The sequence below is a fragment of the Lygodium microphyllum genome, chromosome 8 (genome assembly GCF_053477565.2).
Source record: "Lygodium microphyllum isolate KBCC chromosome 8, Lygodium_microphyllum_v1.1.10, whole genome shotgun sequence".
Lineage (NCBI taxonomy): Eukaryota > Viridiplantae > Streptophyta > Polypodiopsida > Schizaeales > Lygodiaceae > Lygodium > Lygodium microphyllum.
In genome coordinates this window covers 101,966,561-102,110,739 of record NC_141142.1, presented here as the reverse complement: position 1 = coordinate 102,110,739, position 144,179 = coordinate 101,966,561, and the positions used below count along the sequence as shown (strand labels likewise).

The 144,179-nt window shown below is 40.9% G+C and overlaps 1 protein-coding gene across 6 annotated transcripts; it reads right to left on the bottom strand.

Annotated features, from left to right (window-relative positions):
- Positions 1-58,793: 58,793 nt before the first annotated feature.
- On the bottom strand, positions 58,794-126,873 carry OVA4 (Nucleotidylyl transferase superfamily protein). 6 transcript variants are annotated; one of them, XR_015691653.1, is made up of 16 exons: positions 126,720-126,873; positions 126,453-126,626; positions 94,244-94,331; positions 93,795-93,836; positions 93,546-93,635; positions 71,013-71,135; positions 70,850-70,921; positions 70,602-70,714; positions 70,494-70,515; positions 70,260-70,325; positions 62,550-62,606; positions 62,410-62,456; positions 62,228-62,309; positions 62,044-62,133; positions 59,528-59,766; positions 58,795-59,436 (listed from the first exon to the last, which is right to left on the bottom strand). XR_015691653.1 is itself a non-coding variant. In XM_087683296.1 (15 exons), exons 1-15 carry the CDS (start codon positions 126,782-126,784, stop codon positions 59,608-59,610), a joined length of 1,290 nt encoding a protein of 429 aa, XP_087539422.1. In that variant the 5' UTR covers positions 126,785-126,873; the 3' UTR covers positions 58,801-59,607. The 6 variants fall into 6 exon arrangements, 4 of the variants coding, with proteins under 4 accessions (XP_087539423.1, XP_087539425.1, XP_087539422.1 ...); XR_015691654.1 differs by lacking the exon at positions 58,795-59,436 and adding an exon at positions 59,897-60,160 and having other exon boundaries at positions 59,634-59,766; XM_087683296.1 differs by having other exon boundaries at positions 58,801-59,766.
- Between the last annotated feature and the right edge of the window lie 17,306 nt (positions 126,874-144,179).

The following is a 144,179-nucleotide window of genomic DNA, read 5'->3' as shown; positions in this document are numbered from 1 at the left end:
CCTATAGAAGCTCAATAATTATGGGAAATGTGTGAAATACATGCCATCTTCTATTGATGATCCACATATAGTTTTGGATGCAAGACTTTGGCATGCTTGTTTTTGTCATTTGAATTTTGCTAATTTGCTACATCAGTAGAAATACGATATGATGTTTTCATTGCCTGCTCTTGAGGCACTTGGAAAACACATTTGTAAAGGATATATATTGGGTTAAATGAAATGTTCTTCATTTCCAAAATATGGTTCAGTGAGAGCTATTCACAAACCCTAGCTTGTACATAGTGATATTTGTGGACCAATGTAAACAACGTGTTTCGGCAACTACCTATACTTCATGACTTTCATTGGTGAATGCTCCAAGCACACATGGATATATGGTTTAAAATCTAACTTTGAAGTATTTTTTTGCTTCAAGCATTTTGCTAGCATGGCTAAAAATTTATCCGAATATAAATTTGGGGACACTATGTTCTGATCGAGGGAGTATTGTCTAAGGAATTTAATGCATATCTAATTGAACATGGGCTAAAAGGCCAATGTACCTTGTCATATACACCACATTAAAATGGTGTAATTGAGAGAAAAAAAAGATAATTTATGAAGATGGCACAATGTATGATTAAGAGTCAAGATTTACAACATATATTCTAACTTGAAGCTATTTTATATGTAATATATATACTTAATAGGTGTCCCACTAAGGCTTTGCATTCTATCACTTCGTATGAGGCTTGATACCATTTGCAACTCACTTGCATATTTTTGGTTGCTTGGTTTATGCTTTGATTGCAATGCACAATGTGAGAAGTTGGACGAAAAGGCTATAAAATGTATTTTTGTGGGGCACACTAATGAAAGCAAAGGTTAAAAGTTACACAATCCATAAAGTAAGTATACCTTGGTCAAGTATGATGTTGTCTTTGCGAAAGATGTTGTTAAACCTTTCCTTTCATGTATGAAGAGATAGATATATGGACATAGAATATCCATAACACTTTGTTGCCTCTTTCTAGTAGTATGGTACTCATATGTAGTGTCGAATAAGGCAGTTTTTTGACTTACACAAGTTTCTTGTGATAATGTAGATTAGCCTATTTCTGATGCAGATGTGAATGATGCTCTTCTTGGTAAGAGATTAGAGATTAGAGATTGAATAGACTAGGATTGTGTGACAATGACTTGGATGCATCATTGGCTAGTTGTACTCATTTGGCCTCTCATAGTGCCTCTTATGCATTAGTTTATTATGCATGTGACTTTTGAAGATGCACAAAATCCAAACAATTGGATGGTTGCTATGCAATCCGAGTGTGATACTATTATAAAAAATGGTACGTACATAGGTTCTCTTTTTGGTGGGCACTTTTAGCCCTTTCTCCCTCTCTTTTCCAATGGTGAATGTTAAGACTAGGGCTTCATGGCTTGCATGTACAATCTTATAATCCATGCATGGGATTGTTTTAATTTTCATGCAAGATAATTTTATGTACATAAGCTTGCTTCAATTTTGAGTTTAATCCAGATGTTCATACATTTTGATGGAACCTAGAACGGGCTGACACTAGCTCGTGCACTAGCCGGACCTCTATCACACGCACTCAACAACCGCACGACCTCGCGGCCAGGAGCGTTGATGACACATACATTGCCTTCCTAGACATCTTGCATTTGTATTACGTCGTTTGTAGTCCACTCTTCTCTCACCCACTACTCCTCAGAGGGAGTCCCTTACACATTTCCTAATGGCATGAAGCACAGACATAGGGGGTCCTCCATCGGCTGAATGCCGCCACCCCTCTGCGACTCTCTTACACCTTGGGGATTGGCCCCTCGATGCGTCGCTCAACATATAAACATTCCGTACAAAATCCACTCAAGGTACCATTTAATCATATACATAAATGTACCATTGTCCTTACTTCTCTTTCCCTTAGACCCCACGACTAGCCTATGGCTTAGGGTATCCTGTCTCTCACTCAACGTGGGTCAAGGTCCTAATGAAAGCAATTGCTGTGCATCCAGGATTTCTGATACCTTTAAATATTTCCATGATTTATGCATATTGTGGATGCCAAGTGCTCAAACAATTATGAAATCAATATTGTGCACATGCGGAAAACATCCTTCCAATGATTTTCAACTATCGTTCTTATGCGGCGTTGCACGAACCTAGCATCGAGGAAACCCTCGTGCTACTAGCCCCTTATTTTATAAATATTCACCGACCTATATGGCATGCAAAAAAAAAAACCAGCAATCTTTTCATCATTTTACTCCACATTTAGACACATTTTAACCACTCTACCCTCCCATCGATCAAATGTTGCATTGTTGTATAGATTTATAAGGCATTTTGCCATCATTTTATGTGTAAAGAGCGGAAAAAACACACTAGAACAAGAAGGTGGGGTTGAACTGAGGCAAATCCTCATGCTTCAGTCCCCACAAACATTCACAAACATTGTTCTTAATTATCATTAATTTTCCGCACCCAAAATGCATTTTCCCCCTATTTTTAGTGTTTTTCCTATATTTTTTTTGTATTTTCCCTTATTTTTTGCATTATTTAATTACTAAAAATTCATTTTTAAGCACTTTTCGGCACCAAAATTTTGCTCTCATTGGCGACCACGGGATAGGGCGACTCAGCCCGTCGAATCCACGAACATATCTACACATAAACAACCAAAGAAGCATAAAACTCATACAAAACAAAAATATAATAAAACTCAGCACAATGCTTCCCCTACCCCTGGACAGAACCAAGGCATGACATCCACAAGGAGTAGGCCTAGTATCATCTAATAGAAGATCCGAAGCGAGTCATTAACCAACTGCTCCAACACAGCCAATCTAAAAAACCTATCAAAGAGGTTGCCCTAAGTGGTAGTCTGAACTACTTACCAACTAAAGACAACACAACTAGGAGCTCCTACAAGGCGAGGACTCCTATAGCCTGATCAAGGAGTATTTTCTTTCAGTACATTTCTTCTTTTAGGGTTTTTATTTTATGAACATACTTGGGCATGTAAAAAGGAGGGAGCTGAGCATAGTGACCCAAGGAGAACAGGGCATCGGCTTCAGGACCTGTCTCGGCACCCAAGAACCTACCAAGCCCTCGCAAGGCGACACTTAATCCTTTTCTAACGCTCACTTTTATTTTCGCTCCAACCTTCCTTGTTTTGCCATCATTTTTTTTTTCCAACAAGAAGCTACCCCTAGGAAGACAAGGTATCGGCCCCGGGTCTGACTCGTCCCTAGGAACCTACCAGGCCTTCGCAAGGCGATGATCAACTGCCTATACATTTTCATTTCTTTTCTTTTCTTTGATAGGGGTTAGAACCCCTTTTTACACACCTTCGTATTTAGGTTCATCTTTTAGGATATACAGGGTTTCTTTGCATCATCAATATTATCTTCTGGCAGGCTTCTCTAACTGCCTCACTACTAACAAGAACTCCTAGAACGGATGCCTAGGAGGCCAGCAGAACAGGGCCACTAGGACTTCCTTCTAAAACAGGTCTTTCGATGCCTGACAATGTCTCTACAGGGGGCAATGACTACTCTGACCTCCCTCAAACATACTTAGCCTGAACCTAGGACTTCATGCCTTGGTTGCTGGTCCCCAACAAAAATATATCCCCTCGACAAAGTACAAATACACATATAACAGGAAAGAAAGGTACTCGTAAAGGAGAGGTATCACCTGGATTGGCCACAAGAAGCTTGCATCGTAGCAAAGGCTCCTCCAAGATCCACCAAATTCCACGAACCACGAAACCTGTCTAGAACAACACTTAAACCAAAAACCCGATTAAATGCACCCGCACTAGACAGGGAAATGGCCCTCTTGGCCTAATGAAATCAAACATGACTTTGCTACAAAACTGAATTGGCCCTCTTGACCTAATGAAATAAAACATGACTTTGCATAACATCCTCCTGGAAACAACTATGATAGACATCAAAGCATACCATTCCCAGGGGAACAGAGGCTCGTAGCCCTAAACTAGGTGCATTAAATTATGACCCATCCCTCCTGCGTATATCGCAAGAGGTGTTTGCATCACGTGTCGTCTAATCAGTCTGTGGGTCCAAGATAATAAAGGCAGATGAGTCTTGCCGACCCTCTGCATCACCCAGATCAACCATCGTCTGCCAAAGAGGGCATGTTCAGAAAGCATACCCCACAAACGACCAGGTCCTGTCTCACCATCAATAGATATATCGGGACAAGGGCCACAAGTAAAGAAGAGGTCTTCTTCATACGCAAAATTAGCCAATGAATCGGTAAACTGATTCCAGTTTTGTGGAATCAGCTGAAAAGAAACTCTATCAAATTCGTCTAGCAGGGCTATGACAGTATGATGATACATGCAAAGGATGGGGTTCCGTACCATGTACGTCCCATTGAGTTGATTTCAAACCAACTGAGAGTCCCCTTTCACCAATAACTGGCGGATACCACCCTTCTTTGCAATATTCAAACCCATAATCAGGGCTTTGTATTCTACCATATTATTGGTAAAATTCACCCCGAGATAAGTGGCTAACTTCATGACAATGCGTCGTCGGGGGTCTCGGATGACAACTCCTACACTTCCTTTTTTGCATGCACCCCTGGACGCCCCATCAAAGTACAAGGTGTACGTCCATAAAGGGTTTACATATCCCGCCATCCGGGACTCTATTCGTAATTATGGTAATCGAAATTCAGCATATTTAACGGGTGGACTGTAGGCTCCATCCCTCCATCATCATTGAATTCAACAGGGATGCTCGTCAAAATTTGTAGGCAGTGATGGTAGAAGACCTTGATCTCCCAAATAAATGTCCCGCCTTCTTGCTCCACCAAATGAGCTTTCCCTGATGATACCTCTGTTCTAAATATGGGTGTTCTAAAGAAGGGATCAGATGACCCATCAACCTCTATCATGATTTCCTTGCAGATATTTGATCGATCTCACCTAGACCTGCAAGGCAGTCATAGTATTAGTGCAATCAGAAATAATAAGGTTGAATCTTATTAAGATTAACCTTATTTTTAAATTCTACCCCCTCAAGGTTAGCTAACAAGACTGTGGACTTATTCTTTCCTATTCTAACGATCCTATAGGGCCCGTCCCATTTGGGCTCTAGCTTGCCCGGAAATAATTCACATCGTGCATCATAATACAGAACAAGCTATCCTTTCTTGAAGGTGTATTTCTTGGCTTTGAGGTCATGTAGTTGCTTCATTCGGCGCTTCGCCACTTCTTGGTGCAATAAGCTCTGCAGCTTAAGCTCATCTAAATGTGCCAATGTCGTCAAGCACTCAAAAAGTGCGTTTTCATCACTCAAAGAATGATTGATGGCAAACCGAATAGTCGGCAGCTCAATCTCTAAAGGCAAGACACACTCCTCCCCATATACTAACTTGAACGGGGTATGGCCAGTGGCTCGTTTGAAAATCGTATTATAGGCCCACACTGCTACGTATAACTTTTTGTCCCAATCCCGTTTCTTTTCAGACACAATTTTGGATAGGATGCCCACAAGCTGCTTGTTGGTGCTTTCAACTTGCCCATTGGCTTGCGGGTTATATGGGGTTGTCTTGTTATGCTTGATTTTCCAAGTCTCTGTCAAGCTTTTGATCACCTTATTCAGGAAATGGGTTTCGCGGTCTGACACTAATTCTTTCGGTGGACCAAAACGGCATATTATCTGCTCTAAAAGGAAACTAGTAGTTTCTTTAGCATCATCTTTCCTTGTTGCACGTGCTTCTGACCACTTTGTGAAGTAGTTAGTTGCTACAATGATGTACCTCTTTTGCGCAGTCGACGACGGAGTAATAGGACCCACAAAGTCTATTCCCCACTTCTCGAATGGAAGTATCGCCATAATAGGGGTGAGTGGTCGTTTCCTATTCTCTCGACTATCATGTCGTTGACAAATATCGCATCTCTTAACATACGTAAACGCATCCTAGAAGATGGCAGGCCACCAATAACCTGCTCTTAAAGCCTTTTGTGCTGTAAGCCGTCCAGCAAAATGGCCTCCGCAAGCAGAATCATGGCACTCTTCCAAAATGAACGGAACCTTGTCAAGCATCGCACATCAGTGATAGATGTCATCAACCCCTTGCCAATATAATGTACCTGCGATCAAGGCAAACTTTAACGCTTGCTGCTTAATTTTCCTTCTCTCAACTTTAGATAATTCGGATCCAGCCTCTCCTGTCGATAAATAATGCGTTATTGCAGCATACCAGGAGGGAAAAGACACCGTATCTATTTTAAATAACAACTCCATGTCACTACCTTCAACCACAGATTCTTTCGGCTCCCCAAAGTCCACAAGACATTCCACGATGCCTTGCAACCTTGGTGGCTTACTCTTGATTTCATAATCAAATTCCTGCAAAGTGATTAACCACTTCGCTAAACGATCAGGCAGTTGAAGCTTATTCATCAATAATTGAAGTCCCTCCGCCTTCGTATAAAGCACGACCTTCTCATAGAGAATATAATGCCTGAATTTCTTGGTCCCAAAGACCATCGCTAGACACAACTTCTCCATGTAGGTATAATTGATTTCGGATACCCCCAGCTTCCGGCTAGCAAAAGCAATCGGGTGGTACCACTTCTCTTCCCAAATTTGGACTAAACAACAGCTGATACTATACATGGTGGCTGCTGAGAATATATAGAACACCTCACCCCTTTTAGGTGCTTTTAAAACGGGCGCTCTTGCTAGCTCTTGTTTCACATCCTCGAATGCTACCTTACAAGGGTCACCCCATTCAAACAAATAGCTAAAGGACAATACATTTGTAAGCGGCAACGTTCTCTCTGCCAAGGCGTTTATGAATCTACGGTAATAGCCAACCGAAGACAGAAAGCTATGAACTTCCTTTGGAGTGTGTGGTGGACCCATGGCCACTATAACTTTGACCTTCTTGGGGTCTGTCACAATTCCTACCAAACTGACCACATGACCCAGCAATAGCCCATAAGGTACTCCAAAAACACACTTCCGTGGGTTTAGATTGATACAAGATTGTCTACAGCGCTCAAAGCATTTTCTTAAAATGATCAGCTGCCTTCCTCTCACGGTGGCAGCCCCTAAGTCATCAATAAACACCTTCAACTCTTCAGGGGATATGTCACCGAATGTCTTATCTGTTGTTCGTTGCCACAAACCAGGCGCATTGCATAAACCAAAGGCCATCACATGGTACACAAAAGTACCAAATACAGTCATTGCATAAACCAAAGGCCATCACATGGTACACAAAAGTACCAAATACAGTAATAAAAGTTGTCTTCAACTTGTCCTCTTCTGCAATTGCCATCTGGTTATATCCTACAAAGCAATCCATAAACGAATATATCTCCCTACCCGCTAATTGATCCAAAATCTGGTCAATAAATGGCAATGGGTAGTAGTCCTTAACTGTCTGTTTATTCAGCTCCCTAAAGTCTACACATAATCGGATTTGATTATTTTTCTTCTTTCTGATCACAACCGGCAAACACCATTCCGTGTGTTGTACAGGAAAAATCAAACCCGCTTTCCAAAGCTTCTGTAACTCTTCAAACAGCCCGTCCCTCAGTTCGAAAGGCATACGCCTTACTTTCTGTTGTACAGGACGACTGCCCTCTTTCAACGGGATTGTATGAACAGCAAGACTAGGAGGAATGCCTCTCAGCTCATCATAACTCTAGGCAAAGATATCACGGAATTCCTAAATCAAGGCCACATAATCCTCCCTTTCTGCTGTGCTGAGCATAGAACCTAATTTGATTGGCCGCGAATCATCAGGCGTACCAAGGTCTAGCTCGATAACATCTGCATCTCTTATACGAGCTTGGACCTCTATCGGCTCGTTCAAAGTGATCTGATAGATGTCTTCCGTGGTGGATCCCTCTTTGGACTCATCACTCGATGATGTCTCACTGGCAGATAAATCTTCTAATGTCTCCAATTCTGTAGAGGATAGAGGAGCTCTCTTACTCTGCGGAGACTCAGGATAAGCATCAACCACCACACGCTGGGCACCTTTGCCGAATATTAGTCGACCGGCGGGTATATCTACTTGGCAGTCCGCTTGCAAGATCCAAGGTTGTCCGAGTAATACTTGGTAGCTTGGACGCCCTGTAAAACGAATCACCCTAAAGTCCAACAGGCATTCTACATTTGCAACAGTGACATGGACCTTAGTAATGCAGCCTTTCGGCTGTCTCAAACTATCATCTGCCATTCGGAGAATTGTGGAGGTATCTTTCTTGATCGCAAGACCCAACCTTTCCATCAGTTCAGAACGCATAATGTTAACAGATGATCCCGTGTTGACAATGGCATAATCTGCTAATATCCCATCGACATAGGCTGCAACCCTTGGGCAATGCTTCTCAGCATGCTTGAACCAGTCATCACCAACTCGCGCAATACCCAAAGGTTCTACGATATACCCGGTATGTAGGATCTTTCTAAATTCCTTGCGTACTCCTGGGGAAAGCTTAATAAGCTGTAAGAGGTTCACATCCGGCTTGACTTCGCAAAGAGAGCTCGCCAAATCGAATTCATGATAGTTTGATAGAGCTCACTTTTCACGCCAAACCATCTACTCTTTAGGTCGCTGTGAACCAGCTTTATTGCCTCTTTCTTAACTTTCACCTTCTTCTTTGGTGATTCCTTATCGGCTTTACTTTCCATGGGCTTCAAAGGTCCCCCTTCCATGGCAGGATCCAAAACTTGCGTTCCTTTGTCGCCTTGTTTAGGGTTTCCGTCAACAAGCTTATCCTTGTCGGCTTCTCTACCCTTTTGACCTCTTGTAAGAACAGCTCGCAGATTAGAGGCTTCAGCATCATTAACGCGTACAGCCTCAATCAAACTAACCCCACTCCCATTGGGTAGCTCCTCCACTGTAGTCTTTGGTCGTTGAAGTATTTGTTTAGGCCCATCTTCTCGCTGGGAATCATTTCCTTGCACACGATGATTAACAAGCCCTGGTTGCCGACTACCTTGCTGGAGGGAACTGATCTTACTCCAGCAAGTAGCTGCTAAATGGCCGGATTTTCCACAGATGTCGCACTTAACATTTGGAAAATTTCTTGGATAGTGTTGCCCACCACACCATTTGCAACTAAACCTCGAAGGTGCACCCTCATCTGGGTATCTACTTCCTATCAAATTTTGTTATTTTTAAGGAAGTTGACATCAACGGCTATTTGTTGATACTGCTCCATAATCATGTTGGTATAATGCTTCATCATGTCCTTAACCTTGCCAAGAACATTAGAAGCGCTAGACTCATAGCCTTGGTCATTACCATGTCGTCCCATCGGCCTAACTATTCGATTAGGCACTGGTTGTTGAGCCACAGGCATGTTATTAGAATTGACCGCCTGGCCTCCACCATTTGGAGCCATTTGACTACCCGTAGGCATCGACATGCTAGGGGGAGCTGGTAATAAAGGGACATTCTGTATCATGTTCTCTCTCCCATTAGGGTTAGCCATCGCTATCCCTTGGCCACTACTGCCATTGGCCATTGCCACATTGTTTCCCAATACTAAACCCATATTCGAATTGCCTCGAGAAGCATAGGCTGCTTGTAGTCGGGATTCCACCTCTTGTGCTCGTGTAATGGCAGTATCTATATCCCCCAAGGGGACACTACTCAACTGCAATTGGATATTAAAGTCCAAACCATGTAGGAAATATTGCAATTGGGCAGTTGTGGGGATAGGAATAGAGGTGTCCGACTTACGGAAAACCTCTTTTAACTTCTTCACATAAGCATGAATATCCTCGTGTGGTTCTTGGGGGTCACATTGAGTACATGCAACCAATATTGCCCACCCCTTTCAGGGGCAAACTCCCTTCGAAAAGCTCCATAAAATGAATCAATATTCAATATGGTTCCGGCTTCTAAACCATGATACCATATAGCGGCTCTTCCTTTGAGAGTCATATTGAAGAACATCATTAAATGTCCTTCTTCTTGGATGCGATAGTTAAACATCAGCTTTTGAAACTCCCTAATGTGGAGTTCCGCATCTTCCTCAACTAGCCCATTAAAAATGGGTAGCGGGTAACCTAGAGCCGGCAAATCCGTCGTTCCTACTGGAATTGCAATAGGCTACGCCATGACAAGGATTGGATTTGCACTAGGAATAAGGGATGGTGGGGTTACACCTCCCGCACTTGATGTAGACTGGCTTATGGAAGAAAGGGGAGCACTAGAGCTTCCACCTTCTCCTAACTTACTGCTTGTGGCACCAAGACCACTAGATCGACTCCCTCGTAAGGGTTCAGCACCGCTACGCTTAGGGGAATATCTCCTAAAAATTTCAGCACGTCACCTAGCTCTTTCTCCTCTCTCTTGCTTTTGGATTTCTGCTAGACGATGCTTATCGATAAATAACGAATCAATTACAATATCCTTTGGCATAAACTGCTAGTTGGTCCCTAGACAACCAGGATTCGAGGACTGCCACTTTTAAGCGGCTCTCGGCAGACGCACCACTGATGGAACCTAGAATGGGCCGGCACTGGCTCGTGCACTAGCCGGACCTCTATCACATGCACTCAACAACCCCACAGCCTCGCGGCCAGGAGCGTTGATGACACATACATTGCCTTCCTAGACATCTTGCATTTGTTTTACGTCGTTTGTAGTCCACTTTTCTCTCACCCACTACTCCTCAGAGGGAGTCCCTTACACATTGCCTAATGGCACGAAGCACAGACATAGGGGGTCCTCCAACGACTGAATGCTGCCACCCCTCTGTGACTCTCCTACACCTTGGGGATTGGCCCCTCAGTGCGTTGCTCAACATATAAACATTCCGTACAAAATCCACTCAAGGTACCATTTAATCGTATACAGAAATGTACCATTGTCCTTACTTCTCTTTCCCTTAGACCCCACGACTAGCCTATGGCTTAGGGTATCCTGTCTCTCACTCAACGTGGGTCAAGGTCCTAATGAAAGCAATTGCTGTGCATCCAGGATTTCTGATACCTTTAAATATTTCCATGATTTATGCATATTGTGGATGCCAAGTGCTCAAAAAATTATGAAATCAATATTGTGCACATACGGAAAACATCCTTCCAATGATTTTCAACTACCGTTCTTATGCGGCATTGCACGAACCTAGCACCGAGGAAACCCTCGTGCTACTAGGCCCTTATTTTATAAATATTCACCGACCTATATGGCATGCAAACAAAAAAAAACCAGCAATCTTTTCATCATTTTACTCCACATTTAGACACATTTTAACCACTCTACCCTCCCATCGATCAAATGTTGCATTGTTGTATAGATTTATAAGGCATTTTGCCATCATTTTATGTGTAAAGAGCGAGAAAAACACACTAGAACAAGAAGGTGAGGTTGAACTGAGGCAAATCCTCATTATTCATTCCCCACAAACATTCACAAACATTGTTCTTAATTATCATTAATTTTCCGCACCCAAAATGTATTTTTCCCTATTTTTAGTGATTTTCCTCTATTTTCCTTGTATTTTTCCTTATTTTTTGCATTATTTAATTACTGGAAATTCATTTTTAAGCATTTTTTGGCACCAAAATTCTGCTCTCACATTTTTCATGAGAGTGATCTCTAGTCTTGAATTTTACAATAAACATTCTCTATATACAATGTGTATTTTACAAATTGACTCTAACATATTATGGAACTATCTTAGAATTGAATTTTGAATAGAGATGCAACTTAAAGAGAAATTTAAGCCTTAAATGTCTTTGGAAATTAATGTGTTATTTGGTTTGGTCCATGTCTTAGTTTTTGCTTGCTATTTCCAACTGCCACTCATCATTTACTACTTTTGGTAGTGAATGTATTTGGCAACTTGTAAAATGATGCTCTCGATAGGTTTTGGCACCCTTGTAAAATGATGCTCTTGATAGGCTTTGGCACCTTGGCAACTTTTTCACACTTTTAGACTCTAACAAGTACTATTTTTAGCAATTACTAGTTCTAGCAATTCCTAAAAATTTTAACAACATTTGATGCTCATTGCTCTCAGCATTCTTGAATTGTAGTCTAGATTGTCACTCATGCCAGTGTGAAAATCGGTCCCAAACCTTTGATTAGGCATGTTCTTAGTCTAAAGGAATCGGCTGTCAACAAAAAATACATGTACCTTGATGGTTCATTATATTGATGCACTTGTACACATTGATGAGATATCAAGGACAAATTACCTTTACTTTTGATATTTTAGTGTGGTGGAGCCATTCGGAAGCTTGATTTTAGCATACAACTATATGCCATATTCACTCACAACATTATTTCTTGTCTCACTAAGTGAAAGAATCATAAACAAAGCAAATGAGTCCTTTTGGCATGCTTGCTTTTACTTTGAGTGCAAGTGCGTTGTGGGCTGGGGTGCATCAATTGGAGATGTAGTAGCTCAAAGTGCCTTGGTTGAGGTTATAGTGGGCAACTGATGTCCAACAATAAAGTACAATTGAAATGATAAGATGATGCAGGTACCACATTAGTGATATGAATGCAAAAATAGCCATCCAAAAATGTGAGTTTCATCTCGTGTTGAGATTGGCATCTCAACAAAGATGCTAAGAGAGGAAATCGGATGAACTTTTCCATTGAAAATTTTTCACTAAACCTCCAAAAATATGTAGAAAATGTAAAGTCTTACCAAAATGTATATTTTAAAATCATGCCTTAAGATATAAAAATCCATTAAGGAAAAACTCTCAATATTTTACTTTTATTATTTTACCTCAAAATATATAAGTTGACTAAAATACTAAAGATTATGAAATTAAAAAGTGTCCATGCTCATGTAACTAAGCACTACCTATGTATTAAATTTCGTAAAAAATTGACTCTTAATAAAGATGCTAGGAGATATGATAGAGCTTTAAGCATTAAATCCCTTGTCATAAGAAAGACTAAACAATATTTTAAACTAGAGAGAAAAGAGAAATATTTGACTATTCTTCACACCACTTTTCCTTAATCTAAGGAGGAGAGAGGTTTTTCAAGGTCCCAAAAGAGAGTTTATTTTTTACTTAATCATTCATTTGGATACATTATTTATGTTTCTATTGTTGAGAAGAAGTTATAGTCTTTTATGTTGCTCAATGCTTCTACATACATTTGACATTATCGATTTTGGTTATGGAAGCACAAAACATTTTCTTGCCCATAGCCAAGGATTATTATCAACAAACTCCACCTTGTTCTTATTTTTGCATCTTCCTTATAGCTCACTTTACATCTTAAGGCAAAAGATTTATATGATATGGGTAAAATATGAGAAAAAAACACTAGGAAAGTCCTAGTACATCAAAATATGGCATAATTCTTTAAATGAACTAGCCATACCAAATGACACTCTTGCAATAATACTACCAAAAAAAAAAGAACAAGCAAGTTGCTAGTGGCATATCAATGACATATATGCACTATTTGGTTCTTAAAAGCTTCTTCCTTATTTCTCTTCCTCTTATTATTATTATTATTATTATTCCTATTTCCCTTTCTTCTTCCTCTTCATATTTCTATTTTTCCTTAATTCTTCTTCTTTCTCTTCATTTTCTTTATCATCAGCAATAGATGTCTAACTTGCTTACACACATGCTTATAGAAGGTGAACACATTATGAAAATATTGATGCATAAGTGTAATACATCATTAGAATATATATCTAAAGGCATGCATTATGTAGGCTTTCATAGCCTTGAAACTTAGCAAGGAGTTTGAAGCAATGTTGAATGTTGATGCTAGCAAGACTTGATTTCTACCTTGTTAAGGACTTTGTTGGGGTACAAATTAGATAATTACATGCAACTATGGTATTGGATAGAGGGCACCCTTTGTATTTTCTATTCTTTGATTCTTCGAGAACACTTTTGTTGGGGTGCCATTTTGACCATTTTTTGCTAGACTTGGCATGTATTTGAATGTGTGGAATTACCTAGATGTGCCATTATCACATTGATTTTGTCCTATTTTGTGAGTGTGAAAATTATAGATCAAATATAGCCATGGTCTTGGGTTGAGGCTTCCAAAATTTGCATGATAGGTTTCCATTTTAATCACTTGTGCATGGTGGTAAAAAAATGAGAAGCTCCTAATTTTGTGTCTTGGAAAGTGGTCAAAATGTGTAGGGTGACCATATTAGTGTGCATTCATTGGTGTGTGGATTATTTTGCTATTGTTATTGGGGGTTCTAGTGGGTTCAACTATGTGTGCTATGGTCATTTGGATTTTTGTGATTGCTATTCTCAAAATCTTGCAAACTGATTGGATCGAGAGATTCTTCATTGAAAAATGTTGGTTGGCTATAAATGCATGTCACCAACTAATATGCTTCTAGATAGTGGCTTTTTCATAATGGTGACTTGTAAGGAGTTTGGGCCACTAGAATGAGAATTTGCATTATTCTTGTTTTGAATGGCAAATAGGTGATGAACATAAATCCAATGCATGTGTATGTGAATGCCACATTTCAAAGTATGGAAGAAATTTCAAAGATGATGTCATTGCTAATACACCTATCCCAAAAAATAAGGCTATCTATGATAATAATATGAGAGAGAGAGAGAGAGAGAGAGAGAGAATGTGTGTGTGTGTGTGTGTGTGTGTGTGTGTGTGTGTGTGTGTGTGTGTGTGTGTGTGTGTGTGTGTGTGTGTGTGTGTGTGTGTGTGTGTGTGTGTGTGTGTGTGTGTGTGTGTGTGTGTGTGTGTGTGTGTGTGTGTGTGTGTGTGTGTGTGTGTGTGTGTGTGTGTGTGTGTGTGTGTGTGTGTGTGTGTGTGTGTGTGTGTGTGTGTGTGTGTGTGTGTGTGTGTGTGTGTGTGTGTGTGTGTGTGATACTAGCATAAGTGTAACATGCCTCCTTTACAATCTTTGTAATTAGTATGCCAATAGATTACACAAAATAGAATCTCATGCACAAGAGAAACTCAATAGTAATTTTAGAGTCTAGAGTATGAATTATCCATATCGATAGTAGTTTTACAGTCTACTTTTACCACCCTATGTTATGTGGGTCCCATTGGGCATCCAAAAAGGTGACCCAAAATTTGAAAATTTTCTTCCCCCTCCAAAAATGGCTTCCCCCCTTCCCCTGAACCTCTTCTTATAATATGTATAGTCAAAAGAATGCACTTTTTGGTGTCTATCTATAAGACATAAATTTAGTTTGGTCATTCTTTTACCTCCATTCCAAAATCTTCTCAGCTTTCTATGTTCCTAGCTTCTCTCAACCATAGCCACATAGTCTCAGCTTCTCTTAGCCATAGCCATACAAATACCCAACTTCTCTCATTCCATGTTCATCCTGTTACCTCCATTTCACAAATCTTCTCATCTTTCTATCTTCAAATAACCATAGCCACACAGCCTCTACTTCTCCCTAGCCATAGCCACATAGCATCCAACCTCTCTCTTTATTTTGAATATAGCCATAGCCATTAGCCATATCCACACAACCCCCATATTCTTCTAGCCATAGCTACCTAGCACCCAACTTCTTCTCTTTCTTCCATGGTAATTTTATTTCCTCCATTCCACCAAATTTTTCATATTTTTGTGATCACGTAGCCCTAGCCACGCATCCTTCCTTACTTTCATTACCATTCTAATGGCATCTATATGTCAGCAAAGGTGACCCCGTGCTTCCATATTTGCTATCTATGTACACAACACAAAGAATGAACATGGCAAATGGAAAGGAATATCGTTCAAGAAGGATTCATGGGTCTTCATGCAACCTTTGGCAATAGGGCCTCGTCGACTTTATCGTCATGGTGTACTACAAAATCATTGGAAGAGCAGAGTACTTGGATTTCGAGAGGCTCAAGATGGTGGTCTTGTTGCATCAATTCAACATGTGTATGGTGCGAAGAACTTGAAGCTACCTCTTGGGACTACTTGATAAATTTTCCCCTTGAATTGTAAGTCACTACTTTTATGTTCTTAAAAGCTTCTCTCATTCTTCCATGGTCATCCTCTTACCTCCATTTCACAAATCTTCTCATCTTTCTATCCTCAAACAACCATAGCCACACAACCTCTACGTCTCCCTAGCCATAGCCACATAGCATCCAACCTCTCTCTTTCTTTTGAGTATAGCCATAGCCACTAGCCATAGCCACACAACCCCCATATTCTTCTAGCCATAGCTACCTAGCACCCAACTTCTTCTCTTTCTTCCATGTTAATTTTATTTCCTCCATTCCACCAAATTTCTCATATTTTTGTGCTCACATAGCCCTAGCCACACATCCTTCCTTACTTTCATTACCATTCTAATGGCATCTATATGTCAACAAAGGTGACCCTGTGCTTCTATATTTGCTATCTATGTACACAACACAAAGAATGAACATGGCAAATGGAAAGGAATATTGTTCAAGAAGGATTCATGGGTCTTCATGCAGCCTTTGGCAATAGGGCCTTGTCGACTTTATCATCATGGTGTACTACAAAATCATTGGAAGAGCAGAGTACTTGGATTTCGAGAGGCTCAAGATGGTGGTCTTGTTGCATCAATTCAACATGTGTATGGTGCGAAGAACTTGAAGCTACCTCTTGGGACTACTTGATAAATTTTTCCCTTGAATTGTAAGTCACTACTTTTATGTTCTTAAATTATTATATGTTTTTTACATTTTTACTTTTTCTACCTTGCCAAACATTTATCCTTGGAATCTTGTTGAGGACTAGCCTTTGGAAAGCTTGTCTAGGACATACAAAGCTCTGCATGTGGATGTGGGTGAGACAATGATGATTGGAGAGCCATCACAATATCTTTTACATTGCAATATTTATTTCTATAAGTTCATATATATAGTGCCTACATCAGTTGCTTCGTATGGTTCTTGAATTACTTCCTTATCCACCTCTTAACTCTTTGGAATGGCCCATTCCAAATGAGTGGATGCTTCCAATATTAAAAATGAAGATCGTGCATGGCATTCATAGCTTGTTGAGATTTGAGAGAGCTTCAAGATCATTGGGTCTTTTCTACTTTGTACCAACTCATGTCTTTGCATATATCTTCAAAAGTACTAATGTGCATCAATGTCCCTAAGAACATAACTGAGAACTTTCTTAATTCCAATTTTGAAGATGGATGGAATGAGGTGGATGAATGCACAAAAGTTGCATCTTTTTGTGCAGAGTAGTGGTCTATGGTGTTACATTTTGTTACTTGATTGCACATTCATCATTGTACATGCGCTTCTATTACTAACGTTGGATGAAGAAAACATGCCAATGAATTTCCTTAGAGTCCCTTGAAGATATGGGACAAGTATTTGATATTCAAATTCATATGACAGGTGGAATGATCATCAATCACAATGAGTGATTGTTGGAGTCTCCTAAATCTATGAGAGCATCTTGTCTTGATGGGAAACATTCATACAAAGAGCTTCAACTTTTGTATTGGTGGTAGAAAGGTGAGTTTGTTTAATATTGGAAATTCTTTATTTTGGTCAAGCCATAGTAGTTTGAATATTATTTATTTCTTTTCTTTTAGATGGGCAAAATAATGGAGAAGAATTTTATGTTATCAAGTGCTTTACAACAAGACAAAATTTATGTATAAAATTATGTATTAGAATCAACAACAATGAATAGATCATGGGATTTTAATTTTTAATGTTTTATACATGTTTTAGATTCTCTAACATTCTATAATCTAGATTTGTTGATAGAGACATATTTGCTATGGATAATGCCTTAGGAGGTGGTTCAGGTGAGTAGGAAGTTGCACTCTCTACTATTGATGTAGACTGTTGCATAGATAGCATGAGTGAAGTCTTCATCGATGACAAAGAATTCGTATTTCTCCATGATGTGGAGAAATTTTTCGAAGTGAGGGAGGATGAAGCATTGTCAATGCTAGCAATCTCCAATGACTTCCCCCTTGTGTCTAATGAACTGCCTATAAAGTACAACAACCTGAAGGTAGAAGACATAGTTCACTTGGCATGAATCACACAAAGATATGCATATTTAAAAAGGGAACGTTATGAGTCTCCTTGGGCACTTTTTTCCTTGGAAATTATATCCAAATATGGATTACATTGGAAGATCCAAGAGAGAATATTATGGGTCTCCTTGGGCACTTCGACCTCTACTAGCCACCAAATTTTCTTTTCTAACTACACACTAAACAGTTGGACAAGCATGCTATCTTTTGTATAGGCCATAGCATAATTCATCAACAAAAGGCTCACCTCTCCAACTTGCATCCCTTTATGATTTGGCATTCATCAAGCTTGATAAAAAACTCTAAGGTTGAAATAAAACCTTTGATAATCATAATTGGTACAAACCTAGGAGAAACAAGTGTATTATTTTGACTCCATAATGTTAAATTAGGACAACTTAATACATTTCGAGCATTGCATCTTGTAGAAACAAGTCATGGCACATTGCAACTTAACCAAGTTAAAAAGTGTATTATATTGAGTCCATAATATTAGGTTAGGACAAGCCAATACCTTTCGAGCATTGCACCTTGTAGAAATAAATCATGGCACATTACAACTTAACCAACTCAACAAAAATATTATTGAGATCATATGAAATCTTTCCAACTTTAGTTCTCTCCACTTTCATTTTTCCAATGATAGAAAAATACTCTCCTATTGAATCAAGAATGGATATGTTTCGTGCTTGTCTTATAGCTCTTAGCTGAAATGGACGAGGTAAAATCATGTGTTTTATTTTGCTACAAGCCAATGCAATTGCTATCATACCATATATGACCTCATAGCCTTGTCAACCAACCCCGACTATATCACATGTTATTTGAACTTCTTTTATGGATAAACTATTAAGAACATCTATAAGAAGCTAATTCAAAGTAGCAAGTTGGAGGGTTTGATATCGAGGGTGTCTCAAAATTCCAATCAAATGCTTATATTTTAAGAATGCCTATAGAAGCTCCATTTGCTGACTCTCACCTTGGCCTCCAATATCATTGAAAATTTTTCTAAGAAAAAATAGATAATTTTAGGAAATAAAGTAGATTCAAATTATCTTTCAATAGAAAATGATGAACCTTAATGCTTGCACATGTCTTTTCTACACTCCACCATTCAAGTATAGTGATAACATTAGAAGTAATTAACATTTTTCTTTCCTAATAGCCCATGGGGATTCGCTTACACCTTTGCAACTTTGCTTCTGCAATATTCTTATCCTTCTCCATTTGCTCCAAAAGAAATTTTCATGAAGCATTCTTATTTTCTAAAGTTGAATTTCTTTGTTGCATCTTTTGCCATGTCTTGTCCCTTTGTCGTCATATTACTTCATTTCTTCTTCAAGCTTGAGGACTTTGATTTCTTGATCTTAAATGGATTTTTGCAACACATTTAAAGAACCCTCAGATTGTAATAAATATTGATGAGTACTATGTAACATTGATTGATAATATTGATGCATATGAATATTTCCATCTAAGCATTTGTAATAACTTAGTAGACCATTTTTACCATCCTCGATAAATGTAAGCAATGAAAAAGTGAAATTGAAAGGTGGATTTAGCCTATTGCTAGGATCATTAGGATACAAGGAACCATCCACCCAAATATCAATATTTTTATTTTCCTCTAAATGATATTGGAAAGCAGTTGTTGCATCTAGCCCACTCTTATTATAAGGAGATTTTTCAATAGCATACTCGTCATCTACACGAACATGTAAATCCACCTTTCTCTTACGATTGCTTATGTTTTTGCATGGTTTCATTAGAGTAGGAGAGAAAAATGGAGTAGATTAATTTTTCATGGGATAATACTAATTTGGAAGGACTAGAGGGTAAAAGAGAGCATGAAAAATGCTTAGATGCATATATAATATAGTTAAACACCACGAGAGATAGAAAATACCATATTTTGAGAAGAGAGACAAAAACTCAATTTTTGGGGTCAAAATTAGACCGCCTTGCTGATGTGGTACCTTTGTAGTTTCCCAACTATTACATGTGTGGATATTTAAAAATATGAGCTAATTTTGAGGGCCTTCAATGTAAAAAAGTGTACAGAAAATGAGTATTTCAACTTGTAAAATGATTGGATACCTTTTGAGAAACAGAAACATATTTTTGTGAAAAAAATTTAAATGTTATTTTTGGGATAAAAATAAATCTGAGTTGGTGATGTGACACTTTTGGAAGAGTGGTGGTCCCTTCTTAGATGATTTATAGAAAATGAGTAATTCAACTTGCAATATGATTGGATACCTTTTAAGAAAAAAGAGATCCAATTTTAAAAATAATTTATTAACATTTTGAAAAAAATAAATTTGAGTTTTTGATACGGCACCTTTGGAAGAGTGGTGGTCCCAACTTGGAGGATAAAAAGAGCTAGTTACTAGGATGAAAAGAAAGGGACACCCACTCCTTTCTAGGTAGGATCCACCACAAAAGTGGGTGGAGCCTAGGAATAAATTCGAGTTGTTGTGGCACTTTTGGAAGAGTGGTGGTCCTAACTTAGATGATAAAAAGAGCTCATTACTAGGGTGAAAAGAAAGGAACGCCCCCCTTTCTTTCTAGGTAGGGTCCACCACAAAAAGTGGGTGGAGCTTAGGAATGTAGGGGGACCATGGGAAAAAGAGATATGCCATGATGACCATTGAAGAGGAACTAATCAAAGATTAAGGATTCCTAATAAATTTCTTATGAGGTCCTTTTAAACCTATATTCCCCTTACTAATGACTTCTCCTTAATCATGTTAAATCGAAGAGAAAATAGAATAGATCAAAGAGAATTATGAAAATAAGAATACAAAAGAAAAATTTACTATAATCAACTAGAATCATTGAATAGTAGTAGCAACCTTAAAAGATGCACTTCTAGATGGAGCTCAAATCTCTTGACCATCCCCAAGGAATCATCATTGACATGGGATCCCAAGCTCAATCGCACTGTCACTCTCAACTCAATCACAATCTCATGTTCGCATAACTTCTTCATGTGGATCTATGCAATAGTCATCTGTATAATTTGCCTATCTCTCTTTGCAAAACAACAACCAAAAATCTCTATAATTGTGTACTTCAAACTCCAATTTATGCACTTGAACAATTAAAGTCAGATAATTTGAGAAAAATAGGATCTTTAAAGTGGGTCATTTCCACAAAAACATTGCAAAACAAGAATTATGAAAAATTCAAATTAAAACATAAGCTTTTATGTTAACTCACTCTTTACAATAAGCTTTAATGTTAACTCACTATTTACATCTCTCTTTCCACAAAGCATGCTTATCTTTTAATTAAAAAATTTATATAAAGTATTAGTTTTAGTAAAACATCTATCTAATTATAATTATTCAAATAAGAGAAAATAGAAATATCACATATAGTTTCTCTTTAAGACACTTTGTCCTAAAAGTAAAAAGTGTTATAATAGCTCACTTCTATTTTATAACAAAAAATATACTATTGATACCATACATAATACTTAAATCTACAATGAAATATCACATATAGTTTCTCTTTAAGACACTTTGACTTGAAAGCAAAAAGTGTTATAATAGTTTACTTCTATTTTATAACAAAAAATATACTATTGATACCATACATAATACATAAATCTACAAGGAAATGATTTAAGATAAATAAAAATTGTAACATGATCAAATTTCTTAAATAAATATGTATGATCTTGCTAAATTTTCTCATCCTTAGATGTAAACTATCGAATTTTATACTTATATATATGTATATATTTAAATGCTCGTGTACACACTTGATTTATTTTATTTTGTTATATTATATATTGATTTTATATAATTATTTTTAAAATGTCTAATTTTATTATTTTTTATTTTAATTTATTTAATCTAATTTATCCTAATTATCTAAATATATTATAATTTATTTTAATTACAATATTTTACATTATTTTTTCTTAGTTTATTTAAAATTATATCATTTCTATTTATCTTAAATATCTATTTAGGTTACTCAATTTTTAATTATTTTTAATTATTCTAAATCATCATTATTTTTCTTAAAAAAATTTAAGTTACTATCAAGTTTTTATTTTATAATTAAATTTGTATTAATTTAATTATCTTATCTTCGCTTTCTTATTATTTTGATGAAAACTTTGTAATTTTCTAATATGAATTTTAAAAATAAATTTTCACTCAAATTCTAATTATTTTCTTTTTAAAATTTAAATGAAGAGTTCTCAAAAAATGATTTAATTTTACCTTTTTAGTATGGAAAAATGAGAAAATATAAAAAAGTAAAATGTTTAATAAGTTTCACATTAAAGGTTAGAGAGAGAGAGAGAGAGAGAGAGAGAGAGAGAGAGAGAGAGAGAGAGAGAGAGAGAGAGAGAGAGAGAGAGAGAGGGAGGGAGGGAGGGAGGGAGGGAGGGAGGGAGGGAGGGAGGGAGGGAGAGAGAGAGAGAGAGAGAGAGAGAGTGTGTGTGTGTGTGTGTGTGTGTGAATACTCAAAGAAAGGATAGTGGCCATTCACATGAAGTCAATTTAGCATTCCCCTTGGCTAAGGTGGCTCCATGAAAGTGTGTTAAAGTTGCATGTTTCTCCTCCATCCTTAATGTGTGACAATCGACATGACTCATGTTTATTACTTTGATTTCAAAAAATATTAAACATAATTAAACTAATGGTGTTAATGTTTTTGACAATAGCAATGGAACAAGATTAGGGCATTATGCCATCCCCATGCCCTTGCCCAAAGACTATTCACTCAAAGTAAAATAACAATGCTTAAGGCAGCCAACCACTACTTAGGTATGTGAGGTTGTTTTTGTATAGGAAGGTTCTCCCTTATGGCATATGAGAGCTAGTAAGCCTTTGGTCAGATGACATAATCTTGTAAGCACTATGTTAATAGGAAAGGTAATCTATATAAGCCCAATGTGGTTTAGTGTTTGAAGGCCCATAATAAATAGGATAGGTTGGTAGAATGGGTCTTGGGTTGGTTTTGCTCTTTGGAGAAAATATAATATTACAATAATATAAATGCCTTATTTTTCAACAAAATGTATTTATATATGTATGTAAGATATGTGTTAAAGAACCATGTGTTAAGGTAACTAAGGAAGTTGTACTTGTTTCAGAGCATGAGTGGCATGCTTATTTAGAAAACCAATATATGCTACATTCAAATATGGAAAGTTGATGGACACTCTTTCCAATGAAATCATCTTATGGCTTGGTGGACCCGATTATTTGGGTGGCTTCTCACAAAAATTTAGAAAAAGGATAGCGAATGGTGACCATCCTAGGGTGAATTCTTAGAACACGCTTAGAATCATTTTAGGGGACCGGTGTGAGACTATGCCTTACAACAAAGGGGTTGAAGCTCAGCTTCCCTTGTTTCTCACTGTCATTAAACCAAGTGTAATGCTTGTGTGCAAGTGTGTCTCAAGTCTCTAATGACTTGCACAATAGTGACAATCTAAGCTCGATTATAGGATGCCACTAGAGATCCTAGATATGCTATTAGGAACCTATAGGTTGATCCTCATGAGATAAGGTCAGATGCTTCACTTACAAGGTAGACCTAGTGAACACCTAGTCATATAAGTCCACATGCTCATGGCTAGTATGGATGGTGATGACTAGGATCAAATTCCTCGAAAACTAGCGAACTACTCTTCCTATGATTTAGGGTCAAATACGTTTCATGTGGTATTAAATTCATAAATTTTAGTATGCTCTGTAGAGAAAAAATGGTTAGATAAGCAATTCTTTGATTGTTATATTTCAAATAGTTAAGTTAACTTAGATTAAGTTCCTAGGGTCATCTAATTAAAGCTCTGATTCTCTAAAGGTCTCTTTGATCAAGTTATGATCCACGATATGTTTTAAGCAATATATACCTTGGCTTGTGGGGATCAAGTGATTTCTACTTTAGGTGCAATGTTGCCTTGCTTATCTTCAAAGCTATCTTTGGATCTAATGGGCCAAGCTAAAAGTTGAGAACTACAGAATTTGAACTACTTAATTGATGTTGAGAAAGTAAAATTGAGAGGAACGTAAAGAGGGCTAAGATTCTTGAGAAGCTTAACTTGGTTGAAGCCATTTGGTTCTTTGAGACAAAGGATCCCCAAGTTGCTATTTGTGTGAATAGGAAAATGATTGGTCAAAAATATTATGTATACTCATAGCTCACAAAAGTCGTAGATCCTAAAAACATTGGAATTCGATCCCATTAGTCCCTATCTATCTAACCTAAAAATATCTAGTTGCCTTGATTAACTCATTACAATCATGGTTGTAAAAATAGTTTATCCTTGTTATTCTCGAGTCTTATTTTGCTTGAATATTACTTCATGTCAAATAAAACCTTGTAAATTAAAATATTTTATAGCATTAAAATAAAATATAAGGTTCATAATTCACTCTTAGCCTCTGGAAATTATAAAATGATAAAAAATTTCTAAAAATTCTAAATAGCCATGGTTCATTATTATTATCTATGGAATATAAGGGAATCGCTTTAAGGAATAATATATGAAACTTATAAATAATAAAACTTAAATACTCTCTTTCAAAATCTTATGTAAGAGGAACTTCATGTGATGTTTCCCCTAGTTTATCAAGGTTGAAGTGCGGTCTCCCTCTATGTGAGCAACTTTTTTGGATGATGGAAAATATATTTGTTCCACCTCGCCATTAGTTCTTTAGGAACCCCTAGTGTACAAAGTATATCGGATGGTATATGACATGTCCAAACTACTATATTTGTGTTGATCGTGTCAATAACTTAGAATATGATTTATGAAGACATTGTTGGTTTGAGAGGATCAACATTGTCATCTTTTTATCTTTTATCTAGGACCCCCTAACCCTATTGAGTACCATGAGGAAGAGGCTATGACATGGGCTCAGTGGATACATAGGAGAGTTAAATGGGTCATTCGACCCAACCACGGTATATTTTCCCATTGATCCCAAGCTTCTAGCTATTAGCTAGATAGATTTTTTTATCTTTCTAAAAATTATTTAGGTGTAAATTTCATGAGCAAGCCACCTAAGTATTACTTTGTTTTCCTGGAGTAGCATCGTGGCTAATCTTGTATAAGATGTATGGATTTTAATAAAGCCTTTTATCTAAATAAATGAAATGATACAATTGGTTTTTTTCTCTTTAGAATTCTATGTTAAAGGAATTACGATTCAAGTTAACTTATCTTGATAAATTTTAGATTTAAAATAAAATATGGCATGACTTTTTAATCTTCTACACCATGTATCAATCCACCCTTCATTCATGGAATTACTCTCAATGAGAATACTCCCCCAAGGAATTCATTATATGTATACACTCTATATCACATGTGTTCAAGGCCTATTTATAAATGTCCTTATCTATGAATTTTTCCTTAATAAAACATAACTCTTTTCTATTCAATCTGTAAGTAACCCCTTTATATGGCACCCTTATATATGTAAAAATTTGTATTTTAAAAATCCATTATATTGAACCCACATGATACATACATATATTTATGACCAACCTCCCCGAGGAAGACTCCAACATGATTTTGGAAAGCCTATATTGTCCCCTAGGATACTAGATGGACAAGCATTGGCCTAGATATGGTATCTATTGCTTCATTGATATTGAAAGGTTGGCTCACCTTGAGACAAATCTGAAGCAAAATCAATGGATGGAAGAAGTAAAGTATTCTTGTTTGAAGTACCTAGGCTGAGCTCCATAATAAATGTGAATTGTCAAAATATTTATCAAGATTGCTACATCTATAATTGAGTAATTGACATCTCTCCTAATAGGCTAGCAGATTTGGGTGGACTCAAGAAAACTAATTATATATTTAGGGCATTTCTAGACTAACCAAGTCATTATTGTATTCTAAAAGTCCATGAGAAGCCTCTAGTGTATAAAGAGATCTTTATCGCTAGTTTCCATGACTAAGTTCCCAATCATTATTTAAAAATTATATTCTCAAGCTATGAACAATGTAAATATTTCATGTAATAAACTTGAGCTTTTGTGGTGTGGATAATTATGTGTAAATTTTATCAACCCTTGTCAAGTACCCCCACCTCGAGTTAGTATAAAAAGAAAATTTAGCTTAAGCAAGTAAAGCCACCTGAGTTCAAAGGCGAGGGCCTTAGAATCAAAATCAATCTTGAGACTTAGATCAAGCAAATGGAAAATTACTTTTTTACTATTGGAATGAGCATACTCAATTAGGCTATGATTATACGACTCCATCTTACTAGAGAAGCTCATCTCCGGAAAAAATAATGGTGCTATGGCAAGGCCATCTTGCACAGACCCCCCAAACTTGAGAACAAATCAAAGCAGCGGTCCAAGGAAGGTGCTTGTCCTTGTCTTGCCAAATCCAAAGTATGGATGATTTGGATGATGACGACACACCAAGTATCTTTGATTTTACAAAGGCTTGAACCCACGACTAAATGGTAGCTTTAAAAGCCATAAAACCCTCTGACCTTGAGGATGCCCTATTGTGAGCTCAACCCTTATTAGGCTTGCTCTCCAAATTCAAATGTTGAATAACCCTGCACCTTAAAAAATCAAGGGTTTACCTACCCTGAAGATCCAAAGTCACCCTTCAAATGGGCCATTAAAATTGGGAACGTATCAATCTTGCCAACAATGCCTAGAACCACCCATTCAACAACAATAACAATATTGCAAACAATGGCAAGAACCACTCATTCAACATCCTAACACCCATAATGTCAATGCTAACCAAGAAGCCCAAAGCTAGTGTTTCCAATGCAACTAAGGAGGCCATTTCTAAGCCCAATGCCCCACCAAAGTGAACAATGCTAATGTTAATCCTCCTCTTAACCCACCAAGAAGGAGCAACTTCAATATTCATAGTTCAGGACAAGGAGCAAGATAGGGTACAGGTGGTCATGCTTGCTTCTTGGCTGGGAAGAAGAAGAAGAAGAATTTATCATACAAGATAAGAAATAGAGAGACACTATCCATGCAACTATAAAAAATCACAAGACTGGATGCCAATATTTCATTCTACATGTTTTCATAGATCACCAAGATAAATCCTTTCAAATCCTCATTAATTGTGGTGCCACTCATTCCTTTATTTCTCCTACGTATGTATATAAGGAAAGTACGATTGGAACTTGAATCTACTAGAAAGCTAATGGTCAAACTAGAAAATGGGAATTAATATTTTTCAACACAAGAAATAAAAAACATGGAGCTCTAAATAGGAAATCAACACACAAGGCTAAATTTTTTGTTATGTCCCTAGGAGCCTATCATTGTCTCCAAGGGATGGATCGGTTGTCCCTAAGCAGGCAAGGATTCACTATAGAAAATAGAAAAAATCTTTAATGATCTCAAAGTAACTTTAGTTCAAGTCCATGGAAAGGAGGGAAACCCTAGATTACAATTAGCTAGAAGCAATCAATTAATTAAGGGACTAAGAAAAGAAATACCCATATATATGGTCAAATTGAATAAAGTGGATCCACCTATGGACCTAGAAGAGCCTTCATGGTGTAGTGAATATGCTAATGCTTTTCTAGAAGGCCTAACAAAGTTATCTCCTAGCTATGAAGTGGATCATGAAATTAAATGAACCTCAAGAGCCAAACCTATTGTAAAATGACTCTACGATATGTCCATTCCGAAGCCATAGAATTAAAAAACAACTACATCAACTATTGGAGCAAGGATTCATCTGACCTAGTGACTCACCTTGGGATACCCCTATACTCTTCAAGAAGAAGAGAGATGGGACTCTAAGGCTTTGCATCAACTATCGTGGGTTGAATCAACTAACCATCAAGAATAAGTACCCCATCTATGAATTGATGAGTTGCTCAATAGATTGTAGGGAGCCTAGATATTCTTGAAAATCGACTTAAGATTGGGATACTACCAAATTTTACTAAAATCTAAAGATAACCCAAAAACTACCTTTGGTACTAGGTACATCCATTTTGAATTTATAGTAATGCCCTTTGGTCTAAGTAATAGCCCAACTAGTTTTGACAAGTTAGTATAGGATATTTTCAAACCTTATATTGATGAGTTCGTCCATTTGTTATTTAATAACATCTTAGCTTACTCCAAAGAGAAAGAAAAATATATTATCTGCCTCTAAATCATCCTTGAAATCTCTAGGATAAGCAAGGTGTATGTAAAAAGAAGAAAATGTACCTTCTTCAAAAAGAAGATTGGGTACCTAGGCTTCATTGTCTTAGTAGAAGATATCTATATTGACCCAATCAAAGTGAATAATGTTTAGGACTACCCAATACTTCAAAATGTCTAAGAAATCAAGGGATTCTTAGGACTTATAGGGTGGTACCACATCTTTATCAAGGATAAGGCCCTTGTTGTTATCCACTAACCAGTCTTGTTAATAAATAGACCAAGATAGTGTGGACTTCTAAGGAGAAGAAAGCTTTGATAAGATAAGTACATATCTCACCACAAATCTTGTACTAAAGCTCCTTGACTTTTTCCAAGAATTCAAATTCATCACACAGATGCTAACGTAGTAGCATTAGGATGTGTACTTTTGCAAGGAGGTTGATCAATAGCCTCTTCTTCTCAAATACTCAAACAATATAAGAAGAATTATGTGACACATGATTTGGAGCTACTAGTAGTCATTCACACTTTTTTAAACTCTAGTGTATTTATCTACTTGGTCAAAGGTTTACTCTCATTACTAATCACAAGAGCCTCAAGTGGATTTGTAACCCTTGCATCTTTATCTACTTGATCAAAGGTTAACTCTCATAATTAATCACAAGAACCTCAAGTGGATTTTCACTCAATCAGATCTCAACATGAGGCAAATAACATGGATTGAAGTATTACAAGAATTTGACTTCAAGATCAAGTATCACCCTAGAAGGAAAATGTTATGGGTGATGATCTTAGTTGCAAAGCCTTTCTAAATGCCCTAATAATCAAAGACTTTTCAAGTCAAGGAAGCATTACAAGTCATGTTTCTATGCCTAATAATCTCATTCTTGATGATGTGGCTATTGAAGCTCCTAATGATTCAAAATACCTTGAGATAAAGAAGATAATCTAACTAGAAAAAGACCCCAAAGGATGAAGCTAAGTTTAGGAATTATCTCCTTGAAGGTGAAATTTTGTACGATCAACAAAGACTATGTATAAAAAAAAGGGAGTTAAAAATAAGGATCTTATGGGAAGCACATGACAGCCTAGTGGCTTGATATCCCAACTATACAATGACCTTGAATATAGTAAGAATAAGCTACTTCTAGCTAAGAATAAAGGCTGAGACTTTTAGATATGTGACCCAATGCTTAAGCTACTAAATGATCCTAGCTAAAAGGGTCAAACTACCTTGGTAAAATATACTCCCTTAATATTCCCAAAATGAAATGGAAGTATGTCAACATGGATTTTATAGTAGGTCTTCCTATGATGCAAGGAGGGTATGACTCCATCCTAGTGATTGCCGATATGCTAACCAAAGTAGCTCATGCTATCCTTGTCAAAATAAGCTATAATACTTTGGATATTGCCAGGGTATTCATCGAGGAGATAGTCAAATTATATGGGTTTCCAAAAAGAATCATCAGTGATTGATCGTGATACCCTTTTTATCTCAAAATTTTGGACTAGTCTTAGTTTTTCAAGTCATTGAAACCCAGTTGTGTTTCAACATGGCCTATCATTCCCTAAACAGATGGCAAATACAAAGAGCCAATCAAATCTTGGAGGCACATTTTATAGCGTATCATAATTGGAAGTCAAAAAGATGGATTGAATACCTTCCATTTGTAGAATATACATGTAATGCTTTATTCTAGCAAAGCATCAAGATGACACCATTTCAAGCATTATATGGTTAAGATTGCTCGAGGCTTCTCAAATTTTTTGACCCTACAATGAAGATTAAAGCCTCCAAAAGTATGTTAGATGACATGCAAGAGCAAGTCAAGGCAATCCATCAAGACATAAAGGCAACTCAAGACCATAAAAAGGCATATATGGACCCAAAGAAAATAAATTGAATCTTCAATGAAGGAGATATGGACTCCCTAAGGGTTCACCAAAGAAGAGTTCTTTATCTCTTGGCAAATTCAAAAATCTTAATCTAAGATATTGCGTGCCATATGAAATCATAAAATGCCTTGGGACACATGCTTACGAGTTAGCTCTACCTCCTCATCTAAAGATTCACGATGTATTTTATGTAAGCCTGCTAAAATCTTATATCCCTAATCCTTACCATGTCCTTAACGATGAACAAATTGTAAAGCTAACTCAAGGAGTATTTGAGATCCAATTTGAGAGAATCTTGGAAGTCAAAGAAAAGCCTTTAAGAAATCACATTTAAAAGGGATATCTAACCCAATGAAAGGATTTCCCAAATGAAGATGCAAATTGGCTAAAGAAACCTATCCTCTAAAGGGATTATCCCAAGTTTATCTTGAGATGAGTATATCTCAATTTTTCTAAGGGAAAGAGAATATAATATACCGAATTTTTTATTATCAATATGCACATTCGTGCCAAATTTTTTTCTTCTCGCATTGCAAACTACCAATTTTTTCACACACGCACACACACACACACACACACACACACACACATAGGCTTAGTCTAACTAAATTTACTCTATTCTACATTTATTTTATTTAAAGTATTTTAATAATTATTTTTAATTTTTAAATTAAATTTATTTAAATTTATCTATCTCATGTTGATTTATTCTAATTTATTTATTTATTTACTCCAATTATAATTATTTATCTTTTTTTATTTCAAATTTTATCATTTCTTAATGTATTCTAATTATTTAGTAATTTTTAAAATTAACTTAATTTATTGTTAATTTTCTTGCCTTATTCCAAATTGTCATTAATTTACGATCAAATGTGCTAATGGTATTGGGCTAGTGTTCACAAAAAACATATTTGATAGTAGATAGAAAAATCATTACAAATATATAGATATATATGAGATTTTTGAATCAAATTAAATGTATTTTTTATTTTTATAGCTAAAATATTTGTTAAGTCCATGGTTTTGGACTTTCTTCTTTAAATTTTAAATGTATTTTTAAAAATTTTAAAATTTATTTTACATTAAACCTTGGTTTCTACCTAGAAGTGAGGCATACAACAATGATGTACGCCAAGTGGTATAATGCTATCACTGGCCGCAAGGATAGCAATGGGCATTCTCCAAGGAGGAGACCTTCAAGGCAAAGCAACCACTCATGTCCACAACGTGTGGACAAGCACTATCACCCAATGACACTGTAAGAGTAGCAAGCATCTATTGAGATTTCCCTTACATTGGTAGCAATGAGGTTACTATGTGTAATAAGAATCCACCTGCTGCCCCTAGCTCGAGGAAAATCAAAAAGAGAGAGAGAGAGGAGGGGGGATGGACAAACAGATGGATGGATGGAGGGGGAGAGGGAGAGGGAGAGGGAGAGGGAGAGGGAGAGGGAGAGCTTGAGATAGAGAGACAGAGAGATAGAGAAGAGAACTAGAGAAAAACAATAGAGAAAAGGAGAAGAGGGAAGGGAGAGATGAGAAAAGAGAACTTAGAGAAAGGGAGAAGAGAGATAAAAGAGAAGAGAGAGGAAATAGAGAGCAAAGGGAGAGGAGAGAATAGAGAAGAGAATTAAAGTGTGTAGAGAGAGAAGAGAGAGGTAAGAGAGGAGAGAGAAAGACACATTCAGGTCCCTAGCTAAGCTTGCGCATGTCGGAGGGGTTTTATCAAGTAGCAAGAAACATTGAAGCCCTTAGGGTCAGCCCTTTCAAGAAGGGTAGATAACTCATCTTCAAAAGATGGGAGTTGTTCTGCTTCCTTTTCTTCTTCCTTATGTCTTTTATACTCCCTGCATTTATCTCGCTGCTCTACTGTGGTCTTTTCCTCTTTCTCATGTTGTCTTGTGTCCTTTACATTTGTAACATCTTCAACCTTTAGACCAATATCATTTTTCTTGTTTCTATATGGAGGCACATTTAAAAAATTGAAAGCCTTCACATCAGAAAGAGGTACTGGCTCAAGGACCTTTGAAAACCTGTATCTCAATCTTCTGAGAATCATTATGTCTTTATCCATAAGGGTAAGTCTATGTGCATGAGAAGCACATATATAAGAATCTTGAAAAAACTCAATCAAAAAATCCTCTGTAGCCTCCTGAATAAAGTTGAGACCTGCCCTAGTCCATCTAAAACTATGTAGACTATGATTGTCACAAATTTCTCTGACAAGCCTCTGAAAAGACAAGTTTGGAATTGCATTATTCAAAGCCTTTATTGCACTTCTAATCTCCTTAAGGCACCTCACATGCTGTGAGAACCTTCTTCTTGGCTTTGATTTCCTTGTAAGTTTGGAAGGCTTGGAGGACTGATGGATCTTTGAAGCAAGACCTCTAGGATCAACTTTCTGCTTCCTTGCAATGGCCTTAGTTCTAGCCATCTAAAACATCCAAAAAAACAAATAATACAAACAAATTAGAAAAGATCTCCTAATATCTCATATTAATTTATCTACAATCACTAAGTAGCAAGCAAACACTAATCACATAGTCTAAATCCAATTTCAATAAAACAATGCACAAGATGTATGAAACACGAAGAGGCGTTTTAGACCAGGGAACTTAACACCATATCACGTTTCATATGACACAAGGGAATCAATGCAAGCTCAAGTTGTATGAAACGCGAGGAGATCTCACTCAGAGAAGTGAACATAACACCAATCATGTTTCATACATCACAATAGAATAATGGAAGGCCTTAGTCGTATGGAACATGAAGAGGCCTTTCATGGACAAGAGAAGCCTAACACCCATCGCCTTTCATCCGTGCATATTCTTGCTATATCATTCAAAGAACAATATGTGGTATCCAATTACTTAGTAACTTCACCTAGTACCTTCTAGCAACATTTTCCATCTCACTATCAGGTAGAAAAATTTATATTTCAAGGAATTTATATTTGAAGTTTTATTGTTCAACTAAGCTTTTAGACTACTTTATGGGCAACATTATTTACCCTAAACATTTCAACTTTGTAATATATGTTGTTCCAACAGACACATGCATTTGAAAGATGTTGAAAGGTCATAGAGGATATTGAAAGTTCTATAACCTACATGTGTATATGCATGACGTATGAAACGCGAGGATGGCTTAAATGGACAAGAAAAAGCTTATACCCACATCACAACAAAAACAGTGCAGGCCTTAGTTGTATGAAATGTGAGGATGCCTCACATGGACAAGAGAAACCTAGCACCCATTGAGTTTCATACGCTCGACATTCTTAGGGATGATTTGGTAGAAATGATCAAGGGATTCAGAGCATACTCATATTTTAGCAAAAAACTTACATTCTCAAGGGTTCAGTGCATATGCTGGGCGATGAAGCCTTCTTTAATAGCCTTGCGCTGAAGAATAATTTTGCATTGCGATCAAATTAGTGTTGTGTTGGTTTACTTGAGCATAGAGAGAGCTTTGTCGTCGAAAAAACTATTTTGCGTTTCAGAAATTGGGTTTATAAGGATGTTGGTTTACACGTGTGGCTACTATAATGCATAGTTAATTTCACATGTGCGACTACAAACTATTTTTACCTAGGAAGTTGTACCACGTGTCATTTACTTTTTCGACATGATAGCAATTTTATGGCTTCGATTTTTTTTTTCATTTTCTTTTTCATTTTAAGCGCACCTCCTTCGAATTAGTGCAGCGTACTTTTTTATCAAACGTGCGGTGACAGTTGGCATATATATATATATATATATATATATATATATATATATATATATATATATATATATATATATATATATATATATATATATATATATATATATGAACACTCATGTTTGGGTTTTGGTTACTATTTCTTTCACATATCTTATCTTTTCTTTGACCAACTATTTATCTTGTAAGCATCACAAGCCAAACCAAGCATATTCTTACAAGAAACCATTTATTCTCAAGAGCAAGGCTTACAAATATCAGGTATTACACTTTTCTTAATATTTTTCTCTACAATCTTGAATTTCGAGGCATTGAAGATGTTAGTTGGTTTAAGAGGAGAAATATACATCTTGTTAGTTGGTTTAAGATGAGAAAGATACATCAGGGGCTTAGAAATTATATAATTGTTTGACTCTTTTTTTTAAAATCAACATTGATCTGGTACACATGTTAAACGATGTTGTTTTGATGTTCTTGATGGATTGTTTTGTTCAAAATTTTCGGATATATAAAACGCAAATTCGTCAAGTTTTTCTATAAGTGACGTGTGAAATGTGATTTTGTGAACTATGAGACAATCTAAATCATTGTTTTTGTGTTTCATGAGTCCTAAATGTTAATGCTTTCTCTGTTGCATAAAGTTTTACTTTATTTCATTTATCTTATATTTCCTTAAAAAATTTATCAATATTTCTTTAGTCTACTGGATATGAGAAAATGTGGATTTGTATTATGTCCCTTATTTTTATTTTTGTATTCTAATTTTTCTTTTATGAGTAATTAAGATGACTAAAGGGAAGTTGTCTTTAGAGGCAATGGAGGAGGAGGATCTGGAGGATACCTTTGATGAAAAGTCGTTTGATTTTCTTCATGCAACTGGAAATTCATCTAGATTTATATACATCAAAGATATGCTCAATGTTCCCTTTGATTTGCAAGAGCTTTTGAAGGATCTTGAAGATAAATTGAAGGATTTTAGGGAGTTTTATGACAGACATGTGGAAGGCCTAGAGATTGAGAGATTTGTCCATTATAGCAATGTAATGGAAGCTTCCAATGTTGTTAGAACAACTTTACAAACAAGGTTTAGCCTTATTGATGAAGAATTCAAGAAGTGGAAAGCAGATTTCCCTTTTCATCAGAATCAGCAACAATGTCTTCTTGTAGAGAAGGATGTTGGATTTCTTGTATATCTTCAATATATGGATAGTTGTTCTTCAGATACAATACAAGAGAAGAAGATGAAGGATATTGCATGCAAAGAGAAAGAAGTTGAAGAGAATAGTGAAATATTTCAAGAGGATATTGAGAACCAATTAGTGTGTAGGGATTTGATGTTGCTTTGTTTAAAAGTGATAACATTACAAAAGTGGAAGAAAAGGAGATAGAGTTGAGTGCAGAGATTGAAACAGGTCCTCTTGAATGTGTGCCAACATTTCCCAGTTATCTCATCAATAAAAAGAGATATGTATTGCTAAATGATATTCAATGTCTTTTTTATCTTAGAGAATATTACTACTTGGCAATCCTTGTTGCATGGGGTCAAAATGATAAGAATTTTATAGGTTATGAAGAGGAATTCCTAGCAACTCTTGATGTTGAGGGAGAAAATTTTCAAGACAGCTCTGTAGCCTTGCATTCTTGTATTAATCAGATCGTAGAATATGAAAAGGAGGGGATACTTACAGAGGAAGAGTACTTACAAATTCAACAAAGACTTGGTATTGATAACATGGGGTATGAAGAGAAACTAGAGTCTTCATTAGAGGAGAAACTAATTTAAAGTTCAATAAATCTATATGATGATAGTCTTCTTGAAGAAGATGAAAATCCTAAGGTATGAAAGATAATTCTAGGATATCTGTTGTGATTTATATTAGAGTATGTTATGCATTATAGACAAATATTTTTGGATATTTATCTCTGACGTCTTATACTATTGTGGTTTATTGTGCAAATATAAATTAAAGATGCAGACAACTTTCTTGGAAGAGACAAGGGCTCAAGGCCATTGAAGCTTGGCAAAAGTCAAGTCCTTGGTCATTATATTGGAAGCTTAAATAATCAAACAGTTGCAATTTATCATAACAAGTTGTCAAGCTCTCCAAGCTTACCAATAATAGCTTTGAAAGCTATCTCCAAGGTGATTGGATCCTAAGCTTTCAATAGAGGTTCAAACAAGATAATTTTGGTGGAGAAGGAAGAAGCTGTAAGAGTTTTTGGCTTCATGCCTAGATACAGTGGATCTAGGATAGGATACTTTGGAGTTCTTGCCTCTTATTTGCTCTCCCATGTAGGAGATGCCAAGAATTTGAAGCTCCTTCCAGGATATAGGAAACAAGAGTTCCTGAAATGTAGAGGTCTCATCGAGTGGGATGAAACAAAAGATTCCCTTAGAGGACCTAGTGAATTCCCTAAAACTAAAGACTCTTCTACCAGAGTCAGACTAAAAGATGTTAAGGGTTTCTTGAAACTTATCTTTTTTCATCTCTTTGTCTAGTTTGTAACCATTTAGAATATCTTTGATTTGCGCAATAGTTTAAATATCCCTTTTTTCTTCTTTTGGTAATAGTGGATATAGTCCTTGCCAAAGATGATGTATTACATGATGCGATTGTGTCTTTGAGCTTGAATTTGTGCCAAATTTGTTTATAGACCCATTGAAAGAGCTCTAATAAACTGTTTGCTTTGTATCTTCCACCTCCATGTCTTGTGTGTCTAAAGTATTTTATTCTTGCTTGATAATGTGATTTTTCCATACCTTGGATTGACCAAATAGATAGAGATCCATATTTCTTGATAAAATATGGAGCATGGTTATATAAAATATGCTGCATAGTTAACAAATAAAGAAATTAAATTAGAAAACCCTATTTGAGTCAAACAATAAAGAGACATACATATGCAAACTTCTTACCATATAGTGAGTGAAGTGTTGATTACCCCAAGCTTTTGTCATTGCCTTTTTAAAAAGGTTCAATTGGTTTTTAAAGTCTCTGAGATCATCATCATTCCACTCTGTTTATTACAATAAAAGAATACTTTGTCTAATGTTTCCCAAACATTGTTTTTCTATTCTGAGCTTGTCAATTATCAGCATTATCCTTGACTGCATTGTGTAGGCACTTTCATTTATTGTATCTAATAGTTGAGCCACCATTCCTAGAGTTTATCTTACCAAGTCTCCCATGAAATTCTAAGAACCTTCTACCCTTCACTCCAATAGATGACTTTTTGGGGACACAATTGCCATCCTTAGATTTTTGAAGATCTAATTCAATAACAACGTTACCACCATGCAAACTAATTGCAAGTAATACTTTTTCAATCTTTGCTATAACATCTATTCTAGTTGATAATGGCTTGAGCTTCCATGCAAATCCTATATAAAGATGAACAAGATTTTCAATTATCCTACAAAGAGCATGAAGTGTATAGATATGGACATTCACTAAAGGAATATCTAGGACTCTGGCTTAAACTATGGATCCTTGTTGTGCCTAGAGAGAGCTCTATTCCAATTGCTTGAGTTCAACTCTATGGCTAGGGATATGTAATAGGCAAGGAGATCTCGAGTTGGCTCCCTTTGATACATTGTACATACATTTAAGTGTCTTTAAGTCACTAGCTATGTGTCACTTATAGTTTTCAAATCCTTCAACAAATAGCTCTTCTTCTACTTGTTATCTCTAAATAACATCAAGTATTAGTGTTCAATGGAAACCCAATACAATACAAAATCCTCTGTATCTACTCCGAATGCTCCTAGCCACCACATGTTGTGTTTCGATTGAACACTAAATGATATTGAGTGATTGTAATGATCTGATGAAAGTGCTCTATTCATCACGGTAATAGAGATCCTCTCTAGTTTTGTACATTTTAAAATCTTACTTTCATCAAGTTTAACCACAAATCTAGTCACTCCTTGTGTCTCTTCTAGTGACAAGCCATAGAATCTAATCATTAAGTATTGTAGGGTGGGCAAGTCAAGGAAAATATTGCTAAATTCATTGAATACAACTTCCTTTTTCTTGCCCTTGAAGTTAGCCTTGATATGGAAAGGCTCACCCAGAATCTCCATTACTTTGTAATTATTAACTCTTTGTCTAATAGTTCTAATCACTGATGGCCTTGGAAGTATGCAATTACGTACTTGTCCTTGCTTCATATTTGACTGTAAAAGCTAGAAAAGTTGTATATAAGCATCTTGACTGATACCAACATTATCTAGTGTCTTTTGTACTAAGTCAATATCCAAATAGAGATCCTGTATAAATGACTCCAAGCATTGGTTCTTTGTCTTTTTAAGTTTCTTCTTCTCCAAAGTATATTTTGAAACTACTCAAGAAAGAAGATGATAATAAAACTGAGATGCTTTCAGAGAATCTCTTTCACTTGTGTTTGGTTGAAGAAAAGACCTAAACAAAATCAACATCACAAATCAATACAATTAATTATAAACAAAGTCATATTTCATATTTTTAAGTGAAAAAAAATATACCTTGCTGCTTGGATTCTTTTACTACAACCACCTCCTCCTCATCTGAGACTTTCAATATTTCTAAGAGCCTTTTGTCGATTTTGAAGTCCTAAAATAGTTTGCTTTCGTTGATCAAATTTGATGCATTTCTCCAACAAATGAATCCTCTATTGATAGCCTTCTAGCTTTGCAGTAACTCGTTGTTATGTTTTGATAAAAGATGGTTCTCCAATTTAAGGACATCATTTTCTGCAACCAAGTTAAGTGTTTAGCCTAGAAACCCATTATAACCATCACCAATGAACCTCAACAATGAAGAGCTATTATAGAAAGACGCATTGCTATTTTTTCTAGGATCTTTGGAATATAGCCTGTCATCTAACCAAAGATCAAGATTCTTCTTTCTTTCAAACTTAAGTATATGTTTCGTAGACTCTGTAATAGTAATGGGTTTTGTTCTAGAGCTACAGAGATCATTGGATGACTGATCCATAGCTGAGGATGTGATTAGAATATTGGATTGAAAAAGTATGTGAATTAGGAACAAGAAGGAAAATGAAGAAGAAACTAGTAAGGATGTGAAAGAAAGAAAAGAGTGAGAATGAAGGGAAGTAATCAAACGTTGAAAAAAATTCAAATTTAATATTAGTTTTCACTTTAATGAGGATAAGTAAGATCTTCATTATGACAATCTTTGTCACCTTTATAGCAGCCTAGATTTCTAGGTTTGATGTGACCACGAGAATATCACAACAATGACTTATTCATAATTTTTTATATATTTACTTATCAAAATATAACAGTTTTTAAAAATAAAAGTAAATTTATTTCCTAAAATATTTTCTCTTTCTATGATTGCTTACAGGGCATTTTCGAGACCTCAAAACTCCTGTAATCTTGGTCTATGAACTAACTAAAGTTACTACAATATTTTATAAACTAATGATGCAGCATGAGGAGATGGCATATAAGACATTTTACTTAAAACTATGAGTTCAAATCGTTGTAACACACCTCCCTCAAGTTGTGAATTTTGATTATATGAAGTGCATAATCATATACAAATATTTTTTATATTGTTTTTTCATATACTAGTTGTTTGGTTGCTTGGGATCTATGTACTAGGAACTATACACAATTTAAAATAAGTTTTCTACTTAAATAGAAAGTTATAATAAGCTTCAAATGTGATTTTTTCCCTTCAATGTCTAAGTAATCATTTTGGATGGAGTAGCATATTGATATCGTGGATACACAAGTTTATTACGTTTGTATGCATAATTCTCATTGACGTTAAGTATCTCATTTTTAATAATTACATGCACATATACGTAATAGCTCCTTCCCTTATGAATGTCAAGTAACTTGTTGATCCAAATGTCAATTTTTTAACTCACTTGAGATTGTCTATCTTTTTGCATGCTTTTAATTTTCATCATTTCAAAACTCTATTTGTTGAATATTTGGGTAGGCAACCTTCAAGAATAGGTATCTACTATTGCTGCCCTCTACTAATGTGTCTAATAATTCTCAAACTCCTACTATCCTATTTATGTTATAGTTTAGATCTTATATTTATGGTTTTGTTTTACTTATGAAAAAATCAGAGTTTTAAAACTAACTAGGCAAGAACGTCCATGTTATGGTGCTCTAATTTTCAATGGAAAAACTTCACATACATGTTTTGTTTTCCATATCAATTTCATGAACCAAAACAAACAACATTTTCTATCCAATTAAATTATTGAAAAGATACTAAGAACTACAAAACCCACACAAGCCAATATTTAAGTTATGATTAAGCCAATAAGTAATCCACTTTACTCCTAATCCAAAGAGCTAAGCTTGCTTTTAGGAGGACATCATGCATGATTTTAGGTCTATAACATATATTTTACTCTCACTTTTCCAATGAATGGATTACCTTCAAAGAGCATTGTTTTGACTCATTGAGTCAAAAGTACAAGGTAATGTATTTATATAATATTACTCTCTAGGCACTTTCATAGTGACCTGTGCATAATGGGGATCCTTTGGGAGTCATGGCATTGTATAACTATGGCCACACTAATGAGCATTGGACACTATGGATCTATACAATTAAGCTTTTGACTTTACGTTTGAGACCTCTGATACATTATTTAATAACTCTCGAACAACAAGTTTTAGTTTGAGCAAGTAGATGTAGCTTTTATAGGATTCGAGCTTATGGCGATTGTAGATTCGGGGGAGGGGGTCCACTTTATAGAATATGTAGGATACCACATGAGTTCAAAAGAAAGGGTATTATATTTGGCAAAATTTATAAGATTATATTTACAAAAGGGGTTTTTAAATTACAATTTGAAAAAAAAAATTGTAAGTTTTGTAACGTAAAAGGGGTCATTTTAAGTCCTTATAGCATGTAAAGAAAGGGTGGGTATCTCTTAATATCCTTTGAATGCACATTATATATAGATGATTTCTTATAGGTGGACCCCCCGCATGTATCTTATGGGATTGTAGTCATGAATGCCTTATTAGAAAAGTTAAAGAGAACATATCCAGGTCAATGTATGCATGTTTTCTTTGCACATCATGATTGGAATAGAAAAGGCAAGCCTCATAGTTGTAGGATGAGGTTGGCATACCCATGAGAAGAATCCCTACATGTCAAAAAGCAAGCATTGAATTATCCTAGAAAGGCAAGGCTCCAACATATCATAGAAATTTTGTTCAAAAGCTTGATTTTGAAGGAAACCCCCACATATAAGAAAGTAGGGGCGCACTAACATATATCTTAGCTATTTTCAAGAACATGATTTTGAAGGGTGACCTCACATATCAAAGAGTAGGACACCAACATATGTCCTAGGAATTTTCAAGAGCCCAATTTCCTGTGGGGCTTTGTTGTTTAAACGCCATGCTTGGAAAAATGAAAAGCAATCATGGTTTTAGGACATCGACTGAAACAAGCACCAAGGGTAGTGGGCACCTATTATTAACATTCCTCTACATGTAAGTATGTTGATATCCACTCATTATTAGCATTCTTGTCAATTCCTTTGACTAGACCTAATAGCTTGTTATTTATCGCTAACATGGCTCTTCCACTTCTAGTGTTGTTATTAGTGGAGTGCTATGCATAGATATTATCTACATGTGGAATATTCTTGACCAAGTCAGGGCCTAAGGCTTTAACTTCTTGTAAGCTAAGGATGAGTGGGACTCGTTGATGATCCTTCAACTAGCCCCTCATGATCCTCCCTTTGTTAGGGCTTTCCTTGGCCTTTCCAAAGGGGTCACTATCACAATCACCCACTTTGGAGAAGCGTCTCTTTGCTAAGCTATTAGTTGCTAGCTCCTTGCCTTGTTTGTTTAGGTTTAGCGTGAATTGAGGGTCCCCATCTGCTTACTCACCACATCAGAGTGTTCATTAAGGTCTAGTCTATTGTGTTGTGAATTTTCTGCTAGTACCTCTTCCTGGTCTGTACTGTCAAATCGGAGAAATTTGATTAAAATTTTTCCTCAGCCGGTTTTGGGTCGACGGCTTCATCACGGACATCTGTACTGTGAGCGGAGGAGTATACCTGTTATTCCGTTTCTTTTTGATTCGTTACTTCCATTCTTCCACCATGCATGCCCACCACGTCTCACCCTTCCACTCTGGTTCGTCACCTCGAGAATAGTGTGACCTCCTAGTCTCTGATCCCCTTTGGCGGAGGCCGGAAGTACACCGTCATGCAATCTCAGGTCCCTTGAGTTCCGATCAATATAGGATGATGCCAATCGAACATGATTCCCTAGTTTCCATCATGCAAATGATGGGGTCATCCTTCCATGTGTCAGAAAGCAAGCTCGCTCATCAGTTTCTGATGCAGGCGCAGGCCCATTTTCCAAGAAGACGTCGCTGCGTCCGGTTCTGTGATCTGTTGTAAGCTTCTCTCTTAATTCTCTGCTACAGGGAATGCATAAATACTGTATCACTATGCTTGATCCTATATCTGTGTCTGATTCTAACCTGCACCACGCAAGCACCCAAAAGAAAGAGATGAGACGCATACGCGCCCGTGCAGATGATTGCATTGCCATTGCAGGTGCAGATATATAATTACGATACTGTATATCGATCTAGATATAAACAATATGGGGTACGATATTCAGTGGGTAAGGGTGACGCTTAAGTGTGCTGATGGACCATGGTATTGGGCTGCTGGAAGTGAGACAAGCTGCGCCTGTGACGTTCGGCAAGTGGTACAACGCCGCAACTGGCGACAGGGATAGCGAGGTGCGTTCTCCGGACGGGGAGACCTTCAAGGCGGGGCAGCCAGTCGTCTTCAAGCTGTTCAAGGGGCCGGGGGGGCAGCCACTCGTGCTCGCAAGCTGTACTGGTCGAACGCTGTCGCCCACATGCACCGAAGGCAGTATCGAGATATGGGATAATTAAGCTGGCGCCATGAAAGTGGCACCGTGCACGCATCTACTGGGATTGCCCTTTCATTGTGGCAGCGACGAGAGGTTATTGTGCGTGATATGCGTCCTGGGTACGACATCCTTTTACAAACAATGGTTCTGTGTTATTATTCGTAATCGTTTTGCATTTTCAAGTGACGGATAGATACAGATTTGAGATGAATTCATGAATAAAAAATAAGATCATTCAAGTGAAAAGGAGTGAAAGGGTACTCAGAAAAGTATCAAAAGACCATGTTTGGTTACATGAATTTGCAACCAATTATTCATTATATGCCAAGCCACCACAATCAAAATGTTATTTCTAAATGCTTATATAAGAGTAAAACGTCTTGGACTATTAATTCATTAGCATAGTAAGCAATTGCCACAATGTCATTTGTCTATGGCTAGGAGAATTGTCTTGCTTCACTCCATTATGCTTGGCATATTATTCCTTTTATATTTTTCTTTACCATGGTGAGGAAACAAAACAAACATCATTGTGGCACTTCAATAGTATTATCCTTCAATATTAATAGTTTTAAGTACTATTAAGTGTGGCACTTCAATAGTATTATCCTTCAATATTAATAGTTTTAAGTCCTATTAAACCTTAGTTAAGTCTCTGTAGTAGCTCGCCCTACTAGGTCTTTTGTAGAGAGAGCCTCTTCCTTTGTTTCCATTTTGCGAACATACTGACTCTTCTCACCTAGCCCAAGTCAGATACCAAATATTTATGGTTTCCAAGTTTCCACTCCTCAAGTGATTAGTGAACGGGAAGACCACATTTGGGAATGCACAAATGGCTAAATGCTTGAAAAGGCAAAAAGCAAAAATACTAACACAATGAGCACTCCATGATTAACACAACTTAGATCTAATCAACAATAGAATCCATGAAGGGAAATAGGAATAACACCACAGTGTTGTAGGGTGCTATACTCCTTGTAGTCTCTCCAAGGTGACTTCAAGGAGATTATGGATGCAAGATATAGAGAGTGGAGGAGAAACATGAATATTCAAATATTTGGGGTGCCAAAGGATTCATCAACTAGCATGGAGGATGCCAAGAAAAATGCCTTGCAGAATAGCCTACATGTATTTTTGAGATAGAGAAAATGGCCATGCACCCTATTACCCACAAAGTACTTTCCCAACCCTGATGCACACAATAAACACACAACACAGGATATGTCATTCAAGGAAATATGGACTCTAAAAAGTGCCTAGTAACAAAAAGATTAGCGGAAGGATTACCTTCTCTACTTGATCAACATGGTGAGCTTGGAAGCCATGATGAGACCACTCCATGAAGAGAGCTGGTTTTGAATTGAAAAGGATACAAAAGAGGGGTCTTTTTTTTTAATTAGTTGCAGTCATTGAGTTTCATCGCCATTGGCATATTATTCTAGACTAGTGATAAGGCCCTAGGCCTTTGTAGGGGAGATAGTGGATTCTATTCCCACGTGCTTGGCTAAGGGTAATTATGTGCTTTAACAACCATGGATCCATATGTGCTTTTCCAATGGTAAATAGTAGTGCTTCTTATGGTGGTCCCTTGTAATGTGGCACATGCACGTGCTTTTTAGGAGGCTCAAAATCCCTACTTTCATGTTACTAGAATTAAATTAGCATTTCTTCCTTAGAAATGAGAATTTATCTTTATCTAGAAGGCCCCTTTGGAGTCTACATTCTCCAAATGACAAAACTACCACCCTTTCCTAGATCATGGTGGGTCATCATAGGCATATAAACCTCGAGGAACACTTATCATGTCCCATGCAATAGCAAAAGGTTTGTTGAAAACCTCTACCATCATAGTATGTACAACAATGATAAATATCACTACAAATACAAACTATTCTAATAGAAGACCATTCCACCTATGGCTGAAATGGTTAATCCAACATGGTAATGTACATGTAGACAACCACATGCATGCATTTTTTGAAATTGTAAAAGAATTTGTACGCATGTCTATAGTCATATATAAAAACACATCTAAAAATTTGCATCTAAGTTTGCATATATTTAGCAAACAATTAAAAAAATGTAAAGATGCATTCAAATGAACTACAATTGAATCTTCACATAATTTTAAGCGCACATTTAAGTGTGAAGTTAACTATTGTCTCTCTGCAATTCTCACACAATCAAAAATGTATTTATAAATGCGACAAGTGCTTCAATGGTTTCTTTTTTACATTCATGCATACATTCTAAGCATTATTTATACAAAGCAAATCCCCTTGCAAGAAAGTGTAGCAAGTAAAAATATAGCATGATACTAGAGAATGTACAATGTGAATATAAGAGAAGAATGATAAAATCTATAATAAAAATATAAAATAAGATTTTGAGAATTACAAAAATGTACAATGTGAATATAAGAGAAGGATGATAAAATCTATAATAAAAATATAAAATAAGATTTTGAGAATTACTAAATGGTAGACCTTGTTTTATAATCAAATATAAAAGGGGGTACATAAAATTTGGAAGCCAAAATTTGTCTTGAATCAAAAGATGAAAGATTTCAAAGCTTTCAAATAATGTCATTTGGTGCATTACAAATAACTAGCATATATCAAAATTTATTTGCCAATTTTTAGCTTGCATTATAAACTAGAATAACTACAATTTAAGATTACATATCTAATGCATTGGCAAACCCTCCTTGGCTTTATTATCATTGGTTCCACTACCCTCGTCGAAAGAATTGAGACTCACTTCATATAGCTTCTACCTCTCCCTCTTGATTCTCTTTTGCCTATGCAAAAGAGTGAAAGATTACAATGAGAGAGAGATTGCAATGCCTAACATATGCCTTAGCAAAGTGTAATTACCATTACAAAATATCATATATATTGTCATAGAAAGAATGATAGAAATGCTTAACATAATAAATAATATAACAAATTATAAATTACTTATACTATATCGATGTATGTGTGATGTTATGATATTGTTGATCATTGATCGTTCCCTCTTTAAAGAAGTGGTCCCATGTATATCACCTATTATATTGATGATGATATGCTCTCTCCTACTTAGTCAAAAGTCAATCTGAAATATCCATCTATATAAGATAACATATATGTATACTAAAGGTGTAAGTAATTTTAGAAATACTTAATGGATCAAAGTGATTATACTCACAAAATCAAATTCCCATGATACTCACCCCACTAATCCAAAGAGTGTGAAGTCCTATGTTGTTTTGTTTGGATGTGACATGCCTCTAACTTGTGTTGCTAACTAGTAATCTCTGCTATTGCATGCCTCTTTGCTTCCTTGCACTCTTCCCTGTGAGTAGTAAATGGATTGACTTGATGGAGGAAGCCTTTGCTTCATAACTTTCGTATAAATATATGCATGCCACATTAACAACCTCTTATTACCTACCTATGATTATTGGAACCCTTGATGTTATATGTGTGTTTGTAAATCCTTTATCCTCATGTTCTCATATTCTCTTATACAGAGTCTTTATGGTTTCTACCAACAAGCCTTATTCAGCATTTCTGATGCTTGAAGTGCAAGAACATATCTCCTCCTATCACAAATTTTCAGCCATCATCCTTCTATAAAATGTCAATACCTTCTAAATTATGCAACACTAGACACAAAGCCAACTACCTTCCCTATTGAAATTTCCAACTACATCACCCATACCGTAATCAAAATAGCCATCTTGAATCATGAACAATACCTCTTCCACTTTCAAAAGTTGCCTTCATTAACACACCACATCAATCATATACAATTGTTTCAATGAGTTGATTTCTTCAAGACTTGTAGCTCAGGCAACTACTAAATGGATAGCTACTACTTACTCCATAATAAGGTCACTCCCATCCTCACCAACACAAATGAACTGCCACTTCAATAATGTGCAAAATAGCCAACCACCTCTAGCACTCCTCTAGCATAATTTTGGCTACTCGATGATATGCATCTGCTCTTCTTCAAACTTCAATGACCCTCTTTGTACCACTTCACTAGCCTTCTTGATAAAGTTGTTTCCTTTCCTGGAAGATAACATCACTAGCTTCTATTAAATACAATAGTGATCCTTTCCAAGAATACCTCCAAATTGTAGAACCAAACCACTAGCTATAATGGGACTCTATGCACTACCTTTACAAAACAACCTCCTCTGGCAATGACAATGGATAGTTACTCGAATCTTAGCCATGCTTGATACCACTCTCCCAGTGCAAAACATGGGAGCCCTAGATTAGACCAATGACTACCTCAATAACATCCATATATAAGACTTCAATCAACACTCTCTATCCCTTTTTTAATAGATGATGTCCCTAGAAACATGCTCTCCTTCTTTTTTCAGCTTGAGCTATAAGCCTTAGCTTTTATTTTAATTGTCTTTTTTCTTTTCCTCCATGTTTGGCATTTTTTTTGCATATGTTTTATTTATAAGAAATTAAAAGCACATTTGAAAAAAGTATGTACCTAAGTAGAAGCACAAAAGTGTAAGTAAGAGTAAAGTAAGAGCTATGGCAAAATGGAGCAAGAGGAGTTAGAGAGTAAGAGAGTAAGAGAGAGAGACACACCATAACTCTTGTTTTGCTCTTACTTCAGCTTGTGTGTTTTTGCTTGGGCTCTACCTTTCAACTAGTTTCAAAGGGGAATTCAAGAAGCTTTCTCATCCTTTGCTTCAGCCTAGATTCAAAGCTTTAGCTCAAGTTTTCATGGCATCCATCGTTTCTTTCTCTTGAGGTATGCATTGAGTCTTCCCTTCTCCCAGCTTGTTCCAGCTTACTCTTGCTTTATTGAAGATCTTTCTAGGGCTTAATTAAGCCTTATTGAGTGCTTACTGAGCTATAAAGCTACCATTCTATCCATTTTGAGTGGATACATAAAATATTACAAAAGTCATGGACAACTATGGTAGCTTCGCAACACTTTCGTATTTTGGCCATAACTTTTGTATACGATATCGAATTCAAGTGTTCTATAGCTAGAAATGAAGAGCACGATGAGACATGAGCCCTCATAGAGTTGATTCTATGCAATTTTTAGTTCTTTTTTTAAAACATAGAATAGAATATTTTTGGTTTTGATAACAAGCATTTGATTGGTTTATGCTCTACTGATGCTTATGGTGGAAAATGTTTGTGATACCCAAATGATACATTGATGCTCAAAAAGGATTTTGGATTAATTAGAGCTTGATTAGCTCATTCATCGAAGTATTCATTACTGTGATAATAGTTTGGGCAATAAGCGTACAATAGTGAGCTTCATGCTTTAAATGCCTTTTGTGCGTGCCTACATGGTATTGTGAGTATAGTACATGTCTATGGTGATATATAGCATTTATGTATAAGCCTAAATATGGTTATGGCATGCTTCGACACTTGGATTTGAGCTACATTTGATGTACTTGGTCTTTGATCAGTTGCTTTGATCTTTCATGCTTAGTCACTTACGAGTATTGAAGCTTCATTGGAGTATTTGTGATGTGCTTAGGCTTCAAGGATGCTTTGATGTATATCTTGAGCTTTGATTCCTCACTTTGCATTTTGGATTCGCTTCTAGTGGGAGACGCTTGTACTTGGCAAAGCTTGGTTCCTTAAGACAATGGGATGCTTGGTTCATGTATATACTCTCTTGTATGCTATTGGATATAGTCAACTCCATTTTTGGGTTGATTTGATTTGGTATGCTTTGATACTTAATTGTACTTGGTTGCTACACCACAAGTTATATTTTATATATCCAAAATTTCTACTAGGATACTCCTAGCAATGGAAGGTTTCTTTCTTAGCTATTTATCCACAATTAGATTAATATATACCATTGTCTTTATTTTAGCATTGTTGTAATTAAAGTTTTCAACATTGTCTTGGAGAGTAGACAATGTACTTTTGCAATCTAGTGCTTGGAGTTGGTGGACAATTCTATACTCTAGTATTCTCTCCTATTTTGCCCTTGTTCTGAATGAGTTTTAGGGGTTGATTTGCAAACATTTAGAATAGCTCATTTTCTTCAATTTTGCATTGGTATACTATCATTATGACTGGTTCTTCGAATGATAGTGCTATTTTCAATATTAAAAATCTTAATGACATAAATTTCACCTAATGGAAGACATAGTTATGGCAAGTACTAGTTCAAAAGAAGCAAGTTAGAATATTGAAAACCAAGAGTGTAAAGCCCGAAGGCATGGATCAGGATGATTGGGATGAGTTGGATGAACTATGTAAATTCACCCTTATAATATCATTGTCTAAAGATGTTTACTTCAATGTTGTTGTACTTGAGGATAATGTTTGGTAGTTATGGGAAAAGATATACAATCTTTATAACAAGCAAAGTTGTGCATCACATATGTATTGGTTGAAATAGCTTATGGACTTTCGAATGAAGGGACTACTGTGCCCATGTTTGAATGAATTTCATTCAATTTTTAACCAGTTCACTTCGCATGCATTGAGTTCAAGGATAACCTATCTCCACTGTTCTTACTTGTGATACTTCTCAAGTCATGGGACACATGACCTATCTCCATTGTTCTTATTTGTGACACTTCTCAAGTCATGGGACACTTTTCGTACAACCATGTGTGCTAATATTCCTAAGGATGGCTTGAAAGTCCAAGACGTTAAGGGTGCTTTACTCACAGAGGAGATAAATGGAGGACACTTTTCATACAACCATGTGCCCTAATATGCCTAAGGATGGCTTGAAAGTCCAAGATGTTAAGGAGGGCGCTTTATGCACAGAGGAGATAAACGGAAAGAATGTGGATGCAGCCCCCACTTCCCATGCATTGACTATTAGGGGAAAACATGATAGTAAGAGCAATAATGATCACCATGGTAGAGACTCACAAAAGTCTCAATCCCGTGGATAACCTTGTAGTAAGTCCCATAGTCGACATCGTCTTTGATATGTTATTATTGTGGGAAGCAGGGTCATATTCGACTCCAATGCCATAAGGTGTGCAATGATAAGCATAAAGAGAAAGGCAAGGTTGAACTAGAGAAAAAGTTTGATAATCATAACATTGTTCCTAGTAAGTCTAATGTAAAGATTAAACATGTAAATGTACTGCGGCTAGAGTGATGAGTGCATCTTAGCAACTTCCTCTATTGATGCTTCTCAATGGACTGATACTTTGTCCATATATTCTCAATGTTGGTTGCTTGATTTTGGAGCTCTCTTTCATGTTACCCTATATAGGGATTGGTTTCAGTCCTATCATAGCATAACAGGTTCTATGAAACTGGAAAATGACTTGGTATTGAGGATGTGCGGATGTAATTTCCTTCAAGCAGCTCTTTTACTCTACATAATATACATCATGTTATTGGGGATATATGACTGCAGATTCCTTCAGGAAACTCTTTTACTTTACATAATATACATCATGTATTGGCTTTGACCAAAAGCCCTCTATCCAACTATCTACTAGATAGTTGGATGATGCAGACTATTGTATATCTTTTGATGATTCCACATGGAAGATTAACCATGGGAATCTTGTCTTTGCTCGAGGTGCCAAGGATGGAAATCTCTATCCCTTGTTTGTATTTAAATCTCTTGATCATGTTTTGGCTATGGCCAATACCACATGTATCTTTATGGCATCATCACCTTAGGCACATGTCCGTAAAGGGAATGAAGATGCTTACTCATTTGTAGTATCTTCCAACTCTTGATTACAAATATTTTGATTCTTATGACTATTCTCTTTATAGTAGACACACATGTAGTTCTCATAAAAGTATGACATTACATGCATGGGTGAGTCTTTAGCTCATGTTCATTCTTATTTTTGTGCTCACATGCCCTATCAGACATTGGGTGGTGCAAAGTACTTTGTTACGTTCATTAATGATTATTTGCATAAGGTTGCATATCCTATATAAGCAAAAAATGGATGTTTTATCTATCTTTAACATTGGCTTGATCTTATTGAGAACTAGTCTACATATAGAGACTGAAATGCCTAAGGCCTAACAAGGGGGGTGAGTATGTTTCTAAAGCATTTGAGTAGTTTTGTGAGACGAGGGGGGTATTAAGCATCAGTCGATCACCCCATATACCCCACCCCGGAATGGTGTTGCAAAGCACATAAACAAGACCATTCAACAAAAAGTCTATTGTATGCTTAGTCAGACTTGCTTAGCACAACATTTTTGGGTTGAGACAGTTACTACTATCATATATTTGATAAATAGATCCCATGCACTGCTATTGGTTGTTAGGTTACAAAGGAGGTATGGTCCGGAAAACCTCCCTCCTATGCACATCTTAGAGTTTTAGGATGTGAGGCTTTCTACCATATACCCAAGAACAAATGCATTTAGATAGATTCTAATTCAATAAAATGCATCTTTCTTGGTTATGGATATGCAAGTGAAATGGGCTATGGCCTATGGGGTCCACAATCTTGGAAGGTTATCCGCAACCATGATATTGTTTTCCATGAGGAGAAGATGCATAAGTAGCTTGAGCAAGTAGTTGAGGTACGCATGGTGATCTTTTACGAGGAGCCTCTTGTTACCATATACTCAACTAGGGTGGCCTACAACTGGTACTCCAGTTACCCATGATCATGATGTTGGACAAGATTTACATATCCCACAGCTTGTTTTGAGATGGTCTACTAGAGATAGTTTATCGGTTTACGCTCTCCATAGACTATATAATGGTGATAGATTTTGGTGAGCCCCTTACTTATGAGGAGGCCATATGTAGAGGTAATAGTCACTTTTGGGAGATGGCCATGTAGTTTGAGTCTGATTCACTACAAAAGAACCATACATGGGATTTGATTCCTTTGCCTAGCAAAAAATATACATTGGTATGCAAGTGGGTATACAAGTTGAAGAGTACCCCTGGACATCCAAAGCTAGCATATAAGGCTAAATTGGTCACTAATAGTTTTAAGATGGAGTATGGTATTGACTTTGATAAAGTATTTTCTCATGTAGTCAAGATGGCTATCCTATGGCTAATTTTGACCTTGGTTACACAGTTAGATTTGGACCTTTATTAAATGACAGATGTGAAAATGATTTTTCTGCATGGGGATTTGCATGAGGATATCTATATGCAATAGCCTAAGGAATTTATGGAAAAGGGCAAGGAACACCTAGTGTACAAGTTGAGAAAGAACCTTTTAGCCTTAAGCAGGCACCTAGGAAATGGTACCATAAGTTTTATGATTTCATGCATTTGCAGGGATATACTCGCAATGATATGAATCTGTGTCTTTACACAAAGAAGGCTTGTAATGGTGGCAGTCTTATTATCTTGGTACTTTATGTCAATGATATGTTGATTGTGCTGGGAGAGCTTGTGATGATATGGATACTTTAAAGAGCTTTGAGATGAAGGATATGAGGCAAGCCTCACAGATTCTTGGTATGTATATCATGCACCATTGCTCTAAGGGGCTCCTTTACCTATCATAATAGGCATATATATAGAAGGTTCTTGAGCAATTTCATATATAGGATATTAAGCCTTGTGGATGTCCTTTACCTTCCCATATGAAGGTCAATCAAGTTGATTGTCCCTAGTTAGATGAGCAAAAGTCCAAGATGGCCAAGATCCCTTATCCATCTGCAGTGGGCAGTTTGATGTATGCCATGATAGCCACTCACCCTGACATATCATACCTTCCCCTTATCTAACATCACATAGGCCTTGGGTACATTATTGTGCCCAGGAATCTTCAACATCTCAAAGAACGTGATGTTTGACAACTTCAAATAATACCATATTAGAGAATTCAGAAATCTCCCAAGTTCCGCTTTCAAAAAAGGAGTAAAGATTTAACCAAGTGGCTAAATCTTAACCCCATATTTGAGAGTGAAACTTAGGGGCATTACTTATATAATATCTAGGGAAAATTTTGTCTTCAAGTAAGGAGATAAGATTTCACCGTATGTCCAAGTATTAATCACATTAGGAATTCCCAAACTTTATGAAAATTTCCAAATTCTTGAATATGTGGTTAAATGAGAATTTTGGTGTAATTCTTCATCTAAAGCCTTCTAAGCTTAATTCATTTCACTCAAAGCCGATCTTGTAATATCTTATGAAACCTTTAAATCATGCCTATTCTAATTGTTGATGCCAGATACTAGAAAATATTTCATGTGAGAGCCTTCAGTCTTCTCAAGGAAGGGGGGAAAGGGTCACATGAGTTCAATATAAGATACTTTTTCAATACCATTTTTTCATGTTTCTTACATATAGAAGGATGCCATACATTTATAAATTGAATAAAAAAGTGTGTTTTATTTAGGGGAAACAATTTAGATTTCTATAATCCATCTAGTATTTTTGACACTACCAACAAACATAAAATTATTTCCACATTTAGCTTTCACTTTTATATGATTGGTTTGACATCCTTCTTCAAGGTAGTTCTATGTTGACATGCCATTGGATCAAACCCTCTCATATTTGTGTAATCCCAACCCAATATATATTGAAATTCCTTACACAACTTGATGAGATCTTTCTTGAATGCCTCCTCAACATATATGCTTACTTTGATGGGTTTAGCCTCTCCTTCATTCAAATTGACCTCCCGTACTTCATCCACCGCCACTCTTGCATACCTTCTCATAGTATGTTCATATCTTTCAAATTGCTTAGCCTGAATAATAGCTTTCTGTCCTTCCTCATCCTACACATTTGAATTGTCTGTACACTAGTTCTTCTAAATTTCCTAATTTTCATCAAATTCAGGATAACTGATTTCATGGTCCTAAACCATTTTATACTACTCACTTCTTGAACTATCCTGAAATTCAAACCACTCTTGACTTGCAAAAGGATCTTTTGGATATTGTACTCATGACCAATTTCAATCCACCGATTGAATAGTTTGCTATCCAGAAACTTCATTTCCTGCACTTTTGGACTACTCTTGATACCCTTGAATGATGCTATCAACATGTATTTTAAACCATGGAACCACTGAAGGATTTTCTTGAAGAAACAACTCCTCATCACCCTCAACATCATTCAGCAAACTAGTTGTTTATACATATAGATCCTCAAGAATAACATCCTGACTTAGAAAAAGAGAAAATAATACTTCATTATGCAAATCATCAATTTCATTATCCTTCTCCAAAACAACTTTCTCAAAAGCATTAATAACCTCAAAAGAATGTGAAACTTGCATTCCACTGTATTCTTTGACATGAGAAACCTCTCATTGAAGCAAAGTTTTCTCTTCTTGAAGCCAATTGATAACAAACAGAGCCTCAACTGCTACAATTTCTAATGTATTCCTTTCCTTTTCCAACTCATAAGAAAGCCATTGAGCTACCTTAGTTCAAGATCGATCCATAGAGCATATTGCTTGCAAATCTTCAAGAAAACCACGTAAATTGATTGGTTTCTATAATTCCTAACATTCAGCTTTCTATTGTAAACCTAAACATTGCTAAAAACAAATCACTTGCTATCATGAAAACTACTCATATATGCAAATATTTTGAAAGTTTACATTAGCATAAGCTTACTAAATTTATTCAAGCTAAATAATATAATATCTTAAAATAATATTCAATATTCTGGAGATATGGACATCCTGAAAAAACTACATCTGAAAATGATGCATTTTGCACTATAGATAATGGCATTTCAAGTAGTTACAAAGTCTATTCACTAAAATTTGACTTCCTTGTTGCAATATTCTTCTTAAAGCCAATAAGAGAACTAAGAAAATAATCCATAATAGAATCTCCATTGAAAAAACCATAACCCTCATGGTTTTCATCTATGGCAACATTATCTTCTTGAACACATAACTGATCTTCTTGATCACCCTTCCTTCTTCAACAAAATTGATTAGAGATTGATTATGCCAGCTTGCATTAGATCAAAATATGAAAAATACCTCCAAGCTATCGATGCAAGGCATATGATGCTCCACTCTTCAATTGGTAAGCTCCATTGTTGGGTTTAGGGCACTCGAGGATCGTTGGCCGCTTTGACTCATCCTCTCTCACTCCTTCAACCTCAATCTTTGGCAAAACCACAAGTAAAGGGTAGCAATCATCATCATCACTTAAACTTGAATCCAAATCTAAGACTAGAACATCTTCACATTTTTCCTTGATCTTCTCAAATGCTCTAAGCAATCTCCGAGCATGCTTTAAACTGTAGCAAGATTTAACTTTATGGCCTTCATGGTCATCATGCCACTCATGAGTATCATCAAGTACATTCTCAAAAGAACTCAACTTTATCTATGCTCTATCTATCCTTGAACTTGCACCTTTCTTTGCTGTTGAAGAACGCTTCTTGTAGATACCATTGAACCGTGTACATAAATCAACTATACAGAAATACTTGCAAGAAATACACGAACAACATCTTGAGGTATGTCCCTACTCAAAGCAAACTTTGTATCTCTTTGTCTCTTCTTAGATTTACCCATGATAAAACATGCATACAATTGGCATAAAAAACTACTTTTCTCTCAGTCAACCTCTTAACTTTTTCAATGATTAACAAGTTATTAACCTATGATATTCAAGTTATTCCTGCAATTTTTGTAGTTCATGCTGTTTGAAAAACACTTTTGCAAATATTGCTTAAAAACTCCTATATTGATTAGATTTCTCTGTGTTATTCAAGTTACTCCTACCATTTATATAGATCCTAACACACTTACACTTCAAGTTATACCTAAAACTACTGTAATCTAGGTTATTCTATCATCTCTACAAATCCTTAATACTTTTGCACTTTAGATTATTCCCTTAGGGTTGATTTTGATAAAGTAAAATCCTTTCTTCTCCTTATGCTTTATCTTATCTTCTCCAATATCTTTGTAGTCATCATCTTAACATGAAAAGTATTTCTTGCCATTCAATTCCTTATTATTGCATTTTCTTGAAGTTGCTTCTAATCTCCTTCGTTGTTGGTAGCACTTTTCTAACGATTCTTCTTTGTATTATTTTTCACCATCTCTTGAGCATGTGAATTACATTAATCTACTTGAATTACACAAATCTACCTAAACTTCAGGATTCTACCTAAACTATAGGAATCTGCTTAGGTTATTGGAAACTCTCTAAATTGTAAGAATTGGCTTGAGTGTCTATCTACCCTGAAACTACCTAAACCTTAGTTTACTCTAAAATAACCTTAATGCAAGACATTTTAAAGAAGAGAACCTAATATCCTCTATTTATAGAGATGAATCATAATGTCTTCCTAGAATAAAAGGATCACCTTTCTCTCATCGTCTCTAGTTTCCTCTCAACAAACAACACCCTCTTTTACTACTATTGTATCTCCTTCTACTAACATTTCAATTTTGAATAAGAAACTTAAAAACTTGAAATTATGGCTACATCTCAAAACCCTCGAAATTAAGGCTACATCTTGAAACTCCCAAAATGAACCCTTTAAACTACTGCTTGTCTGAAATTAGAAATTTCAACTTGAACTAGACTGCTTTGAACCCACATCATCAAGAACTCGTAAATAGATTAAGATCTTCAGGCTATCGACTAAAACCATTGCAACACTGTATTGTTTCCCTTGTATGATTCTTGAAATTAGAGCATTCGAATATAACTTGCAACAGTAACTTCAAGAAGGAAGATGAAACTTGAATGATTTGTCTTACAGACATGACTAAAATCTTCTATGAATAGATTCGAATTCTCTGTTGCACCCAATCTTTAGTTATTATAGTCATTGCTCTCACATACTGCCCTTGCAAATTTCTTCTTTCCATGCTTGGTGTCTAAATCATGAGAAGTATACCCATGAAATCAACAGTATCACCAAAGTGTTATGGCCTCTCAAGACCACAACAGAAACACAAGAAACACCTACTTGAAATATCCCTATTGCTACAGACAACTTCTTGAATCGATTTGCAACCATATTGAACATTTAATATTCAAAAATGATATGCAAGTACAAAATACACATTATAATCATCCATAAAACTCCTCTTTTGAAAAATATCAATCATGATACTATCATCATGATCGTTCTTGAATGAATAACATGACAGACAATATTAGTTTTCAAGAGACAGACAGATAGATAAAATCATGCATATGCGACCATATCCAAGCATTATCTTGAAAATATCATTTATATGACCAAAAGATTTTAATAGATACATCTGATAATACCCAAGACATACGCCACCCTTCAAGTGAAGTCACATGACATTTTCAAGTCACTTTATATATGTTGATTACTCGCGCCTACATGCATATAAGTACTAAGGTGAAAACTACTAAAGTAGATAATGCAAATCAAGCTCTAACAGCTACCACCACATATATGCCATCTTACTTAACACACAAAAATTAGCATTAAAATTACTTCCAATGAACTAAGTACTTTTTAAAAGTTAATTTATCCTTTGGTACCATACCCTTCAAGTCTCTGTCAACTCAAACAAGCCTTCCTAAGCCTATAAACTTAGTACTTCTCCACAATTGATCCTTTGATATCATACCCTTGGGGTCTCTTTAAACTCATAAAAGCCTAAGTGTATAAACCTCGTTTTCTTGATCGGCCACCTCAAATTTAGGTACTTAGGCCATGTATACTTACACTTTAGGTTCCATTCATGAATGTGGATTTCTTATCCATTTGAAGGATTGGCCACATCTTGTGAGCAACTAAGGCTAGTACTACAAGAATAGTAGATATCCTTGCTAGAGCACCAAATCTCTCTTAAAATATCATAACCTTCTATTTGTGAGTAGCCTTGCATAACAAATAAGACCTTATGCTTTTCAATAAACCTAATTGATTTATTCTTTTATCTCTAAATTTGTTGTCTTACACCTAAGTGCCATCTGCCTTCAATGAGTTAGTCCCATCAAGTTTGCCTTCAATAAGAGAACACAAACGTATTTGCAAGGTATACAAAGGTGAAGCCACATTGCTACTTCCTTTGCTATTGCTAGCATAGCCTTTAGTCTCCTAGTCTTTTCTACCACAAGACCCAATTTTGCTTGCATTGAGTTGTTACTTAAAGCATCTACCACTCTAATGCCAATTCAAAAGAATAGGAGAATACAAACTTTTTATCACAATCAAAATATTATAATTGATGGTTGATGGCTTTGTCCACTCATGTACTACAAGCTTTGATTGTGATATGTTCGAATTCAAGATGGACAATGAGTGGAGAACTACCTTGTCTTACTACCAACCACATGGTTAGACCGATCCACTGACTATCAACTACATATATAATAAATGATGATCCATAGAACATCCCAACAAATTTTTCGTGTATTGGACAATAGAAGCAAGCAACCTGGACCCTATGGGTAGGCATAGCAAATAACTCACCAACAAAATCAGATCAAGTTTACACATGCCATCTCATAACCACAGATGGTTAGATCCCTTCTGCTGTCTAAACTGGGAACTCGACTAATATTGACCATCATGGCTTCTCATCTTGAAGCCTTGCAACATTGGCCGCTCATCACTAAGAAGTGGTCACATGAGCTGCCTTCAACAATGTTGAGTTGAATAGGGAAGTATTAACTTTCTCGTATATCTTAACAAAAGAAACATAAAGGCCAACCTTTTGATTGTTTGAAAATCTTATGCTCACCAAAAAATGAATGGGAATGTACCATACCCTTGCTTGAAAAGCCACTAACATTGCAGAAGCCTGAAATTAATTAGCCTTGCACAATCATGTAAATGACCTGTACATCTACATGAATCTCCACTTATTATTTTTTAGGATGATAACCCATTTGGGTATCACTTGAGGGTGGGTTATCCTCTAAACATTTACATCCGTGATTCTCAATTACCTACAATGGTTAAACGTTTTTCAAGAACAAAGATGATAGGGATTGATTATTCACCTCAAGTTAGATAAAATGCAATGTGTACCTCTCAATAGGTACCTATGGTAAATGAGAAAATTTTAGCCAACACATTGTCAACTAGATGGGAAGTTTGCAACTGACCAAACGTTAAGTGGAAAACCGATCTACCTACGATTTGGCAGGATGAAAGCAGACTATTTGAATGGGAATGGAGTTCCTCCAATTGGTCGTTCTTAACCAGGAAAACAAGATATATCCAAGATACCACTCATATTGGAAAGAGTACGTCACTTGCTAACAGTGTTTGGAAAAGTGGGTATCTCAGCTTGTCACCAAGCGAGTTGGCTTTGAGGATTCTAGCCTGTAAAGTAAATTTTGAAAAATGCATCACCAAATTGCTTGATCTGCTGCTTTAAAGAAGAGCCCAATGGGATTTGTGTACAGTTAATAATAATTTCCCCCAACACTAGTTGCTAACCATCCTACACAATCCATCTAGTGACTACAAAACCGGGGCGGATGTGGACACGAGTGTCCAAGCATGCACAAGATTGTGCCACAAAGATGTGGGAGTAGGAAGGCGGAGGGAGCATGTGCAGCGTGTACATGTGCACACATGCGAAACCCTCAAATTTATCAAACTGACAAAACCTGACTTTTTTTATCAATGAGTTTGGTTTGAAGTTAAAAGGTAGCTACAAATATCAGCTGAAATTTTTCTTTTGTAATCAATGAGCTTGTAGTAAGGGAAACCTGGCTTTTGTAATCAATGGATTTAGTTGTGTCTCGACGGAACAAAATAGCACAGCCAGAACTGCCTTTTGCATGGTTCAAGTTAGAGATAGATAACATGGCACAGGGAAGTCGAGATCATGCAACTTCAGATGATGCAGCCTCCTGGGTATAGGGACAGACCTTGAACGGGTCACAACTGTTGGGCACCATTGGCTTGATACAGGTTAATTTGCAGCATGAAACTCAGTGTACAGTAACAACCATTGGTTTGAAGCAGATTTACAAACCTTGAGCAGGTCACAATTGTTGGGCACCATTGGCTTGGTACTGGTACATTTGTGGCAAGAAACTCCCTATCCAGTAGCAGTCATTGGTTTGAAGCAGACTTCCTTTGCGGCTGCAAGAATCCCATAGCCTGATATGCGTTTGCCAATGTGACTTCAGCTATCTCTGTTGCCTTTTCAGCTCCCTGCCTCAGTACGTCATCGATGTATGAAGGATCTGCAATAACCTCTGCATATTTCCTCTGCAGGGCAGCCAGACAATTAACAGAGATGTCAACTACATGAGCAAACATGTACAAGGACAGAGTTTGCAGTTTGTTAAGCAGTAACTTGATGCCCCCAAGACTTTAATAGACTTTGCATGTAACTCACTCCAAGGATTAGGTTCAGTCAGTCTAAGCCTGGTCAATGAGTATTTAGAGACCTAGTGTTCGGCAGGATTGCCAGACATTCTCCCTTGTGGTTGGAGCTCCATGATTGAATCTAGACATGTCTTCTCTTAGTCGCAGAGCATATCCTCTGGGTCGTTCTCTTTGGGAGAGTCTTTGCTGTTTGGGTCACATCTCATCAAACAGTGCACAAGCTGCTCCAAAGCTCCCCAATGATTATCAGAGAAGACATGAGTCATGTGCCAATCTAGAAAAATGCCAACAGAGATACAATTATATGAAGCACCACACACCCACAGTGATGCCATGTGGATTCTATTTCAGACTCTTAGTAATGGCAGCAACCATCTGTATTTTTGTTTTGATTACTACCAAGGATTTAAGGTGCAATCAGAATGTATGTGTCCCTTCTTACCACAACGAAAGATGCTTCCTTCATTTAACCCCTTTTTCTGTTCATTATTTATTTTCATTCCTTCCACCCCTGGCTTCTAGAGTTCAGCCTCACATTTAGGAGTAAATGTACCATGCGTTTCGGTTGCTTTCTACTTAACCTTCCAATCACTAAACTCTCTATTTCTTGGGCTTCCCCTTAGTGTGCAAATCTTGTAGTGTGCCACAGGGATACAAGTCTATTTTATTCTCAATCAATGGATCTAGTCCTGGAATGAACTCATCAAGCTGCTCAATTTTGAAATCCTCCTTGAAAGGGTTCATGGAGCTAGAACGACAATCTCTTCTGCTCAATTCAATTACTTTTCATAATAGCAAACTGTTGTTGCATCTTTGTATTCTCTTCTGCCAATTTTTCCTTTCTCTGTTTTAGAGTCCTTAATATTACTTCCTCGTTCTATCCAGATGTGCAAGAAGCCATGATATTTCAGAGATGCCTCAGATCAATCCTTAGACTAAAATCAAAATACCTTGATAACAATCTCACTTATTTCATGGCTTAATTACTATCACTACATATCTCTTAGCATTCACAGACCCATATTCATAACTAGAAAATAAGTTGGAATAGACATGAAGTGGCCGAACACACCTGCATGGACATCACTAGTTGCAAACGACCAGTCTACAACTCCCAGCTTTGGCAGATTTGCAATTTTCAAGCATGTGCCTACTATCAATAAGTTTTCGGTAGGGCATCTAGTTTTTGAAGCAACTCACAGAGTGGGCATGTGACAGCAAGATATGAAGGACAACAACAAAGCTCCTCGATTCATGTGCAATTGCTGGGGCAAAACACTAAGAGTGAGACTCAAAGAGGTGAAAGCTCAAGAGAGTTCCTATTGATACATGAAAAGATGCATGCCCTTGTTTATCTAGGTCAAGAGACACACCAACAAGATTGATGGTGACGGTTGATCTTTATTCAATGCACCCAAAGTTTTTTCAGATGGTATGAGACATGCATGCTAAAAAGGTGTGTTTACATGCATGTGGCATATTCACACATGATGGAAATATTCCCAACAGTGCATCAGTAGGAGAGGAAGAAACATAAGAGGGAGAGGAAAACAGGCAATAAACTTGAATCCCAATGTCTAACTAGACTCTGGATTCGTTCGAATGTGTAGATGCCCTAGAAACTCCAACTTCTAAACAATTTGGAAGAGACATGGAATCTCAATGTTACTGTCAGCGATGCAGCATTATAGAAGTCTTCTTTTATAGGTATAGAAACTAGGAAGTAGGAACCCCAGATCATAATATTACTATTGTTAGTCTCGCACGTCATTCTTTCCATGACATGCTTTTAGCCCAAGTATTCAGCTCTACAAAATGCTTTTATGTTGCAGCTACAGGTTAAGGTTAATGACATCTTTTACTTGAGAAGGCAATCCAGTAATCCACCTGCAGTTAAGAGTGAATTTATGCAATGATTGGCAAGTTAAGTGACTTTGGTGCCAAGTTGCAAAATACCAAACAATAGCTTTCAAAATTGCCAATGTGACAAAAGTCAACTTCTAGGAGAACATGTACTTGTATAAAAACCTCTAGGTTCCATCAAAATAACCCTATATGAGCAGATCTTTCATCAAGCAAACTCACAAAGTAAAACAACTGTGTTCTCGAATGAGATATTGAGATGCAACAGCTGCTGAAGAATAGAACTTTGCATACCTGGATAGGTGAGAGATGTGCAATCAAAGCATCTGTAAGTATCAGCTTGAACTGGCCCCAGCTTAATGATTTGCATTCAGATGCTACTTCCTGCAAAACTGTACCATTGTGAGTCCAGGCACAAGCAAATATATGCCTGTCACACACTCTTTGGTTTCAAGGAGGATAAAACGGCATAACAAACCTCTTTGGTTTTCCCAGTAATTGCTGAATATACACCCAATAGATTATTGCATTCAGGCCTCTCTGGATTGTCAAACTCCATTCTGCATTGAAAACCGCATTTAGAAAACCCTGTAACAAATTAAAGAACTTGTGATTCATGCATGTAAAGTCAAAAGGCAAGAAGGATAAGGGAGATGGTACCCAAGAAAGGAATCTGTTTTACACCGCTTAACCTTGTATGCAATAGCCTGCAAAAGAGCTTTAAATAGTTTCAAGAAGGAAACAATACAGGAATGAAAATGGAAAATGGCAATGAAAAGATGTGACCAAGGCATGCCTACATCTTGATCATCAAGCAAGTTGATGCGTGACTGATCTGATGGTGCAGACTTTGACATCTTTATCAATGAAAATAAGCAAAAGAGAGGAAAAAAGCCTTGTCAGTAATTGATTTAAGAGCATGCACATAAACACACACAAATGAAGGGAGAGAACAGGAATAAAAGAATGTATTTTGCCTCTTCCAAGTTTAATCTTTTTTATCTAGAGATAGAAGAGCATACAACATCTACAACAAATGACAAGAGAATGCATTGAGAAAGTTGCATGATCACTAACGTTATAAATCCAGTTTCAGTAGATTAACTCATACATGTTCAGTCTAAAGGTGGAGAAGGATAATTATTTATTTTGATGCCACTGTCTTCTCATTGAGCGTTCACCCATGGTCCTTAATAAATTTATTGTATCAAAACTGGCACTATGATATCCATGCCATGGCTGAAAACACATTCATCAGCTGGTTGTGCACCCTAACTCCCACCTCAGCGCCACCCTCTTGCTCCTCTTCCTGCCCCTACTCTCAGCACATGGGAGGCAAAGAACTACAGCACATTGTGCAAGTCATGAGAGAGATGAAGAGGCTTGTTTCGTGTGGATCTAGATACAGACAGATTGCCCATGTGAGATAGACATTGCACTATGCAACTTTGTCCCCACGGGATCCACAAATGCTACCTAGGAGACATCACCCTACTCACTATATGAAAATATCATGCATTACTTCAGCATAGGGGATGTTCTATTAGCCAAGGATTTTAATGCATACATGTCACAAAAACAGGTACCATTCTTCAAGAACAAAAACCTTACGTATAGAGAGCTAGCATTGGAGGAGATGAGACTCTATTAGAGATCAGATCGGGGCAGCAGAGCAGGTGGCCTGGTGCAGTCGGACTGCATGCAGTTGGACTGCACAGTCGGACTGCCACGTGGCAGTCCGACCTGCAGCAGGCAGTCGGTTAAATGCAGCCGACTGGGCATTTCTGGCGCCCTCTTTTGCCCAGGTTTTCGGCTATTTATACCCGACTTCTTCAGCAGTCTGGTACACTTCTCTGCTCGCAGATTACAGACCGGTGACACGCGCAGATTCCGTCTCTGTTCGCAGATTTCAGACAGCAGACAGTGCAGACTGCAGCGGACTTCGAGGTGAACAGCAGGTTGCATCGTCGAGGTGGAGACACGCAGTCCAGCGCACTGCGCCCGTGTATATATCTGCATATCTTTGTATTCAGCATTCTTTATACAGCAGATCTTCATCGTCCACTGTCTCTTTCTCTCTCTTCTCTCTCTGCGTTCTCTCTCTCTCAGTCCTACGCTTCCGCACCGCTGCACTCTGACATGGTATCAGAGCAGTGTTTGAGGGCTGACTGAGCGCAGAATCAACCTGAAGAGGAGTTTCATTGGCGACACAAATTTGCGTTTTTTGCGTTTAAGGGCAGACAGGAGGGCTGCGCCTTGGAACAAGGCTGAAACGAGTGTGGGCGCACAGGAAAGGAGTACAGGTGGTGGATTTGCTGCTGTTTACTGCTGTTTGACGCGGAGGAAGTTTGAGTTTTCAGCCTACAAGTGCAGGTTTTTCTTTTTCATCGCCTCCGGCGGGTGAACCAGGTTCAGGACGCGGAAGAGCCTTAGCAGGCTGAGTTTTCCCAGTCAGAGGGGGCTGCTTTTGCGTTTGTGAAGGCATTGCAGGTGAAGATGTCTATAGAGATTGACTTGGAGTTCCAGGCGATTATGGACCGGAAGGTGCCTGTCTTACCGGCTCTTCCTGCGGATCAGAAGCTCGACAGCGACAACTACCGCATTTGGCGCGTCATGATGTTGGCCATCCTTGAGTCCTATGATTTAGCGGAGCTGGTACAGGAGGAGATTGACCGGCCCTCAGTAAGAGATGAGTCCAAACTCTCTTCCGATGCTCGTGCGGAGTTGACCAAGGCCCAATCTCATTGGGACAAACTGAATGCCAGGATTCGATCCTTTCTCTTTCTATCATGCACTACAGCCGTGATCGCTCACATTGAGCACTTGACGGTGGCTCGGGAGATATGGCTGGAGCTTGATCAGATGTACAATCGGATGACCCTCATGAAGCGGGTTTCTTTGCAGGTACAGATGCGGACCTTGTCCGTAAATAAGTCTTCTTCGCTGCGGGAACACATTAACAAGCTAAGGCAGCTTCAGATGCAGGTTCAGAATGCGGGGAAGCCGATTTCCTCCGAAGACATGGCGATCACACTTTTGCCCCAGTTGCCGCCACGATTCGGTACATTTTACTCTGCCCTTATTGCTTCGGGGCAAGAGTCTACTCTTCGGTGGAAAGAGTTGGTTCCTATGGTCTTGGACCAAGAGGAACAGTTAAAGGGACAGAATGCTTCCAAGTCGGAGGCGCTGACAGGTCAAGCCTCTCAAAAGAAGGGGAAGGACCAAAAGAAGAAGAAGGGGGATAACAAGTCCAAGAAGGACAAGGAGAAGGACAAGGACAAAGACTCCACATGCCATATTTGTGGAAAGACTGCCCATTGGAAGAAGGATTGCCCTGACAAAGACACGAAGGACACCAAGAAGAAGGACACCAAGGATTCTGGAGCGGTGGCTGCACCCTCATCAGCTGCATTTCTACATTTAGTTGTCATTGAGGACGCTTCACCGAATGCTTCTGATGCTGCGATGGCGGCTCCCCAATCTCGAGAGTGAATTATTGATAGTGGTGCCTCACGGCACATGACTCCTTCATCAGATGGTGTTGCCCAGCTGCGACCTTCGCGTGGGCAGATTCTCATTGGAGACAGCTCTTCAGTTTCTATTGCAGGTCGGGGTAAGATGCAGCTTATTCCGGATGGACGAGGTGGCACCCATACCTCAGAGGTTTTGCATGTACCAGGATTAGGGTACCATCTCCTTTCAGTTCATAAGATTTGCTCCCTTGGTCTTTTGGTGGAGTTTGACAGTACTACAGTGCGAGTCCTTGATCGTGGATCGAGGAAGGTTCTCTCATCCGGATATGAGGAGAACGGCATTTACAAACTGAAGTCTTCCACCGCCCTCTCTACTCTTCTTCTTACCTCTCAGTCACAGTCAGAGTTATGGCATACTCGGTTTGGTCACCTGAACTATGACTATCTTCGGAGGGCGTCACGTGGATAGCTTGTTCGAGGGTTGCCGGATATAGTGGTGAGCCAGCAGCCATGTGTCTCCTGCATTCGGGGGAAGCAGCATAGAGATGCCATTCCCCACACAGCTTCGCGGCGGTCTACTTCACCGATGGAGCTAGTATCTACGAATCTATGTGGCCCTATGAGGAATGAGTCCTTGCGTGGGAGCTCGTACTTCATGCTGATCGTGGATGACTACAGCAGGATGACATGGGCCTACTTTTTGGCATTAAAGTCAGAAGCTTTCTCGCACTTCAAGGATTGGCTTCTCTTTCAGGAGAACCGATCGGGCCGGAAGTTGAAGACCTTGCGATCCGACAAGGGAGGTGAATTTGTTTCTAATGAGTTTGCTCGGTTTTGTGCAGATAGAGGAATTCACCAGGAGTTTGCCAATACCAACACTCCTCAAGAAAATGGTATTCTTGAACGGAAGAACCGCAGTGTGATCGAGATGGCGTGCACCATGATGGAGCACCGACAGACCCCTCAAGTTCTGTGGGCCGAGGCTGTGGCTACTGCAGTCCACATCCTTAATCGATCCCCTACTTCGGCCATGGACGGGATGACCCCATTTGAGGCTTATTTTGGGACCAAGCCAGATGTTTCTTACTTTCGGGTCTTTGGGTGTGATGCCTATGTTCACATTCCCAAGGCTCACCGTGATAAATTTGAAGCAGCTTCCCGAAAACAGGTATTTGTTGGCTACAGCCCCCAGTCCCAAGGCTACCGACTGTATGATCCCGTCAAGCGGGATGTGTACACTAGCCGTGATGTCCGGTTTGTGGAGGTTCCGGCTACTTCAACGGGTGAGGAGCATCCCGTTCTTGGAGATCCAGGGGAGAGTTGGGCTCCTTCTACAGTTCCACTGGAGCCCGTGCCTTTTGATTATGATTCTGTTTCTGACACAGAGTCTACTGTTCCACCGGACACCTCTGAGGAGTTACCACCGGTGGATATTCCAGAGTCTTCTGCTGATGGAGAAAGACGAGGGGAGGTTCGGCCTCCTCCTCGCTGGGCCCGTGACACACTCCGTGATTCAGGGATCGAGGGGGTTCCTGAGGAGTGGGGACCGCAGGATGGTCCGCGGCGGTCACGGAGGCACCAGGCACATTCTACGGAGCTTGTTTGCTCCAACTATTGTTTGATGACCCGTGTTATGCAGGATCGAGAGCCCACCTCCGTGAAGGAGGCTTTACAGTCCGCACCATGGAAAAAAGCTATGGAAGCCGAGTTGGAGGCTATTGAGAGGAATGGCACTTGGTCACTCGTGCCTCGCCCCGCGAAGAAGAAGGTGATTGGAGTCAAGTGGGTCTTCAAGACCAAATACCTTAGCGACGGTTCTTTGGATAAGCACAAGGCTCGCCTTGTTGCTAAAGGTTTTGCACAGAGCCCAGGGATTGACTGTCATGATACTTTTGCCTCCACAGCTCGTATGGCGACCATTAGAGCTGTTCTTGCTTTGGCTGGCCATAGGAAATGGCCTGGCCTGTTTATCAGTTGGATGTGAAGTCGGCCTTCCTCAATGGTGATTTGAAGGAGAAGATCTATGTTGAGCAGCCTCCTGGCTTTGGATCTTCCGATGGGAAAGTCTACAGGTTGAAGAAGGCCTTGTATGGCCTCAAGCAGGCTCCGCGTGCATGGAATGAGAAGATTGATTCGTTCCTCCAATCTCGGTTGGGATATCGGTGGTCCAAGGCCGATCCGCAGCTGTATGTACACACTTCCGAGGATGGTTGTGTGCTGTTTGTCTTATATGTTGATGATTTGATAGTCACAGGTGATGATGCACAGCAGGTCCAAGAGACGAAGTCAGCTTTACATTGGACGTTCGAGATGACGGATTTGGGTCTACTCCATTTCTTTTTGGGCCATGAGATTTATCAGTCTCAGAGGGGGATCTTTATCTCTCAACAGAGATATGTACAGGAGCTCTTGGTGTCTTTTGAGATGGAGGATTGTCGGGCCCTATCTACTCCTATGGATCCGAACTGGAAGGCCACTTCCCATTCAGCCTCTCCTTTGGCGGATGCGTCCCGCTATCATCAGTTGATTGGGTCCTTGATTTGGTTTCTCAACACGAGGGTTGATCTATGTTTTGCTGTTGGGCTCTTGGCAGGGTTCATGAGTGAACCTAAGACGGTGCATTGGCAGGCTGCTCAGAGGATACTTCGGTATCTGAGGGGGACGTCTGATTTAGGGATTCATTACCCTGCAGGGACAGATGGGTCAGATCTTGTACTTGCAGGTTGGAGCGACTCGGATTGGGCCGGTGACGTGGACCACAGGCGGTCTACTACAGGTTACTGTTTTACCTTGGGTGCAGGTGTTATTTCATGGAGTAGCAAGAAGCAGCCCACGGTAGCCCTTTCGTCTACTGAGGCGGAGTATCGGGCCGTGTCTTCCACCACATGTGAGGCTGTGTGGCTTCGGAGATTATTGGAGGAGCTTGGGTGCCCCCAAACTCGTCCTACTTTGCTGCGATGTGACAATGAGAGTTGCATTGCCTTGGCAAGGAACCCTGTTTTTCATGCCCGGACGAAGCACATAGAGATCCAGTACCACTTCATCCGAGAGAAGCTTCTGGATGAGACCATCACTGTGGAGTACTGCAAGACGGAGGACAATCTTGGGGATTTGTTTACGAAGGCATTTCCTCAGGCTCTACTTCGGAGACATTCCAAATCCCTCAGGCTTCTGCCCTGCCCCGGCTCTGAGAGGGGGTATTAGAGATCAGATCAGAGCAGCAGAGCAGGTGGCCTGGTGCAGTCGGACTGCCACGTGGCAGTCTGACCTGCAGCATGCAGTCGGCTGCATTTAATGCAGCCGACTGGGCATTTCTGGCGCCCTCTTTTGCCCAGGTTTTCGGCTATTTATACCCGACTTCTTCAGCAGTCTGGTACACTCCTCTGCTCGCAGATTACAGACCGGTGACACGCGCAGATTCCATCTCTGTTCGCAGATTTCAGACAGCAGACAGTGCAGACTGCAACGGACTTCGAGGTGAACAGCAGGTTGCATCGTCGAGGTGGAGACACGCAGTCCAGCGCACTGCGCCCGTGTATATATCTGCATATCTTTGTATTCAGCATTCTTTATACAGTAGATCTTCATCGTCCACTGTCTCTTTCTCTCTCTTCTCTCTCTGCGTTCTCTCTCTCAGTCCTACGCTTCCGCACCGCTGCACTCTGACAGACTCAGCATGACGTCACGACACTGCAAAGTGTACAAACTAAGGAGACCATCTCTTGGCTCTAGGAGGTGCACATGGACTAGCCATTCTTGATGGCCTAGCTAAATGGCTAGGATCGGATGCTCTTTGCCCAATAAACCTGAGCATGGGATGCATCATCTTAGGGGGTTTTGGCTGGCAAACGATCACCCACTAATATAATATACAAGGGTTGCAGCTGCTTTATGAGCAGAGATCCAGGACATGATCTTCATCAACAAGGCTTGAACCCGCACAGTCATCAATTTGGAGGCTTTGCTCAGCTAGAAGGTTTTGGAGCCTTAGAGCAAAGCTTTGAGAGCTTATCAAGCGCCTACATCAAGGCATATCTAAAAGATCCACTGGCACATGATGTTTACAGGCAACTGCCCTTCTAAGTACACAACTCTTGTTGGGGCTCCAGTCCTCCATTATTCATTCACTTCAGGGATAATAGGAACAACTTCAAGGTTACTTGCAGCACAATCAAGAGCTTAAGGAATTGTTCCTTTATGCATGAGGATAAATAGTATATTCTTCATTGTACAAGGTGGCACTCCCTAGTGGAGCTGCACTCCCCTGCTTTCACTTCTAACCAATATCTCACCTAACAAGCCTTGTAAGTTGTATCTATGTAATGCAGCTACTTATACTCCAGCCATGTTGTTGAGCCCATGTAGTTCCATGGTCTTTCTTCATAACATGATCAGCCACATTTCATTTTGCAAAAATTCAAGAAAACACCATGCCAAAATAAGGGCCTAATTCTAGATAATCCCCATCCCCGTCTAGCTGGGTCTCATTGCTCAAACAAAAATGCCATACTAGTGTACATTCTAGATGCATTCTTGGCTGCTTGAAAGTTGAAACATAAAAGAGCATTTCATTCTCAAATAGCCTTTCTTTGCATTTTAGTCTTCTTCCTCTTTGGCTTGCTCATCTCCTAGTCCAATGTTGTGATAGTCTTCCACTACATTTTCAATTTTCAAAATCTAGACTTTTCTGCATCATAAGATGCACAGAGATGGGAGAACCTACCCAATGAGAGTTCTTATTCAGCATACATATACACAGTCTTTGCCCTCTGTACACCATAAACTAGATGCAAAGACATCAATGATCTTCATGAGAGCAGCATCAGCAATTGCTGGGTGGGAATGATGTCTGTAACACTTGTGAAAAGTCGTTTCTTTGCAATAAGTTAAATGATCAGGATTTCTCTGATATGCAAACACATCATACATTCTATACTTTTTTTTCTGCATAAAATTAGAATATTTGCTCAATGTACAAGTAACTGTATGCTTGAATCAAAGTCATTTCTTAAGGGAAAGTGCCAACCTATGCTATACCTTAGACAGCCCATCAGTCAACGACATGACACGAGCACAAGCAGGAGGGATCAAGGCTTCTGGAACCTGCATATACAAAGCCCAAACTCCAAACAGCATCCAATCAAATATCATGAAGAATGACTTCTAAATTGTTCCTCTTTTAAGCAAGTGTTTGATTTAACAAGACTACTGATAAAGCAAAGCAGTCTTTATGGAGGTAAAAGGTATTTTCATCTCCCTATGCAAGATTACCTTGAATATCTTGCCTCCACGGCTGCAGAGAAGAAAACACTCTCAGTGACTGCTGAGTTAGCAATGTCCAAAAGCACAAAGCATATTTGACAGTACAAGTTTACAGACCCTCCAAGCTTCTTCCATTGTCGACCGCCATACAAATTGTTGAAACGTTCTGCAAGGTCACGAGTTAATTCCAAGTGTTGGCGCTGATCTTCTCCAACTGGGACCAAATCACACTAGCAAAACACATTACATCTTGGTAAGAAACCAAATATATCCCTTCTCAACAAAATAAGAAATCTCACCACCAACCATAAAATGCGAAGAAAGTTGGAATACATCTATCAATTTCATCAGAACTAAACTCACACCTGATACAGGAGTATGTCAGAAGCCATGAGTACGGGATATGTCAGAAGTCCAGTTCCAACATTCTCATCACCCTATTGAAATCATTTGTGTACATAAATGACATGGCCATAAGGACCCACTTATGGCAACATTACAGCTTGGTAAAATTAACAAAAGACAGACCTCTTTCCGAGATTTCTCCTTAAATTGGATCATCCTGTTCAGCCAGCCAATTGGTGTGGCACAAGTAAGCAACCATGTCAACTCTGCATGAGCAGTTACATGGGACTGAACAAAGATTGATGCCTGATCAGAGAAACGAATTATTACATCAGATCCCTGAAACCACAACTTACACATACTTATTTCTCCTTTCCTTTTATGCAAAATAGGTCCCCTCTCATTACAATCGTGGCACATGCACTAGTGAGAATACAATGGAATGAGAGATAAATGTTGAGTACGGAGCCGGAGAGAATGGGAAAGTGTGGCTATGGTGGGTTGAACTCCATGGATATGAGAGAGAGAGAGAGAGAGAGAGAGAGAGAGAGAGAGAGAGAGAAGAGACATAGAGTGTTTGTGTGTGTGTGTGTGTGGGTGGTCTCTGACAATACACAGTGCAAGGCTGAACACTAGGTTGATTGAGTGATGAAATAGTACAAAGCTAGGGCCTGAATATATAGGCCAAGGTACACGCCTAAACATTTGACCCTTATTTAATACAAGTACGTGTAAGTGGTATTCATGCCAAGGTTGTCCATGTCCTATGGATGGGACTGTTAATCGGATCTGTCCAGTCTGTCCAACTGTTGTGCATGGGTCAAAAAGTGGTTGCCATGAACATTTGGGTGACCAGTTTCCAGCCAAAAGATGCTGCTGCCACTGCTACCACACTGCTGAAATTCTTCCACCACACAGCCCTTCACCAAATAAATCAAGCAAATGAAAGAGGGGATCATAGCACTGAAGAGCAACAGTTGAGAGGAACGAGAAATACAGGAAGACACAATCAATGCCATTGAAAAGGAGATTTTGAAGGCAGACACCAAAGACACAATGTCAAGCTTGAAGCTACACAGCAAGAGTAGATGGAATTTGTGAGGGAAAACATCAAAAAAGAAATGGAAAAAGACAACCACAAAGAGGAATGCCACATTGTCAATGCCACTCTCAAGCAAGGATGAGACAAGTAAGACACCTAAATGTGAGAGTCAAAGACATACCCAAAAAAAGGGACAATTCACCCAAAGAGGATGGTAAGTCCTTATGTATGCAGCTCAGGTACAAGGAAGAGGATCCCCTTCCTTATATGAAAGTTTGGAGGATAGGGAAAGACACACAAAAATGCACCCTGATAGTATGGTACTGGGATGACATGGAGAGACACCTTCATGAGAAAGGTCGTCCTACAAGGACTTCCAGGGGGTCTTGTTTATATAGATGATGACCTTATTAAAATGCAAGTGGAGCACTACTATGCCAACATGCCTTGAGTACTCTCCAAGAAGGAAAGTATGAAATTAGTGTATAGAGATGATCAAGTCATCATTGATGGCAAGGCAATTAAACAGGAACTCGCACCCTATGAGATAGATATTATAGAGCTATGAATGACATTGTGAGACTATAATGGCTCACTATGCATAAATCCAAGGATAATGGAGGAGATGATGGAGAATCAGAACATGATCATGATTATAAAGACACATCAGAGTCCAAAGAGGGGCCTACCTAGAGTCCAAGCATACACATGGGGGTCGGCCTCTACAAAAGCAGCACAGAGACACCAGGGCACCACACATGGTCAAGAGAAGTAGCACTACTACTCCAACAGGAGATATGCATCACGTCATGTGATCTTGAAGTTTAACATCCGTGGGTTAGGGTGGAGATCTCATAAGGTCAAATGCTACACATTGCCCTATTGTACTTCCCTCTTGAAGGATTGGGGTATGCTAATAGGTAGATAGAAGAGCAAGATGGAGAGATAGGGGAGCCTATGGGAAGTCAACCTTCCTAGACCTTTTAAATGGCATCACACGCTATCTTAGATTGGGAGAGATTCTTCTTTTGGGCGATCTTAACACTAGAACACAGAGAAGACAATGTAATATATATGATTTGGGGACTCAAAGAGGCTATGGGTGATGACGATGAAGAATACAAACACAAGCAAGATATCAACAGACATGAGAGGAGATAACACACACTATGGTTAACAGTTGCTAGAGTTGGGATCACAACATCATCTTGTTATCTACAATGGCATGAAAAAAGTGGCCAAGAATTGGAGCACTAACCTATTTCTAGTCTATTGGCCCCTACTTCATCCATGAGCTAGCTAGTGTATACAATCACCATGTTTACAATGGTCTAATCCACTTTGACCACACAACTCCCCTACCAACACTGACCTCCCAGCTCACTTCTTCCATCTTGCATTCAACTACCCTCTAGAGCTTTCAACACTTCATACATACTATGGGACATACTCGACTTGGAACCATATCCTAGAACAAATGGTATAGTGATGAGTGTGAAGAGCTCCACCCATAGATAGATTGTTAGCACCCAAATAGCACTATATACTTTACTTTGTGTCTAGTATATGAATGTACCTTTAGGAGGCTTGTAGTTATATTCACATTAGCCTAAGGTGTGGAGAGGCATATTATTTCATGCATATTGGAGACAGTTAGTTGTGAATATCTTGGGGGAAAAGAAAGTTGAGTAGAGAGAAAAGTTCTTGTCTATTCTATACTTGTCTTGTTCATTTATGACAACAAGATAGTGTATCTTCTAGAAAGACAATGATAATATATTCAAGCTTGCACATTCTCTCTATTATTGATGATGTAGTCTAAATTTTTGTACCCTTTTCTTGCAGACTATTTGTTGTTTTGTGTTATTTCCTAATTCAAAAATTTATGAGCTAAATTATGAGTATTCTATTGGCCCAGGCGTGGAGCAATTGTACAATTAATTTAATGGAAAATGAATGAGAATGAATTAATTAATCAATGCACAACAATACTCGATCACAAATGAGAATAAGTGTATTAATGTGAGAGAGAGGACAACGCTGAAGGCGATCACCCAGAATAATGCCACACTTTTTTGTGCTAATGAGGCACAAAGTGTCTTTAAATAATTAAAAATGAAACCCTAACACCTTATCCATCATAGGAAACCCTAAAATAGACCCTAACCTAGTGTCACTTAATACCTTGGACATTAGGGGCAACAACTACATTTCATGACAATTTAAATGGCTAGGGAGCTCGGATCATGGATCAAAGGGCATCAACATGTAGCCCATGAGATGGCCTACAAATCCCCCTCCATGAGATGGGCGGACTGATCTAGGAAAATGATAAAATCCTAGAAAATAAAGAGAAATATAAGGTCATGGTGCACAAGTTCATCCAAGTGGATATAGCAACCTATGACAATACAGAGGAGCCTTCGTAAAAAGATCTGCCAAGTTGTCTTCAGTGGGTACATAAGGCAACTCTATTTCTCTAGTTGACATCCGCTCACAAACATAGTGGTAATAAACTATACTCTTTGTGTGGGCATGAAATACTAGGTTCCGCGCAATGGCCAAAGCACTCTAGCTGTCAGTGCAGGTAAGTGTCAAAGCCGTCTAGTGCATATGAAGATCTACAAGTAACTTATGAGCTAAACACACTCCATTGTGGCTATGAATATTGCTATGTACTCAGCTTCACAACTGGAACTAGCAATTGTGTTTTTTTTCTTACTAAACCAAAAAACAAGAGATGTACCCAAGAAGAAGCAATTGCCACTATGAGAGACATGAGGATCTGAACATCCAGTCCAATCACTATCAAAATATCCATGCAAAGAGAGTGAAGAATCACCCTTGTAGAAAATGCCAAGATCCTGTGTGCCTTTAGGATACCAAAAGACACACTTCAATGCCTACCAATGAAGTACTAAAGGGTTGTGCATATATCTGCTCAACTAGGAGACAGCAATCTAAAGATCATGCCTCATGTGACATAAATAAATCAAGCATCCAATAGCTTACTGATATAAACCAATATCAAAAGATTTGCTATCATCATCAGAAGTAAATTTGAAACCAGGCTCAAGAGAGCAGACACAGACTAGGAATCCTCATACTAAAAGTACTAAAGAAGTTGTCCAATATACTTGGACTATGTCATAATGATACCCCCCTCAATGGTGGTAAATTGGATACACAAATAATAGTGAAGTAGACCGACCAAGAACTTTCATGGCAAATGTTTGCTATAAATCAGCCTTAAATGCTGCAATTTGACTAGCATTGATCCTAGTGACAAGCATGTCAACAACATAAAGTATAACAATAATAAAGTCAGATCCTTGATGCCAAATATAAAGAGTAGCCTTGCTAGGGCTATTCTAAAATCTAAGATGCAATAGATGAGAATGTATGCAATCATACCAAGCCCATGGAGCTTTCTTTAAACCATACAAACTCTTGTTGAGACAACACACTTCGTGCTTAGAGCCTTTAACTGCAAATCCTGCAGAGAAATATATACCTCTTCAGTGAAATATCCATGGAGAAATGTCATCTTGATGTCCAGCTGATGTACCTCCCAATGAAAGTGGGCAACAAGGGCAATAATACTCCTAGTGGTAGTAATGCAAGGGATAGGGCCAAAAGTCTCCTCAAAGGCGATGCCTTGTTGTTGGCATTGCCTTTGGCAACAAGGCGGGCTTTGTACCTGCCAATAGAAACATCTAATTTTCTTTTAATTTTATAAACCCATTTGTTATCTATTGAACGATTGCTGTGAGGCAAGTCACATAGCTCCCAAATGTCATTCTGATGGATGGAATCAATCTCTGCCTTCAGTGCTTTTACTCAACAATCATCTTAAAAAACATATTTACAACATAGAGGTTCTTCATTGCATATGCTATAGCCACCAATGCACATGCAAGAAGATTACCTTGATCCTTATGAGCAAAGGCTCATGAGCATGCAGCCAAAGGAAGAGGCTATTTGCTGTCTCGAAGAGTGTCTAACAACCAACAAGGGACTCTTTTAGGCTGCTGAATTTCAACCCTTGTATGCTCCAATTGATCAAGAATAGGGGGTTGTTCTTCAAACAAGTATCATGATGCTGTTGTGGCTGTAAATCAAGTTAAATAGATTGCTCTAATGTATCTGTAGATGGTGGAAACAAAGGCTGAGAAGAAAAATCTGCTATGGAACCATTATGGAAAAGCGGTAGTAGGCTATCAAAGATGTCTGAAGTATCAATAGTGGGCAGTTTTTGACAGTTTGGCAAGGGGTGAGAAGCATTGTCAGCAAAGATAACATCTCTACTAACAATAACCTTGCTTGTATAGGGTTGATAAAGACAATTCCCTTTACTTTCAGCACTATATCCAATAAATATGCAGCAAACAACCTAATCATCCAACATATATATTTTCTAAGAAGGCACACAAGCATACACCAATGATCCGAAAATCTTCATATGGGAGAGAGAAGGCTTGGAGCTAGTCCATGCCTCGTAAGGAGTGATGGTGCATAAAGCACTTGTAGCACACGTGTTCAAAACATAAGGGGCACATAGAATAGCTTTGAACCAAGAAGAATTAGGTAAATTCTTACTCTTCAGCATGCATCTTTCCATCTCCATGAGTGACCTATTCTTCTATTCCTCTACTCCATTTTGTTGTGGGGAGTAAGGAATGGTGCATTGATGATGAATATCTCCAAATGCAAGTCTTGAATCAAGAGAAGACTTAAGACTTAGATTTCAGCCCATATACCCAAGTGAGTTAGGATTTGTCATCCATGAATGTGATAAAATATAGAAATCCACCAATGGAATCGGTCCACACAGAACCACAAACATCATTGTGAAAGAGATGCAAAATAGATGGCAAATGAACATGAGAATCCTTAGGAAAGGAAAATCGATGCATCTTACCAAGTAAATAACCTTCACAAATGTGATTTGATAGCAAGTTTATTATTGGAAGATCTTTGACCCATAGAAACAGGGAACGGCCATTCCGACCTATAGGAATGGCCTAACGCGTTCCACACCCTCCAAGGAGGTGAAACGGCCAAGGAATGTTCCCTGTCAATCCCAAGGCCGTTCCCTACTGTTCCTTGCCGTTCCCTGCCATTCCCCTTACTGTTCCCTACTTGGAACGGTCGTTCCAGGCCTGTTGACCGAAAATTGACGTTTTTTCCGGTTTTTTCTTTTTGCTTGGATCACACTCCTACCACATGTTCACCCATCTCCATTGCCTAATGTGCACACACTAGTCTCTCTCTCTCTCTCTCTCTCTCTCTCTCTCTCTCTCTCTGGTTGAAGATTCAAAGTGTCAATACAACCCACAAGCTAATTAGAAGTCCGTGCAAAGTTCAAATTTGATGCATTATCAAACTCTTGCAAATCACAATCAAATTTCAGCCTATCCTCAATTCCGGTTTTTTCTTTTTGCTTGGATCACACTCCTACCACATGTTCACCCATCTCCATTGCCTAATGTGCACACACTAGTCTCTCTCTCTCTCTCTCTCTCTCTCTCTCTCTCTCTCTCTCTCTCTCTCTCTCTCTCTCGGGTTGAAGATTCAAAGTGTCAATACAACCCACAAGCTAATTAGAAGTCCGTGCAAAGTTCAAATTTGATGCATTATCAAACTCTTGCAAATCACAATCAAATTTCAGCCTATCCTCAATTCCAAGGTATTCATCCATTTATATTGTCTAATTTCAAGGGAAATTGGGATAATTGGGGCAATTCAAGGCAATTTGGAGCTATGGGGGTAATCAAGTCAATTTTGGGACATTTGGGTCAATTTCAAGCATTGAGGGGTATTGGGGCAATTAGAGGGACATTCTTTGGGGCAATTTGGATCATGCAGGGCATATTTGGGGCACTTAAGACATGTGCCATTCCAAGGGGTCTCGTTTCCATTCTCATTCCCCGTTCCAGGTAACTATGCTTTGACCATATCCTCTAACTAGAGCTTCATCAATGCTCAATAGTTAATGTGACCAAGCCTCTGATGACATAAATATGTATCATGAAAAGATTCCTTTGTCAATAAGGCACTATCAATAGGATTTTCAGCAAGTTGTTGATCATAAGTATCAAGATGACAGAGACCTTTAGTGAGGGCATCTATCAAGACAATGGAAGACAAAACTTGATCATCATATGCCGCACATCGGGGGCCATCAAAAAAAACCGTGAAGTTGCACTAGTTGAAATGGAAATAAGATTCTTCTTAATGCCGGGCACATAGACAGAGACAACCTGCACATGTCCAATGCCTTTAACTGCATAAGAGGCATTGTTAGCACACATAACTATACCCCCCTTAGGTACATTAGAGAGAGATGAAAATAATGTTCAAAAGAGGTGATGCGCTTAGATGCACCTCTATTGAAATACCAAGTAGAAGCCACGTCAGTAATAGAAAAACAAGCATCATGAATAGAAGGATTATACTGAGACTGAATGAAAAAAGTATAATCCTTAAATTGAGAATAGTTCGCAGTCTTATATGTAAGAGCAAGACTCATTTCCTTCTTCTTCTTCTCTGATGCAATGCACTCACAATATTTAGTGATGTTGTGCCCTATCTTGCAGCAATAAATACACCTCGTAGGTTTGTTGAATGTGCCCTTGGAAGGATTAGAAGAAGATGGACCAACGTGGAAGGGACTCATCGATGTTGAAGGGGTGAAAGAAAAAGGATAACCAACATGAAAGTTTATTGATTTTCTTGTTCAATCGCCACGGTAACATTGTGGTTGAACCAACTTTGTTCTTCTTGCAACAAAAGAGACATAAGCTGATCGAAACTATAGGTAGCTTCATTACCCATAGTTACCAAAACCTTGATATGACTCTGGTAGACCATTAAGAGTGATGGAAACAAGTTGATTATCAAGAACTTATTCATCAATATTTGATAATTGCTCAATAAGATCTTTGATCCCAATGAGATAGGCATCCATATTACCTCCTTTCATGAGAACGTCTTCCACTTGCTTACGTACGTAAGCAACGCGAGCTTCATTGCACCCTTAATATAACGATGTAAGCTTTTGCCATGCATCCTTGGATGTCTTGCATGATCAGATGTATGGAATGATGGCTCTCGTCACAGATAAAGCAATTAGGGTATGTGCTAGGGCATCATGACCATTCCATCAAATCTCATCTTGAGTGGGAGGCATTCTCGAAGAAGACGATGATTCATCATCATGAGAGCCACCTGGCGATGTGGAGGTTGAGGAAGGTGGTGCCGGCATTGGAAAGGCTGGCCTTTGCTCAGTGCCGTTCGCAATATGCCATTGATTCTTTGTGACAAGAATATGTCGCATCACATAAGCCCACATTGGGTAATTGGTGCCATCAGGCTTGTCGTCAATGCCAAGCACGCCCAACAAATCATTATTATTGCTGGTCATGACTGGAAATCGGCAATAAATAATATTTTCCAAGTGAAGAGAGAAAAAATAGATGTTGATGAATAATAAGTCTCTGATAAATGAAATGCTGCCTACCTCAATGAAGTCGAGTAATATGAAGAATAATGATTTCTTTCTTGTTGTTTTCATGCAGAGGTAGCTGACAACCCAGCCGCTAACCTCGAACCCCTCAAGGATATCCTGGACGAACCCAAGTGGAGATGGACCGCGGTGCACGATCTCAACTTGAGATACCATTGGGCCCTAGTCACCAATGAGAAAAAAATGAAGCATCGAGGCTTAGGAAATGATTAAGCAGTCAAAAGAGGACAGTTCAGACGATGAGTATAAAGACTATTATTCCATGAACGAAGACAGTACAGAGGAGGACAATAAAGAGGAGACCGGCAATGTGAAGCTTGAGACCCTCGACGGAGAGGGCATAGGCTTTTTCAATGGTAGCCAATTAAAGAAGTACTACCCTCCCACACGTCCACTACACGAGTCTCCCATGTTGGAGTCCCCTGTGAAATTCCGAGTCACCACAATAACGGAAATCGAAGAGCACATCATGACTCCCCACTATTTAGACCGCATGTTGACCGAGGAGGAGCTACATATCACCAGTCGAATGAACTCCGATGATTTCCTCATGGATGATGTCCTCACTTACCTCACCTACGTAAGCATCTGACCTATCGACATGGACCATTATGCTCAAATGGAGTACAACACGAACTTCTACGCTTGGCTCATGTGAAGATGAAACACAGTGAGCATGCGTTGAACGATCTCCACCCGTCAACCTCTAATCCTAGGAAGGATTCTTCTCATCTCTAAGGGGGAAGGGTGTGAATGATAAAAGGTGTGGAACATAAAAACAAACCCTAAAACCTCAATCAACGTTCAAAAACAAAAAAGAATGTGTAAAAATCAACTCATGGAGGAAAAGTGTTAGAAATTTTTGTGAAATGCATGGACTGTTTAAAGAAAAATTATCTTTCTATATTTAAGCATTTCAATTTTCATAAGCATTTCTTTCATCTCCTACACGTCTTTCCACAAAAATTATCTAAAGAATACTAATGGTGGGCTATGGCTTCATGACAAGCACTTACAATGGTAGGACAGGAGAAAACTAGCAAGTTGTCGTTCTCAGAGGAAGAGTAGGCAAAGTACGCCTTCTCAGTGGAGACAAGGGCCTATAGCCAATTCAAATTCAAGCACATCCTAAATTTGGAAGACATAGTCATGGAGGAGCCAGCCATCAAGTAAATCGTGAAGTAATGTAAGCTACAAAAGTATGTGGAGAAGGTGGGCCAAGCCATGGACTACGAGAAATGTGCAGAATTCCTCCGGGCTTTGAACAAGAACCGCCGCACCATCATGGTGCGTCAAGAGAATGAAGCCTGCCATATGGAAATCGAGCTGTCCCGAGTTGATATAGAGAGTACTGGGCCTGCCCAACAAAGTTGAAAGATGGCCAAAAAGGGACGTGTACAACATGTTGAAAATGGACAAAGTGATGATCCACACAAACGATGGCATCGGCCTAGCTGACATCCTCGACCCTAAAGTCCAACTACAAGCCAAAATGGTGCACGACTTGTCCTTCACCCAAAGGTGCAATGCATTGATGAGCAAAACCAATGTGCCAATGCTGGAAGGCATTGCTGCCAAGTCCTTCGACGAGGTGAACCTAAACGGCTTCGTACGAAAGACGATAGAAACATCGGCAAAAGCATTGGCCACAAGTGGAAGACCCGCCGGGGGAGAATCCCCAACCTCCAAAGCTAGGAAGAAGTCGTCGTCAAAGGCCTCTACCATTGGCTTCAGAGGGGTCTTGCCGGCCATCATCAAAGAGGCCTTGGGGGAAGCGCAAGAAGATGTGGAAGTCGGCGAGACGCTAGACAAGCCCCCTCTGCTCCAAGAACAGGAGCAATCCAGCGAGAGGACGATGAGTGACGACAAAGGAGAGAGGGAAGCACAATCTAGCCAAGGAGGGGCCAAGAGGTCAAAGAAAAAGACTCCACAAAAGAAGGCCGAATAAGAGAGCGGGAAGAAAAAAAAAGAAAATCTACTAAGAGCCAAAAAAGAGTCCAAAACTGCCAAAGAAAAAAGAAAGAGAAGAGAAAAGGAGAAGGCGAAAAGAATAAAAGAGGAATCCAGGAAAGCTGAAGAAGAGAGGAGGAAGCACAACGAGAGGCCAAGGAGTTAAGGAGAAAGGAAGAAGACATAGCCTTGGCCATCCGCCTCTCAGTGGAGCAGCCTTAAAGGGAAGAAGAGCTCGCAGCCATGAGCCCTCGCGAAGAAGAACGCCCAAGCACAAGCTCCCAAGCACCCAAAAACATGCCACCCCAATAGCCAAGGGCAAGAGAAAGGGTCTAATTAACCCTATCCCACCTATCTTAGTGTCCACCACCCCAGTCTCTACACCCACCCAAGCCTCTTCTACCACGGTGGATGCCAGTAACCTTGTGGCTTGGGTACAATTCCTGGTCAATAAAGAGACAAGTCAAGGTGCAAGCGGAGAAACTCAAGTGACTGGAGCAAAAAGACCGGCAACTGCAGACGCAGAGTCCAGATAGGACCCCAAAAAGTAGAAGAAAGAAGCATCTACGACCATTACACCCACCACACTGCCGTTGTTTACAAACTATGACAACTATGTTTAGGAACTCCTATCACAGCTGGAAAGAGCGAAAGAGGAAAAGAAAGTGGCAGTTACCAAGCTAGAAGCAGAGAAAGATATGTTAGCAACTTTCCAACTCGAGGAAACCCGCCAAGTAGCCGGGTATCAACACGAAATAAATGAGCTAAAGGCGGCGCTTAGGATTAAGGAGGAGCAGGAGAATAGCTGGCGACGAAAACTTGAAGGCAAAAATCAAGAGCTAATGGGGCTTCAAAGGAAGTACAAGCTCCTGATCCTACAACAAGAAGAGCTGCAAGGACAAATGAAGAGGGTCCAAGAGGCCATGGAGAAGCTCACAACCGGGAAAGAAGAGAGAGCCCAAAGATACCAGGAAAACATGGGCAAGTTGGAGAAGAGGGTGGATGTGAAGCTAGAAGACCAGAAAAGACTAGAAAGAGAAATCGAGGAGCAAGCACCACAAATAAGCTTGGAAGCCCAACAACGCACCTTCCTCAATACTCTCTTAGACGCCACACAATCACAAGAGGAGGAGGCCGTTGAATCATTAAGAAGAAAGCTGAAGATCGCTCGCAAGGCTCTAAGACACAGGTTACACATCCAACCGTAAGCTGCTGAGCACAAGGAAGTAGAGCCACAAGAGCCCAAGAGTGAAGCTCAAAGGCAAAGACCACTCCTAAAAGCTGGGCTAGAGTTTGAAATGGGACTGTCTGAAAAGAAACTAGTACCGCAACCTCCCTCTCCAAAACCAGAAATGCAACAAGAAGTGGACACCACTATCAAGAGAAAAGCAAAACTCAAGAAGAGAAGGGTGAGGATGTTGGAGCAGGCAAGGAGAAGAGTAAAAGCCCAACCAACAATAGCCCCTAAAGCTCCAATTCCACCACGAGCGGATTGCTTCCCAATGGATCGGAATGTAGAGCTCTTAGTATGGGAGCAAAAAGAAAATGGCCGCCAACCCTTCAACTTCACCTTCGAATTCCCCTCCACCTTATGCAAAATGCTATTGACCAAAGTGGTGGAGGAGATAATAAGCGTGGAAGGAAGGCTCAGCAATAGGTGGAACCAGGAGAGGACGAATAACCCTACATGATGGGGGATGAAAGCAACCGAATACTGGGAAAACAAAGTCATGGAGGTGCCTTGAAGAGTATAACGCTACGAGTCCCAACCAAAGTGGAGAAGGCGAATCTGGAACGACAACATGGACGCCTGGATGCCATTTTGCAACACACTACCCTTCGAGAGAAATGACCCATACATATGCCATATCCAAGAAGGGTACGGGTGGACTTCAACCCTGACATCCATGGGAGATATGATTTTCCAAAGATATATAACATGAATGCCACCAAGCCGGAGAATGCCCCGACCTTCTCCGAAACCAACTATGGGACTCAGTTGCCGATTTTCTAAACGAGTTCACTTTATGCCCAGATCCTGCCTTTATTGATACTTGTAATTATCTGAGATTACTTAGGGTACTACTTAGACATGAGCCTACGCTACAAAAGTACCACCTCCCGCCACTCCTTTTTTATCTCAATGCCAGCATAGATAGTTGTGCAATGGCTACGTCGATGATGTGCGCTGCCCTCTTGCCATCTTGTAAAGCCCTCTTAGAGAATATGAGCAACGGCCGTTTCACTAGCTGCAACCATCCCTTCCTATCCACCACTCCTCTTAACACTCGAATAGGCCTAAAAGGATACATCCAAAGTAGACAATCTCTTAGCAAATTCATTAAGCCTCCAACCTCCCCCTCTCATGACTCTGATAACAAGGACTAGATCTTCGTCTTTTTTTTTCTTTTTTTCAGGAGAAAAGAAAGAAACAAACAAGAAAAGAAAAGAAAAGAAAAGAAGAGAAAAGACAAGGAAAAGAAAAAAGGAAAGTGAACGAATAAGAGATCACCAAAAGGAAATCACAGGGAAAGCAACCAAATGATCTCGTTACATGTAGGCCACAGTCACTGCACCTAGGGGTCCTCAAGTTAGGAGCGTCCAGTGGCTTCCATTGGCCGGCTCCGTCCCTAATCCCCTAGCCCATTTTGATTCCCCACATCACGCTTAGGACACATCAAGGGCAGGACATACCTAGGAAGGTCACCCTCGCCTATGGTTAGACCTATCTCCCTAAGCCACACTCACCACATCCCCTTAGGCAAGAACTAGGTCCTCAAGTATGGGAGAACACCCAGACCTACCTGTGGACCCAACTCCCAGTTCCACTAGCGCAAGCACAATGCACCACACAATAAGGTAGACATACCCCCGGGCAATGCACCTTCTTTTCTTTACAGGTAACTCCAAACAATGCAAGCCACCAACTTTGGAGGCCCCATCATCATCGACTCACACGACCACTTGTCAAATCACCGGATCTTTATCAACTCAAACCCGCAAGTGCCATGGGATTGGCACTCATCTAGAAGGGGGGTAATGTTACAAGACATATAACAGACACGGACCATACAGCCAAAAAGAAGTAGAGGAAGACCAAGGAAGCCCAAGTCAAAAAGTGAATGAAGAAGCTTATTCTACCCAGGTAGGAAAAGTGGAGGAGAAGGCAAGCTTAAAAGAAACGGGGAAGACCACCGAATATTCTAGCAAGGTGCTCTCAAGGATGGAGGCTCCCTCAAGGATGAAGGAGGCTCTCTCAAGAATCAAGGAGACTCTCTTAAGGATCAAGGATGCTCTCTCAAGGATGAAGGGAAGCCTCCGAGGCCTCTCGCAAGGAAAGCGTGGGGTGCAATGTAATTGATTTTATTAGAGCACCACGCTCCCTCTTGTGCAAGTTGTAAAGTCTGAATAAACATAGATAAAGGGATAAGGCAACTAGAAGGGAATAGGGAAAGAGGACCTTGGCAAGATGCCCGGTCATGTAAAAAAGAGGACGGGTGCCCAGGGGATTTAGGGCTTGTATATAAACCTGAAACGTAAATGAGAAGCTCATTCTTTGGTGTGTGGCAAAAGTGGTCTCTTCTTCTCTCTTCTTGCTTACTTGTGTGTGCTTAAGAGAGGGAGTGTGAGGGAGTGAGAACGTGTGTGTGTGAGGATGAGGGATCTTGGAGAAGAAGCTCTCCATCATCTCCTCTTTTCTATTTCTCTTCTCTTCTCTTGTCTCATACGCGGCTATCGAGGATGGAACTCAAAGGAGAAGGCTCAAGGTTGCTTGAGCTCGCATCTCAAATCATGGAGCTACTGGCTTGCTTGAGGGAGGAGGCTACTCGTTCAGGTATCAAGGTAAGCTCACTGCACCCCCCTAGGATCAAAGGTGCGTTGCCTAGGTGAGAGATAGCCATTTGTACTCGCTTGAAACACTTGAAGCAATAAGCAGTCCATGGGTCTTGGCAGTTGAGCGTAAGTTCCCAGTAGATTTTCTTTGATTTTCTAGGATTTTGTCATTGTTCCTAAATCACTCACCCCTTTCGTAGAAGGAACTTCATAGGCCATCTCATGAGCTACACACTAATGCCCTTTGATCCATAATCCAGACTCCCTAGGCATTTAAATTGTCATTAAATGCAATTATTGCCCCTAGTATCCTAGGCACTACATACATAATGAGCACTTCATTACAAAGTGGATATTTTAGCCCATCTCATATTTATATCTAGTAGGGCATTGGGAGAGGGCTTCCCAAACAAGGGGATCATGCATACCATTATCCCTATTCACAAATCAAGAGGCTCTCTAGATCAAGGTAACTACATGATCATTATGGTTAGCCACACACTAACCAAGATCTATGAAGTGGTGACGGAGGTAGTATTGAACATCTATGTAGAGTGGGGGAATTGAGAGCTGCAAGACAAGTTGGATCCAGATGGGATTCTCTACACTAGATTACATCTTCACCTTTTGAGGTATAGTTGAGCAAGGAAAAGCTAGAAAGAAGAGACTCTACTCCTGTCTATGGACTTTTGTGAAGCCTTTGATACAATCCCATAAAATAGATTACTATAGAGACAAACACTTGGGATTCACTAAATATGATTTGGGGTGTCTAGACACTAAAAGAGAGGGTGACAAGTCGAGTCAAATGCCTAATGGGGTTTCTATACATATGATCTCTAGCACCACCTATGTAAAACAAGATTATCCTCTCCTTACACTCTTTGGACTCATCAACAAGATAGATGACAAACAAGTTGATGGTTTATAAGGAGGTCATTTATTCATATGTCTATCTAGAGTCTACATTTACCATATCCACTAGGAGATTCACCATGTCATAAGCAGCAAGAGATCCATATAGGCATGCCTAAAACTCCACCTTCTTGACTCCTACGCCAATCAAGAATGCGAAGGCACAACCATAAAGGTAGCAATCCACCTATCATAGAAAGCAAATAAAACTAGTATAGAAAATGATGGTTCAATTATAAAAACGCCTCAACTGAAAGGAAAGAAAGATAGATGCCAAGAGAAGAAGGATGCCCAAGACCCAATCTCGAGAGAGAAGATACTATCTCCGTTTCCATGTTGATGGAGGTAATACTCACCAAGGTAGAAACCGAAGAAAACAAACCTTCAACCCAAGTAGGACCAGGCATATACATACGATGTTAGTCCTAGCTGAAATACAGAACTAAACATGAAAGGATAAAGAAAGAAACCTACATACCAAATGTTGCATATTGAGATGCTTTAGATGTTGTGAGTGTGAGATGCAAGAGAAGTAAAAAGAGTGACTAAGTGGGAAGCAAAAGACATGAAAACATAAAGAATACAGCTAAGTCTAGTCCTAAGGTGCTTGAGGATAACCTAGGACTCCTAAGAGACTAGACTTAGGGGAGGTAATGACTGAACTAGTCAAAGATGCTATGAGGCACTGAATGAGAGGGAAATCCAAGATCCATGACAATAGTGGCCAGCCACTCATAAACATGTATACCAAGGGTTTGAGAAACTACACTACCTCCATAAGGATCCCCTCCCAACCTCTGTAGAGTGGCACTACCATTATCGAAAGGGACAGAGGTTGATTTAAGAATGGGGATTGGATTCAGCTTTGGTGTGGATAGAAGACCTTGCTATTGAGCTAAAATATGCATTACTTGCTGATTAGCCTCTTAAACAGCCCCAAAACACACTAAAAAATGCTCTTTTAGAGTAAAAACCCTAAAACGGGGAGCGGTTCAAGAGAGTTTAATGGAAACCCTAAAACAAGAAGCGGTTCAAGAGAGTTTAGTGGAAACCCTAATTTTTGGGGCGCCCTTCCACATCTATAAATAGACAAGCTGCCCCCATTCAACCATTATTCCGTCTGTGCAAATTTCTCACTCCACGTGCAGATTTCAGCCATCAACCTCCTCCCACATGGCTATCCAGCCCTCAAGACTACTACCACTACATCCGTGTTTGCTCCTGCTGCTGGCGCCTTCATCCATGCTGACGTCAGCTGCTGGCGACATCATCATCTGCTGCGATCTAATCATCTAGTCATCGCCAGCCACATCAGACACTGTTTCAGCCTGCTATTTACAGCAGACTGTGCACAGTTTCCAACCTCCGATCGGTGGTACACTGCTGCGTTTACCAGTTTCCAACCTCCAGACTGCTATGTTTTGGTGACCAGCCTGCTGCCATTCACTATTCAGCACTCCTACACTCAGACTGGTGGTCACAGACTTGGGATCCGTCTCCGATGGACGTCACACTCCGACATTGCTCTACCCTTAAGCACACTATACACTCTTATATTCATTTACAGCATTCATTCACTTCAGAGTTGTGTTCTCTCTCTCCCTTCTTCTGTTTATGTTTTGAGTTTCTATGTTTGAGTTTTGAGTTTTGCATTAAGGGTTTGAGTTTTGCCCTCTATGTCTGTGTCTGTCTCTTTGTGTTTCTGTCCTGGTCGTACACTCTGTGTGTTCTCAGTGCAAACCCTAGCAGTTTTCTTCACACTTCCGCTATGGATGAGGTGATTTTGGACGTGGGTCTAAGACCCTTGGCCTTCAAGCAACAATTGTCATCTACATGGCTAGGTTTCTAGCAATTTGTGCAAAACATATTCTTTTTAGGCAAGTACTGCCACAACGGTCTTTATGATGTTTGGAGTATACCTCTCCCTTTTTCCTTCAAAGAAGGAGACTAACCATCAGCATTTGAACATGGTTCGCATTTAGGGTCAATCAAGAAAGATGGGACTACGTATAAATGTGGAGTTGATTCCTTTCCACTCCCTGGTTCCTTCAAAGAAGAAAGTAACTCATAAACACAAGATGGGGATTCGTGAGTTTGAGCAACCCAAGAGAGTGGTACAATGTGTAGGGGAGGGATTCCCAGCAAAATAGGACCAGAGGACCGAGTGATGCAATTATGGGTGTATATAAGGCACCCTATTAAAGGGTGGCATTCCCACTAACGATGTACTAGGGTGCAGAGTAGTACACTTCTAAGCATCTAGCAATGGCCTAAAACCTCGATGTGCATCAAAGGCAATGTGTGCTAAGACTATATAACCTGTTGTAGATCTACAATAAGTATATTGAAATAAAAGGAATCTAAATGTGAAGTAAAAGTGGGATAGGGAAGGGCGAGAAATGTGAAGATGAATGGGAGAATCAAACTCATACTCAAATGAAATGGAGAATGAAGAATTACCTTGTGGAAAATCTTTGACAATAGATTTTTCTTAAAATCTATATCGATACCAATCTGGGTCTCCATGGTGACTTACAAGTTACAATCGGTTCCTGCAAAACCGAAGGAGTAGTATATACAAAATTAGGCTCAAGCAAAAAGGGATTGTACGAACTTGCCACTAGGCTTGATTGTAAAGAATTTGAACTTTAAGATGTTTTCCGAGTGGATAGTCTTTTCATCAATTGAGAGGTGATTAGTCTTTGTCAACAAAGAGCTTCAACTAAGATGTACCTTGTGGAGGAGAATGAGACAAAGAAGAGCTTGGCTATTGTGAATGATCCCTGAAAGAAAAACTCGTAGATAGAGTATTGTCCTCCAAATCAAGGCCTCAATAGAGCTCCATTGAAACAATAGCTTGAGAAAGCATCAAAGGATCCGAAGACGAAATCGTTTGAGCTCTTGTGAATCAATAATGTGTCGTTCATAAATCTTGCACAAACAAAGCCCACACAATAGCCACGAGATACTCTTTAGAACAACATTGGCTCTAACACCAAGTGAAGATGCTAGAGTTTGCACTAAGAAAACACAAAATATATAAACACAATGATGTAATAAATGCAAAACGCAAAAACACAAACACAAAAAGAGAAAGAAAAGAACCCTATAGTGAATGAATCAATGCTTTAAATGATGGAAAGAATATATAAGGTGCTCAAAAGCAAAGTTTCCCAACAGCCAATGGCTCTTGTAGGAGCAAACTAAGGGAGTAGTTGGAGTGTGACTTTCACCAAAGACGAATCCCAAATGTTGTAACAAGTAGTCAGAGAGGATAAGCAACAAAACGCAGCTTGTAGGAGTATGATGATGATGACAAAGACCTCCACGAACAGGACCAAGCTGCAGTAAAAATGCAGTTGTGGCACCACCTGGCTGATTGAGGAGACAGCATGAAGGAGTTAATCTAGGGCAGCAGATTGTCGTGAGGTCTGTCCAACACTTGCCAAGGAGTGTGCAGCTTGTCGTCAAGTAATAAATTGTATAAACATGGGTAGCAACACAAGAAATGACATTGCAGCGAATTAACGTCAATCAAGGCACATGATGCTCGAAATTTTGCGGCTGCAGTCGATTATGGCTGGACAGCAGATGATGATGATGTGGCAGCAATTGCATTAGGTTGGACAGCCACTGGAGGTGGGCTACAAGCTGGAAACAGGGTGCCAACAGCAGTAGAGAGGTTTGAGACTGGTGCAACCTACAAAACAAGGATAGACTGAATGGTGGGCAGCCTATCTATTAATAGATGGAAAAGGATCCTGCCAAATGAGGGTTTGCCTTATGGGACAGAAACTCTCTAGGAATGCATTTCTTTTTTAATGAAAGTTTGGTAACATTTGAGTTTTGGGGCTGTTTATGTTAGCAGTCTGTCAACTCATGAGTGAGTTTGAACATGTGCAGTAGTGGATTGGGCATTAATCTTTATTTTAGGCTGGTGTAACGTGCAAAACAAGGAAAGGCTAGTGTAACCTACAAAACAGGGATAGGCAAAATGGTAGGCAGCCTATCTATTTATAGATGCAAAAGGATTCTCCCAAATTAGAGTCTTGCTTATGGGACAGATACTCTCTAGGAATGTATTTCTTTTTTAATGAAAGTTTGGTAACATTTTGAGTTTTGGGGCTGTTTATGTTAGTAGTTTAGTCAACTCATGAGTGAGTTTGGGCATGCGTAGTAGTCTCAATCGTAACTAAGTATTGAGTCAATAATTCCTTATTGGTCCTAAGGGTATCAAGGCTTTCCTTTATGAAGCATCCATGACTCGAGTTCACTTTTCACTAAGGAATAATTTAGGCATTTTTTAATGTCATTATTATGGTGATTTGGACCATTATTTGTTGTCCTCCTTGTTGTTCTACTCATGACAAACTTTACGGACCTCATTACTTGACATGCAGTGCTGTTATGAATACACGATTTGTGCATAAGCAATTACGGTACATGGTTTCTAGAGCTATTGTGCATCTTCAACCTCCCACTCCTCTTACTAATAATTGGGACTAGGACAAGCATCAAGAAGTCATGCTTACATGGGATTCCAATGATCCCCATGCATATTCTGCTCTTCTCCAATGTATCTCTAAAAGGTTCTACTGGCAATTACCTCCTATAGGATTTCTTCGGCAATATGAGAGAAACTTCAAATGTTATATGAGGCTCCCTCAACCATGCATGCAATTACCCTCTATAGAAAGCTCCAACAGATGAAGTTTGAGCCTAAGAAATCAAGATACTATGTAGTCATTCTTTGTTCATGTTACATAGGTACAAGATTAGCTTCGACACATGCAATCCGCTCTTCCAAAGGCTCATCTTCTGGGGACTGTGCTCTCTATAAGCTCCCTCCAAAGCTTAATGGAGTCGCCAATGCTTTGCAGACGTAGCTATCATAAACGCCAATGAGCTTTACACATATGTCCTCAATGCTACTTGGCCATGAGGGATCTTTGCGGCTACACAGGAAGCTTCCATCTCGATATGGTGGCTCTAATGAGACTTTTGCCACTTCAAAGAGGAGTGACGAGAAGAAGAAGTCGAAGGCCCATTGTTATCATTGTTGTAAAAAGGGACACTTAAGCAAGAATTATAAGGAGTTAGCAACTTCTCGAAAGAAGAAAAAAAAGAAGAAGCACTATACGAACTCCTGTCCCAAGTCATCCTTCTCCAACTTTGACTCGATTCCTCTCACCAAGGCGAAGACCAAGGTGTGAAAGAAGTCATCCTCTTTAGAACAAGGGAAGGGGTTGGCTGTCCCTCCTTCTACTACTTTCTAGTGCAAGTGATGTGGTCATCCCTCACGACTCTCCTATGCCAAAGAGGAAGAGTAAAAGGGTGGTGAGGTGGAGCAAGTGAGCCTCATCTATACAAAAGTATACAAGTGTACAAGATCCAAAGAGGGCCTTCCTTAACACATCAAGGTTTTTAGATCCTGGAGCTGGAATAGACTTCCAAGTTCATGATGGGCTACTAGTTGAGCAAGAGTGGGATTGGCTCCTAGTCCCAGCTCACATGAGGGGATACTTTGGTGGTTTGGCCAAATGTAGGGAATCCATGGCCACATATGCTCAAAAGCATAGCTAATATGATGGTCATGCATACTACAAGACATTGTTGACAGATAGAGAGCTCTATGATTCTTCTCTATTTTCAGATTCTAGTACGATTGATATCAACATCATGTTCTCTCCAAGACACCTTGGTGGTGGCTTGATCATCCACTACTTGGGTATCCATGGTCCTATTCCGGCAATCTTTGTTGTATGGACTATGATGAGTCATCACCATCCTATCATTATATTGTATTAGATCACCCATGATCTAAGAGACAGTAGTAGTAGTTTGGTCAAGAGTGAGTCTAAGCATGTGTAGTAGTGGGGTGGGAATTATTGTTTATTTTAGGCATTTTTTATTGACACTATTATGGTGATTTGGGCCATTACTTGCTGGCCGACTGCATTTATTGTGGTCCTAGATGCTGGCCACCCTGATCAATTTTATTCCATATTTTTATGCTATTTATACAGCTCCCTCCTCCTCAGTCATTCTTTCATCACTTTAAGATTCCCAATGTACGTCCCATTGGACAGAGGGAGCCAGTGCTAGTGCCCATACAACCAATGACTCACTGTTGTATGCAACTGTCTCATGTTTGGTATATGGATTCCATTTCCCAAGCATATTTTTGAGTTTTCTCTTTGCGGTGTTCTTTTGATTTCTTCAGTTTTCTCTTTCTCGTGTTGTGCAGTCTATTACAGCAGTCTTCTATGCTTCTATCACTACACCCACTTCTAATGGTTAAAAGAGCTAATCTATTTGCAATGCATGTATAGCTCACAGGTCCTCGGGCAGCCCACAATGGCACCCTTGGCCCAATGACTCGGTCTCTCTAGGGTAGGACCTTTTAGGTCAGGGCTGAGCCATCTCTTCGCTCTGCTTTGGCCTCCCTTCTTGGGCTTGAGAGGGGGTGTTGAGCCACCAAAACTTGCCTTTTCATTATCTTTTTTTTTTGGCATTTTTTGACTCATGAAAAGAGTCCCAAAAAGGTATTTATGCCATTTTGTACAACACAAGAGACATCTTTTGGCTCCACCTATTCTTATTAAAGGGACTCCAATGTGCATACCACTTTGAATCCCTTTCATCCCTTCACCCACACTTTGCATCCACTCCTACTCCATCATTATTACCAGCTATCTTCTACCATTCTGCTGCTGTTCAGAGGCATCTTCATCCTGATTCAACTACCATGACCTGGTTATCAGCATCCTCAACACTCATTATCATTAAACAACCTGTCCAGCTGCTGGTTCTACCCCTACCACACCCAGGTGACCTGTTTTCCTGCAGCTAAGACCTCTTTCCAGCCAGGCGACTCCTTCCAGACCTATGTTTTCACTCATTCCCATCAGCTGCTACCTATCTACAGGCAGACAACCCCTTCCAGCCCTGCACTTTGGTCAAGGACAGCTGTGTTTTCATCATCAAACCTCAGGCTGATCTGCATTTTACATCTACACCAGGTTGTTTTTCAGTTTTACAGCATTCTGCATCAGACTCAGCCACACTCTTCCCAACTGGCTGCTGCATTTCATCACCCTCGCCTCCAGTCAGTCGCATCTACCTGCACTCATGATCCATGTACAGACAACAACACACCGCCACTCTCTCTCAGCCTGCTCCTATGAAAATCACCAGTTGTGAGCATCTCCCCTCCTTGAGCATCATATTGTATCACTCATTCATTGTTCAGCATTCATTCATTCAGGATTCTACTACTCCTCCCTACTTTTGTGTTTTGCATTTTAGTCCAAGATATTGTGTTTTAGTCATGCTTGTACATTCTATGTTTTCTCATCACAAACCCTAGCATATCTTCACAATAGTGTGGCTATTGCAATGTCAGTATTTCTACAAAGTATGTACACAAAACAAAAGGAACATATACCTTTGCTGGATCGATTCCGCATGCAATATACACCGCTGCCATGTTTCTTGTTGTTTTTGATAGCTCCTCTGGTGCATGCTGCATAGTGATCTGTGCTGTGTCATGCAGCATGGGCTTAGAAAGTCAGTGATCAAGCCTCCCTAAGATGTCTCTCTCTTTCAATTTGACAATTGACAAGATTTAATGTCCAGAAACTTAAGGTTATTCAAGAGAGCATTTTAGATGTCCAAGTATATCTGACATGCATACCGCATGTAAATCGACAATGAAGAACATTGTGTTGTATATGTCCTGCAAGAATAGACAGAAGCAGACATAATTAAATATTAAATGTTAGTCATGTAAACCAAGTATATTTTGCAGAACACAAGCTAAAGCACAATCTTGCTATTGGGACTGATGCTCCCCACATATGCTCATGTTAACATGCAAATGATCTTGGCCATGTGCAAAATTACCTTCAAAGGATCACCCAAACATCACTTCAAAAGCTACCACAAGATATTAATAAGTATTCAAATGTTACACTCTACCCAACACTCAAAATGATGTTCAACCAATCATGACCAGTCAGAGCTTATATGCTACCAAAACACCATAGGCAAAATTGACAACAGCGCTCTGAGTGTTTATACCAGGATCAACTTGCCCAAACTATACTGAAGAGAGTTATGTAAAGAACAAAATTGATATCAAACCTGCAATGATGTCCATGTCTTGATAGCACCAAGGTAATTGCCAAGGTGAACTTTTCCTGTTGGTTGGACACCTGAAACAACCCTCTTTCTGGCAGCCAGTAAAATACAAAGAAGTCCAAACAAACATAGGCAATATTAGTCCAGGAGCCACCAAATGCTTCCTAATGTTCCAAATTGTATGATTGAAAATATAATTTCAAGTCTGCTCTCAATATTGCAATATGGGTTTGAGGATGCAAGAAAACAAGGTGATGTAATCACAATGGACTTCCAAGATAAGAGTACAAGCTAGGTTCAAGGCCTAGTGAGGGGAAGGAATTATCAGACCATACACAAAACTGAATGTAAAAGTAGCAACTAATGGAAAAATCACATTGCAATGCATTAAAGCTCTAAAATGGGGGTAAAATGGATGAAACTTGGGTCATATCGAATTCCTACTATAGATATTGAGTGATCAATAAACACCTTGGACAATTTTCAGCATTCTATGGCTGTTGTATGCAACATCAGACATTTGTTAGGTTTGGATTAATGAAGGCAGTAGCTGTTTGACTGTCTGCAAAGATAAATGTCATCTATTTCATTGTATTTACAAATGAAGGCATTTTTAGCTACACAATTCTGAAATTACAGGATAAGGTTTTCAGAATGATTCTACTAAATTAAATACAAAGGCTTTCCTAACTAATATTAAATTTTCACAATAGAAGTTGACATATATATGTATTAAGGTCCTTCAAAATCTGTTTCATTAGGTTATATTAATAGTATGTTGTCTAGCGAACCTAATAGAGATTTAGTCCATGAGTTAGACATGTTTGTGTATGCATATGCGAGTGGCGGGTATATCTTTCCATGTAAGTTAAGATGAACATGCAACATAATAGTTATTTTTCCGTCAATGCATATATTATGTGTATCTACTATTGAGCTATCCAAAGATGCCACTTAAAAAACCCTATTTTTTGGCATTTTTCTAGTTCTAAAATCAGCCCCAAAAAAACAATATTTAAAGTTAGTTGACATTTGAGACTTTTCAAAGGATCGTCTGGCTCAACATGTTTAATAAAAGGTCTACCAAAGCAATTATCCAATTTAGATGACACTCCAAATTTTTTAGGTCAACTGGCTCAAAATGTTTGATGAAAGGGTCACTGTTGAGCTTAAACGTGCTTTACAGCTGATTAGCATTTTCGAACAGCCCCAACGCTTGATTAATGAAAAACACATGTTTGGTGCACGGTCCGAAAGTGTTTCAATGGTCCCCAAAAACCCTAATTTTTGGGGGCACCCTTCAACATCTATAAATAGACAGGCTGCCCACCATTCAATCTCATCCTTTTGTGTAGGTTTCTCACTCTACCGTGCAGATTTCAGCCATCAGCCACCTACCATTTACTGTCCAGCCATCACCAACTGTAGCCCATCACTATCTAGCCCTACGCAACCTGTTTTCAGCCATCACCTTGCTATTTGGAGGTCTCCGTCTTCTACGTCATCATAACACCTGATCAACCTACGTTTTCAGCATCTAGTGCCAAGTGATAGGCTACTGCCATCTATCCCACTGGGCGATTGTTGCAGTACCTACGTTTTTGCTATCCAACGAGCCATCTACATCAACAAACACCTCTCCTGTTGTCGCCTCAGTTCCCTGACACTCTAATGATCAGCGTTTGGTGTTTCCCGCACTGTAATACTCTGACTGATGGTCACAACACTTGGGATCCATCTCTGGTGGATGTCACTCTCGGACACTGCATTGCTCTACTCTTGGGCATTCTGTACACTCTTACATTTATTTACAGCATTCATTCACTTCAGAGTTTCTTCTCTCTATGTCTCTATGTTTGAGTTTTGTGTTTTGCATCTTGCATTAGAATTTGAGTTTTGCTCGTCTCTATCTAAGTCTTCATGTTTCAATCTTGGTTGTACATGTGTTTCCTCAATGCAAACCCTAGCATATCTTCACATGGTATTAAAGCCAATGCTCTTCTAAAGAGTATCCTGTCGTGATTGTGGAGGCTAGTCTTTGTGCAAGATTCACACATGACTCAATTCTGACTCAATGGCTCTAACACCTTCTTCCGATCTTGTGACGCGATCTATCAAGCTTCTCCATCATTGGAGGCTCTAAGAAGGCATTATGGTCTCGAGGAGGAGTAGACACACCTTCACCTTTACCATCTCTGTCTCATTTTCGTCATCTTATAGATGAAGAGTTTGAGTACTTGTGCATCACGTACAGTTTAGTTTACACTACTCCAACGAGTGGACCAATTGGTGAGACTGGCCATCTCCTTGATGTTGGAGGGACCACAACATTTGGCATATCTAGTGATCCATCTCCTTGATGATAGCCAGTCCTTGTGTCAAGTTCATATAACCCTTTTGAGTCATATGAGCCAAAATCCTCTTCCGTTTCTTCTTTTGGTGTGCAAGATCCAAATGGTTTCCAATATGTTAACTTTAATAGAGGAGCCTCTCAAAGCAGACACCCTTCATCAAGTATGTCTCTACCATCTATTTCATTTGAGCTAGTAAACCACACTTCTCAATTCCCTCCCATACCACCAGTATCTTCTCCACATTCTAATCTACTCACATCTTCATTTCAAAATCTTGGTTTATACTCCACTTCTGCTCAAAGCATACTAGGGATTGGATCTTCCATCTCTGCTCCTAATACTTTCTCTTTCTCCCTCCCTATCCACCCTACCCCCATTACACACCTCCATCTCCCTACACTACCACTCCTATTGCAATGGCTAAAAATGCCTTCATGGATAAGACTCGTTTTAACGAGTCAAATTCACCACTTGGGCGAACGTCATGTAATGAGTGCTTGAATCTCACGGACTTTGGGACCTCATCGTTGGTACTGAGCGGATTCTCGATTGGCTCACCCTGATCAAATCCATCAATGGAAAGCCTACACTACCACAGTCAATGTTGAGTTAATGCAGGGGTTGCTTCCTTTCTCCACTCTCAATTACAGCATTTTCCCCTCACATCTAAGCATTGGAGTCATCTCATTGAAGGGGATGATTTGAAAGTCAATTTGGCTGAATATCGGCGGTTACTCGCCGATTTTGCTACTACTGGCTTCCTAAAGTCAACAGGTCACGTTCTTTTTGAACAAGTTGCCCACCAAATACTTCCATTTTATCCAACACATTATCTCATTACCTAGATTGCCGACCTTCTATGAGTTCGAGTATTAGTTCTTACGTTACACGAGGCTGCATGATCAAGCCCACAAGGAGTCTTCCACACACATCCCTTCAGAGGGGCAAGGATTGATTGCCTCTTCTTCAGGAGGGAAAACCAATAGTGGCAAGAACTCGCAAGATTCGGAGGCAAGTCAAAACAAGGATGACACCACTTCCTCCTCTTGCTACATCCTCTATTTCATCTGCCCAAGCAGCTACTGAATATGTGGTGCGCAGACAATCTCAATAGCCTATCTCTTTCACCTACTCATGAAGCATTGGATAATTGGTCTGCTAGTGGCTCATCTATTGCACTTTACGCATCCAGTCCTAGGGCATCCAAGGCACCTTCTAGGACCACATCCCTGGCTCACCATATGCAATGGTGCCTACACACTCAGCCTTTCCCATTTTAGACTTCCATTGCATACTTACATAGTCATTGCATTGCACTTAGCTTAGCTTTCTTTTATTTTATTTTCTAGAGCATCTCACTGCTCACACCTGTGCTTGCAAATTTTGATCTCTTTTGCAAGGTTTTGTATTTCAACGTATGGCTAACATGCAAGCTTGCACCATTCCTTTTTGAGCTAGAGACAGAAGATGCACGCCATTCCTTTCCTGATTCCATCTACTTGGAGTTTTACTCTTCTACCAACATGGAGGCTTCCCCTCTTACGACGGATCATGCAACATCTCTCTTGATGCTATCATGGCAGTGACTTCTATCCTTGCTCTTCCAATAGGGATACTTCATCATTTTCATCCACATGGTTCTCGGCACCACATGAAGACCAACATCCTCAGGCTCCTCTTCCTTCTTCAACATCGACCTCCAAGTTGAGAGGGGATTCCTACCCTTCTTGGTATTCTACAGGTTTCAACACTTGTCTTCAATATCGGCCTTTCCCTCCTATTGTACCTTCCCCTTTCCATTGCATGATTTCATCATCTTTGTACTAAGGCGCTTGGACGCAAGCGAACAATTTTTCCACTAGGGACACTGTCCAAGTGGCACCTACTACATAAGCATTCTTTAACATGTGACATACTATGCATCACATTGTGCAGAGCATCACTAGACAGATCATAAGCTGTTTTCACCAGCAAATTGCACCGGCACCATTCTTCTTCCCATGACACTTCATCACCTTTTCCTCACCATCGACATCCTCGATTGGTTGGGTAAGCTTGTACTATTTTGTGTGTGTTGAGTGTACCATTCCTACTCCCCTCTTCTGGGTCACTGTTACTTAATCAACTACCACCTGTAAAATTCACTTTCCACCACAGAAAAAAAAAATTATTCAATGTGGTTCCATCCACTTTTATAGGGCTTCATAGGCCACTAGGCAACCGATGAGCACCCTTTGTCCAATGCCCTATCCTCTCTCGGGTGACTACTTGGACTCCCTTTGTAAGATAACTATCGCCTCTGTAGTCTTGATAGGCCATTGGGCAACTGACGTGTACCCTTTGTCCAATCCCCTAATTGCTTCGAGGTGGGACGCCTTGAGGTAAACATTGCCAACCTTTCCTTTTAGGCTCAGTTTTGGACTTTAGAGGGGGTGCTGAGCTAAAACACGCTTTACAACTTATTAGCATTTTTAAGCAGCCCCAAAACACGCTTAATTAATGAAAAACGCAAATTTGGTACACGGTTCGAGAGTGTTTCAGTGGTCCCCAAAAACCCTAATTTTTTGGGACACCCTTCAACATCTATAAATAGACAGGCTGTCCACCATTCAATCTCAACCTTTAAGCAAGTTTCTTGTTGAGATATTTGCAATCACACCTACTTCAGTCCCTTTGTGAAAAGTAGTGAAGACTCAGGACCAAAATCCCATATGCACAGTAGGAGAAAGTACCACCACTCAATTCCTATAAAGCATTGTACTTGCACTCTTTTTCTAATGCAATGATAGTACTCTTTTCTTTCCAGTAAAGTGTCATATCACTGTTAATACACAAGATTGTATTTATGAGTCCAAGTCTCAATCTTGGAACCTAATTCACTAGTGTAACAATTTGTCCTTGTCAAGTTCAATGTCTTCATGAGTTCCTTTTTCCTCTTTCAACCTCCATAGCTTCCACATTTGCCATGCTCCAGATCCTGCCTAGTTTAACATGGTATCAGAGCTCAGTCGGGCATGGCACTGCTCCTCCACCTTCATTCTACTCTCATCTAGCTCAACTTGAGCTCAGTCCAGCTCAGGACAAGTCCAAGACCTCATCTCCCACTCTTTCTTCTTCACTTGACCTTATGGCAGCCATGGCCAGCAATACCCTGCCTGCTCGAAGCTCTCATAACTTCCTCTACAAGCCAAATCTTACCGAGCTTCCTTCTATAGAAGTGTTCCCCCACTACTAATGGTAAGATCCTGACATTGCCCTACCTGGAGCTCAGCGTTGTCACTTTTGTCAGTTGTTGCCATAACCTCAGTCTGTGGCTTGTAGGACATACCCACCTTAGAGGAGCTAGATCTCTAAATATAGAGCATATCTTCATGAACCTTCTGTTAGAGTTCATAGCCTGTTTTTTAGGCAGCAGCACAGCTGGTCCAGCAGTCGGACCAGCTGCACAGTCGGACTGTGCAGTCAGACTGCCACGTGGCAGTCCGACTGCCTGCAGCCATTTTTATCAGGCTGCGCCCCATTTTTGAGCCCCGTTCTAGGTGATTTTTCGCCTATTTATTGCTGACGTTTTCAGCAGTCTGGCCACTCTTCTCTGTCGCAGATTACAGACCGGTGCCGTGCAGATTTCTGTCTCTGTTCACAGATTTCAAACAGCAGACAATGCAGACTGCAGCAGACTTCGAGGTGGACAGCAGGTCGCATCGTCGAGGTGGAGACACGCAGTCCAGCGCACTGCGCCCGTGTATATCTTTGTATTCAGCATTCTTTATACAGCAGATCTTCATTGTCCACTGTCTCTTTCTCTCCCTTCTCTCTCTGCGTTCTCTCTCTCTCAGTCCTACGCTTCCGCACCGCTGCACTCTGACATGGTATCAGAGCAATGTTTGAGGGCTGACTGAGCGCAGAATCAACCTGAAGAGGAGTTTCCATCGCGACACAAATTTGCGTTTTTTGCGTTTAAGGGCAGACAGGAGGGCTGCGCCTTGGAACAAGGCTGAAACGAGTGTGGGCGCACAGGAAAGGAGTACAGGTGGTGGATTTGCTGCTGTTTACTGCTGTTTGACGCGGAGGAAGTTTGAGTTTTCAACCTAAAAGTGCAGGTTTTGCTTTTTCATCGCCTCCGGCGGGTGAAGAAGCTTCAGGACGCGGAAGAGCCTTAGCAGGCTGAGTTTACCCAGTCAGAGGGGGCTGCTTTTGCGTTTGAGGAGGCATTGCAGGTGAAGATATCTACAGAGATGGACTTGGAGTTCCAGGCGATTATGGACCGGAAGGTGCCTGTCTTACCGGCTCTTCCTACAGATCAGAAGCTCGACGGCGACAACTACCGCATTTGGCGCGTTATGATGTTGGCCATCCTTGAGTCCTATGATTTGGCGGAGTTGGTACAGGAGGATATTGACCGGCCTTCGGTAAGAGATGAGTCCAAACTCTCTTCCGATGCTCGTGCGGAGTTGGCCAGGGCCCAGTCTCATTGGGACAAACTGAATGCCAGGATTCGATCCTTTCTCTTTCTATCATGCACTACAGCCGTGATCGCTCACATCGAGCACCTGACGGTGACTCGTGAGATATGGCTGGAGCTTGATCAAAAGTACAATCGGATGACCCTGATGAAGAGGGTTTCTTTGAAGGTACAGATGCGGACCTTGTCCGTCAATAAGTCTTCTTCGCTAAGGGAACACATTAACAAGCTAAGGCAGCTACAGATGCAGGTTCAGAATGCAGGGAAGCCAATTTCCTCCGAAGACATGGCGATCACACTCTTGTCCCCAGTTGCCGCCATGATTCGGTACATTTTACTCTGCCCTTATTGCTTCGGGGCGAGAGTCTACTCTTCGGTGGAAAGAGTTGGTTCCTATGGTCTTGGACCAAGAGGAACAGTTAAAGGGACAGAATGCTTCCAAGATGGAGGCGTTGACAGGTCAAGCCTCTCAAAAGAAGGGGAAGGACCAAAAGAAGAAGAAGGGGGATAACAAGTCCAAGAAGGACAAGGAGAAGGACAAGGACAAAGACTCCACATGCCATATTTGTGGAAAGACTGGCCATTGGAAGAAGGATTGCCCTGACAAAGACTTGAAGGACACCAAGAAGAAGGAAACCAAGGATTCTGGAGCGGTGGCTGCACCCTCATCAGCTGCATTTCTACATTTAGTTGTCATTGAGGACGCTTCACCGAATGCTTCTGATGCTGCGATGGCGGCTCCCCAATCTCGAGAGTGGATTATTGATAGTGGTGCCTCACGGCACATGACTCCTTCATCAGATGGTGTTGCCCAGCTACGACCTTCGCGTGGGCAGGTTCTCATTGGAGACAGCTCTTCAGTTTCTATTGCAGGTCGGGGTAAGATGCAGCTTATTCCGGATGGACGAGGTGGCACCCATACCTCAGAGGTTTTGCATGTACCAGGATTAGGGTACCATCTCCTTTCAGTTCATAAGATTTGCTCCCTTGGTCTTTTGGTGGAGTTTGATAGTTCTACAGTGCGAGTCCTTGATCGTGAATCGAGGAAGGTTCTATCATCTGGATATGAGGAGAACGGCATTTACAAACTGAAGTCTTCCACTGCCCTCTCTTCTCTTCTTCTTACCTCACAGTCACAGTCTGAGTTATGGCATGCTCGGTTTGGTCACCTGAACTATGACTATCTTCAGAAGGCGTCACGTGGACAGCTTGTTCGAGGGTTGCCGGATATAGTGGTGAGCCAGCAGCCATGTGTCTCCTGCATAAGGGGGAAGCAGCATAGGGATCCCATTCCCCACACCGCTTCGCGGCAGTCTACTTCACCGATGGAGTTAGTATCTACGGATCTATGTGGCCCTATGAGGAATGAGTCCCTGCGTGGGAGCTCGTACTTCATGCTGATCGTGGATGACTATAGCAGGATGACATGGGCCTACTTTTTGGCACTAAAGTCAGAAGCTTTCTCGCACTTCAAGGATTGGCTTCTCTTTGAGGAGAACCGATCAGGCCGGAAGTTGAAGACCTTGCGATCCGACAAGGGAGGTGAATTTGTGTCTAATGAATTTGCTCGGTTTTGTGCAGATAGAGGAATTCACCAGGAGTTTGCCAATACCAATACTCCTCAAGAAAATGGTATTCTTGAACGGAAGAACCGCAGTGTGATCGAGATGGCGCGCACCATGATGGAGCACCGACAGACCCCTCAGGTTCTGTGGGCCGAGGCTGTGGCTACTGCAGTCCACATCCTTAATCGATCCCCTACTTCGGCCGTGGAAGGGATGACTCCATTTGAGGCGTATTTTGGAACGAAGCCAGATGTTTCTTACTTTCGGGTTTTTGGGTGTGATGCCTATGTTCACATTCCCAAGGCTCACCGTGATAAATTTAAAGCGGCTTCCCGAAAACAAGTATTTGTTGGCTACAGCTCCCAGTCCCAAGGCTACCGACTCTATGATCCCGTCAAGCGGGATGTTTATACTAGCCGTGATGTGCGGTTTGTGGAGGTTCCGGCTTCTTCAACGGGTGAGGAGCATCCCGTTCTTGGAGATCCAAGGGAGAGTTTGGCTCCTTCTACAGTTCCATTGGAGCCTGTGCCTTTTGATTATGATTCTGTTTCTGACACAGAGTCTACTGTTCCACCAGATCCTTCTGAGGAGTTACCACCGGTGGACATTCCAGAGTCTTCTACTGATGGAGAACGACGAGGGGAGGTTCGGCCTCCTCCTCGCTGGGCCCGTGACACACTCCGTGATTCAGGGATCGAGGGGGTTCCTGAGGAGTGGGGACCGCAGGATGGTCCGCGGCGGTCACGGAGGCACCAGGCGCATTCTTCGGAGCTTGTTTGCTCCAATTATTGTTTGATGTCCCGTGTTATGCAGGATCGAGAGCCCACCTCCGTGAAGGAGGCTTTACAGTCCGCCCCATGGAAGAAAGCTATGGAAGCTGAGTTGGAAGCTATTGAGAGGAATGGCACTTGGTCACTTGTGCCACGCCCCCCGAAGAAGAAGGTGATTGGAGTCAAGTGGGTCTTCAAGACCAAATATCTCAGTGATGGTACTTTGGATAAGCACAAGGCTCACCTTGTTGCTAAGGGTTTTGCCCAGCGCCCAGGGATTGACTGTCATGACACCTTTGCCCCTACAGCTCGTATGGCAACCATTAGAGCTGTTCTTGCTTTGGCTGGCCATAGGAGATGGCCTGTTTATCAATTGGATGTGAAGTCGGCCTTCCTGAATGGTGATTTGAAGGAGGAGATCTACGTTGAGCAGCCTCCTGGCTTTGGTTCTTCAGATGGGAAAGTCTACAGGTTGAAGAAGGCCCTGTATGGCCTCAAGCAGGCCCCGCGAGCTTGGAACGAGAAGATTGATTCGTTCCTTCAGTCTCAGTTGGGATATCGGCAGTCCAAGGCCGATCCGCAGCTGTATGTTCACACTTCCAAGGATGGTTGTGTGCTGTTTGTATTATATGTTGATGATTTGATTGTCACAGGTGATGATGCACAGCAGGTCCAGGAGACAAAGTCAGCTTTACATCGGACATTCGAGATGACGGATTTAGGGCTACTTCATTTTTTTTTAGGCCATGAGATTTATCAGTCTCAGAGGGGGATCTTTCTCTCCCAACAGAGATATGTACAGGAGCTCTTGGTGACTTTTGAGATGGAAGATTGTCGGGCCCTCTCTACTCCTATGGATCCGAACTGGAAGGCCACCTCCCATTCAGCTTCTCCTTTGGCGGATGCTTCCCGCTATCGACAGTTGATAGGGTCTTTGATTTGGCTTCTCAACACCAGGGTTAATCTATGTTTTGCTGTTGGGCTCTTGGCAGGGTTCATGAGTGAACCTAAGACGGTGCATTGGCCTGCTGCTCAGAGGATACTTCGGTATCTGAGGGGGACGTCTGATTTGGGGATTCATTACCCCGCAGGGACAGATGGGTCAGATCTTGTACTTGCAGGTTGGAGCGACTCGGATTGGGCCGGTGACGTGGACCACAGGCGGTCTACAACAGGTTACTGCTTTACTTTGGGTGCAGGTGTTATTTCATGGAGTAGCAAGAAGCAGCCCACGGTAGCCCTTTCGTCTACTGAGGCGGAGTATCGGGCCGCATCTTCCACCACATGCGAGGTTGTGTGGCTTCGGAGATTGTTGGAGGAGCTTGGGTGCCCCCAGACTCGTCCTACATTGCTGCGATGTGACAATGAGAGTTGCATTGCCTTGGCAAGGAATCCTGTTTTTCATGCCCGGACGAAGCACATTGAGATCCAGTACCACTTCATCCGAGAAAAGCTTCTGGATGAGACCATCACTGTGGAGTATTGCAAGACGGAGGATAATCTTGCGGATTTGTTTACGAAGGCGCTTCCTCAGGCTCTACTTCGGCAACATTCCAGATCCCTCAAGCTTCTGCCCTGTCCAGGCTCTGAGAGGGGGTGTTAGAGTTCATAGCCTGTTTTTTAGGCAGCAGCACAGCTGGTCCAGCAGTCGGACCAGCTGCACAGTCGGACTGTGCAGTCGGACTGCCACGTGGCAGTCCGACTGCCTGCAGCCATTTTTATCAGGCTGCGCCCCATTTTTGAGCCCCGTTCTAGGTGATTTTTCGCCTATTTATTGCTGACGTTTTCAGCAGTCTGGCCACTCTTCTCTGTCGCAGATTACAGACCGGTGCCGTGCAGATTTCTGTCTCTGTTCACAGATTTCAGACAGCAGACAGTGCAGACTGCAGCAGACTTCGAGGTGGACAGCAGGTCGCATCGTCGAGGTGGAGACACGCAGTCCAGCGCACTGCGCCCGTGTATATCTTTGTATTCAGCATTCTTTATACAGCAGATCTTCATTGTCCACTGTCTCTTTCTCTCCCTTCTCTCTCTGCGTTCTCTCTCTCTCAGTCCTACGCTTCCGCACCGCTGCACTCTGACACCTTCTTCTAGACAAATCATCCTCAACATCAGGCGCTCCTTTGTGGCACATCACACTATGACATTGGTCCTTCTATGCTTCAGCATTGCTGAAGATTCGTCACGCTCTCAAAATCTGCGCCCATGCTGATCGAAGGCTCTAATCCATCTCTGCGCAGCGCGATGTCAGTCGTCATCATAGGGCAATGATAGCCCTTGAAGTAAGCTTCATCCTCATATAATTTTTTTTTTAAATGATCAAGTATAGCTCTCGCAATCAGGAAAAAACCAGGGCTAAGTCAAAACCCTAATCTAGGAAGCCATAGCCAAACTTCATCAAGCTCAAAAATCTCATCACTTTTTCTCTCCTGCCACCTGGAACAACCCATTGTCACTCACATTTGAAGGTCCCAGCATCAAATCAAGAAGGGAAAGATTTGGATATAAAAGATCTTGAAGGATTTTGCAGATTTGGAAAGATTTAAGGAAGAAACATAGTGTCTATTGACACTCATTTTAATGCTCTAAGCACTTGTGTTTTTTGACACATCCCAACCAACTCTTCTGCTGCTTAAATCTGATAACTCTGAAGCTGATTTACTGTTGTTCCCACAAGTTTAACATGGGCAAAGATTCTCCAACTGCCTGTTTCAAAGGAGTCGGGTTTCATACCTAGCAGACCCGCATCAAACTCATCCTCATGAAGAAGGGCCTCTGGGCCATTACCATTGGAAAAGAAAAGAAGCCTCATGATGCGGATCTTACTGTCACTTGGCAAAAGAACAATGATAAGGCTCAGGCCATTATCAAATTGGAGCTAGACGACAGCTATATCCACCATGTGGATAACTGTGAGACCTCACAAGATACATGGAAGAAACTTGACACTTTGTTCGGTGCACAGTCTAAATCATCAAAGTATGGTCTCCTGATATAGTTTTTCGCTTGAAATGAAGTCCAGCACATCACTTGCCACGCATCTAAATTACATGGAAGAACTTCTAACCCAACTTGCAGGAATCAACATTAAAATGGAAGAAGATGTTCGCATCGGTGTTCTACTTAAGAGTTTGCCTCCTGAATATAATAATGTATCAACAACTCTAATTAATATGCCAAACCCTGAACTTGTTGATATCCAAGCATCACTGTTAGAGGAGAAAAAGAAGCTAAAAACTAAGGAAGAACCAAGCACCTCTAGAGATGAACATGTATTATATGTTGGCAACATGTACAAAGGCAAGAAGGATCAGCTCTTCTATGACTTCTGCAAAAGGACCAGACACACCGAGAAGTTGTATCACGCTAGAAAGAGGTCCCAAAAGGCATATCTAGTTGCAGTTAAAGAAGAAGAAGAAAACGGAGCAAAGGAAGAAGAAGAAGAAAAAGACCACCAGGAGGAGGACAAAACTCATCAGTCCTATTCAGATAGACTTTTTTAGTTTTGTATTTCCTAGTCCTAATGCCTGAAACATAAACTTGTAAACTCCTCAGGTAGCCTTGTACTACAGCCTCTGTACACTTTATGATGCCCCTACTACAACCTCTGGATGTCCATCATGTTTGTGGTACCCACACTTAACCTTTTCTGCGACAGTCTCTGGTGTTTTGCCATGTTTATGGTGTGCTCACACTTTGCAGGTGTTGCTTCCACTAAAGCCTCTATATGCTTTGTACTTCTGGTTGTGATTGAGGAGGGGTGTTGAAATATTTGCAATCACACCTACTTCAGTCCCTTTGTGAGAAGCAATGAGGGCTCAGGACCAAAATCCCATATGCACAGTAGGAGAAAGTATCACCACTCAATTCCTATAAAGCATTGTACTTGCACTCTTTTTCTAATGCAATGATAGTACTCTTTTCTTTCCAATAAAGTGTCATGTCACTGTCAATACACAAGATTGTGTTTATGAGTCCAAATCTCAATCTTTGGAACCTAATTCACTTGTATAACAATTTGTCCTTGTCAAGTTCAATGTCTTCATGAATTCATTTTTCCTCTTTCAACCTCCATAGCTTCCACATCTGTCATGCTCTAGATCCCGCGTAGTTTAATATTTCTTACTCCACCATGCAAATTTCAATCATTAGCCACCTACCATTTGTTGTCCAACCATCACCGACTACAGCCCATCACTATCTAACCCTAGGCAACCTGTTTTCAGTCATCACCTTGCTATTTGGAGGTCTTCATCTCCTACATCATCATAGCACCTTATCAGCTTGCATTTCAGCATCTAGTGCCAAGTGATAGGTTGCTTCCATCTCACCCACCGAGCGACTGCTGCAGTACCTACATTTTTGCTGTCAAGCAAGCCGTCGACATCAACAAACACCTCTCATGTTGTCTCCTCAGTTCCCTAACACTCTGATGATGAGCGTTTGGTGTTTCCCGCACTCCAATGCTCTAACCTCTACAAAGACATTGAAGGTTAAGAGCTTGCTCCATATATGCAAAGTTACCTTCAGATAAGGCTACTGCAAAGGGGCACCTAACATGTCCTTGTGGTCATCATGCCATTTGGATAGTGGGCAATGGAGGCAAATCATATGACTCTCCTAGAGGACTTATTCATCTCCGCAACAACGAGGGATATCCAACATGGTAACAACCCCTCAACCAATGTTCAAGGCATTGATCACATTGAATTTGATGCCAATGAGGACTCTAGTCTCATTTTGTTATTACGATGTGTGAAGATATGCTAGGATTTACACTGAGGAAACACAAAAAATACGGCCACGACTGAAATACAAAGACTCGAACAATGACGTGCAAAACTCAAGTCCTAAATGCAAATGAAAAACACAAACACAAACAAAGAAGAAAGAGAGCTCTGAAGTGAATGAATCAATTCTGTAAATGAAGGAAAGAATATACAAGATGCTCAAGGGCAAAGCTGTCCAACAGCTGAACACTCTTGTGGGAGCAAGGTAAGGGAGGTGTCGATGTATGTCATCCACTGGAGACGGATTGTGACCTTAATGTCACATTAAATGTCACTTTAATGTCACATTGAAGTGACATTTAATGTGACATTAAGGTCACACGGATCCCAAGTGCAACAACCACAAAAATCGAGGCTGCTGAAGAAAAGTGCTGAAAACACAAAAATGACCTGTTGTAGATGATGGAAGCTGACCATCAATAATAATGGGAGGCTGGGCAATAGCATAAACTAGGTAATAGCAGTCACTAAGGGCTGGACAGCTAGTGAAAGAGGACTGATGGTGGCTAAAACTTGCAAGACAAGGATACGATTGAATGTTGGGCAAGCTATCCATTTATAGATGCAAAAGAATCCTCCCAATTTAGGGTTTTGCATGTGGGACACTGAAATCTCTAGAAACACACCCCGTTTAATGAAAATTTTGGTAATTTGCTGCTTTGGGGCTGTGTTAAAAAGCTAATCACTAGGTAATGAATTTTCAGCTCAACATGTGTCATGATGTGTACTATGTCCCCCAACTAGGGGTGAATCTCATATCTATTCATCAACTTTTCCCTTTCGGGAGACCAGCCTTCTTTACAACAACCACAATGGAGGTACTTGATGCCAAAACAACTTGGTCATTGCTCGCAATGAGGCATGACCTAATGGCCTATAATAGCTGTGAGTTTTTCTCCCATGAATTTTTGGAGTTCTTGCAAAACATGGCAATCAATGCCAACTCACCTTCATCAACTCACTTTCACAAGAATGGCATAGTGGAGTATAGGAACCAAACTGTGAAATACATAGCATGCTCAATGTTGTTTGTAACAAAGCTCCCCGAGCACACCTCGTCAAGATTGTCAACACATATCTTCTAAACATATGCTCGGCAATGATGACCCCTCACAAGATCCCCTTCGAGGCATTTCTTTGCACTCGACAGTCTATTTCCCACCTATGCATCTTTACGAGTCATGGTTACACGCATATGCTTCATGACAAGATGGGTAAGCTCATGCCTCGAGTAGAGCTCTTGATTTTTTTAGACTACTCTTCTAACCAAGGCATACTAGTTGTACGATCCCTATACAAACCACATCCTAACTCGGAGAGAGAATTGTCTTTGATGAGAGGGATATTGTGCAACCCTCTACACCAATAGACCTCTCTATCGACCTCTCAGCTTACACATCTTGCCACTTGCACCAATAGAGACCTTTCTATCTACCTCTAAGCCTACGCATCCTACTAGTGTGCCATGTGAGCCTAGTCTACTCCCAACTCCTAACCTACCTACATAGTCTTCAAATCCATGGCCTCCTCCCAGGGACCTATTACATTGCTAGTATCAACAAATTGCAAGATTCACATATCTTTCCATCGAATACCATCCCATAGTATTGGGCTAGAGTTGTTAATACTACATGTAAATACTGCAATTTACATTCTCAATCAAAGCCACACAAAGACACTCAAGGGAAAAACATTGGTTAGAAACCATATGTTTCTCATTTCAGTACTTTTGGATGTGAATGTTATGTGCATGTTCCAAATGACAAGCAAAACAAGTTACAACCAAAATGTACCTTCATGAATATAATGATGAGCAAAACGCTTACAAATTAGATAACCGATATCATGGCGAGCCATAATGTGGTGTTCAAGAAGCAACCATATATATTGAAGGCAAAGGCACGTTCTTCCACTTCATCATCAAGCAAGGAAGTAGTCCAATATAAACCTATCCCAAGAGTTATCCCTTCTCTTAGTGAAGAGGAAGCATCTTCTTCAAATGATGAACAGCAGAAAGTTCACCAACCTGCTATCATGTCATTGGAAAAGGCTTCATTTCAGGGCTTTTGGATATGAATGTTATGTGCATGTTCCAAATGACAAGCAGAACAAGTTACAACCAAAATGTACCTTCATGAATATAGTGATGAGCAAAAGGCTTACAAATTAGATAACCGATATCATGGCGAGCCATGATGTGGTGTTCAAGAAGCAACCATAATATTAATAATCATATTCCTACACTCAAGAAAAAGAGATGAACCAAGGATGTCTCATGAAACAAAGAAGCAAAGAAAGGCTTTTGACTATGAGATTATGCAAGAAATAAAGGAGCCAGCTGACTTGGAAAAAGCACTTGTACCTTTAACATGAAAATCACCTATGCAATTTAACTATGATAACATAATGAAAAATGACACTTGGGACTCCGGAGCTAGTGGATTGGCCAACCAAGAAGAAGATTATTAGCACCCAATGGGTCTGGAAGGTAAAGTCCAAGGCCAATGGAACCTTAGAAAAGTACAAAGACAAATTAGTTGTGTAGGGATTTTCACAAGTTGAAGGGTTTGACTTTCAAGAATCCTTTGCTCCACTTGTCAAAATGACTACTATATGCATAGTACTTGCAAAGGCCACTCAAAAAAATTGGCCAATTTACCACATGGATGTCAAAATCGGCATTCTTGAATAATGACCTCAAGGAGGAGATGTACATAGCTTAGCCACCACGATTTGAGACACTCCATTCTGAGAACAAAGTTGTAAGCTAAAAAAGGCATTGTATGGGCTGAAACAAGCTCCTAGAGTATAGTATCAATTGTTAAGAAAAGTGACAAGACAGTATGCACTCATACCATATCAAAGAAACACTAGGGTTTGTGGGGAGAAACACAATGTATGGCAAATGTTGAGAGAAGAAAAAACTTACAAGAAGAGTGAAGAATGATGACCGAATCATGTTGAATAGATCATGTTGATACAATGGAGCAAAGTTTGAGGAAAAATGCATTGTCTTGGCTAATTAGGCAGTAGTGTCTATAGGGAATCTACATAGTGAACGGAGCAAAACACATTCTCCAAGCAATAGGGTATCGAGGTAAATGCTGTGAATGGTGAAGGATCACTGTAGAGAGAGCGGAACACAATCCTCGGATGCCATCACAGTAAAGGAAGAAAATCACCAGCAACCACTGTACTTCAAAGTCTAAAGGACAGCAGGGCGGCCTACCTCTGGCTGAAACGCATCAGAAGAGAGCCTATCAGCAGCAAAACACAGCATCCTGGGGCAGCAAACAGCCTATTCGAACCAATATAAATGAGAAGAAGATGTCAAGCTCCAAAATGTAAATCTTGGAGGGTATGGAAGATCACACTTGCTGCAATCCTGTGACCGCCAATCAATCTGAAGGTGTGAACCCACCGGGCAAAAGCATCTGACCGATAAATGCAGCCTGCAAAGGGTGGAACCGGCCACCAAGTAGCAAACAACTGCAAAGGATGGTCCACGAACCAAGATGTCCACTTGGTAGGGGTGTAAACAGCAATGGAGAGGCTGAGGAATAGAGAGAAGACTGATAGAATGGAGTGATCAGATAGAAAGAGTGAATGGATGAATGTGGGTGAATGTGTATGGAATGAAGGAAGTCGGTGCCCTATTTATAGGCATAGACAGTCTAGGATGGCACCCCAAAATGTAGTGCTCAACCCTTTTTAGGGCAATAAGAGTGAAATCTAAATGAATTGACGAAAAGAAATGTTATTAATGAATGGGTTTCTCAACACCCCCTCTCATGCCTAAAAAGGAGTCATAAGATGTGTGAGAGAGAGAGAAGAAGATCCACCTTGTAATCCGAGTGTTCCACATATAAGGTAACTTGTAGTGAAGAAAAGTAAACATGAGGAGCTGATGGTAACAGAAACTCAACCTCAAGAGAGAAGCCACACGCTCCAGGACTCCATGCTCGAAGAAATACAAAGACCTAGTGACCAAGTCATGGCTAAAATATCCAAGGCCTTGAACTAGGAAGAACTTGTAGATCCTGGGTATCAATGGGTGATGTGGCATGGAGATGTCAACCACCCCAAGAAGGTAAAGTGTTGGAAATAAAGGGCCATCGTGCCTTTTATATGTGCACGGGTGTGAACACACCCTTAGGCACATTGTACTTTCATGCATATATCTATCTAAAACCTAAAGTGGTACACTCTTTATTGTACCCAAAAAAAAAAACGTGTTCACTCTATACTTTGCTCTCTCGCACTCTCTTGGTCTCTCTCATTGTGCATAATGACTATCTGTCTCAATCTCCGTGCCTAATCGATTCCTTCAAACTGGTATCAGAGCGTAAGGTTCTGCTGACGGTCGTCAGGCTGAATGAGAGCTCAAAGGCGAGTAGGAGAGTCACAAGTGTAAGCTGCAGGCAATGACTCTGTGAACCAAGCGTCACAGACGGAGAGCACACGGGCAAGAGGACACACCAGCGACTAGGCATCACAGACAGAGAGCACGCGGGCGAGAGGACACGCCAGCGACCAGGCGTCATAGAAGGAGGACACGCACGCAAGAGGCCACGCCAACAATGGTCACGGGACGGCGAACAGGCGCCGTGTACAGTGGCCGTGCATCAAATCGCACTGCTAACACGTCCGTTGACCCGTCAAATTTTTTTTCCCCAAAAAATTTAACTCTTTTCTATCTGAAAATTGCTTTTCCCACTAACGGGGCTTCGTGCGCGTAAGCACAAGACCCCAGATCTGTGCAAAATTGACTCAGAAATTTGGGGCTTTTCTCGAATCTGGGGATCTCAACACAAAAGTGGACAATCTGACTCAGAAATTGCAAAGTCGGTGCACATCTACCCGGAAATTTTGGGGTTTTTTTACATTTTTAGTGAAATTCTTTCAATTTCACTGAAATTAGTGCACGCAGGACTTGGAAAATTTGGGGATTTGTCCAGATTTCATGCGCGCAAGATGCAACGTGATATTTGTCTCAGAAATTGCAGGAATTGGTGACATTTTGTCCCCGACATTTGGGGCTTTTCATGTACATGCACAAATTGGGCTGAAATTGACCCAATTTCTCGACATTGAGGCACATTAGACCCCGTGCAATTTGGGGCTTTTGCGATTTGGGTAAAATTTGTGCAGCATTTGATCATTTTATGTACATGCAAGTTGAATTCCGGGCAATTTGGACTTCAACACTTGGTAAAATTTGGGGGTTTTGCTGAAATTGCTTTATCTTGGCAAAATTGGACAGTCCTATGTATGACAGAGAAAATGCAAATGTATGTTTGACGATTGTGAGCACAAAATTTTGGGGCTTTTGATCGTTTGTGTCAAAATTTATGCCCATGGGTACACGTTCAACAGAATTTGCAGCTGAAATTTTGGGATTTCTCATGTAAAGTGATGAACATGCCTTTTGGAACAGCTGTAATCAGTTGGATAATGCTGTAGCACTTGGATTGGTGCTTCTGAAAACTGAATTACAGATCTGAAATCTGTACTTCTGCATGGTCATTTATTGCTGATTGGTACTTGTTTGTACCTTGGTCACTTGGGTGATAATTTGGGCCTGCATTTACTTTTTTTTTTGTCACTTTTGAGCTGAAAACCATGGTTGGCAACAATGACAGCAGTAATTTGATGCATATAAAGAAGCTTGAAGGCGCACATAATTTTGCAATGTGACAAAAACAGTGCTACAATATCCTGTTACAAAAGAAGCAGGCAAAGCCGATCAAAACTAAAGGGGCAAAGCCTATGAACATGGATCAGGACGATTGGGATGAGTTGAATGATCGATTTCTGATGCCTTGCTCTTCAACCTTGAAGGTTTGGATTCTGCATATGCTATATGGACTAGACTGGAAGAACTGTATGCACAGAAGAGCGCTGCAAGTAAAGTGTATTGGCTGAAAAAGCTTATGGATTTGCGTATGAAAGAAGGTACAGCAATGTCTACTCACTTGAGTGAGTTTAACTCCATTTTCAGCCAGCTGGTTGCCTTGAAATTTATGATTGATGAGGAATAAGGCTACTTTTTTGCTTTGCACTCTACCAGAGAGTTGGGATACATTCAGAACTACTATGAGTAATTCTAATGTGATCCTTTTGTATGCTGATGTAGAGAGTGTTCTACTTATGGAAGAGATGAATCGGCAGAACAATGCATTCAGCAAGTCTTCCAGTGCTTTGCATACTAGGGGCAGATCACAGCAAAAGGGCAAATATGATGGCAAGGGACGCAGTAAATCACATGGCAAAGATGTTGAATGCCATCATTGTGGCAAGAAGAATCACTTTAAACGTGACTGCTACAAATGGAAGAAAGAGAAAGGAAAAGGCAAGAAGACAAATGATTGCAAGGAAGAGAAAAAGGACAGTCAGCCTAAGAAAAACAGTGTCAAAATTGAAGAGGTGAATGTAGTCACTCATGACACTGATAGTGGGAGTGATATACTCTTTGTCTCTTCACATTTTGGTGCACATGCTCTACTTGCAGATACAGATGCTGACATGCATACCTGGATTCTTGATTCAGGTGCTTCTTTTCATATCACCCCTCATCGTGAGTCGTTTTCCGCATATACAGGGGGTCGACATGGTATTGTCCATCTTGGGGACAACTATGCACGTGAGATTGCAGGTATTGGCAGTGTATAGTTACAGTTTCAGCATGGCTCTGTCTTTACACTTCAGCATGTATGGCATGTACCTCAGCTCAAGAAGAGCTTGATCAGCACACGGCAGCTAGATGATGATGGTTTTCATACCACCTTTGGTGATGGAAAATGGAAGATCCGTAAGGGATCTAGGGTTATTGCCAAAGGTTGCAAGAGTGATACGTTGTATCCACTCCATGTATCTAGTGTGCGTGACCATGTTGTTGCCGTGACTGAGCAGCCAAGTGTTTCTTTGTGGCATGGCCGGTTGGAACACATGAGTCAAACAGCAATGAAAGTGCTTTCTCGTTTGGGTTACTTGCCTTGTATTTGTTATGCTGATTTTGAGCACTGTGATCATTGTATTTATGGCAAACATGCACAGACTTCTCACAATAAGTCTCTTTCTTTGAAATCTTCTCCTCTAGAGTTAGTACACTCAGATATATGTCAAATGCCAGGATTATCTTTAGGGGGAAAGAAATATTTTGTCACCTTTGTCGATGATGCTACACGGAAAGTATGGGTTTACCCTATTCGTAGCAAGGATGAAGTGCTTAACAAGTTTAAAAAATTCTTGGCATTGGCTGAAAATCAGAAAGATAAGACACTTAAGTGTCTTCGCTCTGACATTGGTGGGGAATATGTGTCCAAAGCCTTTCACGCATTTTGTGACAGCAAAGTGATAAAGAGGGAGCTAATTGCGCCTCATAATCCACCCCAAAATGGAGTTGCAGAGCGTATGAATCGGACAATCCAGGATAAGGTCCGTACGATGTTGTCTCATGCTGCATTACCCCATGGTTTTTGGGCAGAGGCTATTATGGCAGCCGTTCACTTGATTAATCGGTCACCAAACAGATCTTTGGGGAGGGGAGTTCCCCAAGAAGCGTGGTCAGGCAAGCCACCTTCATATGCTTATCTGAAAGTGTTTGGCTGTGAGGCTTTTGTGCACATTCGTAAAGAAAAAATGCAGCAAACTTGAGCCAAAGTCCTGTAAATGCATTTTCCTAGGATATGGTGACGAGGATGAAATGGAGTATAAATTGTGGGATCCCAAGAAAAGGAAAGTAGTACGCAGCAATGACGTTATCTTCCGGGAAGATCGTATGCACAAACAACCCGAAAAGACTGAGGAGGTCTGTAGGGTTGTATTCCGAGAAGAAATACCTTTTGGACAACAAAATGTGCCCGCTGTACAGCAGCAAATACCTACTGTAAATGAACCTATAAATGCAGGAAATGATGCTGGAAACGATCAGCCAGCTATTGCCCATGAAAATGAGCCATTACATGTGCAGGAACAGCCAGGACAGCAAGCTGTAAATGCTGATTTGCAGGCTGAAATGCCAGGACAGCATGCTGAAAATGGAAATTTGCAGGAACAGCCAGCAAACAATGACCATTGGGTTAGGAGATCGTCTAGGGCTACTAGACAACCTAACAGATTTGTTCCTGATGCAATTAATGTGGCTGAGTATGTCATGTTGACAGACTGTGGTGAACCGTCTTGCTTCAAGGAAGCAATGGACAGACAGGACAGCAAGAAATGGTATAAAGCCATGCTATCAGAGATGGAATCTCTTGAAAAAAATGGCACTTGGGACTTGGTACAGTTGCCTAAAGGGCAGAAAACCCTTCAATGCAAATGGGTTTACAAAATGAAAGTCACTTCTGGTTCCTCACCAAAGTACAAAGCGAGATTGGTTGCAAAGGGGTACAAGCAGGAGCATGGAATTGACTTTGATGAGATTTTCTCTCCTATAGCCAAGATGACTACATTGAGAACCATTTTGGGCTTGGTTGCAGTTGAGGATATGGAACTCATACAGATGGATGTAAAGACTGTGTTTTTACATGGTGATCTGCATAAAGACATATATATGCAGCAGCCTCAAGGGTTTGTTGAACAAAGGAGAGAACAAATGGTATGTAAACTCAAAAGGAGTTTGTATGGGCTGAAACAAGCACCAAGAGAATGGTATCATAAGTTTGATACATTCATGCAATCCCAAGGCTTTCATAGAAGTCAAGTGGATCACTGCTTGTACACCAAGAAGACAGCAGATGGCAGCCTGATTATCTTGGTTTTGTATGTTGATGACATGCTGATTGCTAGCAGGGATACTCATGCCTTGGATTCATTGAAGCAAAGTCTTCATGGCAACTTTGACATGAAGGATCTGGGTGATGCAAATCACATTCTTGGCATACGAATACTCAGAGATAGATCTAAAGGTTTACTCTATCTATCTCAGCAGGAGTATATCTCCAAAGTTTTGCAGTGTTTCAATATGGAGGGGGGAAAACAATTGGGGTTCCATTGCCTCCATATGTGAAACTCAATGCAGAGGACAGCCCTACATTTGATGATGAGAAGGCTGAAATGGCCAAGATACCATATGCTTCAGCTGTTGGCAGTTTGATATATGCTATGGTTGCTACACGTCCTGACATTGCTTTTGCAGTGTGAGTGGTTAGCAGATACATGGTAACCCCTGGCAAGAAGCATTAGGATGCAGTGAAAGATATTATGAGATACCTCAAAGACACAAAGGAGTTATGCATCTGCTTTGGAAAGCAGAAAGCATCTGTTGTTGGCTTTACGGATGCAGACTATGCTGGTCATGCGGACTGCAGAAAGTCCACTTCTGGGTATGTGTTTACTTTCACTAGAGGAGCAGTCTCTTGGATCTCCAGGCTACAAAAGTGTGTTGCATTGTCTACTACAGAGTCAGAGTATGTAGCTGCCACTGAGGCATGCAAGGAGACTTTATGGCTTTCACGTATGGTGAAAGAGCTTGGAATCACGGAGTTACCTGTTCTCCATTGTGATAGTCAGAGTGCTATCATGCTAGCACGGAATCCTGTCTTTCATGCAAAGACAAAGCACATACAGGTGAAGTATCACTTAAATTAGAGATGTACTTGACAGCAAGAGCATTGAGCTTGTCAAAGTGCATACAGATGATAATCCTGCAGACCTTCTCACGAAGGGTCTTCCAATAGAGCGGTTTGCTCATTGCCGACAAATGATGGGAGTTGGATAGATATATTTATTTCAGCTTTGTACATACTTAGACTTAGCTGATTCTTTTTCTCCTCTTAAGGCACATTGCCTTTAGGTGGGAGGTTGTTGGGAATAAAGGGCCATCGTGCCTTTTATATATGCACGGGTGTGAACACACCCTTAGGCACATTGTACTTTCATACATATATCTATCTAAAACCTAAAGTGGTACACTCTTTATTATACCCAAAAAAAAAAAAACGTGTTCACTCTATACGCTGCTCTCTTGCACTCTCCTGGTCTCTCTCACTGCGCGTAATGACTGTCTGTCTCAATCTCCGTGCCTAGTCAATTCCTTCATAAAGAGTGTGGGAAGAAACGTATGATGAGTAGGGACCCTTGCTGGAGCTCAAGGAATGGAATCCATGGCGATACCGAAGAAGGTATTTGGGGCTGCAATAGAAGAAAAGCTAGACAACTTCCAAAGGTGGCCTCTCAAACCTGAGTAGAGGAGAGAGTGGAGGGAAGGATTTCACACAAAAACTCCTCGATGCCCGTCTCAAAGTCGATGTTCGCGAAGAGGAAGGAGAGGAAATGGATAGCTCCTATGGAGCCACAAGGGGGCAACAGCCTCTATCTCTTAGTGGAGTGGATTACGGGGTCAAACAAGTGGAAGGAGTTGAACAACCACTATCTCTCAAAGAAGTAGTCTAATGAGGAGATGGTACCCAACAGCCATTCTCTCTCAATGGAGCAAACTGCAAAACCGCAGGCCGTTGTTGTGACACTACCCATCCACACATGAAAAACCTTGGAGGATGGCCGTGAGTTAGATGTCTAGTGTTACCCAAGTCAACATCACTAGCAGTATGTTTTGGATTGCCAACTGTGGTAGCTTATACATATTTTATTCGCCTATTTTATGTCCCATATATTAGGAGAATAATTAAAGGAGATGGGGATCTCTCAATACTATGGTGGCACTACATGACTAAAGAGGACATTAAGTGTGGACATTCTCCTCACTCTAAATGGATGTAGAGGCCCATGGTTTTGAAGGATCCATGTGCATTTAGGTAATGTTTTTTGGGATGCTTTTACATGGATGGAGGAAAAGGAGTGGAGAAATGAGCTATTGGGGGGGGCGGGGGGGGTGTTGGGGGTGGGGGGTGGGTGTGTGTGGGGCGAGTTCAAAGTGAGATATCTAGACACGGTCTCAATGATCGGTGTTCATTTTCAAGACAAGCATGTGGCATCAAGGTTTGGCAATGACCTTGCAAGACCTATATTTCGAGATAAATGGAGGGAAGACTTGACTTATGAAGAGGGTGTTAAGTTGCTTGAGAAATTACCTTGAATGACACAACATGGGATGATGGAAACACACTTGGGGCTAAAAGAAATACACAAATATCTTAGTCGTGTGATGTATAATAGATGCAACAAGGTTGAACCTCTTTGGGGGGGGGGATGAACCTTGCACTCAATAGTCAATGTGTGAGGTTCCAAGGTCATGGAGACACATGATTTTGGGGGAAGAACAAAGAATAGGAGAAAAAAGGCTGCTTTTGTGTGGACGGCAGGGGAAGGAGGAGACAATACTTCGCTCCCTTCACTGTGCAAATTCCCTATAGGTGCTGCCGCCTGATTCAGACAGGACAGTGCAATTATCTTCTGAGCTTTGGCTCCACTGTATCAGCTTTTCTCATTATAGCATGATTCAGTGCATCATCATTGAGTTCTTCTGAGTTTCTTTTCTTTCTCAGTGTTTGCCGTACACACTCTGTGTTTCACCCCGCAAACCCTACTGTCTCTTTGGTACGTCGCTTTTCTCAACATGGTATCAAAACCGGAGATGCTCAGAGAGCTTCAAAGCTCCTCTGCATCAAAGAAGGCAAAGACAGGTTGCGGGTTTGGCATCTTCTTCTGACTACCCCCCATCTTCCACTACATCATTGGGAGATCTCCTTCTCCTCTTCTCCCACCCTCCCTCCCTTCTCTAGGTTAACACTCCGATGATATGACTTCTCTACGGGCAGATGGCCATACCACCAGGTGCTCCTACTATGCCATCACCGGACACACCACCGATGCTTGCCGACTTCGACCTTTGCTCCCCACCCCTCCGGAGTATATGCGTCTTCCACCAGGCACTCCTTATGCCACCTTTCCTTTCTGGGCCACCGAGATCGTTCTGCATCGGCTATCAGAGTACTATACTCAAGGCAATAAGACACATCCGACGCGCACTAAGTCCTTTCGAGTACATGGAGGATCAATTGGCGCTACAACCTCCTGGAGATCATTGCAATGCCAGCCGTAGTCTTCTCCCACTTATTTTCAGGTACAGTGGCTTCCATGACCTGCGGTTCTGCAATCCACTCCATCGAGAGACAGTGATTGTTTGATACCGTCTCCTCGTCAGTCCGCTCCTTCGAGGACAGTGGCTGCTCGACTCATTCCTCTTCTTCAACTACCCAGTCCACTCCATTGAGAGCCCGCACTTGTTGCCCACCTCTTGCTCATTCTGAGCCCCACCCTTCCCCACCCTCGCCTACTCACGTTCGAGAGGCCACCTTTGGGCGTTCTTCGGCACCCCATTACCTTCTTTGGCACAACCGGCGGCACTTCCTTCGTCATCAAACCTTTTGAAGTCCGTGATCCATGAGTTTTTAGCTTCCCTATCTATCTCAGAGGGGAATTCAGAGGGGGATGTTATTTCTTTGCCCTCAGAGGGGGTATCTACATCTATCGCGACTTTAGAGGGGGCTCCTATTTCTCCGGTTTCACAAGGGGTCCCCACCCACTACTTAGTCCTTCGCACACCTTGGCAGAGACCTTTTACCTTCTTCTTCTACCCTTGGATGGGCTTCCTTCGAGCGGTCATCTCACCTCTTGATACCCAGGATCTCGCGGATCTATATAGATCGGGCCTTAGAGGTTCAGCCGCAACTTGGTGACGAGGCCTTCACATTCCTTCCTGCATGGATGCACGAAGCTAGTGGCTTCTCTCCCGCGGTTGAGTTTCGGGTTCTCCAGTTCACTCTGTCTACTATTCTTTACTGCAGGTTACCTTTCAGGTGGAAATCTTGGATCTTAGGGCTCCTCTATCTCCTCTACCTCCTATGCATTGTATGATTTCATCATCTTTGTACTCGGGCGCTTGGGCTAGTGAACAATTTCCCCACGAGGAACACTGTCCAAGTGACACCTACTACATGAGCATTTTTTTCAGCATTGCATCTTTTCGCTCCTCTCTCTATCCCTTTTTGGGCCTGAGAGGGGGTATTGAGAGACCATTTCTTCTGTTCATCACCTTCAGTTAGGGTTTCGCACTGACAGCCCCAAAAAGGGCTGGCGCCCTCATTTTTGGGCGCTTTATCAATGGGCGCCCACATCAATGGGGCACCACCCTAGACTGTGCATGCCTATTTATAGGACACCTCTTCCACATTCTACATATTCACAGTTCATTCTTCACCTCTCTACTTCAAACATCGGACACCTCTCCACTGCCCCTACACCCCTTGCAAGAGGACATCGAGGTTCGTGGTTGGTGGCTTCTTCCTCACCATCTCCATCATCTGCTGGCATCATCCTCACACCTTGGCGACAGCCCATACACCCTAGCGACGGCTTCTACACTGTTGGCGTCATCATCCTTACACTTGGCATCATCATCCAAGCCCTCTTGCCTCTTGCATTTTGGGTCTATTCTCACCTGGCGTCATCACCTCAACCTTGGCATCGGTATTCCTCCCTCCTGGCATTTGTGTTTGGTGGATAGAGGGGCCACACCTAGCTGCGTTTTCACCTTCTGGAGTCTTTCCTCATACCTGGCGTCACTTCTCCCAACTGGCGTCAGCTTCATCATCGGCGGGCGTCAGCCTTCTACACCTGGCGTCATCTCTTCTAGCGAAGCACCTTGCATTTGACAGTTGGATCTTCCCCCAGCATCGAATCGGCTTCAGCAGACACTCCACACCTTGCAGGAGGCTGTGTTTTGCAGCTACTGGGCTTCTACACCTGACGTTTCAGCTTTTTGGTGGTCGTCCTACTGTCTGACATCCTCCGGAGACCGACTGTAGTTGGTATCACTCTCCTTCTCTCAGACGGCATCAGAGGACTGCGATCCACTCCCTCAACAGTTGTCTTTCACCTTCAACATACATCTTTGATATTCCTACTGCCGGAGGACTGCGTTTCGCTCCCTTCATTGTGCAGATTCCCTATAGGTGCTGCCGCCTGATTCAGACAAGACAGTTCAGTTATCTTTTGAGCTTTGGCTCCACTGAATCAGCTTTTCTCATTATAGCATGATTCAGTGCATCATCATTGAGTTCTTCTGAGTTTCTTTTCTTTCTCAATGTTTGCCGTACACTCTGTGTTTCACCCCGCAAACCCTACTGTCTCTTTGGTACGTCACTTTTCTCAACAGCTACTGCTAGCAAGAAAGCATGAAGTCTTACTTGCTGGTGACTATAGCAAAGGTCATAACTCATTTAATTTGTGCTAGAGAATTATTGCACGGTCCCTCTTTTTTGTGCAATAGAGAGAAGGAGATTTGCACATGAGAATTTGAAAAAGAAGACTAACGTCTTCGTGTAGCTTTGGTGTCATGGTGGTGTTGTATTACAATGTGTGATTCTTGGAAGGTGATCGGTATGACTCAGTGACGAGGAAACTAATGGAGGGCTTTGGAGGACCAGCAAGGCAGAGGCAAAAACTACGAGATCTTTCTACTGGCAGTCGGAGCACGCGATGCCTGGAGATACCCTGCCTTCCATAGGAGGGAGAGGTCATTGGACTTCTATTGGGAATACAGGCGGCTAGGTGGAGTCCTGCTGGAACAATTGGACAGGTTTTATGTGGGAGAGTGGGGAGGCTCTCGTGGCAGGCACCACGTTGTCCGATCATTGCTCGGTTCTCCTAACACTTGATCCCCCAGCATCTGCCCTAGACACACGATCCTGTCAAATCCCTGACTCAATCTATAGGAGGGAGGAGGTGACGAGACAAATAGGGCAAATTTGGACCAGGGAGTGGGGCAAGAGGGACCGGATCGCAGAGGAGGTTGCAGAGGTCCTAGCCGAGTCGAGCAGAATATGCCAAGCAGTAGCCATACGGGCCAGGTAGCAATGCTGGGAGGAGGAGAGAGCACTCCGACGGGACCTTGCAACTATATTCCTGGAAGGGATTGTTGTAAAAAAAGCTTGGATTGTGAAGGAGAGCACCAACAAATGCATCTGACATGCAAATGTCATGTAGTTGACCTCTAGAGAACAACAAGCTTAATGCAAAGGGTTGTCATCTCAATTAAAATATTATGATTGTATGCATCTATATGTTCTTGGGACTATCAAGGGTGCTAACACGTTGGTTCAAACAAAGGATTTTATAGTGCTACATGGTAAACCGAACTCCTATCTTATGGACGACAATATCTATAGAGAATCTGCACAATGAAGGGAGCAAAATCCACTCCTCTGGGCAGTAGGGTATTGAAGTAAATGTTGAAAGGTGAAGGACAACTATACGAGTGGCGGAATGCAATCCTCCAATATCGTTGGAGTGAAGAAAGAAAATCACCAACAACCATCGTACTCTAGAGTGTGAAGGACAGCAGGGCAACCTACCTCTAGCTGAAACACAATAGAAGAGAGCCTACCAGCAGCAAAATGTAGCATACTAGGGCACCAAACAGCTTGTCGGAGCCAATGTAGGTATCAAAAAGGTGCCAACCTGCAAAACACAAATCTTGGAGGGTGTGGAAGATGATGTCTATCGCAATTCTATGACTGCCATGTGAAGATGTGTTAGGGTTTAGTGAGGAAACACAGACAGTACAACCACGACAATGTTGATCACCAAAGGCTGTGGAGCACCAAGCAACAATAGAGGTGATAGAAGATGATAGAAGCAGCAGCCCAAACTGCAAAATGCAACTATGGAGGGAATCGTTACAAAGGGAAACCTAACGCCAAGTGATGGGGCAGCAAACGCAAGCAGAGACAGGGTGTTCGAGGAGCTGGCGATAGCAAGAGATGGAGAGGACTAATAGCTGAAATCTGCATGTGAATGCAAGAATCTTACGCAGAAGGATGGGATTGAATGGTGGGCAGCCTATCTATTCATGAGCATGGAAGAATCCTACAAAATGAGGATTTTGCATGTGGGATATAGAAACTCTCTAGAACTGCTCCCCTTTCAATGGTACTTTTGGTAATTTACTATTTTGGGGCTATTTTTAAAGGGCTAATCAATGAGTAAAGAATTTTTAGCTCAACACCCATGCTAGGAGCGAAGATGTAGGGTCCAACTTCTTGTGTACTAGATGTGAAAATGGAGCGCAATCCTTCACATCAAAAGGAGAAATAGGAGAGGGTTTTGATTTATACGACTCAAGGGGTGTACAAACCCAACACTAGGCCTAGCTAAGATGATGAAGATGGGTCACCAATCATCCCAAATGTTGTATATCCTCCATGATCGGAGAGGTAATCTTACCAACTGGTCCGGATGTAGTAGCAAAGCTGGTAGGAAGGGTGTTAACTCGACTATACGTGATGCGCAAGTACTCTTCAAACTCCTCTATCATGAGACTAAAACTTGGAACAGAAGAAAAAAAAAAGGTGAAGGTGAAGGTGGCGTGTCATCAAGAAGAGAACTCTAAAGTGAATGAATCATTGCAGTAAATGAATATAAGAGTGTACTAAATGCTTAAGGGCAAAGCAGTGAGTGTCGGAGTGTGACATCTACCAAAGAAAGGTCCGAAGTGTTGTAGCCAGTAGCCAGAGTTGTCAAAGTGTGGAGAAGATGAAAACACTGATCACCAAAGGCTTTGGAGCACCAGGCAACAATAGAGGTGATGGAAGATGATGCAAGAGGCAGCCAAGACTACAAAATGCAGCTATGGAGGGAGTTGCTAGAGCGAGAAACCGAACACCAAGTAGTGAGGCAGCAAACACAAGCAGAGACGAGAGACAGAGGAGTTGGCAATGGCTAGAGGACACCAAACATAGTAGAGGAAAGTTGCCACACAATAGGGTAGCATCTGGAGGGCAATCACAAGGTGCTAGGAGGGTTGATGGAGAGGTGGCAACAATCGCCAAGGCTGGACAACCATTAAGTGGAAAACTGATGAGACTGAATTCTGCACATGAACGTGAGAAATCTGCACGAAAGGATGGGATTGAATGGTGGGCAACCTGTCTATTTATAGACCTGAAAGGATCCGCCCAAATTATGGTTTTGCATGTGGGACATAGAAACTCTCTAGAACTGCTTCCCTTTTAATAGTACTTTTGGTAATTTATTGTTTTGGGGCTGTTTTTAAAGAGGTCATCGGTGGTGGGTAATGAATTTTCAGCTCATCATGCCAATCAACCTAAAGGTCTGAACTAACTAGGCAGTAGCATCTAACCAATAAACGTAGTTTGCAAAGGGTGGAACAAGCCGCCAAGTAGGAGATAGCGACAAAGGATCATCCACAAACTGAGATGTCCCCTTAGTAGGGGTGTAAACAATAGTGGAGAGGCTAAGGAATAGAGAGAAGACTGATAGGATGAAATCATCTGATAGAAAGAGTGAATTGATCAATTTGGTCCAATGTGTGTATGGCATGAAGGGAGTCAGTGCCCTATTTATAGGCATAGACAGTCTAGGATGGCACCCCAGAATGTGGATGCCTATCCCGTTGTGGGGCTATAAGAGTGAAACCTAAATGGATTAATAAAAAGAAATGCAATCAATGAATGGGTTTCTCAATATCAGTAGTAGATAGACAAGGTTTTTTAAATATCAAACTTCAAAAGACATGCCTCAGATCCTAACTTGTATGTTTACATGGATGGTAAAAAGTTTCTAGCGATTGTTACATGTGGCTATGATGATATGATTCATGAGACTTGCAGGACTTTGAATTCCGAGTTTGAAATGACAGACTTGGCCTTGATTCACTATTGTCTAGAGATTGAAGTCTAGCAAGAGCTAGGAAAGATCTTCATCTCTTTGAAAAAATCTGCATAGAGTGTTTGAGATGTTTGGATTAAATTCTACCGCATAACTCGACAACAGAAATCTAATGCAGTCCAAGGACCATTCTGTTCTTCAAGACAAAGATGGAGCTGGCTGAATCACTCAAGCATGGCATTATCTAGGGAGAGAAAAGTGGTGCAACAGCTGCAATAGACTGAAATGTAGCTTCTTGGAGCAGCACAACTGCTAAGATGGTGTCTACTAATCAATGCCGGGGTGACATATGCTTGGATGCACAAAGGTTGGCGTTTATTTATATGCTGAAATCTGAGAAACACGTGACGATAGCCTCCAACAACACATGTATGCACCACTCGAATGTACCGCATGTCAAATTAAGGATAGCTCCTGCTGCAAAATTTTCGTGATTTTCATTTCTAAGATTCATCAACAGGCATTGCCTAATGCTTAAAAATCAATGGTATAACTTACTGAAGAAAAACAAAGCATCTGCACAGGCATCAACCAACACATTCAAGCGGCCATACACATCTCACATTGGCACAGTGTTGTAACATATAATGTGCTGCTCATATTGATGTTTTGAACTCACTTCAAAGCTGGAAAGCCTGGTCTCGCAGGAGAGGAATTTGATGTAGGTAATGTCTCTGCAGTAGAGGAGGTGTGGCACACTATCGAGGCGAGGCTATGCAAGTGCGGATACCGTGACTGAGTCCCTTTGCCCAGACAGAGAGATGCCATGGGAGCTCCATCGAGCAGGAATTTCCTGGCAGTTCACAAACATGCAGACAATCAACGCACAATCCGAGAAGCAGATTTTATATGGGCAATGGCATCCACATGTGGACTGTAGCTCTACTTGGATGGGATGAAGCGGCATGCGACAGCTGCATGAAACTGGTTCCCAAAGCAAGCTCGCGCCATAGCCAGGCCTTAGTACTCTGATATCGCTTGATTGGTCCACCTTAGGAAGGCCTTACAAAATCAATCCTATATTTTCCTTTGTTATTTTTTAAACTTCTCTTGCATTTTTACGGCCAATTCGACATGCAAAAAGAAGGGGTGTTCACTTTACATGTTGATAAAGGGATTGGGTCTGCAATATTCACACAATGGACAGTCTTGGACAAGGGATATCCCTTGCCTAAGGATGAAGCACACACCCAAGCAACAAGGTGATATTCTGACTGCACCTAATGTGTAAGCAAAAGCTTGGACTGTTCTAAGTGCGAAGAGGGCTTTTGGCCTAGTGTGTAACCGGCCTGATAACAATGTTGTCTAGGACCATTACCAAATCACCCTCCCTCCATCTCTCAAATACCTTGTTTGGGTCATGATATTGTCTTGGGCCATTAGAAATTAAGCATCTCTCAAGACAATGATTCGCAATGGTGTTGTCTTGGGCCATTAGAAATTCGGCATCTCTCAATCTCTCAAGACAAGGATTCTCAACGGTGTTTACACACTATCGTGCACAAAGAGCATTGACCCTCTTTTTTCTCTTTGGCTTGAAAAAGAGAGCTTGAACCAAGTTAATTTTGCTTGCTTGCTCGTTTGTCTTGCTTGTTTACTTGTTTGTAGAGGTATGTTCTTTATCTCAAATACTTTTTGGTTCATATAATGCATTGGGATTTTATCAATATAGTGGAACTATTGATGTTGCTATGCTTTGCATACTATCAACATTTGTTCATATATGATCAAGCAATGAATTGTATTGTGTTGTTGGTTGGTTTTTGTTTAATATTCTTGCATTTCATATATTAAGGTTTCTTTAGTTGTAGATGTTGAAGTCTCCAAGAATAAACATCGATTTATCTAGTGTATAAGTTCTTGTTTTTTCTTTTATGTAAAAGGGAAAGCCAATTGGGTTCGTATTAGCTGTTCAATGTGTGGATATTATATGTATTTTTTCTTATTTAGTTGAATATATTCGTTTGTAATTAAGTGTGTTAGTTTGATCATTAAGAGCATAGTATTGTGTTTTGTTTTTTGTTTTCAAAGTTTGTTTGTAGTAGGCATGGTTCAATAGTATTAATGTGTGTTTTAGCAATTAACTATGAGGACTATGTGTTCTAGATTTGGTATGCTAGATATGTTTTGTATATTATTTTTGTAATGTTAGTAAGTTGAATGTCATTATTGTAATTATGTTTTGTCTTTTTCTTGTATTTTTGAAGTAGTCATTACTGTTTTGATAATTGTTGTCTTTACATAAAGGTGATAGTGAATATAAGATTTGCTTGTATATGAACTCTCAACAATACTAACTCCTTGAGGACAAAAAGCAAGTTCATATATTGTTAGTCCTTGTGAACGATGTATTGCCCATGCAAATGTTAGTTGAATTAGAAATTGGATTCTTGTACTTTTGTGCAGTAAATATATTACATTTTTGTGTTTCTTTTGTTAATGGTAGTATTGGGATCTATTATTTGTTATTTAGAGTTTCTTGTAAATGTTTGAGTCTTTCTCATGTTGTGGTTCATGTTTGTTTATTTTAAAAAATGATCTATATTATGGTGTGTTTATTGCAAGCAGTCTTGTCTTAGATAGACCATGTATCCCATTCACAAGCCCATCATTAGTCTCGTAGTTGCCTATACAAAGTTCATCAATCATTTCTAGTTTTAGTTCAATTATTTAGTGTAGTCCCGAGTGTCAATTGGGTTTTCAAATAGGACAATTGATTGTGGGTAAGTATCTGAATGTAAGTCAATAGGAATAAATGAGAATGTTTTTCCAATTCTATTGTTGAACATGAGGTTGTTGTGCTTTGTTGTTCTTCTTTGAATGTAAAACAAGTGTGGTGTTTTAAGAATAAATGGAGGCATTTTGAGTAAGCTATTATTTCTTGTTTGTATATCTTGTTCAATACATTAATTAAGTCTTATTTTGTTTAAAATGGAAACAAATGTTGGATCTTTTTGTCTCATTGTTTGTCGGAGTTGGTGACAAGTCACATGTTGCTCAATGCATGGAGCTTCGTCGAGCAACTTCTACAAGTGTAGAACGAGCAGGGAGAGGCTATCGAGGAAGAGAGCACATGGGATAACCTAGAAGTCAACTTGAACAATGCCTTTCATAAAAGAAAACATGATGACTCAATGGAAGAGTGCCAATCAAAGGCGCTCAAGGTCTCACATAGCAAAGTGAACCACATTCCCTTGACTCGAAAGAATATCTTCATCTCAAATTAGAAGTTAACCCAACCAAGGTCCCATAGATTCTTGCAAACACCCTTGGGATGAATATGGAAGAAAGCCAAGAGGGGGTCACCAAAAGAGTTGTCCTAGATTTGACTAAGGCATGTGGCAATGTCCTTCAATTTTGCAAGCAAGCGATGTTGGTCTTCTTCACTAGCCATCCCTTAAAGGCAATGGGCATCGTAATGTGGTTTAACACGATCCTTAAGGGTAGCACCTCAATGGAGCAAATCTATTATGGTAACCAAAGCTTTTTTGAGGTGGTTTTCAACAACAAGGAAGAAGCCATTTAAAAGGTGATTGCAAGAGGTATACTCTTCTAGGGCCTAGAGCTCGTGCATATCATGCCTTGGAAGCTGATTAAGTCTAGAAGAGACTTGCTCAAGAAAAATTGTTCCATTTGGGTAGAGATCCATGATCTCCCCATCTACCTATGGAATCTCTTGCCTAATATCACTAGTGGCTTGGGTAAAACCCTATATGTTCCCCCTTTAGCAAGTTCGGATCGAAATAGAATGTGCCTTCTTTGGAACATAGAAGAACAGAAAGCTAAAGCCATTGAGCTAGACATTCCCAAGGTTGGCCAACTCACTAGCTTGCATGGAGCAAATTTGCGGGGACATGTTTCAAATGTAGTCAACACGGCCACTATCAGAAGGAGTGTACCTCCAACCAAGAGGATAGTGAGCAATGAAAAGGTAAGACCAACAAGAAAACTTGGGTAGAGGTGGCAAAAGCCAGCCATAATGAAGAAACCAACCAATTCATGCAAAAGGACAATGACAGCCTAGTAGGTGATCAAAAATGGAAAATGGAAAATCCAGACTGAGCAGAAAGGGGAACATTAGAGCAATGGTACGTCTAGGCCATCAAGGGTTTCTAGAACAAGGTAGAAATCCCTCAGCACAACAAAAATTGTGATAATGCTTTCACCCAGCTCAACAAAATCTCATTGGAGCACCTGGGGAGCAAAGGTCTGAGAATGGATGCAAAATACGAATGGCACCAAGTCATGAGGGCATGGGGGTGGCACTTAGGTAATGATGTCTGGTGGTTTATGGCTAGGACTAACTATACTATGTTGAATAATCTTAGGGTACCACAAGCTCTAAGAGGAGCAAACTAGCAAGGAGAGTCACTAGAGCCAAATGAGGAGAGAATAACCAAAACAATAACGGGACCAATGATGAGTAATAGTAGCAAAGATAAAATCAAATGTGCCTATCTCAACTCAAAAGGCTTAATCGAGAGGTCAAACACAACCTTCTCTAGGATTGGATCAAAAAATGGGACTTGGACATCATGCTAAGTGGAGTGGCTCAGCATTTTGCATAGGGAACACTCATACTTTGTGGGGGGCAATCAAAGGTGGTGACTCCAAATGCTTGACTATTGTCAAGAATTTTCATCAATTGGTTCTTGGTTTAAGAGTGAGGACGAGAGGATCCTTGAGGTTAGGATTGTTTGGAACAATGTTAGTCTAAGCCTTATCAACGTTTATGGGTATAACAACAACTCTCTTTGCAAGGAACAATGGGCCAAGCTTGCTACCCTCCCTCCTAAAAAAAGCCTAGTGGGAGAAGACTACACCATGGTGGTGCAAAATAAGGGTATTGTCATAAATGCCTCACTAATAGGAGTGGAAGAGAAATCGACATGGGAGGATTGATGCATGGCATGGGATTTGATCTATCTCAACAACATGATAGGTGGTGATTATTAACCTCAACACAAGAAGAAAGTGGGAAAAGTGGATATTGAAAACAACAAGTCGGGACCTAAAAGAGGTGGCCCAGAAGGAAATTGAACACAACGGAAGAAGCAAGAAGGGAAATGGCCAAAAGTGCAAGGGCGGCCTCAAAAGCTAAGTCAAAGGAAGAAGCACATTCCTAAATGCAAGGCGCCCCTAAAACTTTTGATAAAAGAGCATCAAGCTCCCTCCTATGCAAATTGTAAAGGTAGATGGGCGGTACAAAGGAAGATAGGAGGACAATGGTAAAGAGGGCCTAGGCCATGGTCGGCCATGTAAAAAAGGGGGATAATTCTAAAAGGTATTTAGGATCTTGTATATAAAGTTGAAAAGTGAATGAGGATCTCATTCTTGTGTGTGGCCAAAAGTAGCTCTCCTCCTTCTCTTCTTCTTCTTTTTCTTGCTTGCTTGAGCTTGTGCTTGAGAGAGGGAGTGTGAAAGTATAAGAGAGTGGGTGTGTGAGGGTGAGGGACCATGGTGGAGAAGCTCTCCATCTTCTCATCTCTTCTTCTCTTCTCTTGTTTTGCTCGCGGTAGTGGAGCTTGGAGCATGGAGCTTGAGGATCAAGCTCACTTGAAGCTTGCACTTGGATTGTGGAGCTACCACAGTGCTCGGGAGAGGAGGCAACTTGATTGAGCATTGAGGTAAGCTCACTACACTCGTAGAGAGAGAGAGAGAGAGAGAGAGAGAGAGAGTGAGTGTGTGTGTGTGTGTGTGTGTGTGTGTGAGTGAGTGCGTTAGCTATATGAGAGGTAGCCATTAGTGTTCGGCTTAAAACACTTGAAAGAATAAGCCATCTATGGGTGGCGATTGAGCTTGACTCCCACTATATTTTGGTTCCATTACCGGGACCAACAAATTCAAGCCTTGAACACTTGTGTACCTCAAATCGAGCAATGAAGTAAGGATTTCATCCTCGAACCGGAGCTTGAGATATGTAGGAAGTCTTTGGTTTTCAATCTTGGCAACAAGTAAGTATTTTGGTTTTTTGATGATTAGGCCAGTAGGAGGAAGCATTTCAATTTTTTATTTTTTATTTTTATTGCAGTTGGAGTAGGTTAGAACCAAGAAATTGAAGGAAAAAGCTTTAGGGTTTCTGATGTTGAACATGCCAAACAGGGCACAAACAAGGATAAGAATGGGAAAAAAGAGTGTTTGGAGGTGTTAGAATCTCACTGCAAGTGATCAAATACATTAAGGTTGAGTCTAGCAAGGGTTTAAGACCCTAAGAGGTAAGGGGAGACCTCATTTTTCACGTTCTGTAGTAGAGAGAGACAGTGGATGGATCGAAGGCCATAAGAGTTTATCGCTTGGATTAGGTGTGTAGAAACCTTTCTATGCATCTAAGCTTTGATCCTTGTGAATCCTGATTGTAGGCGTGGCTAAAAATTGGTGGCATGAAGCGATTTCATTCTGTGGTTTACGCACTAGTGGAATCGAATGTGATCTGCATGCATCTAATTCCTAGAATTGGATGTTAGATATGATCAATGCCCCACCCTCATTAGGTGCTACCAATGATCCATGGTGCTCAAAGTTGTAAGGCCCCCCCTTATGAGGAGAAGCCAAATGTGAGCCCGGACATTGGTTGAGTCCTGACTTGTATATCAGATGAGGTCTATGTGATCGGATGGCAAAAAGGTGACCGTTGTGGGTCTAATCTTTGGGTTAGACGGAGTGGTTAAGTTGGTAGCAACTTGAGGCGCATTGCATCGAGTTGCGGAGTAAGGGAGTTAAAAGGGGCCCCTATTTTGGGGTCCGGGAGCTGCGGAAGCGGCCCTTGGCTAGGGGGTCCAAGGGGGGCCAGCTGCCCCCCTGGCGGGGGTCTGGGGGTAGCGCCCCCGGCCCGATGGTAAAGGGAATATTTCCTAACCGACTAGTGGAGGCTTATATGGTAGGTCGGTTAGGCCAACCTAACGGCCTTTGTAGGCTATAAAAGCTAAACCCCTTCATAGCCATCGATTATTCATCTTTCACCCAGTCAGAGTTGTTGTTCCAGCTAGCCTTAAGCTCTTCACCTATCTTTTGTCTACTTCGCCATGTAAGCTTCACACAGTGGAAGCGCACGGGTGGATAGAGCCATCTTTGTATCAATTGTTTGGAGCTAAAGAATTTACTGATTCTCCTCTTATCTGTTGTGTACTCTCTATCTCTTTCTCAGATTCTGTTCGCTGCGCCGTGTAATATTTTACATTGGACACCCTACAATCTAAAATCAAACCACTCGAACTTAGACCCATCCGATTGGTCAATCACACGAACCAAATTGGATGAGGCCTAGAATTGAACGAACCCAAAATCGAACAAAGCTGATAATTGGCTCATTCGATTTTGAGAATTTGACATTTAAAAATTAGTCAAGGTTGTATTTTAAAAAAAAACCACAGCTGACTAACCTTGCCAATCAATGCATAGACTATAGTCCAACCAAGTAGGACAATGCAACAAAAATCCTAGCAAACCCAAGAGTGGCCAAGAATTGAGCCTAGACCCCCATTAGGCCAGACACATAGATGAGAGTGCGAGAGGTGAAATCATCACCTTGTTTTCCAACACTTGAAGTGTACTTAAGAAAAACTGAAAGCCTGATTTTACACAATGCACGGAAGAAAGCACGCTTACACACACCGAGTGATTTTAATTGAGGATTGTTTGTAAATAATAAGGAACTCACTTAGATCTAACAATTACAATGAACCCACTGGTAGGAGAAGACCCTAAAATGTAGTTGTGTGATCGAGAACCCCAAGTATAGGACCAAGCACGAACGTGACCCAAGTATTAGATGCTGCAAGGATTGGCACCATTGGAGGAGTGGATCTACCCAACTTGATCAATCTCATTGACAACCTGGTGGAGCACAAGACCACAAACATGGTGGAGCACAAGACCGCAAACATGGCAGAGTTAAGCACTAACCACACAGACATGGCAAAGAGCTTGACCTAGGCAGTTTTTCGACAAAAGTCTAGTGACTAGTCACCAATTACGATCTACACACCTGGACTGACCACCACAGTAGGACGTCCGAGGACATCATAGCAGACCTTGAAGAGGAGAGGAGACTAGCATGGGAAGCTTTGCAAGGCATAGTAACCTACAATCAGGAACAACAAGCTAGAAGCTTGTGGTAGAGCATAGAAATGTGTGAGATTCAATAAGTGCTAGCCCTAGCAAGCAAAAATAGGACTGGCCTTGCTGAAGAGAGGAAAAGAGCTCTAGAAGGCGATCTCACGTTGAGTGAGCTTCTTACGAAGCGATTGCTAGACAACTTGTCAACAGATTAGAGCAACACTGCAATGGCAACCTCCTTTCTTGGAGGATTATGAGTTAACCAAGGCTCTAAGAGCCAATTAAGAATCCTTGTCATGGCTAAGTAGTTAGACAAATACCGGTCAAATGATGACCCATATAGTTTTGTAGAGTAGTTCAAGCAAATTTGCAAAGCTAATGGCCTCACCCATTTTACTCTACGCTCACAAGCTTTTGTTCTATGCTTAGGAGATAAGGGTAGGACCTTGTACATGAGTTTGCATGTTGCTTGAGTGAACTAACTTCAACAACCTCAAGGGTCTCTTCATCAAGAGATTCTCTAAGCATGGGTACTCCAATAACCTTCTAATGCAGCTAATGAACGTCAAGTAGAAAGACAATGAGGACATAAGAGACTACGTCACCCACGTGCGGAGTCTCTTCAAGAGGATCCCAACTAGTAAGCGATCCATCGAAAGAGCGGTCTCCACAGTCTTCATCAACGAGATACGCAACAGTGAGGAACTCTACAAGGCCTTGGCAAGAAATTTAAGCTTGCATCGAGATGCGCTAGCTAGGGTCTTTGACAAGGCAATTAGAGTGAACGACCAACTCAAAGAAAGAAGCTCTAAGAGCTCGACCCGAGAGGAGACAAATGCTAGAAACTCTGAGAGGGTTTCAACGTCAAGTGAAAGATCAGACCCAAGTACTCATGATAAAGGGAAGAGCATTGACTCAAGTTAAGAGCTAGCAGAGATGAAGATGGAGCTGGCCAAATTTCAAGAAATTATGAGATGACTAACATGTCCTCACGTCCAATGTGTGTATTGTGGCGAAAACCGCCCGCCAGTCAAGTGTCAAAACCTGAGGTTCTAACCTTGCACCAATTGCGGTAGGTTCGATCACGATGTCATACATTATCAACTACCAAGGAGACTCTCGTACTCGCAACCATATGGATAGTCTTACCTAGCGAATAGGCCGCAATTTTTTTTTGGGAGGGGAGCCTCATTAGCTCTCCCAGCACCTAATAATGCCAAACCATTCATTCCTAGGATGGAGATACATGCATACATGAACCACTTGGACCCGACATAACCCATCCATCGAGTGACGCTTCAGTCCACTATGTGGAGGAGCCGAACGATGAAGAGCCTTATGTACACCCCTACATATTGTATGACGAAGAGGGCAATGCAATCCTTACGGATTACTGACTTGTATTGGTGATGGGGCTAGATAGAGGTAGAGGTAGAGGTAGAGGTAGAGGCTTTGGAGAGCAGACCCAATAACCAATCTCGTGTTGGACTTGTGGACACCCATGACATATCTCCTTACGTTGCCCCAAATGGCACAGTAGGCTACTTGAAAAAAGGCCAATCTTAGATGCCTAGAGTGTGGAATCACTCACCTATTTTCCGAATGCGCGAGATGAAGACTACCCTCTAGTGCAGCAAACAATCCATCTGTACCATTGGGGCTATTTGGAGTTGAGACATTTAACAGAGAGGACATACCCATCACATTGCATGTCATGCGTAGACAAAGCATATCGACATATCACTGCCTAGACCCAGCAACTTAGATGTAGCCTTAATCAGAAAGGAAAGTCGTAGGTGAAGGAGAAAGAAAGCTAACACAAAGATGACGTTAAAAACAAATAGTGCCACAACGCTACCTATTGAAAAAAAGGTGGCAGATGCAAAGGCAGAAACGTGAGCTCCAAAGCCGGCCGAGAAGGGGAGTGTGAAGTCAGGGAATACGCCAACCCAAAATGCAACCTCGAGGCCATAGAAAAGGTCAAGGAGTGGGTGAAAGAAGCCCAAGAGCACCTGAAGGATGATGAGCCCATATTGGAAGATGAGATTGATGATTTCTCAAGTGTAAGCACACCAATCTCGCCTCCACGACCAAAAGTTGAGAGACACGGATGTACAAGTAGTGCCGCTTAAATAGAGCCTACATGCTACAAGTCAACAAACTAGTTAGGGCCATTGGCCAAGAGATGCAGAATTAGGAGAGAAGCAAGCAACCAATGACCTCCTCACCACGCTAGTGACCACCCTAGTGACTCTAAGCCTAGGATATCTACGTAGGTAGCATCTAACGCTATGGCAAGAATTGAAGCAGTGGGTTGAAGGGCCAATAGAGCAACGGGCAATTGATCTACATGATCATGAAGCAGTGACTCAAATACCCAGTTTGACATTGCACTTGGTACCCAAGTCCTTGCATGTCAATGCTTTTTGGGAAGGCACTGAAAGGCATACATTCTTACCAATCCTAGCTTTAGGAGACACCACGAGAAAGGGAATCGTAGATGCAGATGCATGATTTAGTGTGCTGAGCCATGCAATACTCCAGGACTGGGGTACCCCTCCTATTGAGAATGCTAGGTTCAATGTAACCTTGGCCAATGGAATGAAACTGCGGCCATTTGGAGGGTTAAAGAACTGGCCCTTGAAGATTGTAGGAATCCAATTCTATGTTGACTTTATAGTCATGAAGGGAGTGGACTATGACATCCTGTCAGGTAGGGTCATAGATGCACAATGCACATTAAAGAGCTGGCCATTGAAGATTGTAAGAATCCAATTCTCTATTGACTTTATAGTCATGAAGGGAGTGGACTATGACATCCTCTTAGGCTGGCCCTAGATGCACAATGCATGGGTCATAGAAGACTGGGGCAATGGTTTGATCTTCTTAGGAAATCAAACATAGGCAATAAGTGTAGAGATGGATACATGGAAGACCACACTAGTCGACTTGGATGCCATCTCCACCATGTTGAAGGGGGATGCACAGATTAGGAAATCGTGTGGGCCACTCACCAAGTATATCCCTTGTCTGAGGATGAGCAAGATTGGATGCACGTGCTAGCCACGTGGGATCAATCTGCCATTCTTCGATGATGAGGAGTATGAGCAAGTTGCTAAGGTAATTCGTATGCCTAGTGACACGCCCCCAGAACCAATCGGCATGATGGAGGAGCTCACATGAACAACCTAACCCTGTCAATGTACGAGTGGCCACTATGACAGAAATTGAAGATGAAGATGTGGAAGCCGTAGCTCCGGTCCTATCTGGGCTCCTTTACTGGGTCTTTATACCAATATATAGTTCCTGGTTTCATCCGATCTATTTTATTCCTTCCTACATACGTTATCACCACTCTTTGTAGAAAAAAGACGAATGGACTCACTAAGAGAATGAGCTCATGATATGGATATGCAAGGTTTATGGAGCATTGTTATACCCATCAGCCTTGCCTATCTATCCACATCCCTACTTGTTCGCAGGATGGAGTACGCCCGAATTGTCAATGGGGAGGGACTCGAGGGAGTGGAGATACAAAGCCATATCCTTAAGCGAATAGTTGTTGTTAACCCTCAAACGAACAAGGTGGAAAATCTGGAAAATCTAAAGCAAAAGACAAAGGCCAATGCAAAAGTGAATCAAAATATGAAGGCATGCCAAGAAAAATATGGAAACACAGGAAGTACAGAAAAGTCCTAAATCAAGGAAAAAGGCGCACAAGAAAAGCGCAAGTCAATACTTTTGTAAAAGAGCGCAAGGTGCATCATGATTTATTTTAAGAGCGTCGGGCTCTCACCCCTGCAATTTGTAAAAGTAGATGGGCAATAGGAAGGAAGCTACAAAGGTAGGAGGACGATGGGAAAAAGGGCCTAAGCCGGCCATGTCAAAAAAGGGGATAAGGGGATGACCGCCCAAAAGGGATTTAGGGTTTTGTATATAAAGTTGAAAAGTGAATGAGAAGCTCATTCTTGTGTGTGGCCAAAAGTGGCTCTCCTCCTCTTCTTCTTCTTCTTCTTCTTCTTCTTGCTTGCTTGAGCTTGTGTTTAAGAGAGGGAGTGTGAGAGTGTGAGGGGGTGAGTGTGTAAGGGTGAGGGACCGGGGAGGAGAAGCTCTCCATCTTCTCCTCTCCTCTCCTCTTCTCTTCTTTTCTCTTGTCTTGCTCGCGGCAATGGAGCTTGAAGCGTGGAGCTAGAGGATGGAGCTTGCACTTGGATCGTGGAGCTATCTGAGTGCTCAGGAGAGAAGGTAACTCAATCGGGCATGGAGGTAAGGTCACTACACCTATAGAGATGGATAGTGCATCGGCTATGTGAGAGGTAGCCATTAGTGTTCGACTTGGAATGCTTGAAGCAATAAGCGGTCCGTAGGTCTTGGTGGTTGATTGCCCGTGGGTCTTGGTGGTTGATTGCCTCTACATTTTGGTTCCGTTGCAAGGACCAACGGATTCAAGCCTTGAGCGCTTGTGCGCTTCGAATAGAGCATTGAATTAGGGTTTTCCTCGAATCAGTGCTTGAGGTAGATAGATAGGAAGCGAGGGAGTTTGAAGAGGTATTCGATCTCCTTAACAAGTAGATTTTTGGTTTTTTGGAGTTGGAAAGGTAGGTTGGAGTAGCATAGGTACATTCTTTATGATTTTTGTTTGCATTTAGGTAGGATAGGAGCAAAAGAATTACGCATGTAGTAGGGTTTTCTATTGTTGTATGATAGGTTGAAACATGGAAAAGAAGGACAAAAAATGGAAATTTTGGATTAAATAATGGTAAGGGAAGTAAGATTAAAGTGAATGCAGGCTTGGGCAGGGTAATAAGGGGCCAAGAGTGGCAAGGAAGACCACACTTCTCATTAGAGGGTTTCAGGAGAGCTGGAGAGAGGGAGAGAGAGCTTCATTGCGTGGACTTGCTTTGATCTTGCCATCGAGGAGTTCTCTACCCACTACAGGTAATTCCACACCTTCCCCTACATGAGTGGCTAGGATCTTGAGGTGCTCGACTAGTAGGAAGGCCTCAATCGCTTGGTGTGATGAATTCTGTGGAGTTCGGTGAAAAACGTGTCATGCTCGGCTCGTTCGAGTGACGACTTTGGGTCGCGTCCCAAAATCAGCCCCATCGGTCCACCTGGCTTGGATGCCCACCACTCGACCCATTTGATTCATACACTCATCGCCCGACCCATTCGAACATACCAATTGGCCCTATTTGGATTCGGCCCAAACCAACTCGACCATCTCCACTCAGCCCTTTTTGACTCAACCTATTCAAACGATCAACTCGGCCCTTGACCACATCCACACAACTTTCCAAGCTGCAAATTTGGCCACTATTTCTATTCAATCCTCAGCTTCTTGTCCGAATCCACCATTTAGTCCCCTGCAATTCGGACGAGTTGGGGCAAGTCAAAATTTTGCAAATTTTTTGGAGAATTGCACGAGATGCAACCCGTAAGCCTTGTGAGCCATCTCGATGCCTAGAGCTCGATTTTGGCGCATGTTAACCCTACATCGAGATGGTGAAAAATGGCGGAAAATGAAGGAAAAAGTGAAAAAAGCATGGAAGAAGAGCAAAGACATGCATGCGACCTCTAAAAGCTAAGCCAAGACCAAAGGCACAATTTTAAATGAAAGACGCCTCAAAAAACTTGGAAAAATCTTGTAAAAGAGCACCAGGCTCCCTCCTGTGCCAATTGTAAAATATTAGACGGGCATAGGCTAGAGGCATAAGGCTAGAAGAGGAAAATGGAAAAAGGACCTTGCCACAATGGCCGGTCATGTAAAAAAGGGGATGGGTGCCCATGGGATTTTAGGGCTTGTATATAAAGTTTAAAAAGTGAATGGAAGCTCATTCTTTGGTGTGTGGCTAACAAGAGCTCTCTTCTTCTTGCTTGTGTGTGCTCTTGAGAGAGGGAGTGTGAGAGTGTGAGGGAGTGAGTGTGTGGGAGTGAGGGATCAAGAGGGTGAAGCTCTTCACTATCTCCTCTTCTCTTCTTCTCTTCTCTTCTCTTCTCTTTTCTCGCGTGCGTGGCTATGGAGGATGGAGCTTGGAGATGGAGGAGGCTTGAGGATGCTTAAGCTAGCATCAAGAATCGTGGAGCTACCGAGGTGTGCGAGGGAGGAGGCTACTCACATCGGCATCAAGGTAAGCTCACTACACTCGTAGGATTGACGGTGCATCGGCTAGGTGAGAGATAGCCATTAGAGCTCGCTTGAAACACTTGAAGCAATAAGTGGTCCGTGGATCTTGGCAATTGAGCATGAGCTCCCACTACATTTTGGTTCCGTTGCCGGGACCAATGGATTCAAGCTTGAGCACTTGCGCGCCTCATATCGAGCATCGAAGTAGGGGATTCATCCCCGAAACGGAGCTTGAAATAGGTAGGAAGTTTGGGTGTTTTTGATCTTCAAAATAAGTAAGTATTTTGGGATATTTTGGTTGTTTGATGATTGGAAAACATGGAGAATTTATTTCAGTTTTTTGCCTTCGATTTTTGTTGCATTTAGCATAGGTTAGAATTAGGAAATCGAACTGGAGAAGGGTAGGGTTTACTGTTTCAAAACACGGCAAAACATGGCAAAAATCGTGCAAAAATTGGTAAAACGCTCGCTAGTGATGCCTAAGATCGGCAAGTGAGTGATTGGGGGCATCAACACCACACCCGAGAAGGGGTATAAGAGCCAAGAGGCCAAGGGAGAGCTCATTTGTGCCATTTCAGAGAAACCCTAGTCGGCCCTCGTACCGACGGCCGTCCGAGGCAAACCCTCCAAGTCCACCCATTCGGCCCGTCCGAGTCAAACTTTCGGCCACATGGCACATTCGGCCTGAGCCAGTCTGAATGACCCGTCCGAGTCTCGAATTCGGCCATCGGCCACTTTCCACATTCGGTCCTCGCCCCAAGTGCCTCAACCCCCGTCCGAATCACCTTGTCCGAATTTGCCATTCGGCCCGTCCGAATCAAAACCGTCCGAGTCAAACCCTGAAATTCGGCCCTCGCCCATGTGGGTCAGCCCGTCCAAGTGACCTACTTGGACCCTGCAATTCGGACCAGTTGGTCCGAGTGCAATTTTTAATCAAAAATTTTAGAAATTTAACTTGACTCGGCTAAACTGCAGCAATGCAAACTGTCGGGCACTCAGAACTTGATTCTGGCACATGTAATAGGAAAAAATCGTAGCGCGCAGCTGCTTAGCAGCTAGAAGTAGGCAGTTGCGAGACCCCAGGACTTAGACGCGAATCGCTGAGCTGTAAAACCTGACTGACTGAAAATGAACAAGGCGACATACGAGAAAAAGCCTAAACCCTGACAAAATGGCCAGAAAATTGATCTACAAGCCTATCAGGCCCGAAACAAGCGAGAGTGCGTAAGACGCTTAGGAATTGCTTGTTGCACTCACATTGAATTTCCACACTTGAAGTACACTTAAGAAAGCTGAAAGCCTGATTGAGCACAAGTGCATGAGAAACGACACATGCACTGAGTGATCATAAATTGAGATTTGTATTCAATAACTAAAGGAACTCACTCAGATAAACCACTCAAGGAACCCACCAATAGGAGAGGACCCAAGATATAGACAAACCATCAAAGCACAGATTAGGACCAAGCAAGGGGCACCAACGACGTGGATTTAACAAGTCTACTGAACCTGATCGACAGCTTAGTGGAGCAAGACAACTCGACAATGGCAGAGGAAAGCTCAGATCGTAGGTCTAATGAGAAACTTGATTTGAACATCTTCCGAGATGCTATTCAGCAGGCTGGTAAGCAGTTACGACGCACACGCCCGGTATGAGCACCGCGGTAGGACAACAGATGCTATCATCGTAGATCTAGAAGAGGAGAGAAAGCTAGCCCGCAAAGCATAGCTGAATACAATAGGGATCAGCAGGCTAGAAGCCAAAGGCAAAGTACGGAGTTGCGTGAGGTGCAGCGCGTATTGAACTTAGCAGGTAGGAACCAAATAGATCGCGAGAGAGCCCTAGAGGGGGACTTGACGTTGAGCGAGCTTCTCATGAAGCGACTGCTAGATAACACGGTTGTAGAGCAAAGTGCCGCAGCACTAGCGACATCGCTGCTCACAGGACTAGGGGCTAACCAAGGCTCAAAGAGCCAGTCCAAAATACTGATCTTTGCCAAGCAACTCGACAAGCACCAACCCCATGACGACCCATACAGCTTTGTTTGAGCAGTTTGAGCAAGTCTGCGAAGCCAATGGCCTCAACGACCTAACTCAACACTCGCAAGCATTCGGGCTTTGCCTAGGTGACAAGGGTAGGACGTGGTATACGAGCCTAGATGCTGCAAAGCAAGCCAACTTCAATGGCCTCAAGGATCTCTTCATTAAGAGATTTGCCGAGCCCGGATACTCCGATAACCTACTAGTACGCTTGATGAACGTCAAGTAGAAAGAGAAGGAGGACATTCGTGACTACGTAACCCATGTGAGGAGTCTCTTCAAGAGAATCCCTCTGGGCGAGCGACCGATTGAAAGAGCAGTTTTGATTGTATTCATCAGCGGAATTCGAGACGAGGAGTTATATAAGGCTTTGGCAGGCAATTCAAGCTTGTAGCGAGAGGCGATAGCTAGAGTGTTTGAGGAAGCCATCAGAGTCAATGATCAGCTGAAAGAGCGGAGCTTCAGGAGCTCGAACGTAGAGGAGACCAACTCGTGAGGTTCAGAGAGAGTGTCAGCCTCTAATGAGCGATCAATCCCATCATCCCAAGATAAGGGAAAGGACATCGAGACAGACTAAGGCTTCAAGATGGAATTAGCCAAGTTGCAAGACATGTTGAGATGACCAACGCGCTTGCATGTCCAATGCGTGTATTGTGGTGGAAACCACTTACCGGCCGAGTGTCAAGACCCTAGGTCAAGACCTTGTGCTAACTGCGGTAGGTTTGGCCATGACGTCGCGCATTGTAGATTACCAAGAAGACTTCTGTACTCGCAACCCTATGGCCAGTCTTACCTAGCGAACATGCCGTATAACCATTCTTTGGAAGGGGAGCCCCATTGGCCCTTCCCGCGCCTAACGATATGAAGCTAGTTGTTCCTAGGATGAAAATAAATCCTACGGGCATCCCTAGACCGCCTGGTTCTTACGTGACCCATCCACCGAGTGATGCTCCAGTCCACTACGTGGAAGAGCCAAGTGAGGAAGAAACTTACATATACCCTTACGTCTCGCATGACGACGAGGGCAACGCTATCCTCATGGACTATCGACCCGTGCCGGTGATGGCGTTAGGAAGAGGACGAGGTAGAGGCCTAGGAGGGCAGATGCAGGATCCAATCATCTGTTGGACTTGTGGTTACCCTGGTCATGTCTCATCACGCTGCCCTGAAAGAGAGCAACAAAACAGAGACAAGGCTGACCAAAGGTGCGCAGAGTGCGGAATCACCCATCTCTTTGTAGATTGCCCAAAGTGAAAGCCATCTTCTAGCTCAGCCAACGTACCATCTGTCCCATTGGGGCTATTTGGTGTCGAAAACCTCGATGGGGAGGCCACTCCTATCCCATTGCGGGTCATGACCCGAGCCCAAACGAAGCAGGCCGGCCCTGCCAGGGCCTAGCAATCTTGACGCAGCCTCGATAGAGAAGAAAAGCCGCAGGCGAAAAAAGAAGAGATAGAAAGCTAAAGTCGCACTAAAAACCGAGAGTGCTACGACTGTGCCTGCTGAAAAGAAGGTTTCAGACGTAGAGGCAGAGACTTCAATCCCTAAGATGGCTGAAAAGGGAAGCGCTAAGGTAGGGGAATAGCTGCATCCGAAGCGACAGTTAGAGGCCATAGAAAAGGTGAAGGAATGGGTGAAGGAGGCTCAAGAGCATCTCAAGGACGCTAAGCCCATCATAGAGGACAAGATCGATGATCTCTCCAGTGTAAGCATGCCAAATATCACCCCCTCAACCTAAGTCGGTAGAAGCAACCACACCACAAGCAGTGCCACTAAGACCAAGCCTTGATGCTACAGAGCCACAGATCAGTCACGGCCATTGGCCAGGACAATCCAGGTTAGGGGAGAGACGAGTATCCAATGATCTCTTGACCACGCTAGTGACTACCCTTGTAACACTTAGCCTGGGAGATCTGCTTAGGCAGCATCCTATCCTATGGCAAGATCTTAAGCAGTGGGTCGAAGGGTCATGAGAGTAGGTCACGGCAGACCCTCAAGACCATGATGCAGAAACACAAATATCGAGTTTGACGCTGCACTCTGTGCCTAAATCCTTGCACATCAATGCCTTCTGGGAAGGTTCTGAGATGCACGCAGTCTTACTAGTACTAGCCCTAGGCGATA

Excerpts from the sequence above, each read along its gene's own strand:
- OVA4 (XM_087683296.1), bottom strand. The coding sequence starts at position 126,784 with ATGGCGCGAGCTTGCTTTGGGAACCAGTTTCATGCAGCTGTCGCATGC. Across the intron at positions 70,715-70,849 it reads CTGACATACTCCTGTATCAG|TGTGATTTGGTCCCAGTTGG; the intron begins GTGTGAGTTTAG and ends GTGTTTTGCTAG. Across the intron at positions 62,310-62,409 it reads AAAACAGATTCCTTTCTTGG|AATGGAGTTTGACAATCCAG; the intron begins GTACCATCTCCC and ends TTTTCAATGCAG.